The sequence below is a fragment of the Miscanthus floridulus genome, chromosome 14, assembly GCF_019320115.1.
Source record: "Miscanthus floridulus cultivar M001 chromosome 14, ASM1932011v1, whole genome shotgun sequence".
Taxonomy (NCBI): Eukaryota; Viridiplantae; Streptophyta; class Magnoliopsida; order Poales; family Poaceae; genus Miscanthus; species Miscanthus floridulus.
The window spans coordinates 66,369,771-66,513,949 of record NC_089593.1 but is presented as its reverse complement, the minus strand read 5'-3'; the positions used below and the strand labels follow the sequence as shown (position 1 = coordinate 66,513,949).

Genomic DNA, 144,179 nt, shown 5'->3' with positions numbered 1-144,179 from the left:
TTCTCTGTCAGGGAGTTGAGACGACGACAAGCACCAGAGACAGTTAACAAGAACAAGAACAAGTATAATTAACTACTACGCATGCATATGGTTGGTACGGTATCGGAGGACTCTTCCCTTCCGTCGTCAGTCATCACCCGGCCCCTCACCTGTAGCTTGTGATCCGACGACTCCTTCCCCGACGATGGCACCATCTGATCATCGTCCACCCAAGCGCGCCGGCCAGCAACGACGGCATCACCACCGCCAGAGACGATGGGGAAGAGCCACGACGCCATCTCGGCCTCGGAAGGGGGCGCTGGCGGCGGCGGTACCAGTCTCTCGGGTACGGGTACCATGCCGCCGCCGCCGGCTCCTCGCCACACCAGCTCAAAGAGATCATCACTGCGATCGATTAAGGCACACGTCATATATAATTAAGAAAACGCAAGTAATCTTTGCATTTTTCTCCAACATCTATATATGCCTAGCTAGCTGGCCCGCTGTGCATGCTATGATCAGTTTCAGCCAAGAGAAGAATTTGAAGAATGTCAGCTAGAACGTAACATGCGGCTATATATATATATATATATGCATGACGCCTGTGGGGCTCCTAGCCGCACACGTACGACGAGGAGTGGCGATCACCGAACAAGCCGAGGAAGTCTTCTGCGCCACCGCCGAGGAAGTCCTGGCACCTCATCGTCGTCATTGTCTCCATACGGCAAGCGTAGTGTAGGAGTACTACCGAGAGAACGCCTCTGATGTCTGTGCAGTATGGTGCAAGTGCAATGCCTGTGCGCACATGTACACGTACATATATATAGTGGATCGAGTAGTTTTTCCTCAACGGCAGCATCGGCTGTAAAAGAGTGTTTTGTGCTCTGGATTTATCAGCGTTCACCGGCCGGTAAACGGGCGAAGTGTGCGCCATGCATGACGAGCGCCTGTCTCGAGCTATAGCAGCATTCGTCTTGTAGTAGCACGAGCCACCAGAACAGCAGCAGCAACAGTTTCAGATGTCCACGGCTCCTCCGCGCTACAGACATTGACGGCGGATGGAAGCTAGCTAGAGGTAGAAGTCGACGAGGCCATCAGGAGATGCATTGTGCATGCAATACAATGGACAATATAATGGTAGTAGGTGTGTCCCTGTACGTAGCTAGAATGTGTACACGGCTTATTACTATGATAGTAGGAGTATATATTATATAAGAGCTAGGGTTTCCTTGCCATGTTTGCCCTATCTATTTGTCTACGGCCGCTTGCATTGCTCGCTCTGCTGCATGAATGTTCCTGGGTCTCCTGCTGGTCTTGGGCGTACACGAGTTATTTGTCACATGATCCAAATGCAACGAATCAAACCAGATGATGATGCAGAACAATATAGATCCGAACAAACACGTAGACGGCGCCGCCGGATAAGAACATTCTAGATGCTTAGAAGCTGTTGTGCACGTCCCAAGTACTTGAACCTATATCGTCGTGCCTATGCTCGCACATCTTGCGCCATGGAGGAGGAACCTTATTTAGTTCATTAGATTGCCACGGTTTATCCTCTTCGCAACAAGATTATTTTTATCTACAACTGAGGCTGTGCACATCAATATGAGCATCTCCACTAGTTTGAGAATAAGTGATCCACTTTCTCTATAACTAGGAATAAAAGAGATTTGAAGGCAAAAATCAAACTACAGCAGATCCCTTTTCAATCCATTTTTCTAAAAAAAAGACTTATTTAAGAAAACAACACCTACAATCCCTCAAAAAAGATGAAGAATCAGAGATTTTTCTCAATAACCTTTCTTGCTTCCAATCCCACTGACGCCTTGCATACGAGCCTGAATGATTATGTAGTTTTGGCTATGTAAAAGAGGAGGATATATACTGATATGTAGATAAACTGTACGTTGATGATATAAAACATGGGAAAGAAAACATCCACTCGGACCTCATTATTTTTTCAACACAAATGCATAGGATCGAGGTAAATGGCAAGCCGAAGATAACGAAGGGAGGACTTGATTGAATGAGCACATCGAAATGATAGAGATGGATTGGATACGATAATGCAGTACCGGCTCACATGTAATTAAGTAGCTTATGTCGGTAAAGAAGGTAGTACCTCTAGTATAGATTAAATGTCTGCTTGGTAGGACCCCTACCATTATAGGAGGAGGCATTTTGATTTCAATGTTTTATATTCCTCTATTTTGCATATACATTTCTATCATAATCCTTTATTTTATTCCTACATTTCTTCAATCCTCCATTCGAATGTACATGTAAGTGTACTATGTATGTATGCTACACGCTATATATATGATGAGCTGCAACTGCAATAGTGCAATCCGTGCACGAATTATATATCCTAGCTAGGCGGTGTTACGGCCGGTGATGCATGCGTTGAGAGAAAGAAAAAACATATATAGATGTCAGGGGACATCGGGTAGATAGACATGGAGAGATCAACGAAGAAGATAGACACGCATGAATCCGCCAGCGGCTCTGCAAGTACTTGCCACTTAATTGGTAACTGCGTTTGTACACCTCGCCGGGGCAGGTGACGCCCATGCATGTTAGAAAAAATATATCTCTAGTGTTAATTTATTATTAAATTTCCTAAGCTATCAAAATAGTGGAGAAAAAATAAGATATATTTTTCTAACATAACTTATGATGTCATTTATGACCTCACAAAATTTGGTATTAAAACTCAACTTATATGTGGAGAAACAAAAATAAATCTGTTAAGGGATAAACTAGACCAACTGAAATATATAGTTAGAGTTCAGTAAACTGAACTAAATGTTAGTTGGATTTGTTTCTTTTAGTGGAATGCTTCATGCTTGTGGGGTAATAATAAGATATATAGGTATATATATTGGTATTTTGATTTGAATTACTATAGTAGGAGTATTATTATTAAATAAGCTGGGGTTTCCTTGCCATGTTTGCCCTATCTATTTCTCTACTACGGCTGCTTGCATTGCTCGCTGCTGCATGCATCAGCGCACGAAGGTTCTGTGGAGGAGACTGTACTGCCCCCCAAGATATTTCCTGGTCTCCTGCTGGTCTTGGGCGTAGACACGAGTTCGTCACGTGATCCAAATAATAAAACTCCAACGAATTGAACGGGATGATGCAGAACGACATAGTAGATCCGAACAAACAAGTAGACGGCGCCGCCGGATAAGAACATTCTAGATGCTGAGAAGCTGTTGTACGTCCCAAGTACTTGAACCTATATATCGTGTCTATGGGCCCGTTCGCTTGAACTTATCAGCCGGCTTATCAGCTAGAATTTACAGTATTTTTCTCTCATAACGGCCCAATGCTCACATCTTGTGCCATGGAGGAGGAATCTTATTCAGCTCATTAGATTGTCACGGTTTATCCTCTTCGCAACAAGATTTTTTTTATATCTAGGCAACTGAGACTATGCATCAATATTTTGGATATATACATATATCACTAGTAGACAGATGGACTTTAGTCCTAGATTGGATTAGGCTTTAGTAATCTGGGACCAAAGGCAATGACTCCCGGACTAAAAGTCCCCTGAGGATAAAAAAAAATAATACCTCCCACCTTTGTGCCTCACATGAAATTTGAATCCAAGACATTATGCATAGTCTTGCTTGTACCTTTTCATCCTACCTACACAGCACATGAGACTTACAATGGGATGCTTTTCTTTTAAACTAACCCGTCAGAGAACTTTTAGTCCGGGTTGGTAACACCAACCGGGACTGAAGAGTCTGAGTTGGTGTTACCATTCAGGACTAAAGGTCCTCTTACGCCTAAGAAACTTAAACCCGGGACTAATGCTCACACATTAGTTCTGGGCCCAATTCTAGCCGAAACTAATGTGCTGAACCGAAAGTCTTCTCTACTCGTGTATATATAAGAGCATCTCCACTAGTTTGAGAATAAGTGATCCACTTTTTCTATAACTAGGAATAAAGGGATGGATTGAAGGCAAAATCAAACTCCAGCAGATCCTTTTCAATCCATTTTTCTAAAAAAAAATCCTATTTGAGAAAACAAGACCCTCAACCCCTCGAAAAAAAGATGAAGAATCAGAGAATTTTCTCAATCCCCTTTCTTGCCTCCCCTCCCACTGACGCCATGCATATGAGCGTGAATGATTTTGTAGTTTTGGCTTTGTAAAAGAGGAGGATATATCTACTGATGTGTAGATAAATTGTACGCTGATGACATACTGGATGACGCACTCCTCATGTCCATCGACATACTTCTCCTGTTTCAGTCAAATGAAATAGAGCGGATCGATCTCCTCACCGATGTCAACCCCGGATATTTTTCTCACACTACTTAAAAAAGATTCGTAGCGACGCCTCTCTTTTTTTAGTGGCGGCATGAGCCGCCCCTATAAATAATAGAAAATGAGCTGCCTCTACAAATTCATTTATAGTGGCTGCTGGTGTTATCAGCCGCCCCTACAAATGACTCAATTTATAGGAGCGGCTCTAACAAATCATAGTTATAGAGGCGTCCCTACAAATAGACGTCGAACGGTAAAAATTAAGCACTAAAATTTGAATTTTTTCAAACGACTTCGGATGGAGAAATGAACAAAATAAAAGTTGTAGATCTTGAAAAGTTATGGAACTTTGTTGTTTACAACTTTTTCATTTGAAATCATTTACTGCTTTAAAATACTGTTTGACATTTTAATTTTGAAATTATTGAAGAACTTTGATTTTTTTTAATCTCTGGCTAAAACTTATAACTAGTCCTTCCACCTCGTACTAACTTCAAATTTGATGATCTTTTTTTCTAAACATTCTAAAATCATGCTCTATCAAATTATTGTGTTCTTATAGCTATTATTTTGTCTATCTTTTCATGTGACTGTGTTTTATTGAAAGTGCAATCAAGCCCTAATTGTGGGTTTTGGTGATAATGACCACGCAATTAGAGAACTAATGAGATTTATCGAGATGACAAGCAGGGAATTCATGTTTGAGGATGCTACACGAAACGGAGGAGCCCCCAATTATAAATGTAGATGGCTTCAAACTCAAAGGAGGTTTAAATTCTTTTATATTTTGAATTTTAGTATAGGAAAAGCCATACTATAAAGGGGGACACAATGCTTAAGCTAATATGTGCTACCAAGCGCTCAAACATACACATGCATCCTCAGATTCACAGCCAAGACAGTCTACACTTCATTCTTACACTTGATGTCTTGCGTGATACGGCACTGCCGCACTTAAGTGATCCTTGAGGCTGAGGGGGTATTTATACATATCCTCTTCCTCCCCAACTTCTCTCTTCTTCCTCCTGGTCATTCTAGCACGTCCAAACAGAAAAAGGAGCTATTTCTCTTCCTTCATTGTTGACCTTGAGCCCTCAAGCAAATTCATTGATTTTCCCATCAATCCTTGAGAGAAAAGGATCCAAAACTCAATTAGAGAGCAGCTCCATTGATTTCCCAACTTGAAAGAGTACTTGGTTCACGTTTTGGTCGGTGGTTGTGTTTGTTACTCTTGGAGCTTGGCTTCTAGCCGGCTAGAGCGTCGTCCGTGGAGCTTGCCAACTTGTGTGGCAGCCCCGGAAGGTTTGTAACCATCTCTTGAAGTTAGTAAACTCACCCATCATTTCAAGAGTTAAGCCTTTTGATTTGAGAACGATAAAGGGTTGGAAAGCCCTAAGCCTTAGTGGCTAACCTCAACAACGTGGAGGTAGGCAAGCTTTGGTGGCGAGCCGAACCACAGGATAAATCATTGTGTCACTTGTGCTTGATATACATTACTTGCATAACATATTATGATTGAGGTGATTTCTAGGGTTTCTAGTTGATCTACTTGTGTGTGGTGTTCCTACCACTTCTAGCTCTTGATATGTGATTGTCATACCTACAGTAAGCTAAGAAATTTCTCCGATATAAGTTTTCGTTCACGGATTTTGAACTATGACTCAAAGTTGTCTGCAGGTGCGGCAGTGCCGCAGTTCTAGCCTAGTAGTGCCGCAGTCCGACAGTGTCGCCCTCCAGAGCGGCAGTGCCATATGGTAAATTTGATAAAAGTTTGAGTATTTATTTTGATAGGCCTATTCACCCCCTCCCCTCTCTAGGCCAACCAAAGATCCTACATTTATCTATTTGAATTTTGAATTTAAAAAAATAGCAACTTCAAACGTCATTTTAAAACATTAAATGATTTCAGCTGAAAAAGTCATGAACATAAAAGTTGTATGACCCATCAAGATCTACAACTTTTATTTTGGTTATTTCTACATATGACAAAGTGGTAGTAACATTGTTCACAAAATTTACATATCTCTCTTTTAGTTTCATAAACTATAAGAGGGATATGTAAAATTTGTGAATAATGTCACTACGACTATGTCGGATGAACAAATGACCAAATGACCAAAATAAAAGTTGTATATCTCGAAAAGTTATAGAACTTTGTAGTTGATGACTTTTTCATTTGAATTCATCTTGTCATGTAAAACTATGTTTGAATTTCTCAAATTTGAAATATAGACAAATGACCTCGGATGGAGAAACAACCAAAATGAAAGTTGTAGATCTCGAAAAGTTACGAAACTTTATAGTTGACAACTTTTTCATTTGAAATCATATTGTCAAGAAAAACTACGTTTGGATTTTCAAAATTTTAAAATTTAAATTTTTCTAACGACCTCAGATGGATAAACACCAAAAATGAAAGTTGTAGATCTCAAAAAGTAATGAAACTATGTAGTTGACAACTTTTTTATTTGAAATCATCTAGTCATAGAAAACTACGTTTGAATTTCTCAAATTTAAAATTCAAATTTTGTAAACGACCTCGGATGGAGAAACTACCAAAATCAAAGTTGTAGATCTCAAAAAGTTATGAAACTTTGTAGTTGGTAACTTTTTCATTTGAAATCGTTTATAACCTCAAACAATCAATTTATGCTCGATTTAGGATAATACGTGGGTAACCAAAATCCAATATAGATACAGGTGAGTGTGAGGTGCGATGGTAGGGTGAGGACGCAGGTTCGAATCCCCGCAGCCACGAAGCACGCGAATAATACCGCAACTTGCGTAGGCAGGTGGCTGACCGGTGGGGGCCTCCCTGGATTAAAAGATCGTATTTTTTTGCTATTTTTGGGTCCGGATTCAGGAATTTCTAGAAATTGATCTGTAGGAGCCGCCCTACAAATCTTGAGCGGTCCCTACAAATGCGATTTGTTGGGGTGGTTGGCCAGTCGCCCCTACAAATCCGTGATTTGTAGCAACGATGGCGTAGGGGCGGCTGCTAAAACCGCTGAATTTTTTATTTTTTTAGCCTTTTTTGAAATGTTTTCACAAATATGCCCCTGGAGGTATGATTTTAAAATCTGGACCCTTAGCTCGGAGCCATCGTTGCTGGCGCCGAGCTTACACGTCTCGACACCATCGTTGCTGGCGTCGAGGTCTTAGGCTCGACGCAGACGTGGCGGTGACTTGGCAGGCAGCTCGGCACCGTAGATCTTGGCACCGAGCTTGGCGCCGTGGTTATTGGCGCCAAGCCGATCTTACGTATGGGCCCTCCCTTCCTTTCTCTCTTTCTCTCTCTCTCTCGCGTGTGCCCTAGACCAGCACACCACCGCCCGTGCCCTCGCCCGCCCCCGGCCGCCCGCGCTCGTGCCCACACGCCCTTGCCCGTGCCCACACCCTTCCCCGCGCCCGTGGCGTCCACCGCGCCGGCCACCGCGCCTGGCCTCGCCCGCGCCCGTGCCACCCGCGTAGGAGCCCACCGTGCCACCCACGACCATGCCCCACCTTGCCCGTCGTGCCGCTCGCGCAGGTGCCCACCGTGCCATGCCCACGCCGCGCCTGCCGTGCTGTGCTGCCCACGCCCGCCCACGCCCGCCATGCCGGCCTCGCCGCGCGGAGAGCCGGCCATCCTGCACCCGCCGCTCGCCACCGCCGGCCCCAGCCCCTATAGCACCCGGCCGCACCACCGCCGGCCCGGCTCATCAGCCTCACCCACGCCCGCCGGCCGCTGTGACTCCGTCCTAGGGCCATCGATCCCGGCGTCCGCTATGACTCCATCGACGTCCGCGACTCTATCGTTGGATAGGTAAAAATTATGAATATGCAATGTACGTACTTAGTTAGCTTTGATTGTAGTGTAGTAGTTTTGGCATTTGTTATTTACTAGTTAATGTGATGACTCAGGTAGTTGATTTAGTTAGTGATCTAGTGAGATAGATATGTAGATAGATAGAAATATAGATACATAGGTACACAGATATAGTTAGATAGCTACTTAGATAGGTACTTAGTTAACTAAATAGGATCTAGCTATTTAGTGAGTACACTGTATATATATACGTAGTTATTATCTTATTTACTTAGTTTGTAGTTAGAAAGTACTTGTTAGGTACTATCTATCGTCTAATTTGGACTAAAGGACATGTGTTTTGTTACGTGTTTGAACTAGATGGACAATCTAGTCAGCATATATCATGGAGGCACTATAGAAAGAGATCGCTATGGATATGTTGAGTTTGTTGAGATACAAAGCGTGCCTGTGTTATTCAATGAGAAGCTATCGTTTAGTGAGTTGGTTGTAAGGGCTCGGGAGGAGCTACATTGCCATGGAGCTAATGATGATGATGGCATCGTAGTGGAGGGTGTACTTCACCTAGGTTCCTCTCCCAACATCCTTAGGAAGATGATCCCAATTGGGTGTGCAGACCAGTGGGAGAACTATGTGAGATCGGCTATGAAGTGCCAGTTCCAAAGTTTGGACGTGGTTGTGCGTTGGGTGTTAGTTGATGCCATCCCTCATGGGTTTTCCCCACCAATGGGTCAGCAGGCACACTTCGACCCTCTCGTCCCAGAACCTAATATGGATGCAGAGGTTGCACCTACGGTTCTCGATGCTTAATCTACCCCCAATATGCTAGTTGGAGACGCTTGTCAGACTCAAGATGTTGTGGTAGATCCTCCTCATGAGATCTCTTTGACACAGAATCATCTGAGTAAGTCTCTTATCCGCATGGTTATTGGGAGCTTACCCCATTCCTTACATCCAACTTTTTATTCTTTTCTCATTTTTGTACTTATGTTGCAGTAGACATTCCTGACAATATGGATGTGCCCACTGTTGTTGCGCAAGTGCTCTATGGAGATGGATTCCATGGCTCCAATAGTGTTGAAATTATGAATAATTCAGAGCCATATGAGATGGCAAGGGCTCTTGATTCTGATGATGATCATCCTGTTGGAGAGCTAACAGAGAGTGATGTTGAGATGCTGAGGCGTATCTTTTTTGGCCGCTGTGATCTAAGAGTTCACGAGTTCAGCGATCTTGCTCATTCCGATTAGGCGTGTGTAGAAGGACGTGATGATAAGCTCCTAGTGGCTCCTAAGGCTAGCCCTAACATGGTAATTGAGAATGGGAGGGTATTCAAAGACCTCCCTACATTGAAGAGGTGGTTGCAGGCGTTTATAGTGATACAAAAGAGACCTTACAAGGTCTTGCATTCATATGTGGAGCGCCGTTACATAGTTGTGTGTGACAAGAAATGCTGCCCATGGAGGGTTTGTGCAAGGAAGCAAAAGGTCACCGAAAAGTGGAAGATCACAAAAGTTGTCGAGCCACATAATTGTGCTGACCATGAGCTGACACTGAAGCATCGGCAGTTGACATCTACCCTCATTGCCAAGCAGTTGATAGGAATATTATAGGGAGAACCCAACATGAAGGTTAGGACAATTATCAGGACCATTGAGGCATTGTATGGAGGTTATGTGATAACTTATGGTAAAGCTTGGAGGTCTAAGCAGCGAGCGTGAAAGATGATATATGGGGACTGGGAGGATGGGTATGAGCAGTTGCCAGTACTTTTCATTGCAATCAAAGCGGTGAATCTAGGCATGCATTATGAGTACATCCCAAAACCAAATGCATGGAAGGATGGGAGGCAGATATTCTTCCATGCTTTCTGATGCTTCCCTCAGTGTGTCGAGGCCTTTAGGTACTATCATCCTATCTTCTCTATTGATGGTACGTTCTTGATTGGCAAATACTAGGGCACACTTCTTATAGCCATATCCTATGACATGAACAATACGTTGGTTCCTTTGGCATTTGCTTTGGTTGAGAAGGAGAACAATGATAGTTGGGGATGGTTCTTGAGGCTAGTCCGGATACATGTGGTTGGGCCTGGCAGGGAGGTTGGTGTCATATCTAATAGGCACCAGGGCATACTTAATGCCGTGCGAGAGCAGATAGAGGGGTATGCACCTTTGCACCATCGTTAGTGTACTCGACACCTTGTCGAGAATCTACTCCAAAAGGATGGTGTGAAGGATAACTTTAATCTATTCCAGGAGGCTGCTCGACAGCTTGAGGACAAGTACTTTCAAAAAAAGTTGGAGCAGGTCAGAACCGTATCAAATGCAGAAGGTAGACAATGGCTCATAGGTTTGATGAGAGATTTGGAGAAATAGACAAGAGCTCACGACGCTGGTGGTTGGAGGTATGAGTTTCAGTGCAGCAACATGGTGGAGTCATTCAATAAGTTGCTATTGGGGATACATGGTATGCCCGTGAATGCAATCGTTCAATTCACCTTCTACAATCTTGTTGCCCGGTTCAACGATAGACACGCCCATGCATTGAAGTTGCGGAGTGATGGAGAGATATGGGCTCCGAAACCAAAGGCACACCTAGAGAAGACAAATGAAAGGGCTGGCACACATGAGGTTACATGCTTTGACCATGCCACAAGGACTTATTAGGTCGAGCATAGGGGCGGTACAACGTCCAATGGCGAGGTCCAAGAGTCGAGGATGCATGTGGTTATCCTCCAAGGTTTCACATGCACTTGTGGTAAACCAAGGTAGTGCCACTTTCTATGTTCCCATTTGGTGGCAGCAGCTAGGCATCGCAACTATAATATCGAGAGTAGGATACCTCACGAGTTCAGTGTCGACACGCTTGTGCACACATGGAGCCCCCGCTTCGTGCCTTTCTGAGACCCTAGAGAGTGACCTCCATATGATGGACCAAAGTACATTACGGATTCAGCTTACCATTGGAACAAGCATGGATCAAGGAAGGATGAGGCACAGGATGGTTATGGATCAGATACCCAGAAGAACGAGGCATGGGAGAGGAACCCCATTTCTTACTGACCCCGAGCAGTACGAGTGCGGCAAATGTGGTAGACTGGGCCATAATTCATGCACTTGCCATTGGCAGATTAGTGAGGTGCGACTATTAGTTGTTTTCATTATTTCATATTTGTCATATTCATTTAATTAATTATGCATGTCTCAATTTATGCATGTAATTGTGTCAATTACTTATACATTTCTAAGTTCATGTTTCATTGTATATTGAATTTCTATTTCATTGACTTTTTTGTAGAAGGGTGCAATTCCACCTGCTCGACCCAATGTACGAGGCGACCCACCGAGGACGTCTCATAGCGGAGGGAAAGGTAATAATCTATACGTTTTGTTCAATTTTTTTTAGTGTACATGTGTTCGTGAAGTAACGGGAGACTATGCTTTATTCTATGCAGGACATTCTGAAAGGATCAAGATGCCCAAGAGGGGGTGAATTGGGCTAATTCTAAAATCTTTGCAATAATTAAGTTCTACACTTAGCCCACTTCACCCCTTGTGCCTAGAATGTGATTCTATTGATCTACTGCACAAAAGTTTAGCACCCTAAGTTCCAATCCTACTCTAGCATGGCAATTCTAGGAATGTAAAGACAAGAAATGAATTGCTTGAATGTAAATGATTAAAGTAAAGAGGGGAAAAGGAATGTGGCGATGTTTTGCCAAGGTATCGGAGAGTCGCCACTCCCCACTAGTCCTCGTTTGAGTACCTGTGCAAGGGTGTAGCTCCCCCTTGATCCGTGCAAGGATCAAGTGCTCTCTATGAGCTGATTCTTTGACAATCCATCGTGGTGAATCGCCCACAACCGCTCACAACTTGAGTTGAGTCATCCACAAGCTCCACCGGATGATCACCACACTCCCAATCACCACCAAGCCGTCTAGGTGATGGCGATCACCAAGAGTAACAAGCACAAACTCTCACTTTACCACGACAAGCCTAATAAGAAGGTTGGATGCACACTTGCTACTCTCCTTGCACTAATGAGGCCTTAATCTTGGATTCTCAAATCTCAATCACCTCACTAGGCTCTTGCTCTCCTTTGCACTCTCAAGGTTGTTTCTTAGCTAAACAAATGGACAAGAGACCTCCTTTGGATGAGTGGAGTAAGTATTTATACCCCCTCATTCAAAACATAACATTTGGAGGTTGAGTCATCACTTTGCGGGGTGACCGGATGCTTCAGTCAGTTATCCTCGCCACTGTGTCAGAAAGAGCTGTTAAGTTCTGACCGGACTCTGACCTGCATCCGGTCAGCACTGACAGGACATGTTTGGTCACGAAAAATGCTCTCTAGAACCTTACTGATGTTGACTAGACACTACCAGACACTGGCACCCAGAGTTCGATCACTTCGCTGTTTAGCGTTCGGTCAGTTACCGGATCCTGACCAGCGTCTGGTCAGCACTAACTGGACATGTCCGATCAGGAAACTCCCTCTCTAGAACCTCTCTGGAGTTGACCGGATGTAGGCACCCAACATCCGGTCACTTTTCACTCAGTGTCCGGTCGCAACCAGACGGCTCTAGTTGATCAAATGAACTGACTGGACTCACCCTTCAGCGTCCGGTCACAACCAGACCAGCTTTCGATCAGTCATTTGACCCTCCATTCACTTCCAACTCGAAATCATATGTGAATGAAGTTTGCACCAATTGATCTTAGGGCTGCTCCTGAGCTATCTAGTGCTAGATTTGACAAGTGCGCACCACACATAACCCACTAGACTCACCTAGGTCAAGCTACTAGTCCATACCTCCTTAATAGTACGGCCAAAGGAAAAACAAAGTCCTAAACTACTCTAAGTGTCTCTTCAACACCAAAAGACACTTAGAACTAGTCCATCCTTAACCTTGTCGTCCATCCTTTGAAAACCAAAACGATTTCCATCGTCAGGGGCATGACCACCATGATTGCCCAATCAGTTGCCATTACCATGACCTAACTTAATTGCCTCTACAAAACACACGTTAGTCATAGTAATCTTGTGTTGTCATTAATCACTGAAACCCAACTAGGGGCCTAGATGCTTTCACCTTCCGCTCCTTCATCCTAGAACCCATAATGGGTTCTTGGACATGCAGTGCGACAACAGGTACACTCCTTTCCTACAAAGAGCTGGCATGGATGTCATCTCTTTTTTGGTTCATCATGGGTTGCCCAAGTTCAACTCAGCGGCCATAACTACGTTGATTGATAGGTATTATCTTCAATCATTGCCTCTATTCATGGTCATTTGTTCATGCGCTTGCCTTTTTGACATGCAATCTTACTTTGTCTAAAATGTAGATGGCGGCCGGAGACTCACAGCTTCCACTTACCTTCAGAGAGATGACAGTCACACTCTAGGACTGTCAGAAGATGCTAGGCCTGAGGATTCATGGCAACACAGTCATTTGGCAGTGCAGGTCAGAAGGCTAGAGAGCACGAGTAGAGGCCTTCCTTGGGCATGAGGTTGGCGAGCAAGGGGCTCGCACTTCTGGAGTTCTAATCTCCTGGCTCCGGCAAGAGTTCACACAGTGCCCCGAGGAGGCAAATGAGGAGACAGTTGGGTACTACTACAGGGTGTGGATCATACACCTATTTGCCTACGTTCTCTTCCCCGACGCCACGGGTGACACTACGTCGTGGATGTGGGTCCACTGCCTCAGTGACTGGGACCAGGCGGGTTAGTACAGCTAGGGCTCTGCAATCTTGGGTTTTCTTTATCGGCAGCTTTGCAAGGGGTGTCATTGGACTTCATCCACAACGTCACTTGGTGGATGCATGTACCTACTTCAGTTGTGGATGTGGGCTCATCTACCAGTTGGCCATCCCAAGGTTCTAGCTCGTCGTGAGTGGTTCCTAGGTCAGCCTCCACGTCGGCAGCCGACGTGGGCGTACCTTTGGGACCAGGTTAGGGTTCCGCACGCGAGGTTACAGCGGGTGTATATTGAGTTCACAAACGAGCTAGACACGCTCACAGCGTCTAGTGTAAGTAAATTTTATTTCTCATGCTAGTTTGAAATGGTTTAGTATAACATCTAACATCTTGTTTGGACATGTTGCGGGTGTCATGGGAGCCGTACGATGGAGAGGGGGCACTTCCTTTTCATTTGAGCAACATGTGTGGGTGCGACGATGACTTGTATAGGATGAGGTGCCCTCTAATATATTTCTATGCTATCGAGTTCCACCTGCCAGATAGAGTTGCACGCCAATTTGGAGTGAGATAGCTTTGGCCAACAGCTCTGTTCTCGACTGGCGTTGACAACCACAAGTAAGTGTTTTGCTATTTCAAATGTCTCGTGATGGTCCATTTCCATTAATATGGTGACATGTACATGGATTCAAGTAATGATGACATACGTGCAGGTTGGATCGTCAGAAGAATAGAAAGATTTTTTACTGGGAGAAGCACCACTAGTACTACATTGAGCAATGGGAGCAAATGCATGACAACGTGGATGAGAACAACAAGCCGCACATAAACCATGAGTTTAGGCGGTACCAAGCTTGGTACCAACATGCGACACATTGCAGACTGAGGCTACAATGGATAGAAGATGACTACGCCGACATCGAGTCCTTCGACAATGAAAACACGGCGTACGACCAATCTACTCGTGCAGGAAGGCAGGTGGAGACAGGACCAATCTTGGATAGAGTGGTAAGTTAATTGCCTTATTTTTCTATGTTAAGTTACATACCAATACATTATGTGTTAGAGGTATCTATTTTAGTTAGTGTCACCTTCAAGTCATAGCATCCTTATAATACGTTAGATTCTTGTACAAAAGAAAACAAAAGCTATTGCTATCTGTTCAGAAGTATTATTACTGAGAACTTTGTTGCAGGGCAATACCCTCAAATGCTCCGTTGAAGACATTGAGTGCTTTCGTCCGAGAGTCAGGGACGACGACACGCGTAGCTTCCTAGACGTAAGATTCAAAATATTCTTTCAAACATATTATTAATATGTTAGATTCTTTCAGTTAACATAATTTTGTACAATAGAGGCTATCATGTCGGCTATGCCGTGTGGCTGCTCATTGTGGTTGCAGGATAGACATGATGCAAGATGTGTATGTTCCTTCTGTAGGTAGAGGAGGCTTAGGTTCCTCTAGCCAAGCACCTACAGGGGACAAGGATGAGGACGAGGATGAGGACGAGGATGAGGACAACGATGATGTGGACCAGAGGCATGAGGAGCTTGGCCTCTCTCCGCTCCAGGACGCTCCCTCGACTTAGCCTACACAGCCTCCAGGCACTAGGCGACGTCGTCCACCTGACCCTTACACTCCAGTTACCAGCGCTCTTGGTCATAAGGGTAAGGATAAGACTAGGAGGCAGTCAGGGTTTGTGGTAGATGTTAGTATATACTATTATGAATTTTATAGTTACTTTCCTATAACTATTTGGGACTGTATGGACATTGTGGACTATTTAGACTATGTAGGACATGTTATGTTGATTGTGAAGTTCGATGTGGTTGTATTGTGCTCTTTGGATGATTAAATGTTTAGATTATATAATGATGTCTCTGTTTGTAACTGTGGATACTCCTGAAACAAGGGAAACTCTTGCGATTTTTTTTTGTGAATCATTAATTATACTACACTTCTAAAAATGCACAAATATAGTACATAGATTAAATGCATGCACCACTGAGAGGATACGATGAATGGAAAGAAGAGTGGCCAAAATGCATGCATGGTGAGGACTGCCTAGTGCAGATGTTCACCGAGGGAATAGATGGAGGTCGTCGTTTCTTCAAATGCCCACGAGCATGGGTAATTGGTATTACTATTTGTTTCTTCAATATATTCCTCTTCTATACAACTTACATGACATACTTATTGTAGTCTTCCTTGGTCGAAAAAAATTGTGGGTTCACTAGGTGGATCGATCCTCGACCTATTTATCCACATGCGGAGTATATCTACTACCTGTAGGACCATATCTTTGATCTAGAAAGAGAAGTTAGCAGCGGTTACAAGATTGACGAACAGGACGATAACAATAATGGTGTCGATTCACAGGAGGCACTCTGTAATGATCCATATTGCACCTGCCCTAACCACAAGAACAAGGGGCCTCCACCGTCACCCCCGCCACCACCACCACCAACAATGGGAGGCTACTATGGAGAAGGTGCAACACAATTTGCTATGTGACCACACTACTAGGACGACCCTATCTTATTCACATGGCACATCCATGTGTTTGTTGTTTGGTTTAATTACTTAAGGCATGTTAGGTTTAGTCGAAGGAACTATGTACCCTAGTTCGGTACATGTTCTCACATGCCATTTCATATGTTTTGTGTGTTCAATTATATAATGCCCTACTTCGTTAGGTCATGTTTGCAGCACGTGATCACATTTCACTACGTTCGCAACATTATACCGAATATTATGACCACAAATAATGAACCACCAATACTATGCCACATTAAACAACACAATAATACTAGAAGTACATGCCAACAGTAGACAACATTGTTCATGAATAAACCACAGAACTAGCAAGTCATGGAGACTACTGAGTGCAACGAGGCCACTTTCCCTTCCTCAGGGCATCAGGATTCTCCTACATTGCTGCTTTCGCTCGGCGTGCACGCTCAAGCTTCTTCTCCCTCTCCTCCCTGTACACAACAACATGCCTCCTTTCCTCCTCTTCCTTGTGATCCTTTTTTGCAGCCTCCTCTCCGCGTCTTTTCTCCATCATCTCCTTGTCCTCTGCCTCCCACCGCAATAGTTTCTGCATCCATTCCTTGTCTTCAGGCTTGATCTCAGTGTCGATCCACTGCTCAAAATCATAGAGCGGTGGAGGGGTCTACAAAAAATGTAATTGTTACAAAACAAAACAAAATCATGCAAGATGTCATATGACACAAACATCAATTCCTCACCATATTGTTAGTGCGACGCTAATGAAGTGTAGGCTCAAACACAAAATTAGAACACATCCAATACCTCTGCCTATATGTGTCCTCTTCATCGGACTTGGCTACCTTGCAAGGATCACCGCAAAAGCACATGGGCACTGGAACACCATCAGGCAAAGGCAATGGGTCGAAGGCATTTCCGGTCATCCGGCCATAACTACAATTCAACCAATTTCGTTATGAGAACCGAAAGCAATTAACATTAAACCATAAACCTAGGGTTTCCCATTTGATGCACCACAATGAACCCATAACATAACAACATACACTGAGGTTACCTTGGTTTGCTAGCTTTTTCACGCCTTGGTATCCTACGGTTGTATAATACAAATATTAAAAATTGCATAAAACCCTAAGTAATGACGATTCTTAGGTTGAAAAATCCGACTAATATATACCGAATCGATGTGAAAAAACTAGGAGGGGAGTGAGGATACCTTGCTCTCGAAGATCTATAGATCAAATTAAAGTTTCCAAGGTCTAATATGCCGATTCGTGAGGTAGGGCGAAGCGGAGAGAGAAAAAACCCGAGAGAGAGGAGAAAGAAGAGGAAGAAGGCTCGGGCAGGAAGGTTGGGGGCTAGGTTAAAACACCACCTCAGCGCCATAGATATTGGCGTCGAGCTCGGTGCCAGGATCTACGACGCCAAGCTCGGCGCCAGGATCTATGGCGCCGAGGTGCCTGCCAAGTCACTGCCACGTCTGCGTCGAGCACAAGACCTCGGCGCCAGCAGCGATGGCATCGAGACGTGTAAGCTCGGCGCCAGCAACGATGACGCCGAGCTAACGTTCTAGATTTTAAAATCATACATCTAGGGGCATATTTGTAAATTTTTTTGAAAAAAATAGCTAAAAATAAAAAATTCGGCTAAAACCGCCCCTATAAATCATCCAGAGCCGCCCTTAAAAATCGCTAGGGGCGTAGTGTCAATAACCTTTCTTTTTTCCCCTCCCACTGACGGCATGCATACGAGCCTGAATGATTATGTAGTTTTGGCTATGTAAAAGAGGAGGATTGATGATATAAAACATGGGAAAGAAAACATCCACTCCAACCTCATTTTTTCAACACAAACGCATAGGATCAAGGTAAATGGCAAGCCAAAGACAGCGGAGAGAGGACTTAATTGAATGAGCACATTAAATACGATAGTGCAGTACTGGCTCACATGTAATTAAGTAGCTTACGTAGGTAAAGAAGGCAGTACCTCTACTATAGATTAAATGCCTCTACTTTAGGTTAAATGCCTGTTTGGTAGGGCTCTTTTCCAGTTCCGGCTTCGGCTTCTTTGAAGGAGCCCTGTCATTGTAGGAGGACCGTTTTTAGTGAAAAATAGAGAAGGCAAAGCTGTTTTGATTCCTATATTTTCGATTCCATTGTTTTGCGTATGCATTCGCAAATCCACTCTCACGGCCATTCACTAGTTTTTATTCAAGTGAACGATCGGACCGATAACCTACGTTCCCGAACAGCTGCCCTGGCGTCACTCAAAAATGCAATATATTTATTTTAAAATGCTATAACTTCTAACGGTGTATTCATTTTTAATTCCGTCTACACCGGTGTGTTCTATGTGACGAGCGAATAAAACTAGACCCCACTTGCATATGTTTTGAAAAAATTTTCTAGTAGCAATTTATGTGTATTAACTTATGACATATAACTTACATCTTACAACTTATGCACACAAGTTGCATTGAATAACTTTTTACTAGTCGGATTTGTTCGGTGGCATGGCTACACTAGCACAAATGTTCCTTTTTTCTTTCTTTTTTCTTTTTTTTGTGATATATTTATAAGTTATACTATATAGTTATTTTTGTATATACTTTTTATATTTTTACTAATATGTTATGGTATTTAATTTTTATATCTAAGTTCTTGAATATAACTTAAATGTTCAACTTTACATCTAAGTCATTTATCATACTAAGTTATAAAAAAAGTTATACATAAAAGTATAATTTTTTTAGGTTTATATGAAATTACGTTGATACGTTTGTTCCATAAAATATTATAAATTAAAGTTATGCGTATAACTTTGTTATATAGTAAGTTATATATAGAACTACTACCTTATAGCTGGCTACAAAATAACTTATTCTGTAGCCACTTTGAGTTATGATAATTACTATGTTAATTTACGAGATTATAGTAACTCCTTACTGAGTGGTTTACTATAACGTTATGGTAAATATCCCCATGTGTTATAGTAACCCAACTATCGTAAATATGTATTGATATTATCGTAAATTATATATAAAACTATCGTAAATGGAGGTGGCTATAGAATAACTTATTTTGTAGCTGGGTACGGAATAACTTATTTAGTATATATATAAGTTTTGTGCATAACTTTATCACGTTGAAGGTATATGTTTAAGTGTATAAGTTATACGTTGAAGTTTGTTCCACAAATTATACGTAAAAGTTGTGAGTATAACTTTGTAACTTTTAAAAAAAAAGTTGTGGAATTTTTTTTGCCAAAAATAGAATACTTTCCAAAAAAAGGAAAGTTGCGAAAATTTTTTACTAAAAAGAAAAGTCACGGGGGTTGTCTGACTGTTCACCAGAATTGAATCTGGTCAACGTTCGCTATTTAGTGACACTCATATATTTCCTGTCATATTCCTATATTTTTTCTATTCTTGCATTTCTTCAATCGTGCATTCCAAAAGGATCCATGTACACTACTATAGAAGTTAACTGTAGGGGCGGCTCTAGAGCCTCTGTAGGGGCGGCTGCGCCAGCCGCCCTTCCTAGGGTGTTCCTACAGAGGGTGCCTCTGTAGGGGCGGTTTCCTGACCGTCCCTGTAGTGCCCTCTGTAGGGGCGGCTGGTGTTTTCAGCCGCTCCTACAGTTCCCTCTGTAAGGGCGGCTGGTAATATCAGCCGCCCCTATAGTGGACTTCTGTAAGGGCGGCTGTATCACCAGCCGCCCCTGCTGTGTGTATTTGTAAGGGTGGTTCAATCAAGAACCGCCCCTACAGTGGATTTTCTAGCAAAAAAATAAATAATTCAAATTCAAATCTGACCACATATATATATATAATTCAAATTCGAATCTGACGACCATAAATATACATATATACATCCACAAACACAAGACCATAATCACAAATTATAATTCACAAAAGTCCATCATTACAACATAGTCCATTATAAAGTCCATCATTATAACACAGTCCATTAAGATATCCACAAGTCCACATGCAAAACAAAGTCCAAACCATTCCAAAGTCTGATCCAAATCCTACCACAAGTCCACATTGTCATTAACGGCCTAGGGCTAACCTATCAGTCTCCCAAAGGTGTTGGTATAGAGGATTACTACCTAGTCGGAAAGAAGATGGTGGTAAGTGCCTTTATGATACACAATCTGGTCCATTATGAAGTTGCAAAGGTCGCCGACCATCTCTAAGAGCTCGTCATCCTTGTATGGGTTCCTTCTCGTGTCTTTATCTTTCTCCAACTACAAGAGAACAAGTTTAGGTTTACTATATCACAACATATGCGAACTTTTCATACTATGAGCGAAGAGGTTCAAACTTACCAGATTAGGGTTTCTGTTGTAGCCACTGATGGTACTCATCATAATACATGTGTAGTATCCACAATGTAGACTCCCAGGCATCTGCTTGGGGCACTATGTGTTTTGCATATGGAGATGTTAAGTAATGCTATTGATAGACACGTAATATATGGATTACCAAAGTAAATGACACTTACCGCACATAGAGTTTTGACATACAACTTTTCCTTCCTATTTGGATGATCCCTCCCCTTTATGTTCCTGGACATAGTGCCTGAATGCCCTGTTCCAATGGTTTTAGCAAATGCAACTTGTTAGTATCCCACATTGAACCTTATAAGCATGTATACAAACAAAGTAGCTAAAATGAGGATTGTCAATATGTATACGTCTTGACAATCGTTATGAAGTCTTTGTATGTCTTGACTAGAAAATCCGCTGAATCAAAGACCCATGCCATGCTATGTGAGAGCCAGACGCCTATGCAAATCTAGTGATCACTGCATGAATTTAGTCATAGAAGGAACACATAAGCTCTTTTGCATCGAACAAAGTATATTGAACAAAGCTAAGTATACAGTCGAACTTACTTGAAGTGGTATGGTATCCATATATTATCGTGTTGTTGGAGATTTTTAAAACATAGGGCAATGTATGCCGCAACCTTGAGGGACTCTTCCAAAATTTTCTTGTTCCTGATGTCCTCTTTCTTCTTAAGTGTCTTTCCAGCTCCTAGTTCTTTGCAATCTAGTTTCCACTCTTTAGGGTAATTAAAATTTGTTGATGCTATAGGTGAAGGGTCTATATACCCGTGTTTTAGAGCTGACCTCTTTTTCACAAAGTCCGCTTGCATTCTACAAATCACGGCGCGGGTTAGTTACAACAAAATTAAAAGATTACATTCATATCATATCGAGAGGGCAATGACTTAAAGGCACCATATGCGAATCAGATTCATTTCCATTCGTCCGAGGTGGAAGCATGCCTGGATATCCTTAAACTCAACGGCAATTTGCCCACCAGGGGCTCCAAATGTGCCGGCAGGGATCCATGCTTGTAAGATTTCTAGTTCTGTTATCTGAGCACATAAGTACCAATCGTGGAACTTTCTCATTCCATGTGGCAAGCACTGTATGACTCGGTTTGGTAGGAAGTTCTTGCCTTTTTCATATTTATCCGGGCAGTCATTTGACCATTTGAGGTTATCAACAGCTGGATACTTGTTAAACCCTTTGTGTAGTTTGCTAGTGGTGCCCTCCTCAGTGGTGCCCTCCTCAGAAGCTGGTGCTCTGAATTCTTTTACTTGGTTCTTAGGCTTGAACTGGTCATGGGCCATCCACTTGTGCACCGATGAGACGTCATTAATGCCCACATACGATGGCCTTATCTTGATTGGGATTTTGTTTCGAGCTTCCCATTTGGGCATGTCCTTGTGAACTTGTGCATCACCTGCTCCAGGGGCCACTTGTTCTTCACATATCGGCTGTTCACGAGGCAATTGCTGTTCATGAGACACTTGTTGTTCATGTATCGGCTGCGCTTGTTGAGAAGGATGTTGCATCTCATCATGCCTTTGCTCGGTACGAGCTGAAGAAGGACGTGGCATGTCATCATGCCCATGCTCGATACGAGGTGGAGAAGGATGTGGCATGTCATCATGCCCTTGCTCGGTATGAGGTGGAGAAGTCTCTAGCGTGTGGTGGTCATGGTCATGGGCCGGTGAGTATACCTCCCCGTTCTCGACGGGTCGCTCTAGACGATGAACTTCAGTCGGAGTTGGCGAAGACTCGGTCAATACAATGTCCCGTCTATGCCAGAGGATGAACTGGTTCATGACGTCTCTGAGTAACATGAGCCCCTCGGGAGTAGGGTGTTCTATCTTCCAAGTCATGAACTTGGGCTTCACGGTATGCACCTCGATCCGAGTGTAGTCCTGCGGGATGTCCCTATTGTGCCACGTGCCACCCGGAGGATGTGCCATGCCCGTTGCCACCTCAATGATCATGTTTTGCCTGCCCATCGGAACCACCAATTTACAACTGGTTGGCACCCGTATGCGATCGACGGGGGTTTCGGTTGCATTGGAACCTTGACTGCTGGGAACATCCGGAGGGCTGCCAACTACCGCTAGTTCTCTGGGTGGCCCCATTGGTGTCTATGGCTCCATCGTAGACAGTCCTTTCTCCACCAACATCTTTTCAACTTGAGCCTTCACTTGGTGCTCAAGATTAGACTCTCGGTCTCTGCCATGTTTCTTGTACATGTGCCTCTCCTCTACGAATCCGTGCTTCCAAAACATCCTCTTCCCTAGCCCCCTGGTGCGTCCTGTGTGCTCGGGGTTTCCCAAGGCAATGGTACCTCTCCGGTCTCCGGCTTAGCAAACTTGAGGCTACTACCGGATGAATCGACACTCCTCGCGTATATCCACTGTTTAAGGCATGGCTTCAACTTTGGCACTTCCATATTCCTGATAGCTTCGGCCTCTGCGTCCATCTTCCTAAAGACCTCTTGCTTGCCAGCATAGCCACCGGGGCCTAGATGAGGGTAGTGTTGGTTCTTCTTCGCCTGCTCGCTGTTACGGGCACTGAGGGCCAATGATGCCTCTGAAGTCTTCTTACCCACGAGCTCCTCCCATTGACTAGGAGTTATGTTGCCATACTCGTTGTCGGATACCGTGAGAAGGGGTACCCTAAGCAAGAACCAAAGAACGACTGCTTAGACTTCATAAAAATCGAAATCAGCTAAACACCGCTGGCCTCGGCCGATTCTCCGACTCGCCCGAGGCCCCCTCACCGCTGACCTCGGGCGAACCCCCACCAAAGGCCTCAGCCGACCCCCTCTCGTCGCAGGCCTCGGCCGGGCCGCCGACCCTCCGTCTCGTGTGAGGCGGGCTCGGCAGCACTCCGCTGCCTCTTCCTTCACCCGTCCCTCTGACAAAATGTCGTGTCGCATTAACTCAGCCAACTGCTGCCCCTGACATCGGCCGCATGCTCGGCACAGTACAGCGGAGTGGCCGACGGGACAGGAGGCAGGACTGGGCAGGGGTTACCCACCACTGTACCAACCACTATGCACATGGTTGACGCCCATGCCTCACTGCGCTGCCAACTCCTGCTCCGAGAACAACGCAGCGTGGGGAGCCACGTTTGGGATACTGTGGCCTCGGAATCAGTACCCAGGACCAATAATTCCCTCCAAGGCCTCGGCAGTTTGCTTCAGGGGCTCGGCAGCCTGAGGATCCATGTCCGTCGAGCCCCCACAATGGCTCGGCCTCGGCATCTGCAGAGCCACGGCTCCCTACGACGTCATCACACGATGACCAGCACGTCGCCCGCCATGTCCTGCATCGAGCTGTACGGGAGCCCCACGATGCACAAGACCAAGTATGACCGGCGTGTCACTTCTGCACGACAAAGACAGGGCCACTCCATCGACCATACCACGACAGTGGCCGGCTACAGGGCTCGGACACGCCACCCCTATTTATAAAGCGCTAGGTAGCAATATATGTACGTTCCGGGTTCTCCCTTAGAGTATAAAAGGGAGGGACCGGGGCCATTTCTAAGGGAGGCAACAAGCAGAAAGACGAACACACCGATAGAACTACACACTTCTACGCTGCTTGGGAACAACGCCTCAAGCAGCCCGCGCCACCCTCGCCGAGACCTGGGGCTAGCTCCCTCTCTCACCTAGCTTGTAACCCCTACTACGAGCACTCCGGTGCAAGGAATACAAGATCGATCTCTCAGACTGGACGTAGGGCCTTGATTGCCTGAACTAGTATAAACCTTGTGTCTCTTTGCATCACCATCCAGGATTAGGGGCACGCAGCACAAATTCACTCGTTGGTTGAGGGACCCCCGGTTCCAAAACACCGACAGTTGGCGCGCCAGGTAGGGGCCTCTGCGTGTCAGCTTCGTCATCCTAGCAGGACCCGGATGGCAGACCCCATACGACCATTGCGTCTCGGCACCGTAGTTTGGTTCGAGAGCCTAGAGTTCATGTCTCTAGGGCATGAGTACGACATGGTGCTCCTTACTCCTTGAGCCCCACCGTCCGACGATGAAGTCGCGCCCCGGCAGCCCAGGCGCAGGCGGCGCCCGGGCGGCCGCTCTCACCACGCTCGCCAGGCACGACGCGAGCAAGGCCACCCCGACGCTACGCGAGCCCGGGGCGGCACACCACTCCCCGCCGATACCCTACGACCAGCTGTTGGTACGGGGTCCCTGGCTGGGGACCTGTCTGGCCTGAGCATGGACGAAGGAAAATCGCCGGTGGCTCGTGCCGATGCCCAGTCATCTAGCTCCGCTCCACCACTCCCTGAAGAGCTGACCCTGGTGGGGCAGAATATGGAGACGGCACCGTCCCCATACCCCTTTGGGTTGAGAAATGCCGCCGCCTCTTATGCCTACGCTTACGCTGCCGCTCACGAGCACCCCTCGGAACGCCGCCAGCGCTTCGCTCTCGACCTAAGCACCCGCTCTGACCCCTCGGACGAGGACGAGGCATGGCCCGGGGTGGATTTCTCCGAACTCCACAACCCTGGGGCTTTGCGCCAATTCTTGGCCGCAAGCGACTACTGCCTCGGCTATTCCAACTCCGACAACGAAGGGACTTACGATCCATCCCGTGAGTGCTTCCACGTCGGGCTCGGGATGCCAAGGGCGGGCGAAGAGGAAGAGAGGACAGGCAACCATTCCCCGCCCCGGGCAGGGGCGGGCGACGCCACACCTCCGCGTCTCGAAGCCCTGGCAGCACGGAACGAGAATCCCGTTCGCGGGGGGCATCGACGCCCAGACCTGGAGCAGCTCCGCGAGCTTCAAGCCAAGGTCGAACAAGACCGACTCCTTCTGCAACAGCATCGGGACACTCTCGAGCAGGAGCAGCAAGGGCGCGGTGAGGGCGGAGGAGCCCGAGGGAGGGCCCGCGACATCCATCACCGCATCAACGACAACGAGGGGGGAGAGCCACCCCCAATCTTTAATCGCGCTAGCCAGAATGTCGCAGCGGCTGCGATGCTGGTCCGAGCGATGCCCGAGCCCTCCACCACCGAGGGGCGACGGGTCCGCGGAGAGCTCCGCGACCTCCTCGAGACCGCAGCGGTGCAGCAGGCCGAAAGTTCCACCTCCCGCCAGCGCGGAGGCACTTCGGAGCAACCCACAGCGCAACCTCGCCGGGGCCAGGATGCCTCGGTCCGTCCCGAGGCCGCTCGCGCGCCGACGGTCAACAGGGCCCCCTCGGTGCGCAATCGACCTAGGGACCAACACGAGGCACAGGGCGACCACGAAGTAGTTGGCAGGCGACGGCGCCACGACGACGGAGCCGCCCGAGGCTACCACCCACACCGAGGCGGTCGCTACGACAGCGGTGAGGATCGTAGTCCTTCCCCTGAGCCGCCTGGACCTCGGGTCTTCAGCAGGGCCATCCGCGTTGCTCCTTTCCCCGCCCGGTTCTGACAGCCGGCCAACCTCGCGAAGTACAGCGGCGAGACCAACCCGGAACTTTGGCTCGCCGATTACCGCCTGGCCTGCCAACTAGGTGGCGCGGACGATGATCTGCTCATCATCCGCAATCTCCCTTTGCTCTTGTCGGACTCGGCGCGAGCCTGGCTTGAGCATCTCCCTCCCTCGCAAATCCACGACTGGCGCGACTTGGTTAGGATCTTCGTCGGGAACTTCCAGGGCACTTACGTGCGCCCTGGGAATTCCTGGGATCTTAAGAGCTGCCGCCAGAAGCCGGACGAGTCTCTCCGAGACTTCATCCGGCGCTTCTCCAAACAGTGCACCGAGCTGCCCAGCGTCGGTGACTCGGAGATCGTCCAGGCTTTCCTCTCTGGCACCACTTGTCGGGACTTGGTCCAAGAGTTAGGATGCAACGTCCCGCGCTCTGCTGCCGCGCTCCTCGACATCACCACTAGCTTCGCCTCGGGGGAAGAGGCTGTCGGAGCCATCTTCCCCGACGCCGATTCCAAGGGTAAGCGGAGGGAAGAGGCCCCCGAGGCCTCAGCCTCCCACCTCCCTAAGAAAAAGAAGAAGGGTCACCCAGGGAAGCAGGAAGTCCTCGAGGCCGTCCATGTCGCCACAATAGATCGCAGGAATCCCCGAGGCCCCCACGGCCCCGGGCTATTTGACGACATGCTAAAGAAGCCCTGCCCTTACCATCAAGGTCCGGTGAAGCATGCCCTCGAGGAGTGCACCATGCTCCGGCGTTACTACGCCAGGCTTGGGCTCCCCGACGACGATGAGGCTGGGAAAAGGGGCGCCGGCGAAAGGGACGGCGATAAAGATGATGGGTTTCCTGAGGTACGCAACGCCTTCATGATCTTTGGCGGACCCTCGGCATGCCTCACGGCGCGCCAGCGAAAGAGGGAACGCCGAGAGGTCTTCTCGGTCAGGGTGGCCACCCCCCGGTACCTCGATTGGTCTCGGGAAGCAATCACCTTTGATCGGGATGACCACCCCGATTATGTTCCAAACCCCGGGCAGTATCCGCTTGTCGTCGACCCGATCATCGGCAACACCCGGCTCACCAAAGTGCTCATGGACGGAGGCAGCGGCCTCAACATCCTCTATGTCAACACTCTGGAGCTCCTGGAGCTCGACCAATCACGGCTTCGAGGCGGTTCCACGCCCTTCCATGGCGTCGTGCCTACTCCATGGCGTAGAAGCGCCCAATCAGAATGCTAGACCATGTACTTCGACGGGTCTCTGATGAAGACTGGGGCTGGCGCGGGCCTGCTCCTGGTCTCGCCCCTCGGAGTACACATACGCTACATGATCCGGCTTCACTTCGCCGCCTCCAACAATACCGCCGAATACGAGGCCCTCGTCAACGGCCTACAAATCGCCATCGAACTTGGAGTACGACGTCTCGACGTACGGGGTGATTCGCAGCTCGTCGTCGATCAGGTGATGAAAGAGTCAAGCTGCCATGACCCCAAAATGAAGGCGTACTGCGCGATAGTACGTCGCCTGGAGAACAAGTTTGACGGTCTCGAACTCAACCACGTTGCACGAAAGTTCAACGAGGCCGCGGACGAACTGGCAAAGATGGCGTCGGCACGGACCCCGGTCCCCCCGAACATCTTCGCCAGAGACCTCCACAAGCCATCCGTCGACTACGCCTCGGCGACGGAAGAGGGCCCATCGGCCGAGCCCACCGCAGGGCCCGAGGCCCCCTCTGCTGCCGAGACCCCGCCCGCCGAGCCCGAGGCCATGGCGATTGACGCAGAGCCTCCCAAGGCCGACCACGGAACGGACTGGCGAGTCCCTTTCCTTGATCGCCTCGTTCGAGGAGAACTTCCTGCTGACAGAACCGAAGCCCGACGGCTTGTGCGACGCGCCAAGACTTACGTCCTCTACGACGGCGAGTTGTATAGGCGTAGCCCATCTGGTATTCTCCAACGATGCATCACCACCGAGGCTGGCCAATCCTTACTTTGGGACTTGCACGCGGGAGTCTGCGGGCACCACGCGGCGCCTCGGACGCTCGTGGGTAACGCCTTCCGCCAAGGTTTCTATTGGCCAACGGCGGTGGCCGACGCCACGAAGCTAGTACGCTCCTGCGAGGGATGCCAGTACTATGCTCGACAGACGCACCTCCCGGCCCAAGCCCTCCAAACCATCCCCATCACATGGCCATTCGCTATGTGGGGGCTGGACATGGTTGGGCCTCTGCAGAAGGCACCCGGGGGCTATACCCATCTGCTGGTAGCTATCGACAAATTCTCCAAATGGATCAAGGCTCGTCCGATCGCTCAGATCAAATCCGAGCAAGCGGTGCTGTTCTTTACGGATATCATCCACAGGTTCGGGGTTCCTAACACCATCATCACTGACAATGGGACACAATTCACCGGTCGCAAGTTCCTAACGTTCTGCGACGACCACCACATCCGGGTGGCCTGGTCGGCCGTAGGGCACCCAAGGACGAATGGCCAAGTAGAGCGTGCCAACAGCATGATCCTACAAGGCCTTAAGCCAAGAATATTCAATCAGTTGAAGAAGTTTGGCAAGAAATGGCTTGCCGAACTCCCGTCAGTCATCTGGAGCCTAAGGAATACCCCGAGCCGAGCCACAGGATTCACACCATTCTTCCTGGTCTATGGAGCCGAGGCCATCCTCCCCACTGACTTAGAATACGGTTCCCCGAGGCTACAGGCGTACAACGAGCAAAGCAACCGCACTACCCGCGAAGACGCCCTCGACCAACTGGAGGAAGCCCGAGACATCGCGCTGCTACACTCAGCCAGGTACCAGCAAGCCCTATGATGCTACCAAGCCCGGCACGTCCAAAGCCGAGACCTGAAGGTGGGCGACCTGGTGCTGAGACTGAGGCAAAGCAACAAGGGCCGCCACAAGCTGACCCCACCCTGGGAAGGGCTGTACATCGTCGCTCAAGTGCTGAAGCCTGGGACCTACAAGTTAGCCAACGAGAAGGGCGAAATCTTCACCAACGCTTGGAACATAGAACAACTACGTCGTTTCTACCCTTAAATTTCCAAACGTTGTTTACATTGTTTCTCGAAATACAATAAAGAAGCGTTCTTAGTTGTTATAATCTTTCGAGGAACCCCCCCCTTATAGACAAGTCGATTGTATAGAACCTAAGGACCGTACGATCGTCTCAAAGGCGAAAAGGCCGGCCGAGCCGTGAGAACGGCCTACGCCTCCGGGCTACGGCAGCTCCCTCACCACCTTTTCACCCAAAGGACAGCATAGGCTCCGAGGAAGTTCTGTGCAGAGAGCTTGTCTATCAATAGGGGCTTGACGTCACAATAGCGCTATAAGGGAGACTCGGCTCTGCCTCTGCAAAGCCGAGCCTCCCTCGGGGGCTAAAAAGGGGGAACCCCCCCTAAGTCCCGAACACCGTTTATTAATGGTCTTTCAAAAAAATTCTACGCCAAACTCTCTCGCGCTCCGACGGGACCCTCACAAGAAACCCAAAGACCAAAAGCTTGTCTGGAGGCCAAAGGGCCGGTCGAGTCGTGAGAACGGCCTACGCCTCTGGGCTACGGCAGCTCCCTCACCACCCTTCGCCGAAGGACGACTTAGGTCCCGAGGGATTTCTTTGCGGGTTCCCAAGATCGAGACAGAGGGCACAGGCTCAGAAGTAGAACAGAAAACGGTTAAAAGACGCACATACACAAATACTTTAAAGGCCTCGACGGCCACAAAGACGTCACAGTATGACAACTAACCCAATCCGGTTACATGGCCCCTTTTGGCCCAGGTCAAAGCTCAAGGATCGGCGGCCGGCGCGGGAGGGACCACCTCTTCTTCAAATAGACTGGCCAGCGCTGTGCCAGGTGCCTCGGCCGCCTCCAACAGCTTCACGACCTCCGCATCAGCCTCCTCATCATCTTCTGGCAACACGTAGCCGTTGCTGACAGCCTCGAGGTTGATGGCGTAGTGCGAGGAGACGACGGCTAGGGCGCGCTTGACACCCGTGTGCAACGCCCCTCGGAGCCTCTCGTGGATGCGGCCGCTCAACGCAATCAGGCGGCTCCCAAGGGAGCTGGCTGATTGGACCTCCTCAACGTCCAGGGCCTCGCAGGTGGTACGAACAGCGCTGCGTAGCGCCTCGTGCTCCCGAACCTCAACATCCAGCGCCGCTTGCGCTGCGACGGAGGCCTCAGCCGCCTGGGAAGCCTCTTTCTCCACATCTACGTCGCAACGAGGGGTCAGGAGTCAAACATGAACCGGAACAAATGAAACAAGGAACACGGTTCAGCGGAACTTACCCTCGGCCTTGCTCTTCTAGGCTAAGACCTCGACCCGAGAGGCCTCGGCCGCCTTGGCAGCCTCTGCCAAGGCGACTTTCATCGCCTGATGCTCGCTCTGCTCCGCACCCAGCTGCCCGGCTATGGCCTTCGCAGAGGCCGTCACTTCTTGGGCCCGAGACCTGAAGGAGTCTCGCTCCTCCTCCAGTTCCTGGATCTTCGCCACCAGAGGGGCAGACTGCTCTTTAGCCGTGGCCAACTCGGCCTGAATGTCAGCACAACGAAGGCGGAGATCCTCCACTTCCGCACTCCGCGCCGACAAAAGCCCCTGGGCATCGGCGAGCAGGCCCTTCTGCCGCCGGAGCTGGTCCCAGGTATCCCTCTCCCTTCGTAGGAATACCGATTTCCCAAGGGATCGGGTCTCGAGCTCCTAAAGAGGCAAAACAAAAAACGCACGTCAAACACTGCGAGGGGGCTCGGAGAGAAAACAACGCGGCACGAGAGAGGAAGGTACGTACCTGGGTGACACCGGGCAAGTCCCGTCCCATAATAGTCATCACTGAATGCAGCGACCGCACTGCCAGTTGGCGGTACTGCTCGAGGGTATCCCATCGCCCCCCCCCCCCCTCTGTGGTATCTTCAAGGGCGAACACGGGCTCCCCCTCGGGGTCAGCCCGGTTCCGCCAGAAAACACGCGGGAAGTTCCACCCACGGGGCTCGGGCCATAGCCGGGCAAGGGCCGAACTCCCCTCGGCGGGATCTAGGACTGGTTGCTCTGCGGTACTGGCCACCTCGACGTCCGCCGCCTCCTTCCCTTGGGAGGAATCATCAGACGAGATTGTCTGAACCAAGGGCGGCACCAAAACTTGCTCCATCTCCACCTCCGTCGCCTTGGCCTCGACGGACCCGGGGGCTCTGGCCTCCGCCATCTCTACCTCGGTGGCCCCGGCGTCCACCGCCCTGACTTTGGAGGTCTTGGGGGCTTCGGCCTCACCCTCAATGGCCTCGGCAATGGTGGACGCCCCAGCCTCCTTCGCCCCAAGGCCCGCGACATCGCGAGGCGTGGGCTCCTCCTCCTCCACTCGCTCCGCGGCCACCTCAGCACCCTTTTCCTGGGCAGCCGCCTCCTCCGAAACGACCCCGCCCGACGCCGCGCCACGCTGCACGCCAGCCTGCGCCTCCGCTGCCTGATGGGCGGAGGAGCTAACGTTCACCTTGAGCGCCTTACGGGGCGCCAAGGCAGGATCTTCCACCAGATGCGTCTGGCTGGAAGCAAAGACACTCCCAAGGTCAGCATGCGACCAAGGGGCAAACAAGAAGTACTACGGGCTCCACCAGAAAAGACGCTTACCGCGAACGTGGATGCAGCCACTTCGACACCGCCAGCCTCCTCTGCAACGGCTGCGGTGGTGGCAGCAGCGCGGCCTCGGTGTCCACCGGTGCCAGCTGGCCTCCGTCGGACCCCGGCACCTCCTCGACCCTTCGCGGAGACAATGGGGTCGCCCCCACCGTCGCTCGCTCCACCTCCGCCGTCGAACCAATCGGGCTGACGGCACGCTCCTCCGACACCCGCGCCTCGGGCGCGTCGGCCTCGGCCCCGGGACGGGCCGCCACCGGCCTCGGGACACCTCCTCCTCCTAGGAGCGTCAGGCTCCTTGCCGGCGCCCCGGGCACCATCTCCCTAATGTCGAGGAGGTGTTCCAGGCAGGCCGTCCCCACCTCGCGCCCGCCGCCGTCGCCCGAAGAATCCGACACCGACGATGAGGGAGACGGCTCCAACGGGAGACCGTCGAGTTTCTGACGCCGGCGACGGGCGTCCAGCTTTTCGCGCGCGAGAAGCTTCTTCGTGCGCTTCGCCTCCTTGGCATCTTTCTTCTTCTTCTCCTCCTCCTCGGCGCGCGCCCTGTTCACGGATCGCCGCCGGGCGTCCTCGGGAACGGGCGGCGGGGAGCCTCGCACGTCTCTTATCCCCTGTGGGAACGACGAAGTAAGACAACAGACAAAGAAGGCGAAAAACAAGAAGGCCGCGAAAGCCTCGGCAACATCCAACTCACCAGTGAAATGTGCCCCCGCGACGGGCGCATCGGGAACGGCATCAAATCGTCGATCTTCGGCTTCCCGTCTACCGCCTCTCTCACCCGACGCAGGGTCTCGTCGTCGGTAAGGGCGAAGGCAGACATCTTGATACCGGCAATTGGGTCGCTCGGGGTCATCTCGAACAGCCGCCGCCGCCGGGCCATCAGCGGCAACACCCTCCGGCGGTGAAAGGCCGCCACGACCACGGCCGCCGAAAGGCCGCGGTCACGCAGCTTCCCCAAGGCCCGCAAGAGCGGCTCCAGCCTAGGCTGATCAGCCTTGATAACGCCGTATCCCCATTTCTCTAGTTGACTCTCTACAACCCGCCCGGTATAAGGAGGAAGTCCTCCGTCGTCATTACGGAGGTAGAACCAGCCGTCGTACCAACGACGGTTGGACGATGACAGCTGGGCCGGGATGTAGAGGGACTGCCGGTCTTGACGCACGTGAAGGGTGCAGCCGTCGGCCCTCTGCACCTTCCGGGCCCCCCTCGTTCCCCCCGGCTTGGTGGTGAACGTCGCCCGGAACAAGTGGAGCCACAACTCCCAGTGGGGAGCGATCCCCAAGTACCCCTCACAGACGGCGACAAAGATGGCCGCCTGCGCGATGGAGTTGGGGCTGAAATTGTGGAGCTCCACGCCATAGTAGTGCGGGAGCGCCCGCATGAAGTTATCCACCGGCGACCTGAGGCCTCGCTCGTGGAAGACGACGAAGCTCACCACGTAGCCGTCGCGTGGCCTCGGCTCCGACTCGTTCCCCGGAGCAATCCACTCCGGCTCGTCAGGGTCGGTGATCGGGCGAAGAAGACTGGCCTCCACGAGCGACTGCAGCTTCTCCTCGGTGATGTCAGACCGCTCCCAGGGATCCGCCGGGAGGATGACGGGACCACCTGCCATTGCGCGGTGGAGGACGCGGCTACGGCGGTAATCTCTCTCTCTCTCTTTCGTTCGGTCTCTCTCTCTCGCCCTTCTCCTCCCCGCTCTATGCTCTCAACGACGGCACGGAGGCAGCGAAAGCGAACGCGGAAAAGGTAAGGAGGGGGAGGGCGAGGCTGTTTGCGTATTTATGCAGGGACGAGTCGAAACCACCGGGCGACGAAATCGGGGAAGTTTTCCCAAAAAATCCGCTGCGGTTACCCAGATCCGGTCTTACCGCCCACGCACCCACTCCCTCCTCATTAATTGCGCGTGCAGTTACGTCCCGTCGGCTGACGCCACATCGCGTCCAACCGCAGCAGCAGCAGGCGCTGTTTCACCTCCCCGAAAAAGCCGCCTCAAAAGGCGCGCCTGCCGTTGTTAGCCGTAGGGAGAGAAATAACCCCCACCCGATTCCTTTCAGGCGAAGGAACTGGGCCCAGGGGTTCGAAGGCTGGGCCCTTAGGGGTTTCGACAGCCGCCCCAGGGCAACAGAGTCAGGGGCGACTACGGGCGAGCCTATACGAGGCCGAGGCCCAAGCAAGCGAAACGCTTGGGACGCCTGGTGTCGTGTCCGAGACCGGCAGGGAGGTCTCCGAATGGGATCCCACCGTAGGGAGGCACCGAGCCACCGAGGCCCAGCGAACGGCCTCGGCACCCACTAGAGAAACCCTCCGGTACTCTTGGAGCGCGTCTCCGGACCACTAGCCGACCCCCAGCGAACGGGGTACGGGCCTCCACTCGGACTTGCCCGATAACAGCTCACCGGAAGTGCCATCGCTCGCACCCACCGAGGGTAGCGCGGCGCATTCCACCCCTCCTTCCGAGCGAAAAGGAAGCGCGAGGGTCGAGTAAAAAGTCAGGAGAATCCCCGACGGCCCTCTTGCTCCACGCAGAGGCTAAGGGACTCTTCCTGCAAACCATTGCCGAGGCCCAGCGACTAAGGCTCGCACACGAGGGGGCTCGGCAAAACAAACCCTCCTTCCGAGCGAAAAGGAAGCGCGAGGGTCGTTCAAAAAGCCGGAAGATCTCCTGACGGCCCTCTTGCTCCGTGTAGAGGCTAGGGAGCTCCTTCTGCAAAAGACGCCGAGACCCCGCGACCTAGGCTCGCACCCGAGGGGGCCTCGGCCGACAGACCCTCACGCGCGAGGGGCGAACCAAAAGCCAGGGGGACCTCTGACCGCTCTCTCGCTCCATGCGAGAGACTCGGGGGCTCCTCCTGCAACTTTGCCGAGACCTAGCGGCTCAGGCTCGCACACGAGTGGGCTCGGCAAACAGCCCCCGTCCGAGCGAAAAGGACGCGAGGGAGACGGACAAAAAAGTCGGGAAGACCCCTGACCGCCCTCTCGCTCCGTGCGGAGGCTCAGGGGCTCTTCCTGCACCCAAGATAAAGACAAGCGACCCGAGCCCGTTACAGTCCAGGGGTTCGAAGGCTGGGCCCCCAGGGGTTTCGACAGCCTCCCCAGGGCAAAAGAGTCAGGGACGACTACGAGCGAGCCTATATGAGCACGCCCTGTGTCGTGTCCGAGACCGGCAGGGAGGTCTCCGAATGGGATCCCACCATAGGGAGGCACCGAGCCACCGAGGCCCAGCGAACGGCCTCGGCACCCACTAGAGAAACCCTCCGGTACTCTTGGAGCGCGTCTCCGGACCGCTAGCCGACCCCCAGCGAACGGGGTACGGGCCTCCACTCGGACTTACCCGATAACAGCTCACCGGAAATGCCGTCGCTCGCGCCCACCGAGGGTAGCATGGCATCTTTCACCCCTCCTTCCGAGCGAAAAGGAAGCACGAGGGTCGTACAAAAAGCCGGGGGAACCCCTGATGGCCCTCTCGCTCCAGGCGGAGGCTAAGGGGCTCTTTCCGCAGCATAGACGAGGCCCTGCGATCCGAACTCGCACCCACGGGCCCAGCAAACGCAACGAAAACCCCTCACTCGAAAGAGAAAAAAGCCCCTGAAGAAGTGAAATCACTCCTCCAGGGCCTCGGGGGCTACACCCGGCGGGTGCGCTCGCGCGCACCCACCGAAACCTCAAGTACAAAACACCATCCCAACAGGAACTATCAGGAGCCAATTCTCGTCAGAACCTCAGGGGGAGTGCCTCCACTCCCCCCAAGGCTCGGGGGCTACTGTCGGATACCGTGAGAAGGGGTACCCTAAGCAAGAACCAAAGAACGACTGCTTAGACTTCGTAAAAATCGAAATCAGCTAAACACCGCTGGCCTCGGCCGATTCTCCGACTCGCCCGAGGCCCCCTCACCGCTGACCTCGGGCGAACCCCCACCAAAGGCCTCAGCCAACCCCCTCTCGTCGCAGGCCTCGGCCGGGCCGCCGACCCTCCGTCTCGCGCGAGGCGGGCTCGGCAGCACTCCGCTGCCTCTTCCTTCACCCGTCCCTCTAACAAAACGTCGTGTCGCATTAACTCAGCCAACTGCTGCCCCTGACATCAGCCGCATGCTCGGCACAGTACAGCGGAGTGGCCGACGGGATAGGAGGCAGGACTGGGCAGGGGTTACCCACCACTGTACCAACCACTATGCACATGGTTGACGCCCATGCCTCACTGTGCTGCCAACTCCTGCTCCGAGAACAACGCAGCGTGGGGAGCGACGTCTGGGATACTGTGGCCTCGGAATCAGTACCCAGGACCAATAATTCCCTCCAAGGCCTCGGCAGTTTGCTTCAGGGGCTCGGCAGCCTGAGGATCCATGTCCGTCGAGCCCCCACGATGGCTCAGCCTCGGCATCTACAGAGCCATGGCTCCCTACGACGTCATCACACGATGACCAGCACGTCGCCCGCCATGTCCTGCATCGAGCTGTACGGGAGCCCCACGACGCACAAGACCAAGTATGACCGGCGCGTCACTTCTACACGACAAAGACGGGGCCACTCCATCGACCATACCACGACAGTGGCCGGCTACAGGGCTCGGACACGCCACCCCTATTTATAAAGCGCTAGGTAGCAATATATGTACGTTCCGGGTTCTCCCTTAGAGTATAAAAGGGAGGGACCGAGGCCATTTCTAAGGGAGGCAACAAGCAGAAAGACGAACACACCGATAGAACTACACACTTCTACGCTGCTTGAGAACAACGCCTCAAGCAGCCCGCGCCACCCTCGCCGAGACCTGGGGCTAGCTCCCTCTCTCACCTAGCTTGTAACCCCTACTACGAGCACTCCGGTGCAAGGAATACAAGATCGATCTCTCAGACTGGACATAGGGCCTCGATTGCCTGAACTAGTATAAACCTTGTGTCTCTTTGCATCACCATCCGGGATTAGGGGCACGCAGCACAAATTCACTCGTTGGTTGAGGGACCCCCGGTTCCAAAACACCGACACTCGTGGAAAGGAGTTAACTTCTGTTGGATAAAGTTCTTGTTCAGATCCGACCGCCAACGTCGGAAGCTCTGCCCCATTATCTTAAAAGCATTTTGTTGTACCAACTCGTGCGTTCCCTCTAGAAACTTGAAGTTCTGCTTCAGCTTCTCCCATAGGTCTACCTTTTGGCTCATAGGTATAAGATTCCAGCTACGGATAACTGGGTTCAACTTATCTCTAACTACAAACCCGATGTGATTACGGAATTTCACCCTGTATGTATATGGCTCAAGGATCTGCCCGTCTGGTCCGACCTCCATTATCACATAGCATGCCTTGTCGTGATATTGGTTTGGCTTTCTAATCCCACCTCATTTCCTCTTTGGCTGGGCAGTCTCAGTCATGGTTGTGTCCTGAGGTTGTGGAGCGGATGCCTCATTGTGAGTATCTGTGGCTCCTTCCTCTGATCTCCTTTGCCCCGCTACGTATTGTTCGGCAAGACGAGCCAGAGGCCGACGTCGTCTTTTCAGAGGTTGAGTAGGGATGACCTGTGTATCCGGTAGCTCAAAAGTGTTAGCAGAGGTAACATAAAGCCATAGCATTAGCCAAATTTACAAGCTACTAAGGCTTTATCCATACCTCGTCGTTCAGATCAAAATCCTTGTCCAACTCATCCTCCGTTGGCCTCCGTCTGGGTTCTTGTGGGAAAGGATCCTCGGGACTGACATATCCCCCTGATGAGGTGTCGTCATCATCATCCCCTTCTTCGCCTTGGGCATCCTCTCCGCCTTCTCTTCCCTGGGCTCCCCCCACTGGATCCTCATCATCGACAAGGTCCTCCTGAGTAAGCATCACTTCTAGGCCCTTTTTCTAACTCGTTATCGAACTGCTCCTGAGTAAGCTGGTTATCTAGTTCTTGCTCTTCATGGGATGGCTGCTCATCATTCACGGGGCATCGGGATGCACTCTTTGATGTTCACGACATTTCGTGCCTTGTTCTAAGAGATGCAAGAAAAAAAGTAGTATAAGTAGTAGAAGTAGTAGTACTAGTGGTACAAGTAGTAGTACTAGTACTAGTAGTGGTACTAGTAGTAGTAGTAGTACTTGTAGTAGTACTAGTAGTAGTAGTACTTGTAGTAGTAGTAGTTGAAAGCATTCTAAAGGAACCCACTGGATTACTTGTAGTAGTAGTACTACTAGTACTTGTAGTACTAGTAGTAGTAGTAGTACTACTAGTACTTGTAGTACTAGTAGTAGTAGTAGTACATGTAAAGTGTATAGTTTTTCTAATGAATCTCAGCACAAATACAGACACTCATATACATATATGTACAGCTTATCCCTATAAGCTGCAGACAGATCTAAGATTGACAGTCACCATAAACAACCCCTACTGTCAATACGTGTAGATGTCCGAAAAAAGAATAGAATGATTCTCCTATAGTCCAGGAACTGACAGTACAGGCTCAATGACAGAAGGTCACAGCCATCACCCGGCCAGTTACCAAGCCCATGTTTTCGTTGACTGTACAGATGAATATCTACTAAAACTAATTGATAATTGTTGGAACTTGGAATCATCTGCAGGGGCTTAGCCAGTTGTTAAGGCTACAGAGGAGAATCTTTTGCAGCTAGCAGCTGAAATAAACACCACTAGGCTAAAGAGGAGGCCTATGCTATTCGGCAGAAATGTAGTGATTAATTATAAAATATACAAAGTGCATTTGTTTGCTAACGGCTATCAATTGACAGAAATGTAGAATCCTTTCTAAAGGAACCAACCACAGTAGGAAGCATTTAACCATCCAGACACATGAGTAGTTTTAGAAAATTCATCATACATTTCTCAGTAGCAGCAGTTTATTTACATTAATGTGTCCAATCCAATGATAAAAAAAACATAATGTCACATACCTAAACAGAAAGAGCTCTCTACAAGCCAATCTCTCCATTTTTTCCTATATATAATGAGCTACTACTATTCAACAGAATTAGATATTTCATTCACAAAAGCCCCAGAATCTAAACTGAAAACGGTTTTGCTAGTTCAATGGAAGAAGAATTTTGATAAAGGCTAATAGACTGTGGAGAACAGATAGATACTAGTAGATGACATTCCAGCACAAGCCAATAGATGCTACAACACCAAATCCTAGACAGTGTCACTTCTGTTCACAAAGCCACGCAGCTGATTTCACTGTGCCTTATTTGCACCAATTTCATGCTTTGATAGCTAGTTTGGGAACATATCACTATATCCGAGACTTATGCCCAACCCAGCTTCATATCCTTGCAATGCAAGTGCCATATTTTACATCAAAGTAAATCTTCATCATATAATATTCTTCAGTTCTGTTCTATCGCTAGCAGGCCATATGTATTCACTATCATGTTGGGTTGTTTGTTTTCTTTCTTTCTTTTGAGGAGCATGTGTGTTCCCACTCCTTTCTTCACAAGATGGACACTGGCAAATTGTTGTTCGCAGACTGCCACCCAAGAGCTGATCATATGAATGATTTAAATTAATGGTGGTATACAGACCAGACCCGTATATCAAATTAGATTTTACTTAGTGCAAATGAATGATGATAAACATATATGTTAATCTTTGTAGCTTTTGGGCAAAATCCCTGCAGTTAACCTTGCTATTCACAGGAATACGGTTATTTGTGCTAAATCAAATTAACATATATCAAATTCACATGTAAATAATAAAAAACAGGATGACCCAGATTCATTCACATCTGATGCTTGGTCGTGTTTGCTTGACGACTAATGCAGGACCCTACAAACCAAAAGAAGGTTCCACCAGAGTTCACAGCAAGTTCCAACCAAGGTAAATTTTAGTAGCGCGATCACGCTACAAGACAGCATATACTGAAATAGACACCAACCATATTGAAACCTCCGTTATTCAAGTCAACAGATTCAAAGTAGCAAACACAGAGAGGACCCGTATCTACCAACACCAGAAATATACTGAATGTATTTAAACTTCTAGTGTGCGAGTACAAAGAAGCTACAGATCCTATTTGTCAGGTATGTCTCCTCTATAATATTACAGTAAGTTTATTTGCCCCCTCTATTTTGTAGCATCAGGGAAAATATCTAATTCTCGTGAGTGGCTGGGACATGGAGTTTTTTACTCAAATAAGTGTTTTTATCTGATTTAAACAATTGAAAACTGGAGAATAGTGAGGTTTGCAACAAACAGTAGAGTGAACTTTGCAGCAAACCGTACGAAGGAACACATTCAGTCCTAATTTTACATTCTTTTCTGTAGTATAGTTGTCTATCATGCTGTTAAAAAAAAGAGAGATTACATCTATTTCACACAATTTCAGCTCTATTGCCATTTACTGAAATCTAGAAGTACTTGGGATGCTTTATTTGCCTGATAGTGAAGGAATAATATTGCTTCATTTAACTAATTGGTAAACTGAACTTTTTTTCTCTATAACAGTTTGCTAAAGTACAGTGCATGTTTCTATTTGTTAATAGTTAGTGAATTGCACAAGAGGAAGACGAATTATGTAAACAATAAGCTGAATCAGTAGCTGATGAATATTAAGTAGGACAAAGTACAAACTAAGTTACCACTGTACAATCAATTTATTGATTAATCACGAGGGCATTCATTTTTGCCACCTCTCCTGCAACTTGTTAGAGACTGCAGTACAGTATGTTTGCTGAAGTATATAGAACAGATGCCCATCATTTGCAATTTATTCCTTTCCTTTGCAGAGACCAACATTATTTAGACTTGAACATTACTTTGTACGACCAACTACTTGGTTTGATTCCTTTTTCTGATGTGGCGTTGGTCATTGCTTGAAAAGTTTTATTTGCACTATAAGTACCACATCTACATTGTTAGGAAAAGGATAAGCTCACTGAAGACATGAGCTTCTGTTCTTCACTCCTGCTGTTCATATGCTGGCTTTATTGGCTAGCAAATATCTTTTCTATCACACAAGTCTCTTATGTTGTCGACAATGGTGCAAGTGTGTTATCGAAGAGCCCTAAGAAAACTGCTAACCTGTTGCTTGCTGGTTTGGTCCAGATTACGAATCGAAAAACATATATTAGAAAATGCACTAAAATTGGCTGGGGAAGAAGTAGTCTTTGACATTGCCAGAGACGTTCATGAGTTCTCTCAGGAGCAAGGTGTGATATCACATATCTCTAGTTGTGATTAAAAAAACAAAAAAAAACTTGGGGTCACATTCAACATCCAATTACACATGCGTTATACTACCACTTTATCATAAAGGTTATTTCTGCAATATTAAATCAGATTGGGTGGTTTGCTAATCTGGCTGACACACAATCTCAACTGAACTGATTTTCTTTGCGACTAATCTCAACCAATGCACGGCACAACTGAAATGTGAACTTACCGACAGAGTGGTGGAGCACAAGCGGCAGCAAAATAAAGACAGCGGTGACGAGCAGCACAAACACCCTCCTTGTCCACCACTGCTCGCCGAACAGCTCCTGCAGCACACCAGGTAGTCCTAGTCAAAAAATTTATGCAATATGGTAAAATCAAAAAAAATGGCATGCATGACTATAAATTCCTGAAAAATAACAACAGATTCCATTCAATTCTAGGCCCACAGATGACAGATCCACAATCCCTAAGCCTTTACAGTTCAATCTCCCTTCTCTAATGATATCCAAACCCTAACACTGAGAATGAGATTTGGGGATTGGGGGAAAGTTGAGAATGAGATTTGGGAATTGGGGGAAAGCACTGGAATGGAGAAGAACAAACACTCACGAGAGGCCAGTAGGCCACAGGGCACCACGATGCCCCTGGCTGCTACGGCGCTACCCGGCCGCGGACCGCCCAGCCGCTGCCAGTAGGTGTGCGGCGCGGCAGCCGCCCAAGACAAGTTGAGCGGAGAGCTGCCGGTCCGCCGCCGCGTCATGACGGAAATAGGGTTTGGAACGCAAGAACGCGAGTCGGGAGGGAGAAGCGCCGTCACGCCGACCAGACCGGGAGTCGCGCACGACGAGGAGTCACTCCCAAACCAAGGACGACGGGCCGCGCCGAGGAGCGCTCCCAAACCCTAGCCACCGTCGTGGCCTGGGGAACGGCGGTTGGGGTCAGGGAGACGGTGGAGGAGGCGGTGGAGGGGTTAGGGAGGGGCAGGCGACGACGGTGCAGGCGCGGCGGTGCAGGCGGCGAAATTAGGCAGCCTGACGGTCCAAGTGTGATTTCGCCCAAATCGATTTCGCCCAAACCGACGGTCACATGTAAATACCTCAGAGCCGCTGTAGGGGCGGCTGAGGTTATAAGCCGCCCCCATAGTTGATTTTTTTCAAAATACCTCAGAGCCTCTGTAGGGGCGGCTGAGGTTATAAGCTGCCCCTATAGTTGATTTTTTTTTCAAAATACCTCAGAGCCGCTGTAGGGGCGGCTGAGGTTATAAGTCGCCCCTATAGTTGATTTTTTTTCAAAATTCTAAATCAAAATTAATTATTCACATGTAAATAATAAATAATACAGTACAAAATTTTATAATTATTTTTTATAGATATATTTACATATACAATAACTAAAACAATTACAACAGTTTAAAATTGCAAAATTGAACCATTAAAAATGAAAAAAAAATTTAAATTTTAAAAAATTAAAATCAAAACTAATAAAATAATTTTGAGACACCAAATGATCTCAAATAAAAATTTGATAAACATCAAAGTTGTAGAGGTCATGAAGATCTACAGCTTTTATTTTGGTTATCTTGTCATTTGACAAAATTTAAACCTTTCAAATTTGAAATTTTAAAAAATGACAAGTTCGAACCAAAATTTGAGACCCAAAATGATTTCAACATAACAAGTGATGAATACCAAAGTTGTTCAACTCATTAATATCTATAACTTTTATTTTAGTCATCTTGTCATTTGACAAAATTTGAACCTTTCAAATTTAAAATTTTGAAAACGACAAGTTCGAACCAAAATTTAAGATCCAAATTGATTTCAACATAAAAAGTGATGAATACCAAAGTTGTTCAACTCATGATTATCTACAACTTTTATTTTAGTCATTTCTTCATTTGATAAATTCTTAGCACACATTGTTCACTAATCTTACACATGTCTCATATAGTTTATAAAACCTTATGAGAGATGTGTCATATTTGTGAACAATGTCATTACCACTTTGTCATATGAAGAAATGACCAATACAAAAGTTGTAGATCTTGATGAGTTATTCAACTTTGGTATTTACCACTTTTTTAGCTGAAATCATTTGGGGTACCAAAATCTTGTCTGAAGTTGCATTTTTTTGAAATTCAAAATTTAAATTGCTCAAACTTTTCATATGTATATATTGACAAAACCAACAAAATAAATTGATAGAGAATGATTTTAGAAAATTTTAGGAAAAAAATTATCTGATTTGGAGTTAGTATGAGGAAGAAAAACTAGTTACAAAGTTGACCCACAGATTAAAAAAAGAAATCACACTGTTCAATATAATCATGTAAGGATCATCTAGAACAGTGTGATTTCTCTTTTTAATCTGTGGGTAAACTTTGTAACTAGTTGTTCTCCCTCATACTAACTCTAAATGTGATGGTTTTTTTTCTTAAAAATTTCTAAAATCATTCTTCAGCATTTAAGTTTGATCAAACTTAGATGTGACAATGTTTTACACATTTTAAAATTTGAAAATTGAAATTTGACATTTCAAACCAAATTTTCAAACCCTAAATGATTTCAGATGTAAAAGTGATGAATACAAAAGTTGTTAAACTCATCAAGATCTACAAGTTTTATTTTGGTTATCTTGTCATTTGACTAAATTTGAACCTTTCAAATTTTGAAATTTGAAAAAAGACAAGTTGAAACCATAATTTGGACCCCCAAATCAATTCAACTGAAAAAGTAATGAATACCAAAGTTGAATAACTCATGGAGATCTACAACTTTTATTTTGGTAATTTCATAATTTGATAAATTCTTAGTACACATTGTTCACACAAACATACGTGAATGTGGTCTCAAACACACGCACACATAAATGTAGTTTCAAACACACATATATAAATGTAGTCTCACATACATGAATATAGTCTCACACATACATACATGAATGTAGTCTCACACACACATACATAAATGTAGTCTCACACACACATACATGAATGTAGTCTTACGAACACTGATATACTTACATAAACTAGCTAGCCCACCGTGACAACTTCCCCCTTGACACTTTTTCATTCCAATGGCAATACATCTTTGGGCAGGTTCATTTCTACAGCCTCGATCTTCTTACAAAAGTCTGTGAATAGCGGCATCTCATCACACTTATTGTAAGCTTCAACATCGTCCATGCCATCAACTCCGATGATATGTTGTTTCTCGGAGGCCACCACATGCTTTGTCTTCTTCTTTGGGGGGAGGTTACTTTGCGGGTCGGGCATATAGAAGACTTGCGTGACATGTTTAGCGAGCACCCAAGGGTCATCCTGGTAGCCTACATTCTAGAGGTCGATGACTCTCTGTTCGATCTCATTGAATTGATGTTGCTTGATCCAGCGGCATCGAAACAGGGCCACCTTTATATCCCTTCCATAGTCAAGTTCCCATATATCTTCAATTATGCCAAAGTACAGGACCTTTCGCCCCACTCCGTCGAGAGCCTCTATTCGGACGCCGTTGTTCTGATTCACAGATTTCCTGTCCTTTGTGTCGGTATAGTATGTGTACCCATTGATGTCATAAGCATTCCAAGACGTCACCTGTTTTGATGGCTCAGCCGCCAACCGACTGATGGTAATAGAATCTATGGTTTCTCCAGTTTGTATGTTCTGGTCCTTCAACCATGATGTCAGGCGTTGCTTATGTTGTTTCATGACCCAATCATCTGAACGGCCATTCCTCTCGGCCATAATGATAGCCATGTGTTAATCAATGTACGGTTGTATCACTACCATACTTTACAAGACACTGTAATGCGCCCGACTCACCTCTCTGTAATCATTGTCGAGGAACACTCTCCTACCACTTGTGCCCTTCCTAGCTAGCCTTCCCTTGTGACGAGAATCGAGATTACCAATCCCTCTCTATACTTTTAGCCACTCTTAGTAGCACTCGATGACTTCTTTGGAATTATAACCCTCTATCATGGAGCCCTCTGGGTGTGTTCGGTTATGAACGTATCAGCTTAGAACCGACATGAACCGCTCATAGGACCACATTTCATGCAAGAAGCTAGGGCCCAGCGCCTCGATCTGATGAACCAGGTGAATCATGAGATGTACCATTATATCAAAAAAAGTGGGAGGTAAACACATCTCTAGCTGGTTCTGGGTCTCCACCATGAATTCATGTAGGTCACTCAGCTCTTGCCTGCGAATCGTCTTCTGTGAGATCTTCGAAAAGAAGTAGCACATACGGGTGATGGCCATCTTTAGGAACTCTGGCTTTATAGCCCTGATTGCAATTGGTAGGAACACTGTCAGCATCGCATGACAATCGTGAGCCTTGCAGTATGTTAATGATAGGTCCTTCATCGACACTAGCTTCTTCGGGTTCGCCAAAAACCCAGTCGGCACTCTGACCCCCCTAAGGAAATTGCATATAGCTCTCCTCTCCTCTAGGGTTAGGTTGAAGCTAGCCACGGGAAGACTGTACTTACCATTATCTTGCTGTACCGGCCAAAGCTCCCGCATCACGTTCAGCTGCACCATGTCTTTCCGTGATCTGAGACCATCCTTTGACTTGCCCGTGTCCATCAAGGTAGCCATGAGACTCTCAAAGACATTCTTCTGCATGTGCATCGCATCAATGGCATGGGGGACCTCCAAGTCTAGCCAATAAGGCAGGTACTGAAAGAAGATCGATTGCTTCTTGAATGGTACGCCTTCGATGGGAGGTGTGCTTCTATCTCTGATCGTTCCATCCGGATTCTTCTTTCCATAGATGATGTGTATGTTTTGGACCATTCTGAACACATGTTCTCCATTACAACGTCTCTCTGGAGGGGGTACATCCTTCGGGATGTTGCCATAGTATCTTAGGTACAATTTACCATGGTATTTGTGACCTGTCTTTAAGAAGCGCCGGTTCCTTATGTAAACTATCTTCCTGGATCCATCTAGGAACACCCATTTAGTACCATCCAAACAGACTAAGCATCCAGTCTTGCCTTTAAACTGTCCAGACAGGGCAAACAGCACGGGGTAATAATTGATAGTAACAAATATTATTGCTTTGCATATGAAGTCCTCCTACCAGAATGCATCGTACATCGGCTCCCCATACCTCCATAGCCTCTCCATTTCTTGCATCAGAGGCTCCAAGAACACATCTATATCAATGCCTGGTTGTTTGGGGCCGGATATAAGAATGGTGAGGAGAAGGTACTTCCTCTTCTGACACAAATACGTTGGGAGGTTGTACATGGTCAAGATGACTGGCCATGTGCTGTGGTCGGTCATCCTCTTATTGAAGGGATTCATTCCATCGGTGCTCAAGCCGAACCATACATTTCGTGGGTCATCACTGAATTCTTCTTTGTACTTGGCATCGAACGCTTGCCACTGGCTACAATCGGCCGGGTGTGCGATCGTATCATCATCCACCTTGCGCTCATTATCCCACCATGTGATTAGTGTGGCTTCCTTAGGGTTTAGGAACATATGCCTCAAGCGGTCGGTCACTGGCAAGTACCACATAACCAGGGCAGGAATTCTTCTCTTATTTGCATCGTTGCCTAATGGAGTTTCCTCTAGCGGCTGAGATTCTTGCACCACCTTCTTCCCACCCTTCTTCCTCTTTCCTATGGAGGCTTCCACCCCACTTTGAAGGTCATTGTTCTTGTACCAACTAGCCCCACACCTAGGACATGTATCTAAAGTCTCGAACGATGTGCCACGCCAAAAAAGGATACAGTGGTTGGGGCATGCATGGATTTTTTCAACCCCTAATGTGAGTGGACTTATAACCTTCTTCGCTTGGTATGTGTTGGCGGGAATTGTGTTCGGCCGTGGGAGCAACCGTGACATGAGGCACAACAGATCATTGAAACTGCAGTCCGACCAGCCGTACTTAGCCTTTAGGATGAGTAGCTCAAGCACAAAACGTAGCAGTGTGAAGTATGTTGAACAGCCCTTCTCAGCATCATACACAGTCTTCTTCGATGCTTTTGTCGCCCTCTCAAGATTTTCTAGACCTCTCTTGCTCTTTTCTAATATTTCTGGTCCAAAGGCCCCAAGCATTTCGTCCAAGTTGTCACCATCATCTGCATCCCCCTCACGTCCTTTGCCATCATTACTGGCACCACCAGCATCACCACCACCTTGTTCATTGCCAAAGACACCACCTTGTTCATTGCCAAAGCCACCACCTTGTTCATTGCCATAATCATGATCTATTTGTTGCTCAAGATCGTCTGTGAATCGGGACAAGTATGCTTGGGTTTCAGCTTCATCAGCGAGATCATCGTCGCTGTGATCAACAACCACTGTTTCACCATGATGAATCCACACTGTGTAGTCCAGAACAAATCCTCTCCTAATCAGATGTTCTTTGATGGTACTCACATCTCGAAATGCAATAAGGTTCTTGCAATCTTTGCAGGGACAAATAATTGTGTCACTATTCTCTTTCAATGTCGCTGCATGCTTCTCTGCGGCTTTGATGAATTTGTCCACCTCATCACGGAAAAAAGCGTCGTGTCTTAACGAACCATACATCCAAGAGTTCCTGTAGTCCATCTTATAGAAACAAAACAACCAAAAAAGAATATTACTTGAGAATAATTGTATATACCTGAGACACGCACCATGGTAGTAGAGGATAGTTAATTAATTGACTACTAATGCATAAATATTTTAAAATATAAATTAATTGGTTCAAATAAACAATTTCAAAGAAAACAATTAGCAACATTTAATATTTCATCCACTACCTTTCATGCAAACTCTATTCCTATTTTATGGTAGAGGATAATTAATTAATGGCCTATTTATCCATAACTAATTAAAAACACATATTATAGAAATGAATCAAAATAAATATTAAATGATAATTAGTAGCCATGGTAGAGGATATTTTACATGTTAGCAACAATTAAAATCTTACACATTCACCTACATGCAAACCCTAGTCACATAAAGAAAAAATTGAAAAAGAAAAAAACCAAAATCCTAGATCTAGATCTAGATATAGGGTTTCACGACACATGCACCAAACTTTACTAATACTACACTAAAATCAACAAAGATGTACTAACAAAGGGTGCAATCTTACTTCCCTACCTAATTTACCCTAGTATAGTGACAATTAGGGTCCAACTTCACTCATAACTAGCTCAAACTCTATGGAAGAGAGAGAAAACCAAAAATCAAATTACTAACTAACCAACGAATTAAACTTCAAATAAAAAGTTGGAGAAGCATTTCCTTACCTTTTAGAGCCTCTCCACCAAAGGATTTGAGATCAAAACCTCCCCCCTTAGTAGAGCAATTTTTAGGAGGAGCCTAAGGCCCCCAACCTTTTTTTTGGTAGAAGAGTGTGTCCCGAGGTGGAAGAAGGGGTGACTACTATTTATTCGTGCGCCATCAGTAGGGGTGACGGGTGATTCAGCCGTCCCTACAGTGAACAGCAGGGGCGGCTGGTGATTGAGCCGCCCCTACAGATCAGCCCCAACTATAGGGGCGGCTCAGGTTACCAGCCGCCCCTACAGTGCCATCTGTAAGGGCGGCTGGGCTGCTGGGGCTGAGGACGCCCACTGTAGGGGCGCCCCCAACCCCAGCCGCCCTTACAGTAAAAATGCCCCCGTTCTTACTGTGCGAATCTGGCGTAGTGGTATATGTAAGTGTACTATGTATGTATGCTACATGCTATATATATGATGAGCTGCAATAGTGCAATCCATGCACGAGTTATATATCCTAGCTAGGTGTTACGGTGATGAAGATAGACACGCATGAATCCGCCAGTGGCTCTGCAAGCCCTTGCCACTGGGTAGCTACGCTTCTACACCTCACCAGGGCAGGTGGCGCCCATGCATGTTAGAAAAATATATCTCAAGTGTTAATTTATTATTAAATTTCCTAAGCTATCAAAATAGTGGAGAAAAAATAAGATATATTTGTCTAACATAACATACACTAGTAGAGAAACGACCTCTGATCCAGCTCGAAATTTGGCTTTAGTCCCGGTATTTTTTACGTCCGGGACTAGAGAGACCTTTAGTCCCGGTTTGTAGCTCCAACCGGGACTAAAGGTCCCTGTCCAACGGCTACTGTGGCAGGATTTTGCTGCAGGGGACCTTTAGTCCCAGTTAGAGCTACCAACCGGGAGTAAAAGTCTACTCCCGGTTGGAGGCTCTGTTCGGGACTAGAAAGAGACCTTTAGTCCCGGTTTCTGTCTCCAACCGGGACTAAAGGTCCCCTCCTATATAGCCCTTCTTCCTCCCTGAGCCCGAGCCACTTCGAGCTCAGTGTTCTTGCTTCATCGCCGGTCTCTCTTCTTCCTCATCGCCGGTAATCTCAAGATTTCTTCGATTCCTCCATCGATTCTTCGGTTCTAAAGGTTACCAACTTTATACTCTCATGTTTCATCAGTAGCATATCGCATTTTGTGGACTAGATATATGTGGTTTTTATGGTGGATTTTTTTTATTTGTAAGTCATTTAAGCTCAAAATCACTTTAAAGTTTGCATATTTGGATGAAGGAAGGTTAAAGTAGTTATTCAAAACTAGTATTCAGCTTTCATTTCTAGCATGCATAGCACACTTCATGATTTAGAGATATAGAGAATTTTAGAGTTTTTTTAATTTTATTTGTTTATAAAATGATAAATTTATATTATATTAAAAATGAGTATAGAGAGTAGATGTCAACTGCTTCTGGGTCCTCGGCCTCTCATCGGGTTCCAAAGCGACTGAGGCTGGACCTCCCTCTCATTGCATGCGGCAAGTGTGAGGAGAAGATTGTGATGGAGTACCGGGTGAGGAAGGAGTGTCCCAACAAGGGTCGTATCTTCTACGAGTGTTCGGATCGCAATGTGAGTTATTTTATCACATTTGATGATTATGGTTAATTTATACTTATTTTCATGATGATTGTGATTAAAGTTCTAATTTTTTGTTTTAATTTTAGTGGGATGGCACTGGATGTTTAGGCTGGTACTGGGAGGAAGAGTATGTTGAACACGTGTAAAACTCTCTTGCACAGGCGCACTACAAAAAATCTGGGTTTGTATGACAAACGGAAACTGTCATGGTAAGTACAAAATTTGTCATAAAAAGTATCTTATGACGAAAAAGCAGCGTCATGCCGGTCGTCATATAACGACCGTCACATAATATACCTTGTGACAATAATATGGAGAGCCGTCACAAAATGTCATGACCTTTTGTGACGGTATCGTTCGGTCGTCACATATTGTTAACTTTTATGACAATAGTATTTGTCACGTATTGTTTAGTCAACGCGTCACTTAATGTATGAACCATCACAAATGCCGAGTACGTACCCTGGTTCATGCTCGCTATTATGACGATAAGAAGCCGTCATGTATAGGGTAGTTAACCATGGTTAAAAAGCCGTCATGCATTATATATTCTGCTGCCAGGTTCTTATATACAACGCAAATGATATTGTACATCTTGTTTATTACATGATATTATACGACTCATCATACAGTACAATCAAGTCATACAAGAATCAACTTCACTATGCTATAGTAGTAGTATTGGCTAAATACAAAGCTATGGAGACCAAAAGTTAAGTGAAGGTCGCCTATCAAAGCAACAAAAGAAAGAGCTTTACCCTCAAGAAACAAACATGGAATGCAGGTCACCTATCAGGATCCTTTGCTTCTGGTAAGACCTTCTAGTGGACCAAGACATCAGCTGCTTTGTCAACATTGATATAAGTGTGTCAAGGCATTACCTACTATAAATTACATAGCCATGATGGAAGAAAAAGTCACTAAACAAAAATGGAAAGTTAATAGAATAAAAGCACTATGTAATCCAAAACAGTAAGAAGGGTGCTTGTAGTTGCTATTGCTAGTACAAGTATTGCAGGCAAATCATTGAAAAGGCCTCTGCATCTCACCATCTAAGCTGCTACTACTGGTACAAGTGCATACTTAGTATACATAAACTACTAAAGAGAACTACCACAAGTAAAATTTCATAGTCCACAGAAAATTATACATACTAGCAGGAACCAGCGCGTTGCCACGGACGCAAGACAGCAAGGTCAAAAAAAAAGGAGTTGTGGCACAATTAGAAGTGGGGTCATAGACTGACAACACAATTCAAATAACAGCATGCTAATGTTCAAAGGATATAAAATTTAGAAAGCAGGACTGACCATTGCACATATATAGTGAAATCGTCCTTATACATAAGTGGGCAATGGACATGTTATTTTTTAATCCAAAAACCACCGCAAGCATAGTAATCTTTGAATGTATCATGAATGATTTTAGGCTCCTATGAATTAATAATTTCCTTCGATAGAAGATAAATCAGTTTTAGATTTACAACCTTGCAGTGGCTAACATTCTTCATTGAGTCTTAGATTTACAATCTGTAGTGGTGAAGTAATTAGTATTTTACAGAAAATAGTAAACTATCAACCTCTTTAAGGAATGGCCTGATATTATGAAGCTTTTCTATAGAAGAGGACTCGAAAAGTAAGCTGACATGCTTACAACATACATGCAAATAAATGTAAATGTAAATCAGCTGCATGTTACAACCAAAGAACACATGTATTTCCAGTTTGTGTTTGTCATTTTGCAGGCAGGGAAAGAGAGAGAAAATACAGTAGGATCTGGGAATAAGCAACAATGCTGATGCCTTGCCTCTATTTGTTACCTCATCCAATGCTGTCACTCAGAATCCATTCCCCAGTCTTTATGTATCTCACTGATCTATGAGAAGACAAATGAGTTAAAATGAGAAATATTAGAAAGGATAATCATTAAGCATAGCATGTGTCTACACAAAAGCATGTCGCTAAGCATAGTTATTTATTCTTCAGACTATTTAACATTCAGAACCTTGTACGAAGCAAATAATCAGCTATGTAATAAAAAAATGCTGATTGGAAGGGAAGAATGCAACTGATGCTACTCTTATCCATGTGGCATACACATTTCTCCCATGTTATAGCAGAAATAATATTGTGAGGGCTGAACTGTTTCTAATTTCTGATAATACATGGAGCTGGCTGCAGTAAAGTTGAGTTTATAAAGTTGGCTATGTTTAGTCATGATGTGAAAACCAATGGAGGAAATGTTCAAATGACACAGATGGGAATAATCACTGATGACCTGCACAAATAGAAACCCAAAAAAATAGTGTGTATTATGAGTAGAGGACTGTAAATCATTTCAAATCAATGCATCTTACCAAATGGATATGAGGACTGTATTGGTTTGAAGGGCACAATATACCAGACTGCAATAGGAGTTCAGTGACATTCATATGAGGTTATGAGTTGTGCACGGCATCACATAAATATGGAATCATCCCCACCTGGCGTGAGCCATGGCCTGTGAACTGCCTGACATGTAAGGCTACATCTGCGAATCCCAGGAGAAACATATTCATAGATGACCTGAATCCAGCATATTTGTGACATAGTTAAATGAAGTTTCTTGGGAAGGATGATATCGTTGGCCATAGATCGCCATGATGAGTGCAAGGTGAGAATGAGTACATGAAGGAGGTGAAAGGACGAATAATAAATCTCTGGACCACCACTTATCTCCAAAGGGAAAAATCAAAACAAATCGTAGTAGAACCCCTAGGCTTCCACCGGAGCTTGGGCTGCGCTGCTAGGGTTTGGAGGCGACCTCAGAACATGGAGATGAAGGAGGGAGAGATAGCAGTACCTGGACCGCATCATGCTAGAGGGGTTGCGTGCGGCGGATCCGGTTCACCCGCTCCTCTACCTGGCCGCCGCCGTCACCGTGGGTGAGGGGCACCACACCCTGGTCGTGGGGAAGAGGTTGAAGGAGGAACGCTCGGGTTCCGGAGCCACGGCGGGTATGGGGGAGAGCGAGCGGCACCGCCGCTGTGGGGGAGAGGGAGGGGTGGCGCTGTGGGAGGCAGCGAGAGGGAGAGGGAGGGGCGTCGATGTCGGCAGAGGGAGAGGGGAGACGGGTATCGCAGTCGGGGCCAAGAGAGAGGAGTTTAGGGTTTGGGAGGCAGGATGTGCTTATATACATGTGCTTTTGATCCAACGGTTCTGATTCATCAAAGGTCCATCCAACGGTTCAAATATATTGGGCTGCATAGTGCCGGCCCAATAACAGTTGAACGGGCCGAAAACTTTGTTTCATGTTCTTCAATTTCAAGTATTTAAGTAATTATTTTTTTGCTGAAAAAGTTGTGATTTCTCTTTTTAATCTTTTGGTAAAATTTGTAACTAGTTTTTCTCCTTCATACTAACTCCAAATGTGATGATTTTTTCCTAAAATTTTCTAAAATCATGCACTATCAATTAATTGTGTTGATTTTGTTAATATTTTTGTGTGATATGGTTTGAGCAATTCAAATTTTGAAATTTTAAAAAAAGGGTAACTGCAAACAAGATTTTGAAACCCCAAATGATTTCAGCTGAAAAAATGATGAATACCAAGTTTGTACAACTCATCAATATCTACAATTGTTATATAGGTCATTTTTGCATTTTGAGAAAGTGTTAGGAAAGTTTAGTTCTAAATTGACAAGTCTCTTATATAGTTTCATAAACTCTATGTGAGATTTATGATTTTGTTACTAGTGTTTACTAATACTTTCTCAAATGGAAAAATGACCTATATAACAATTGTAGATCATGATGAGTTATAACACCTTTGTATTCAAAAGTTTTTCATCTGAGGTCATTTAGTGTCTCATTTGACAAAGTTTGACCAAGTCAAATTTTAAATTTTTAAAAAATGACACTTTGACACCAGTTTTTGAAACTCTAAATTGTTTCAAATAGAAAAGTCATGAATACCAAGTTTGTTACGCTCATCAAGATCTACATTTGTTGTTTTGGTCAACTTTTCATTTGACAAAGTTTGAACGATTCAAATTTTGGATTTTAAAATTTTGACAGCCCCAAACCAGTTTTCAAAACCCTAGATGGTCTCAACTAGAAAAGTCATGAATACCAAGTTTGTACAAATCATCAAGATCTACAATTGTTATATAGGTCATTTTTGCATTTGAGAAAGTGTTAGGAAAGTTTAGTTCTAAATTGACAAGTCTCTTATATAGTTTCATAAACTCTATGTGAGATTCATGATTTTGTGACTAGTGTTTACTAACACTTTCTCAAATGGAAAAATGACCTATATAACAATTGTAGATCTTGATGAGTTATAACACCTTTGTATTCAAAAGTTTTTCATCTGAGGTCATTTAGTGTCTCATTTGACAAAGTTTGACCAAGTCAAATTTTAAATTTTAAAAAAAAATGACACTTTGACACCAGTTTTTGAAAATCTAAATTGTTTCAAATAGAAAAGTCATGAATACCAAGTTTGTTACGCTCATCAAGATCTACATTTGTTGTTTTGGTCAACTTTTCATTTGACAAAGTTTGAACGATTCAAATTTTGGATTTTAAAATTTTGACAGCCCCAAACCAGTTTTCGAAACCCTAGATGGTCTCAACTAGAAAAGTCATGAATACCAAGTTTGTACAAATCATCAAGATCTACAATTGTTATATAGGTCATTTTTGCATTTGAGAAAGTGTTAGGAAAGTTTAGTTCTAAATTGACAAGTCTCTTATATAGTTTCATAAACTCTATGTGAGATTCATGATTTTGTGACTAGTGTTTACTAACACTTTCTCAAATGGAAAATGACCTATATAACAATTGTAGATCTTGATGAGTTATAACACCTTTGTATTCAAAAGTTTTTCATCTGAGGTCATTTAGTGTCTCATTTGACAAAGTTTGACCAAGTCAAATTTTAAATTTTAAAAAAAATGACACTTTGACACCAGTTTTTGAAACTCTAAATTGTTTCAAATAGAAAAGTCATGAATACCAAGTTTGTTACGCTCATCAAGATCTACATTTGTTGTTTTGGTCAACTTTTCATTTGACAAAGTTTAAACAATTCAAATTTTGGATTTTTAAATTTTGACAGCCCCAAACCAGTTTTCGAAACCCTAGATGGTCTCAACTAGAAAAGTCATGAATACCAAGTTTGTACAACTCATCAAGATCTATCTTCTTTGTTTTGGTTATTTTTTCATATGACATTGTTTGAACAGTTTGAATTTTAAATTTCAAAATATTAGAATTTCAAACATAATTTTAGGGTACTAAGTAATTTCAAATGAAAAGTCATCAACAAGAACATTGTAAAGCTCATTGAGATCTACAAGCTTTGTTTTGGTCATTTGTTCATTCAACAAAGTGATAGTAACGTTGTTCACAAATTTTACACATCTGTCTCGTAGTTTATGAAATTATAAGAGAGATGTGTAAAATTTGTGAACAACTTTACTATAACTTTATCGGATGAACAAATGACCAAAATAAAAAATGTAGATCTTGATGAATTATACAACCTTTATGTTTATAACTTTTTCATTTGAAATCATTTCAGGTTTCAAAATCTAGTTTGAAGTCGTCATTTTTTTAAAATTTAAAATTCGAATTGGTCAAACTTTGTCACATGAAAAGATGACCAAAATCAATACATTAACTTGATAGATAATGATTTTAGAAAAATTTAGGAAAAAAATCATCACATTTGGAGTTAATATGTGAGAGAAAGACTAGTTACAAGTTTTAACTAGAAATTAAAAAGAGAAATCGTTCTCGTTCATGGTGAACAAGTGATTTATAAATTTTTTAAAAAAAGAAAGAAAAAGAAAAAAACATCTCTCGGGCCTTCTATTTTAGGCTCGGCCTGCCTCCTTCCACCTAGGCCCCCTCTACATTTTTACATGGGCCTAGGCCAAGCTCCAAGCCCAACTGTCATGGGTCAAGGCTCCACCTCATACTGGGGTATTTTATGACATTGGGGGTCGTCATATTTGATAAAACATTCAGTGACGGTCTACTGTCGTCATATAAAAATTGTATAAATCGTCATAAATTCACAACCGTCAACCGACTCCTGTCGCCTGACAATTTGTGACGAAACTTGCTACCTTTATGTGACACAAGAAACAATGTCGTCATAAATACTTTTGGGTCTCATAATTTTATGACAACACATAACTTTTCGTCATATTATGTTACATTATATGACGAAAACAGGCCTCGTCATGAGGGATTTTGTCATAAAAAGAAGAATTTCTTGTAGTGGCGGCTACGACAGCTGATGAGGTAGTGATCCTACGGAAGAAGCCCATAGATGTTGAACAAACGCATGATCTGTCTATTTTAGTTGGGATTGGTCGTGAAATCCTTATGCTGCTGAAGTGCATTTTAGCTTTAGTTTTTTTAGTGGTAGTTGGGATTGTCTACATTGTAGCGAGACTTTCATAAATTAATACCTTGTGTGGTGGCATACATGTCGTATAATTAACTAATTATGTTCTATGTTTTAATATGATATGTATGTCATGTAATGTAGATGAGCGGCATTGGATGTACAATGATGATCGTCGCTCCCAAGAGTTCATTGAGGGCGTGCATTCTTTCTTACGTGTGGCCGAGGCAAATAAACGCGATAGTTTCATGTGCTGCCCATGTGCCATATGTAAGAATTTGAAGGAATATGCTAGCTCAAGGAGTCTTCATTCACACTTGTTGAAGTCGAGTTTCATGCCAAACTATATTTGTTGGACGAAGCACGGAGAAACCGGGGTTGTAATAGAAGAAGGTGAAGAAGAACAATGGGACGATGATGACATTATTGCTGAATATGGTGCCTTCAATGATACTGCAATGGGGGAAGCTGAAAAAGAGGTAGTGACAGAAGATGAGCCAGCTGATGATCTTGGTCAGGCCATTCGTGACGCACAAAGAGAATGCAAAAGTGAAAAGGAGAAGATCAAGTTCGAGCGCATGCTTGAGGATCACAAGAAATTGCTATACCCAACTTGTGATGCGGGACAGAAAAAGTTGGGTACCACACTGGAATTGCTGCAATGGAAGGCAAAGAATGGTGTATCTGACAAGGGATTTGGGGAGTTACTGAAAATCCAAAAGAAGATGATTCTGAAGGATAACGAATTGCCCGCCACTATGTATGAAGCAAAACAGGTAGTCTACCCTTTGGGATTAGAAATCCAGAAGATACATGCATGTCCTAATGACTGCATCCTCTACCATGGTGAGGAGTATAAGAAGTTAGATGCATGCCCGGTACATCATGCATTGCGGTATAAGATCAGGTGAGATGACCCTGGTGATGTTGAGGGTGAATGTCCCACGAAGAAAATCCCTGCCAAGATTATGTGGTATGCTCCTATAATACCACACTTGAAACGTCTGTTCAGAAACAAAGACCATGCAAAGTTGTTGCGATGGCACAAAGAAGACCGTAAGGTAGACAATATATTGAGACACCCTGCTGATGGGTCCTAGTGGAGAGCAATCGATAGTGAATTCCCGGAGTTTGCAAATGACACAAGAAACTTAAGGTTTGCTTTAAGTACGGATGGTATGAATCTTTTCGGGGAGCAGAGCAGTAGTCATAGTACTTGGCCTGTTACTCTATGTATCTACAACCTTTCTCCCTGGTTATGCATGAAGCATAAGTTTATTATGATACCAGTGCTCATCCAAGGCCCAAGGCAATCTAGCAACGACATCGATGTGTACCTGAGGCCACTAGTTGAAGAACTTCTACTTTTGTGAAGCAGACTAGGTGTACGTGTGTGGGATGAGCACAAACAGGAGCACTTTGACCTACGAGCATTGTTGTTCGTAACAATCAATGATTGGCTTACTCTAAGTAATCTCTCAGGACAATCAAACAAGGGATATAATGCATGCACATACTGTTTCGATGACATTAAAGGTATATTCTTGAAAAATATCGAAAGGTCATGTACCTTGGCCATCATCGATTTCTTCCTGCGAATCACCTCCTAAGAAAGAAAGGAAAGCATTTTAAAGGTAAGGTAGACCACTAGACCAAGCCGGGCAACCGAACTAGTGAGGATATACTCAATATGGTCAAGGATGTGAAAGTAGTATTTGGAAAGGCACATGGCAGCGAACCTGTTCCGAACGACGCCGACGGTCACGCACCCATGTGGAAGAAGAAGTCCATATTTTGTGAGCTACCCTGTTAGCAAGTCCTAGAGGTTCGTAGCACGATTGACATGATGCACCCGACGAAGAATCTTTGTGTGAACCTACTAGGCTTCATGGGTGTGTATGGAAAGCCTAAGGACACACTTGAAGCACGATAGGACCTGCGATGTTTGAAAGAATGAGACAACCTACATCTAGAGAAGACAGATGATGGACGCCATTACTTAAGTCCTGCCAACAACACTCTTAGCAAAGAAGAGAAGGAAAGCATGTTTGAATGCCTAGCAAGCATCAAGGTACCATCTAGATTCTCCTCGAATATAAAGGGTATAATAAATGTGCCAGAGAAGAAATTCCTAAACTTAAAGTCCCATGACTGCCACGTGCTCATGATGTAATTGCTTCCAGTTGCATTAAGAGGAATTCTACCTCCAAATGTATGTCTAGCCACCATGAAGCTATGTGCATCCCTCAATGCAATTTCTCAGAAGGCAATCGATCTAATAGATCTAGCTAAACTACAGAATGATGTGGTTCAATGTCTTGTTAGCTTTGAGTTGGTGTTCCCTCCTTCCTTCTTTAATATCATGACACACCTCCTAGTTCACCTGGTCAAGGAGATTAGCATTCTCGGTCCTGTGTTCCTGCACAACATGTTCCCCTTTGAGAGGTTCATAGGAGTCCTAAAGAAATATGTTCACAACCGTGCTCGGCCAGAAGGAAGCATAGCCAAGGGCTATGGAATAGAGGAGGTCATTGAGTTTTGTGTTGACTTTATTCCTGACCTTGACCCGATTGGTGTTCCTGAATCACGACACGAGGGGAGACTAAGTGGAAAGGGGACACTAGGGAAGAAAACATATATTGGTACGCAGGACAATTATTTTAATAAAGCACACTACATAGTTCTACAAAACTCCTTTTTGGTGGATCCGTATATCAAGACACATAAAGAGTTGCTCCAATCCGAGTTTCGAGGGAAGTCTGAAGCTTGAATTACGTGTCAGCACATGGAAACTTTCAGCGACTGGTTGCGAAAAGAATGTTAGGGTGATGAGAGTATTGATGAGCAACTATATTTGTTGGCTAGGCAGCCATCGTGGCATATCCTCACATACAAAGGGTATGAGATAAATGGGAATATATTTTACACAGTAGCCCAAGATAAAAGGAGCACCAACCAAAACAGTGGTGTCCGCATAGATGCCATCGACCCTAATGGAAATAAGCAAACATATTATGGCCGCATAGAGGAGATATGGGAACTAAACTATGCACCTACTTTTAAGGTACCTTTGTTCAGGTGCTAATGGGTAAAGGCGACTGGAGACGAGGTACCAGTCGACAACCAGTATGGAATGACAACCGTGGACCTCAACAATATTGGGTACAAAGATGAATCGTTTGTCCTTGCTAAGGATGTGAATTAGGTGTTCTATGTTAAGGACATGTCTACAAAACCGAAGAGAGGGAAAAACAACAACAACCCAATCAATGAGCCAAAGCGCCACATAGTTCTTTCAGGGAAAAGAAACATCGTCGGAATTGAAGACAAGTCAGACATATCAGAAGATTATGAAAAGGATGACCGAATTCCACCCTTCATAGTGAACAAAGACCCAAGCATCCAGCTAAATGATGAGGACACTCCATGGTTACGGCGCGATCATAACCAAGGGATATACATTAAGAAGAAGTTCACTACTGTGCCCGCTTGATATATATAGTGTATTCATATTTTTGTCATGTATTCATATTTTCTATGATTTAAATGAATTTTCTGCTTGACGGTGGATTTCCTATGGAGAATGTGTGATGAAAAAACAAATGATCAACGTCAATAAGATGTGAAAACTAATTTCCTATCGAAAAGCAATAGTTTTAATGATTTTAATTAAGTAGTACATTTTTGCATGGTGAAAATTATGACTATTATTTACACTATGTTAAATATTTATACGGTAAAACAAAAGAGTTTAAGTTACAGATTTTTCTTATGTACAATAATGCAAAACCAGGTCCCAGAATTCTTTTTGTAATTTTTTTGCTAATATTTTATTTACTAGGCAATTAATAACTCTTTGCATATTTATATAAAAGAAATATATAAAAAAGGAAAAACTTCTACAAACTAGCGGAAAGCCAAACTGCAGCCCACCTTTACTCCCGGGTGGACCAACCACTCGGGACTAAAGGTCAGACCTTTAGTCCCGGTTCTAACCATCACCCAGGACTAAAGAATCTTTAGTCCCGGTTCTAACCATCACCCAGGACTACTAAAGATGGGCTGTGTTTTCGCGGCCGCCAAAATCCCCTTTACTCCCGGGCCATGGCTATACTCGGGACTAAAGGTCAGACCTTTAGTCCCGGTTCTAACCATCACCTGGGACTAAAGAACCTTTAGTCCTAGTTCTAACCATCACCCAGGACTATAGGTACCCCTTTATAAAGCACGCCCTTCTCCCTTAGTTCTCTTCCTCTCTGTCTCCGCCGCCTTCTTCTCCAACCGGATCCAGTAGCCACCAAGCCTTCTTCTCCGTCGCCTCATCTTCTCCACCAGATCGATCCGATCCAGCAGCACTGCTACCCCCAAGCGACCACCCTAGCCTTGCCTCATCATGCGCGCACGCTGTCACTGGCCCCACGTGCACGCGTGCTTCTTCTCCGACCGGCCAGCGCATGCCTCGCGTCGTCCTTGTCCCCGGCCCACCTCGCCCCCAAGCGGTTCAAGGTTCTTTGAGGTGTCTATCTCCTCCAATTCATCCCCTTCTTCATCTTCCTCTCTGTGCTATGTTTGAACTTTGAAGCCCTCATTCTTGTGTTAGATCCGTGAGATGCAGTCTTCTCCAAGATCCGCAGTAGGCCACAACATCTCTATTACGGCACGTCTTCTCCAGGTTTAGCCCGTTCTCTCTCTTCCTCTGCACTCTCTTGCTGTTGTATGGCCAACTTGTTCAGTGTCGTTGCTCAATGAATGTATCGCTTCGATTTGGTGCTAGCTAGTAGCCATTGCAATTGGTGCATACTTCTGTTTATATGTTAGGATCCTTGGTGCTAGAATGTGGTCGACTGAGGCCATGAATTCATATTGATATTTATGCTTGTGTCTGGCCCTATGTAATATGTATTTGCATGTGCATGTCGATGATCAAATTAAATGGCAAAGACGTGTACCACTTTTATTACCGGTCAATCACCCATGCCACTTGAGGTTGAGGGTAACAATTTAGCTAGTCTGCTACTTTTGCATGGCGATATTTGATTTCACCTAACCATACTTACTGCTCTTAAGAGGCAAAGCTCGAATGGATGGGCTTTCCTACAGCCATATTTACCATCGGCATGTGATCCGTGACTAGAATATTCTTTCTGATTGTAGGAATAGTGATAGCTTCCCAGTCCTATAATGAAATAGATTATTACTGTTTTTTAGTAAAGTCTAAGTCTCTAACATGTTTTTTGGCTGCAGGAGTTGGACCTCGCGTTTGACACCTTGGATGTGAGCCACCGCCGCCACCATATATAATCCGTTTATGATGGATTAATTGCTCCAACCTTTTGTAATCGGATGGATGCGTGTGCCGAGCCCTCGTGCCAGCAATCTTGTAATGCGATTTTGCGCTGAGCCATCGAGCTCAGTGGAGCACGGGCGTGGCCCGGTGTCTCGTTGTTTCCTCCTTTTTGCACGGTAGCTTATGATGATGCTGGCCCCCAGATCCAAGACGTTCAACGATGTCTGTGACATTGTAGTAGCAGGGCATGTAGTTCTCATACTCGGGCGGGCATACCTCCGCCTCCTTGGTGCAGACTAGTTAGAAAATTGTAGAAAATCCGTACTAGTTGAACTTGCGGACCGTATTCATCTCGGCTAGCATGTTCTCTACCGAGCGGTAACGGACATCAAGGAGGAGCTTTGATTCTATGAGGGAGAGCGGCAACGGTCGTGCAAGACCGTGTTCCCTCTCTCATAGAATCGGAGCTCTTCCGTGGCCAAGTACGGTGCCGTCCGGTGGAGAAATGCCCGCCGAGATGATCACGTAAGCAAGGTCAACTAGTACGGAAGCTTACGTGATCTTAGAAGATGTGTGAGGTCATGAGAGCATGTGTTTTTTCTCAATTTTGTCGAGCAGGTCACTTAGAATTAATTTTTCCATGAAACGCCCGCGAGCTCGCCGATGTCGAGCAGGTCACTTAGAATTAATTTTTCCATGAAAAGAAATACTTAGAAATCATGCCTTTTATTTTTTAGAATTAATTTTTCCATGAAATGAAAAACTTAGAAAATAGTTAGAAAATTGTAGAAAATCCGTACTAGTTGAACTTGCGGACCGTGTTCATCTCGGTTAGCATGTTCTCTGCCAAGCGGTAACGGACGTCAAGGAGGAGCTTTGATTCTATGAGGGAGAGCAGCAATGGTCGTGGAAGACCGTGTTCCCTTCCTTGTAGAATCGGAGCTCTTCCGTGGCCAAGTACGGTGTCGTCTGGTGGAGAAATGCTCGCCAAGATGATCACGTAAGCAAGGTCAACTAGTACGGATGGTTATTTATTTAAACATGTTTTTGAGCTAGAATTTGATGGATATTTGATAGATATAGTTTTTATTTTTTTATAGATATATCTAGTGGTGTAAAAGCTAGATGGCTGCCCCAAGAGACAACATGGATGAAGAAATAATGGATATTATCAACACCGGCACTCAATTTGCCGATGGTGACCAGCAGGATGTAGATGACGGGAGTCAATACCTAGCTCTTGAAGATAACCAAGAAAATATTGTGCAAGAAAATACTAGCGAGGTATATATATATATATGAATATCTATCATCTATTATGTGTACACATGATATTTATTTATTCTTTTTTATACATAGCCCTCTGGATCGACGACCACAACGGCAAAAATCAAAAATATTCGAGACCCGAAAAAACCATTGGAGGGGCGCTACATAATATCGGAATGCAATATCGAGACAGGCGAACCACTTGGTCCACATGCAAGGAAATTCGTGCAACACTGTGGGTGCCTTGTAAGGGATAGACTTTCGATCAGTGCACGTGAATGGAAGCAAAAGATCAACGAGCCTCATGTTAGTTTTGTCTCTGATCTTGATAAGAATTTAATTTGGGATGATATCCTTCAACATTTCACGTTACAAGCGGATGATTATGATGCTATCAACGATGATGAATTGAAGAAACTAGTTTGAAAGTGGGCTATGAAGAAGATGACCATAAAATTTTAGACTTGGAAGAAATCCCTATACATGAAATACATCAAGAAGAACCTAACGCCTAATTTCAATACTAGTGGCCCGCTCACGAAGTTGAGGCCCTACTGGAATGATTTTATACAGTACATTGGAAGAGGGTGAGGAACGGGTGAGAAGGAACCAAGAGAATGCCTGACAGAAGGTATACCACCATGGCATGGGATCAGGTGGCTACGTGATTGCCATTCTCAAGTGGGAAAAAATGGAAGCGGACATTCTTGCCAAGGGTATCACACCAGAATCACAATTGGCCCAAACGCGCGAAGAATTGGTTTTTCGCTCATGGGGGAAGACTGGACCTAGAGACCAGGAAGCTGGATCATGGCCCAAAACTCGAAAGAGCAACACAAAGATTTTCTTATGCTCTACAAGCTAAAGCTATTGGTGCGTTCAGGCCCAATAGAGAGAAGGATAAACTGACGTATGTCATCGGGACTGTTGAACACAGTGGCCGAACGAGAGGTTTAGGACGGAACATTTCTTGGGAGCATGGTTTCCCTAACGACAGAGATACCTATAGAAGCCGGCAGAGAAGGAAGGATGAGGATGCAGCGCGGATCATCAGGTTGGAGGAATATGTTCGTGAGTCACAGGAGGCGTTGCTTCAAGCACAGGAGCGCAAAAAAGACATGCAAGCTAGAATGTAGGACGAAATCATAAAGCAAGTGCAAATAGCAATGAGTGCCCAAAGGCAGGCATCAGATCTAGGAATCAACATAAATATCAGCCTCCTTGATCAGTTGAAAAGCAGCTGCGCTTCCATGGAGTTGCCAAATCAAGTTGACACAATGCTACGTTTCCCCATGGATGACATCACTGCACCGTTTACATCATGTGAGCTACATATTCTAAAAGAGAATGCCACAATCATGGTGGCTCTCGGTGTTTTTTCTCCTCTAGATCCTACCAAGACACCAAGAATCCATGGGACAATAATACCACCTAGATATGTTAGCGTCTTAGTGGATAGAGTTAACAAAGGTTTTAGTGATCTAGCTCTTGACATTCCAGGAGGTGATGGGGAGAAGACTCTAGGAGAAGCAGAGAAGACATTCATACTATGGCGCAAGCGCTACATCATTATTCCCGGGGTCTCTAGTCCACCGCCGCTTCCTCAACTGCCAGACAATAGGTGCGGACAAAAGTGAACGAAATAATTTTTTCACTAATTTTCTATTGACATGCATGATTAATAATAACAATATTTCTTATACCTAATTATTCTTTTTTGTACTCACACAGTAGGGCCTCCACCAACCTAAGTCCAATTATTCAATCTCTAGATCATCATAGTGCTCCGGGCAATGATTATGCAACGCCGCCACCGCCGCCACCTCCAAGGAGGTCTCCAACGGCTGCCCCTCCTCCCTTGATGATCAAGAAGCAGGCAACTCCTAAGAGGTCCGCCCCGCAAACGAAGCCATTGGCCCATCAACCGGCAAAGAAGAAAGCCTCCTCTAATCCAGTTATTCCCCAAAAACTATCTTACGAGAAAAGTGAAAAGGAATTAAAGGATGCCGTACAAAAAGACGTGAAAAGTTTCTTCAAAAAAGTAAGAAAGCAACAAGAAGCGAGGGAGAACTCGGAGAAACCGTACTTCTACCTAGCTCCAGATCTTCTAAGAAAGAAGGTGGACCAGAAAAAGCGGGAATCTCAAAAGACCCGGCCAAAATCGGACTACGACCGCTCTCTCACCAAGTCATTTGAGGCGGCACAGAAAAAGACTAGAGCAGGGAAAGGTGTTGCACAACTCGGATAACAATCACAATAATCAGTCCCCCCTCTTGTCATTCGTAACGAATATGGTTCAAACTTAGACTTACCGGACGTCGATTTTGAGGACCTGGTTCGGTTTTATGAGGATACTGGTTTGGACCTTGCCCAAGTGCTCGCTGAAGGACCATCTGCTCTGAAAGTGGATCCTTGGAAGAAATTTGAACATGGAAAGAGTCTATACAACCCTGAGGCCTTAGGTGAACTAGGTACGCAAATGTACCTGCTAAACAAGTGGTACATGGCGGCTTGTGAACGGGGAGAGAACTTTGTTTCTGTCAGAGTTAGAAACCAACATTACTTTCATAGCGATGACGTTATATATGTCGAGTTTTTAGAATTACACCAACTATGCCACCTGGACTCTCTCGACAAAAGTCTCATTAGCTGCTATTGTCTGTAAGTGTGATTATTTTCTACTATTAAAGTGTATATATAAAGCTACATGTATATATATAAATTCTATATCCTCACACTATATTTTTATATATGCAGAGAAAGGATAATAATGTTGGTTTCGTTGATCCAAATGTCGTATTCAAACACCCTAATCCCCTGCCTCAATGGAAAGCTGAACTCGAGAAAAATCTCATGAGGTTCTTAGTGAACCAACAAAACAAGGACATACTCTTCCCCTGCAACTTCAAGTGAGTGTTAAATAATTAATGTCGATCATATGGACATTTGTTCAATTATTTGCTTACTAGCTAAGATATCTCCCATATAGTTATGTTGACTCTAGTTAATGTCGATCATATTTGTGTATAAAAACATATGCAGCAATCACTGGATATTGATGGTCATCGATATGGCCAATAGTCAGTTGAGCATCTTAGACTCGTTAAGAAAAGAGCAAACAGAGTACCAAGACATGATAGATATTATCCAAGGATAATTTGGTCTCTCTAGCAACTATATATACCCCGATCTCTTAACTACAACAATTATTAAAGGCCAAATTAATTTTTTATTTTATTGGGCACAGTGTTTGGAAAAGTTTCATTGAGGAATGCCACATGAAACATTGCAAAGCGCCACTGGATGTAATCGCACACAAAGTAAGTACTAGCTACATTTATATATATATATAATTCAATTAACACCATGCATGCTTTCAATTCACCGGATCTTTTTTCTCGTAAAAGTGGGTTCTGAGGCAAGAACACGAGAACAACTACTGCGGATACTATGTTTGCGAGTTCATCATGGCATACTCAAAAAGAACTCTTGAAGAGAACCTCAAAGTACCTTATATAAATATATTCATATATTCACAATTTCTTTTATTGCTCATATATATAAGTAATCACGTGACCAACACACATATATATATTAATACTTTTCCTTTAACTTTTATTGAAGACTCTATGGTTGAAGGAAAAAGTCATACGACGTGACCAACTGAAAGCAATTCAAGAGACCATAGCAGGATTTCTTAATGACCAGGTCCTAAACCTTGCCGGCGAGTTCTACAATGACGTGAACGAAACATGGAAGCCAAACCAGATGAAGTGAATTTGTTATCCCAAGGATATGATAGAATATACAATGCAAGCTTTATTTGTAATATATATATACATATTATATGTACATAAAATAATGTACGATATATATATGCATGTAATATATACGTTAGTTTTATACTTTAGTTTGTACAAAATGTTCGAACATTATAAACATGTAGAATACGTATATTATTAGCAACGTAGAATGCGTATTCGAAAACCTATTCGAAAACCAAAACGAATCATCAATTGAAAATAGAAACAAAAAAAGAAAAAAAAGAAAACCTTTAGTCCCAGTTGGTAATACCAACCGGGACTAAAGGGTCGGCCCATGTGGCCAGGCCAGGAGGCCTCTTTAGCCCCGGTTGGTATTACCAACCGGGACTAAAGGTCCCGGGCGCGAAACCGGGACTAAAGGAGAGGCCCTTTAGTCCCGGATTCGTGCTCCCGGTTCCAAAACCGGGACTGAAGGGGGTTGAGAACCGGGAGTACAGCTAGTTTCTCTACTAGTGTTATGATGTCATTTATGACCTCACAAAATTTGGTATTAAAACTCAACTTATACGTGGAGAAAAAAATGTTAAGTGATAAACTAGACTAAATGAAATAGTTAGAGGTAGTAAATTGAACTAAATGTTAGTTTATGAGGTTATCTAGTCATAGGCCAAACTAGGGGGAGTAATTTGAACATTTTTCTTTCTATTTTGTATTATATATATAGTTTATGTCAAAAGATCATTTGCACCACGGTTTTAAACTCTTAAATGCACATAAATTGCAATAAAAGTAGTTGGATTTGTTTCTTTAATAGTGGAATGCTGTTGGGGTAATAATGAAATGGAAATAGGTATATATTGGTATTTTCATTTGAATTACTTTTTATGTCATGGTAGTGTGGTGTGTAAATATATAATTATCAACATGTATATATAGGATCACTCTTTCTATTTTTTTCCTCAGCCTAATGTCATTATTTCTAAGCCTTGTGGGTGAATCTTTGAATCTATGTAGAAGCTTCTTTCATTTTTCCAAAAACTAAGATAATAATTAAATAGAAGCCCTCTTAAAGTTTTCAAGTCATGCATCATATTAGACACTGGTACACAACGTGGCTTTAATCCCGGATGGAAAAGGCCTTTAGTCCCGGTTGATTTGAACCGAGCCTAAAGGTCCTTCGAGGCTAAAAAAATCATGCCTCCCACCCATGTGCCTCATAGGATTCAAACCTAAGACCCCATGCATTATGGGATTAAAGGGCCCTTTAGTCCAGGTTCGTAACACCAACCGGGATTAAAGGGGCTCTTTAGTCTGGGTTGGTAACACCAACCGGGACTAAAAGGTCTACCTTTAATCCAGGTTGGTGTTACCAACAACCAGGACTAAAGGTCAAGGCTCTTTAGTATGGGTTGGTAATACCAACCGGGACTAATGTAGACTCTTTAGTCCGGGTTGGTCTTATCAGCCGGGACTAAAGGTCATCTGCAGCCCAGGAAACTTGGACCTGGGACTAATATAAGCGCATTAGTCCCGGGTCTAATAATGCTAGCCGAGACTAATGTGCTAAACCGAAAGCATGTTCTCTATTAGTGAGATATGTTGAAAAACGAGCGAAATACTTGCAATAATGCACTGCAGTTAGACAGTCTCATCATGTTTTAGTCCACTACTAGAGTGTGCCCTTTATTTACCGGGCCTAGCTTGTATCCTTTTTTGACTGAACTTTTTTCTTGTTCTTTTTTTAAAACAAACCAAAAGCAGTAAAGTTTTCAGTTATATCAATTAAAGCTATCGGTTATATTAATAAAGAAGAAGATCTAGATTGAGCCAACAGTGGTACCACATAAAACAACAAAAACACTATGACTGAGATAACTCAGCCAACAACAGCAAGCCATTGACAACATGAGCAAACACCAACATAAATAGCCATATCAACGACAAAACCCTGCGACCCATTGCGGGAGGAAAGAGACCTCCGCCACAAGCCCACAAGGTCTCAAAAGGCATGACCTTTTAAACCTCCGAATGGTTTGAGGAGGTCTGGCGGCAATAGTTCCTTTAAGCAGTCTACAACATCTTGCATTGCATCCTCATCGAGCTTCCCGTCCTTCCCATCAATGCCCAAATCTTTTAACACACCACATTGTGCAAGGCGGACACTTTGACGAAGTGAGGACCTATCAAAGGACTTACGTCGGTGTGTCTTGCTGTTATGGCAGGTGGTGAAGGCAAGATATATAGGAGGACATGCCACGTCCATCTTCTTCCTAGCTATGGCAGGCGGAGAAGATGTTGATTTTATCAGTAGATCCTCTTTTAGCTGGGGCACTTCTACGTTGACCTCAGTCATCATAGATTGTGTAAGGGTATCTTCAATGGTGATGAGAAAGATAGGGTCCTCAATTGTCACTTGCAAGGTAGCTTCCTCATCATCGGATACGTCCTCAACCAGAACAATATGCTCAATAGGAGTGACCGCATCTAGTAATGCACACTCTGTTACTTGAATAGTGGAGGTCTCTGAGGGCACCGCAATGGCTTGCTCTATTATCTTCTAGCGGGAATCTGCATTGATTGCATATGTTCCTCATGAACCAAGGAGTTTGTGGGTGTGCAAGCGTCTGCAAGAGAAATGAGGGTCGACAGCGTTGGAGAGGGCCAAACGGGAGAATAGGGGGTTGAGGAGCTCAACCATGTTGGAAACAGAAGTATTCTCTCTAGGTGGCTCTGCAAGGACCAAAGAGGAAGGACACGTCAAGAACAGAGGAGTCCCTGCTTGGTAGCTCCATATGCTTCAGGTTTGTGTTGCAACACGTGCCAGCCACAACCTGAACTACATGTGTTTCAAGTTCGCAAAGCAAAGGTTGAAATCCACATACTCATTTAAAAAAAAATCTTCCATACGCAAATTTTCCATATCTTCATGCGACGCAACGCAACGCAAGACGAGGAGGGTACGGGCAGGGTATACATGATCCCTATCGATCCGCCTTCGCCTCGATCGCTGCCATTGCCAAGTGCCAAGTGCCAAGGGCACAGGCATTGGCGGATCCAGGGGGGGCTGGGGGGGCTGCAGCCCCCCCCCCGGGAGAGTGATTTTGCCTTGATATTACTGTAGAAAAAATATGATTTCATCGTTAATCTTCGACATTTGTTCTAAATCTCTATTGATTAGCCCCCCCTGAGGTGCTCATCCTGGCTCCGCCACTGGGCACAGGCGACTGCGATACGTACAGCACTACTCCTATATATTATATACATATACACAGTATAAATTAGTATTGAATAGTTGAAGCAAGCTTGAGAGATTTTACATGCATGTGGAGTGCATGCAAGTACTCCCACGTGGATCGCGTATGCTGTTGCGCTGCGCCTTCTTCTCACGACGGCATGCATATGACCGAGCTCTAGCTGTACAAGCCTGTATTAGCATTGCTTGTTCCCAGGAGCTGGGAGCCTGCGGCTGGGACCACGGTCGCCTCAAACTGAAACCAAATGAAAACACTGTTCTGGCTGAATTCTTGTAAGAGAAAAATATTGTTTTGATTGAAAAAAAAAGCTGAATAGTGTCGTTTTCTGGGTAAACCCGTGTTCGTTACCTACCTGGGCTAGGATGAGTATTCTACGATGTCCGTGCACCGTGCTTGTGTTCGGTCGTTTTTGTCTTTGCACCCGTGCACCCTATGCACTCCAAGCTAAACCACCATCTAGAAGCTCGAGTTTCCTTTACGGAAAAAAAAATTGGGTGGACCACGGGAGCACCTACGCGCGCATGCGGCCCATGCCCGATGGTTGCCACGTGGACCCAGACGCCATCGCATGGCGCCTGTAGACGACGCTCGGTCCTCGCACCGCATGTGGATTTGGAGCCCGGTCATCGTGTCGGTTTGCATGGTGTTTGCCGATTTGGAGTAGCTTCTGCTGCCGCATGATAGGCGTCTGGGTCCACGTGGCAACCATCGGGCAGGGGGGCACATGTGAGCGCTGGTGCGCCCGTCGCCCACCCAATTTTTTCTCGAGTTTACTAGGCTTTACATATGGCATAAGTCCTAGAGACATATTGACGGCAAAAGGACTATTTATTATTGACCTATTTTTGTTCCCATCGCCCTCCCAAAATAATAACCGGTTACTAGAACGGTGGAGTGGTTCTTTCTTAGTAGCAAATTTGAGTCTGTAATAGCGTCCAGTGAGTAAACTATAAGCGGCAACAGGTAGGTAATTATTATTAACATCCTGGTTGCTAAGCTCATGTTCTGTAATGTTTTTTTTCCTACTCCATCTTAATAAAAAACATGCTAAGGCACGGTCGCGAAAAAAATAATAATAACTGACTTTTGTTGCCTCCTCTAACTTTTAAAAGAGTAGACCAAATTTGCTCCTTGCATTCGATGGTTTTAAAAGTAGCTTGAGCCGATGTGGCCTCTGGTCAGCCGTCCTACGTAACACTACATCGAGTTACGAAATATTGTGAAATCAGCTCTCTTCCATCTCAAGATCTATGGCCAAACACGTCATTATGTGTGTGCGTTTCGTATTGTAAGTGTGCATGCGTGTAAACTACCCATTTGTCGTTACTGAAGTCAGTTCAACTTCTATGTGGTCTGAGTTAACCTAGACTAATTATAATAGATAACGTGAGCATCTGCTAACAAATAAACACCAAAAGAAGACTATAAAAGTTTCAAAAGATTCTAAACAAGGTACCATAATATAGAGCATTATTTTTGAGAAAAATATGAATCTGGTTTCATATTTATTTTTGAGTTAAAACAAATTTTCAATGGATGTTCTAAGATTGAATCAGATTTAGGATTTTTAATCAAGTTTTTTTAAATTATTTCTAGAATTTTTATAAAGTCTAATTGACCTCTAAACTATCGATGTAGTCCAATTTACCACTCTCGTTTTTGACATGGTACTACATCAGCCAAAATCATTTTTAAAACCATCCAAAGGAGCAAATTCAAATGGTTTCAAATGTTAGAGGAAATAAAAAAATGGTTTTTAGTTATTGGAAAAGGTAAATCAGACTTGAGCAAAGGTTGGAAAAGGTCAAATCATCTTCTTTTTTTTTCCTTTTGTGATTAGAACCTATCCACCTGGGCCCAGAACCAGGGACTTGCTAGAAAAAAGGCCCTTACCCGTAAGCTTCTTTGGAGAAGATAATGGGTCCACAATCGTGGGCCAGTATTGGGCCTCGGACCTTGTCAGCCCAATAGCAATACACACCACGGTGGCATCCATTTCTACCCATTCCACTTCCACTCGTGTGGTTTGCTCGCTGGCCTGCCCAGAACAACTCATTTGTGCACGTATTTCGTATACCAAATACGATCCCTCCTGCAGCCACGTCATCCGTTTCCCCTGGCCGCACGATGCCGCGCCTCCGCAATCCATCGCGTGCCGCCATTCCCAGCACACCTCCGACCCACACGTAAAAGCGACCTGCCTCGAAGCATCTGGCGGCCGGCTTCACCGACGCTGCCGCGCCGTCCATGGCCGCCCCGGCGCCGCGCCAGCCTGCCCTCCTCATCGTGCCCGCTGTCCCAGTCCGCTCGATCTAGGGCGCAGTCCTCTCCGCCGCCCCGGCCTGCCCTCCACGCAGCGGCCTCGCGGCCACACAGGCCGGCCCTCCGCGCAACCCCACAGCACCCACGCACTCGCCTCAGCCCTCTCCCTCGCACTGCAAGCCAGTGACATCCGCTTGGAGACTCCCTCGCGCCTTGCCTCACCCTCACGCAACCGGCAGCAGCAACGCCTGCGCCTACAGCCCTCTCCCTTGCACGGAAGCTGCACCGGCGCCGTCCTCCACGTGCCTCAACCGGAGGTATGCTCTACCTACTCTATTTTTATTTCGTCAAATTTTTGAAACGATATGCATATGTGGACCCAATGTATATTCAGGATATGCAGATGTCGATCCAATGTATATTCAGTAGATGGTAGTAGCAATTTTATACAATACCAATTATATATAGTCTCGATTTACAATACCAATTGTACATTTCCTCTTCTATGGTTTGTGCAACGGAGAATTGATGCAAAGTAGACCTTCTGAATGTTTTGCGAATCTACAATGAACCTTAATTTCCGTTTCCCCTGCCCGCAACGATGCCACGTAGAGAAAAGTTTCATGTTGAAACATGGAGCATTGTTGCTATTGTACAACCAAATTGTGTTTATCAGCTCATCAAATCAGTACCTCTACTTCTACTGTGCAGTCTGCAGGCGTTTATCAAGATGTCTATCATGGTTGATCTCCTCAGCCCTCATACTTCCCATGAAACTCCAGGTACTAGATGTCGTTTCCTTCTTACTCGACCTGGCCACTTTTTCTTATCTCCATATTTTTCTTTTATGGTTTGCCCAGTCTAATGCCTAAATTCGCAGGAGCATAATAGCGCGGAAAGGCGAAGGTGTCCACAACCATTGGCACAAAAGACATAGCAGTAAATGCTACCCCGTTACTCTGTTACGTCCTTCGATCACCTACTGAAAAGTTCAAGAATTTTTCGTGATCTCCCTGTGTTCCCTTATGTTCTGGCCAGTCTAATGCCGAAATTTGCAGGAGCATATAGGCCGACAGGTGATGAAGCCAACATCCATTATAGGCACAGAGTTGAAGATGTCAACATCCATTGGCCAGAAAAAGACATAGCGGTAAATGCTATCCCGTTGCTCTGTTATGTCCTTCGATCACCTACTCAAAATTTTAGTTGCTTAATTAATGTACATGTACATCCAAGTTTGGCCGGCTTATGAAAGGCCTAATCCTTTTAGCTTATATTGAGCAGCCCATCCAGTAAACCACACCCTGTGCCTAAAACACTAACACACTACAAGATTTTCGGTCTACTGCAACGCCAAAAAAGTGTAGCAAAAGACCCAAAAATGGTAGCCATAGTAATTTTGCTACCAATTTTTTTTGGTTAAATGTCGTTGCACTTGTAAGGGTAGCAATAGCATAATGCAATGGGTTACATTTTAGTTGCGACACACAGCCCCTCTATTGCAACACTTTTGACGCTTTTGCAACACCTGGTGAGTGTTGTAACAAAAGCAATTGCAACCACTATGGGTGTGGTAATAGTATCAATTGCAACGAACTAGGCGTTGCTAGCGATACGTATTGCGACACGCTGGTCGTGTAGCAACACAATGCAAGCGCAACGCAACACAGGTGTTGCAATCGTGGTTGTTGCTACGCAGAGAAAGCATTGCAATAGAGGTTCTCTATTGCCACGTCGCCTAAATGGTTGCTATAGGTGGCTTAGGTTATTGCAACATCTCTTCAGGTTGGTTGCTACAGAGAGGTCGTATATTGCCACGTTTCTGAATGGTTGCTATAGATGGCATAGGCTATTGCCACGTTACTTAGGTTGGTTGCTACAGACAGGTCATCTATTGCCACGCTACTAACTATCTGGTTGCTATAGGTAGATTCCTCTATTACCACCGTCATCTTTTTGTAGTTGCAAGAGATAGTTTCTCTATTGCCACGATTATCGTACCTATTGCCACGACTAAATGTGGTTGTTATATGTGCCATCATATATTGCAACGCCAGATTAATATATTAATAATTCATGTTGCGACACTTTGTTTGGTAGCTTAAATTAATAATCGCAAAACGACAAATACATAATGAAGGAAGCATCGACATCCATTAAAACGAAATATAATTTGTTCATACAAAATCTTTAACAAAACACACCGAGTGTCAAACTAAATGAGAACACAAGTAGATAGCTTAACACATAATAATGTGTTAAGCACAGACAACTGTTTGAACTCATTCGAATCAAAAGACTAATGTCTACTGTAGCAGCGAAGGTTCCCTTGATATGTATGTTGGCCATCGTTCCACCATTCGCATGCTCCTTCTCAAACTCAAGATTCTTCCTGAAAAAATCATTGACATGCATTAGTTAAATTGAGACTAGTGGTGGCAAAGCTAATTGAACACTGAAGCAAAACACGAGCTGCAGTACTAGAGTTCTGTGAGCTGCAGTACTATCAACCATGAACTTTGAAGCGTAAAGCAAATATAAACATACATGCAGCTGCCTCCCAAGACATTTTATGAGCACAAACACATCCATATATATTTCTAATCAGCAAGAGGAAACTAAGCCTGGACCATATTTAGGAGCAGAACAAAAGAATAGCTATGTACTTCTCCAAAAGGACTATATGTTCCTTTTTAATGCAAAGAGAGATAAAAGGTTTCACATAGTACATGTGTATTCTTTTTGGACAATGCAGATCTTTTCCTAGCCGCAGTTTCCTTCAGTTGCTTTGCTGTAGTATGAAATTGTATACAAGGAAGCCTCATAATTTCCTGAAGATGAGCATTTGTTTGATTTATTGTAACAGCAGGTCGAACAAGACGTGGCGGAGGCCTGCGAGGTGGAGGAGCACGAGCATACGGTAAACGGCCACCTCGTGGGGCACCATGCCCGACTCTAAAATTTCCTCTCAATCCATGCTTCATTCTAGGTGGTCTCTGTAGTGGCCGCGACAGTCTAGCCCTTACTTTTGCCTGAATCGGGAAATTGCAATCATTACAAAAAAAAAACTTGCACAATGACATAATATATATTTATATGGACACTGCAAATATAGTTGCAATTTGTAAAACAGACCTTGTGATCACCTTCACCAATCTCAGAGTTACCAAGCAACAGCATTATCATGCGTATCAAATGTAACAAACCCAAAATCCTTTCTCTTGGCAGCCCATGTCTCTATCTCCTCAGGGTCACTCCAGAATAAAAAACAGTCCAGAATAATAAAATAATATTATTGTATACACACCTCTGCTGTGACTCGCGATCCAAACAGCCAACCTGCTCCACGGGGACTAACAGCCCATGTCTCTATCTCCTCAGGGTCACTCCACATAAGGTCGCAGAAAGGACCTTCATGGGGAATTTCACAATTGCGATCAATCGTTCGTATCTGGTGAAAAGATAATCAAAGCTTCAATCTCATTGAAACATTTAGTCAAAATAAAAATCATCCACATAATCATACACTACTATTCTTCAAGAAATGAGTCAGAAATGCTAAGGACCGAATCAACCCCAGAATCATGTGCTCAATATTCTTCACAAAATGAGTCAGCAATGCTAGTTCATTGATGATAAGCATTCTTACTACCAAAGGAAATTCTATCAGAAACATGTCCAAAAAAGTACAGTGAGCACAACCAGCTGAAAATAAGAACAGAAAAAACTAAATAACTGAAAACAACATAATAAATACCCCTTCTGTTGTTTACTATTCAACATTTCCAAACTTCCAGCATATATCCACTGAAGCATTTTATTTATATCACTGATAACAGTGAAGTTTTCAAATAGCTGTAATTCTTAAGGCTATGCATATCCTTTATAGTCCATGTGAAAAATATTTCTACTTTTGTATTGACCAAGTATGGCAAACCTACAAGACATGAAACTCAGAATCCCATAAAATGGGAAGGATCATAAGGGTTCATAAACAGATGTGTTCACAGATGGTTATAAGAAAGTTAAAGAAGAGAAGTCACGGACCTGATCAATAGTACGTACATCGGGAGAAAGACCACCATTAACACAGAGGACCTAAATTCAGCATATAATTTAAGTATGACTTGCCAAAATAACACAAAATGACAACCTGTATTTTTTTCCCTAGAGGAACTTACTTGGCCATTAATGATTGCTGATAGTGTAAGGTAATCAAAAACATCAGTGCAGTACCGCCATGCATTGGCGTTGCCATACTTCCTCTGACACTCATCATAGAAACCATACACCTAAAGATAAGTCACAGTATTATTAGTATGCCTGCATGATAAGCTAAAACATGTCAAGCATTTTCGGCTATTTGTGGTACAGTATGGATACAAGCATGCAATGTAAATCGAGAGCTAAAAGATAAAGCCATTTGAAGTCACAACCAGAGGAAAAAACACATAAAATAAGAGCCATGTTGACAGGTAGTTTGACAGGCACTGGCTAAACAAAACCTAAGCATGACACACAGGCTGATTACCAGATAATGTTATCTTGAGAGGCATAAGACTTCAATAATCATGGATGTGTAACTTGCATTCCTAGATTCACATAGCCAAGATTAAATCACAGATACAGTATCAGTAAGAGCACTGTTTCCCCTAGAATAAAATCAACATGTACTGAATTTGTTTCATACTACCAAAAAATTAAATATTATGCTTCCCACAGATGGCCAAAAGTGCTTTAAGAGAGCACAGTGGAGGGTAACCAGATGAATACAACACCTTTTGAGCTCACAGGTAAAAAGCAGAACACAAGAATCATGGGAACATATATTGGACTCAGCCACTCAGGGCATTTAGTTGCAACCGAAGTGGCCTAAATCAGAAAAACTATGAACTGTGTACAATTATCTGTTTTTCACATACAAGAACATACCTGCGTCAACTGCCTACTTTCATGATTTCCACGCAGAAGGGTTATGCGTGCAGGATACCTAACGGCAATCGGAACATTCAGCAGCAAGAATTAGCCATAGATAGTGACGATTCTTGGAAACATTCTACATGGGAACTGAAGTAACGATGAGAATTATGAATCAAAGCCATCTCATCAGAATGTTGGTTCATTTGGAAAATTTATGAGAATGGATGTTTCTTTTCACACTTGTAGTTCATGCTGCGTAAAAAGGGGAGGAAATTTCTGTTTCTATGTTCAAACACAGTAAACTCATTCAGCTACCACATATGTTAGGTGGACAGTGCCAACCATGGTTAAACGTATTCAGATCAACTCCAGGATATTATCTGTATTTTTCAGAAATCAAAACAGCATACATTATTTAAGTTTTAACTGCATGATAAACTAAAAGATAATTTGATCCGTAGAGCAGCCAATAATCCAGGAAAGATAATGTGAGAAAGTGAGTCAACAAGGTGCGAAAGGGTATGAATAGTCAATTGGCAATCAATCAAGAACCCGTCGCGAAGAGCTTCATCAGGTCATGGAACTGCCCATGGATGTCACCGCAAACCGTCACGGGGCTATTCACCGGTTGAACGTCGTTCGACTCTTCGATGAGGATCTCCTTCACCTGGACAACTAGTAAAGCAGACCGTGGTTACACACAGACACCACCAGCAGACGCAGCAAAGGAAACCGTTTTCCCCCTCCATCTACCTCCACCCACCAAGAACCCTAGCACCACAGCCGCGCAAGCTGTGCGCTCGCGTGCCACCGCCCTAGATAGCAACGAGGTGATAAAAACCCTAAGGGGCGGAACGAGCTACTCAAAGGGTAGGGAGCTCACGTATTCGCAGAGAGACTGAAGCTCGTGCTCGGCGAGGTGCTGGCTCTCCTTGACCTTGGAGATCCACATATCCAAATCCATGGCGGGGCGGCGGCCAACCGGGTGAGAGCGATTAGGGGCGGAGGGGCCGGGGGGCTCGGTGGAGCCGTGGAGGGAGGAGGAAACCCTCTCCTGGCTATTGGCGCCTCCTCGATCGCGGCGGGGAGGCGGGCGGCGAGAGGGGAACGAGGAGCGGGGGAGGGGGCGGGAGGCGAGGTTGTGATTTGCGCCTGGTTTTTTTGGGTGGCTGGCTGGAGTCGATGAGCGCCTTGGCTGGCTCGCTCACAGCCTCGTGCTTGCGGCTGCACGAGGCGACGGGGCCTCTTCTTCGGTTTCCATTTTCTTCTGGATGTAATTATTTTTGGGCGTGAAACGTCAAGTACTGTATCCTTGTAAGTAAAAACTTGACATTTTGACAACACTGAAATCAAAATTCTGAAATCTTTTATCAGTTACTCCTGTTATATAGTGTATTGTAAGAATTTTAAGACAAACTAAGAGAGCACATAAGAGACATGTACTCTCATTTTATTTTCTAATAAGACACTATCATCAACATGATTAATGATGATTGGTTGATAAATAAAAAGTATTTAATGTCAAATTAGTTTTCTACTCTAGAATGCATTATATTTGAGGATAAAATTAGAATGCTAGAATGCACTATATTATAGGACGAAGAGAGTAGTAAATAACATTTCATTAAATATATCAATGTATTCTTGAAAATTATTTTCCTTATTTTTTACGGCCATCAACAAGACCATGTCGGGCATATTGATAGAGAAGAAAAACAACAAAACCCTCAAAAAGACCTAACAACAACAACTAGCAATAGAAAAACAACCAAAACAACTAAGACAATGATGTGTCATATGAAGAAATGACCAATACAAAAATTATAGATCTTGATGAGTTTGATAAAATCATGCTTCAGCATTTAAGTTTGATAAAACTTGGATGTGACAATGTTTTACACATTTTAAAATTTAAAATTTGAAATTTGACAAGTTCAAACTAAATTTTAAAACCCTAAATGATTTCAGATGTAAAAGTGATGAATACAAAAGTTGTTCAACTCATCATGATATACAACTTTTATTTTGGTCATCTTGTCATTTGACAAAATTTGAACCTTTCAAATTTGAAATTTTAAAAAACGACAAGTTCGAACCAAAATTTGAGACCCAAATTGATTTCAATATAAAAAGTGATGAATACCAAAGTTGTTCAACTCATGAATATATACAACTTTTATTTTAGTCATCTTGTCATTTGACAAAATTTGAACCTTTCAAATTTGAAATTTTGAAAAACGACAAGTTCGAACCAAAATTTGAGACCCAAATTGATTTCAACATAAAAAGTGATGAATACCAAAGTTGTTCAAATCATGAATATCTACAACTTTTATTTTGGTCATTTATTCATTTGACAAATTCTTAGTACACATTGTTCACTAATCTTACACATGTCTCATAAAGTTTATAAAACCTTATGAGAGATGTGTCACATTTGTGAACAATGTCATTATCACTTTGTCATATGAAGAAATGACCAATATAAAAGTTGTAGATGTTGATGAGTTATTCAACTTTGGTATTTATCACTTTTTCAGCTGAAATCATTTGGGGTACCAAAATCTTGTCTGAAGTTGCATTTTTTTTAAATTCAAATTTTAAATTGCTCAAACTTTTCATATGTATATATTGACAAAACCAACAAAATAAATTGATAGAGAATGATTTTAGAAAATTTTAGAAAAAAAAATCATCAGATTTGGAGTTAGTATGAGGAAGAAAAACTAGTTACAAACTTAATCCACAGATTAAAAAAAGAAATCACACTGTTCACTATGATCATGTAAGAATCATCTAGAACAGTGCGATTTCTCTTTTTAATCTATGAGTAAACTTTGTAACTAGTTGTTCTTCCTCATACTAACTTCAAATGTGATGGTTTTTTTTCTAATAATTTCTAAAATCATGCTTCAGCATTTACGTTTGATAAAACTTGGATGTGACAATGTTTTACACATTTTAAAATTTGAAATTTGAAATTTGACAAGTTCAAACCAAATTTTCAAACCCTAATTGATTTCAGATGTAAAAGTGATGAATACAAAAGTTGTTCAACTCATCAAGATCTACAACTTTTATTTTGGTCATCTTGTAATTTGACTAAATTTGAACCTTTCAAATTTGAAATTTTAAAAAATGACAAATTCAAACCAAAATTTGAGACCCAAAATTATTTCAACATAAAAAGTGATGAATACCAAAGTAGTTCAACTCATTAATATCTACAACTTTTATTTTAGTCATCTTGTTATTTGATAAAATTTGAACCTTTTAAAATTAAAATTTTGAAAAACGACAAGTTCGAACCAAAATTTGAGACCCAAATTAATTTCAACATAAAAAGTGATCAATACCAAAGTTATTCAACTCATGAATATCTGTAACTTTTATTTTGGTCATTTCTTCATTTGACAAATTCTTAGTATATATTATTTACTAATCTTACACATGTCTCATATAGTTTATAAAACCTTACGAGAGATGTGTCACATTTGTGAACAATGTCAGTACCACTTTGTCATATGAAGAAATGACCATTACAAAAGTTGTAGATCTTGATAAGTTATTCAACTATAGTATTTATCATTTTTTCAGCTGAAATCATTTGGGGTACCAAAATTTTGTCTGAAGTTGCATTTTTTTGAAATTCAAAATTTAAATTGCTCAAACTTTTCATATGTATATATTGACAAAACCAACAAAATAAATTGATAGAGAATGATTTTAGAAATTTTTAGGAAAAAAAACCATCAGATTTGGAGTTAGTATGAGAAAGAAAAACTAGTTACAAAGTTGACCCACAGATTAAAAAAAGAAATCACACTGTTCACTATGATCATGTAAGGATCATCTAGAACAGTGTGATTTCTCTTTTTAATCTGTGGGTAAACTTTGTAACTAGTTTTTCTCCCTCATACTAACTCTAAATGTGATGTTTTTTTTTTCTAAAAATTTCTAAAATCATGCTTCAGCATTTACGTTTGATCAAACTTGGATGTGACAATGTTTTACACATTTTAAAATTTAAAATTTGAAATTTGACAAGTTCAAACCAAATTTTCAAACCCTAAATGATTTCAGATGTAAAAGTGATGAATACAAAAGTTGTTCAACTCATCAAGATCTACAACTTTTATTTTGGTCATCTTGTTATTTGACTAAATTTGAACCTTTCAAATTTTGGCTGCTATTTATTCGTGCGCCATCAGTAGGGGCAGCTGGTGATTCAGCCGCCCCTACAATTAGGCACTGCAGAATCGGCTGGTGATTGAGCCGCCCCTATAGATCAGCCCTAACTGTAGGGATGGCTCAGGTTACCAGCCGCCCCTACAGTGCCATCTGTAGGGACGGCTGGGCTGCTGGGGCCCGAGGACGCCCACTGTAAGGGCGCCCCCAACCCCAGCCGCCCCTACAGTAAAAACGTCCCCGTTCCTACTGTACGAATCTGGCGTAGTGCATGTGACCGATGGTGCACGGTCAGGCATTTACTATCGCTAACAAAGTGACCAACCACCCCGATACAACTTCAAGTACTAATTAACATCCACGCATACTTAACATCAAGTACTTAACAGCAACTACTACTTAACAGAAAGTTTCAGACACCAGGCATAAGGACGGAGATGCCGAGATGGGGCCAGAGTTGGGGCGTTTTATAACTCATAAGGTCTTCAATCATATCAAATAAATTAAAACCTGAGTTACAACGAACACACCTACATAGCGCAGTGGTGGAGAAGGTTTTATCTGAACCAGAGCTCCATGGTTCGAATCCTATGGGGAGCACTTTTTAATTTTAATATATGCGTCCCCAATTCTTTTCTTTCCATACTTTTTTTTAAGTTTTAAATTCGTTGCAATTATCAAAGTATATTGCAACCAAAAATAAGCGTTGCACTTGAACACAATTTTCGCTTCGACCCCATAGATTTCGTTGCAATAAAATTTAGCACTTGCAACAATATCAAAGTATATTGCAACTGCCAAAAAAGGTTGCAATTGACCCCCACTTTTGCTTCGCCTCCAAGAGTTCTCGTTGCATTAAGTATCTAGCATTTGCAACGCTTGTCAAATTTTATGCAACACGAAAAAACCGTAGCAATAGTCAAAACCAAATGCAACTAACGTAAATGTAGTTGCAGTACTACCACACAATTGCAACCAAAATCAAGTCTACTGCAACCATTTTTCACCATTGCAATATCGTCCACCAAATGCAACAGAGCTTTGCAACATCTTGAAAACTGTTGTATTAAAGGCATGTATCGCTACCATTTTTTAGAATGGTTGTAATACAACAATCTCTGGCAACCAAATTTTCTACGTTGCAATTCTTCGGCGTTGCAATAGACCAAAAATCTTGTAGTGACAGTACTGTGTTGAAATTGTTATATCGGGAATTAGAGCAATTCCTTAGGGTACTCATGCCTTCTTTGTGGCAACCAAACTCATGCGTTCCGCGGTAAAAAAAAGATTCAGAACTCTTTCTTTCCCCTTGTTGCTGCTTCGTACTTTAGTGCCATATTCATGATTTTATTTCCATATTTGGTTCCTACGATCATCACAGGTTACTTAGCTTATGAAGCAAATTTGGTGCAAGCGGTAGAATCTTACCGCCTGTGACCGGAAGGTCCCGGGTTCGAGTTGCGGTCTCCTCGCATTGCACAGGCAAGGGTAAAGCTTGCCACTGACACCCTTCCTCAGACCCCGCACAGAGCGGGAGCTCTTTGCACTAGGTACGCCCTTTTTTTTTTATATGTGCCAATCTTTTCCTCTTGCTTGATAGGAAACTCAGGTACATAGCAAAGTGCGTCATGTCTTATTTTATGGTATGCAAGTAGAGACTAATCCAAAAAAAATGGCGCCTTCTGTTTCCCTTTTGTTTGTCAAATGAATTGATGTATTCTTCATCTAACATTTACCTGCATGCCATTTTCCCGAATACTTCTATCACATTTCTCATTTGAATTCATGGACGTCCTGCCAGTAGTGTAAATTTCTAATTAATTGCTGATTATAGAGCAAACTGCTATACGATGCCTTCTTTTTTGGTTACTTTCGGTTGCTAAACGTTCAATTAGCTAGTACGTACCTCATCATTTATTATAAAATTTAGTTTCCAAAGCCTTAGACCATTGTCGAAATGAGCAATAATATATGGCAATTTAGCCACTCTACAAAGACTGATACACTATGTGCATTTCTTTTTTCTTGCTCATTCTGCGGGAAAACATTCATGTCACGACCCTTGCATAGCAGCTGGGCGGTTCTGCAAAAGTACATGAAACTGCTTTGGCCAACCTGATCCGGTGATCTCTCATCCTGTTCAATTTATTTAGTTACTTTTGGTTATCATCTTTACTCAGTGTCCTACCTCACGTCATCGTGCAATTTAGTGTTAAACCATGAAGCACTGTCATTTGTAATTGTCTCATCTTACTATACGTCCTGTGCAAGATATCCTCCTATGCTGTGCAGCAACCTAAGCCTATCTACTTTTAACTCATTTACAGGTGAGCTTCCAAGAATATATTGCTTCGCAAAATCTCTTTTTGGACATAACAGGCCTCCATTCGATGATGCATGAAGGCATCTTCGACAATTTTGCACGCCTCCTTTGTTCCTCTGGTTTATACACCATTATTGTTTCGCTTTTGGTTGGTAAACCATTCACATCAAAGCCAAAGAATAGGCTAATCAACGAACTAATAACTTATTTCGTTGTGTTCTCCTTACTAATACGCTACTTCAACTGCCTCTTGATGAAATGACTAGGCACCAAGGTGCTACGGGCCAGCTTCAAATAATCTCTGCAAGACATTTTACTACTAATTGCTTCGTGTGTATGTATGAAACATTGGTTTTTGTCAGGATTCTAATTTTAACCCATTCTTCTGTATTATGCTTACAACAAGCATGTAATGATATACAATTAGCACCCATTACAATTCTCGCCCGCGCAACGGTCTGGGGGACTGACTAGTCTGTTGAATTGCAATCCGACCAAACACATGATTATTTTTCTGTTCTAACAACTAGATTAATAGAGTAAAGAGTAGAAACCTTGATATAATTATTAGTCTATAATAATGTTTAGTTTTTTTTAATTTTCAGCTTTCCTTTATATTGTAATGTACAAACATTTATTTAGTTGTTTATGTATCACGTCATACACGATTGTTATCGGTTTAAATACCATCTATGTCCAAATCTTGGCTGTGTCCCTGCAAGGATGAATGTGTGTTCACGGGTGTATAAGTGACACGTGTATTCATATTTTCGAGAAGTGAGATGCGTATTTATTTTAGGACGGAGGGAGTAATGAATAGGGTTCAGTATAAGGTGGTTATGTAGTACATATGTTGTCAATCGAAATCAGCTAAACTTCTATGTGGTCTAGGTCGTAATAGATAATGTGAGTATATATTAGTACAAATAAACATCAAAAGAAGACGGTATAAGATTCAAATAATCCCATCAAGGCACTATAATATAAAGCATGATATTAGAAGAAGAAAAAAACAAAACCATCATTTCTTTAGGAAAGCACTTATTCTATGATATTTCTTAGATTTAAGGATTTTTAATTTCAAATCTTTTTAGAAAATTTTATGGATGCCTTATAGAAAACCTTGTTCTATAGTTTTTTTTAATAAAGTCTAATTGACTCGTGAACCATTGATGAAGTTCAATTTACCTCCTTCGTGGTGGTTAACATAATGTCATGTAGAACGGTTAACACTACATCAGCCAAAACCGCCCAATGAACAATTCAAACACTTTTCAAAGTTAGAGGAGGCCAAGAAACAGTGTTTCAGTTAGGAGAGGTTAATGGAATTCACGAAATCGGAGAAGGTGAAATAAACATTTTTTTTAACCTTTCCTCGCAGCGGTTGTGGTGCGCCCCTCAACTGACCCCACGAAGGGTGGTCCAACTGGCCGCCGTGGAGGGCTGGGCCGGACCTGGACCTTCCCCCCTCGTTTCAAATTCAAGCCTGTGGCCTGTGGGCTACCTGCGCCTCCGGCGGCGGCGTCAGCGTCAGCGTCAGCTAAGCTACGGAGTACTCAGCTTTTGCTAAAAAAAAAAAAAAAAACTAAGCTAGGCCTTGTTTAGATTGAAGATTTTTTCAACCCGATGAATAGTAGCACTTTCGTCTTATTTGGTAAATATTGTCCAATCGTGGACCAACTAAGCTCAAAAGATTCATCTCGTGATTTCCAACTAAACTGTGCAATTAGTTTTTTTTTTTACCTACATTTAATGCTCCATGCAAGCGGCTAAAAATTGATGTGATGGAGAGAGAGTGAAAAAACTTGGAATTTGGGGCTCATCTAAACAAGGCCCTACTCAGCTTGACTAGACTGTAGACTCCTCATCAGTTATCTGAAAAAAGCAACTGGCAAAAAAAAAACTTCACACTGTAATTCCAAGGACGAACAAATTCAGTTCCGTGCCTCTCAAGGTCGCAGCGGCGTTCCTCTTGCTACTCTCTCTTTTTCTAATCTGATCTGAAAATACACATATATTATTACTCCATAATAAAGCCACATGTATTAATAATTAATTAATGCATATGAGACCAAAGTCACCATTTCATAGTAGGAGTATTCTTTTTCAAGCTGTGTGTGTACCCCACTGACCGCTGTCTTTGACATTGTTGACTCCGAGTCCCAACTGAAAGCGACGCTTTCCCGAAAACACCCCTCCGGATCCGGCAAATTAGCCCCTCATATACCTCCGCCGCGCGCTCCCCCCATTCCCCTTGCTCTCTTCCTCCTCCCTCCTCGATCCCCTCCACGCCAGGGCCACGGACGGACCGCGCCGCTGCCGCTTCCGCCGGCCGTTCCCCCGCGCGCGCGCCTGTAGTTCTGGAGCGGGCGGATTCGTTCGGCGCGTTCTTGGCCCGCCGCCGCCTGTCGTCCCGGAGCCTCGCGCTGCGCCGTGTTGCCTCCTCCAGTTCAGGTGCGCAATCCGGTCCGTGCTCTTTCCCTGAGCCGAGGATTTGAATAATCCACCACCCTGAATCCTGATGGGCCGTTTCTTTCGTTCCTGTGCAGTTTCCTTCCAAGCCTTTTGAGATTCCCCGGAGATCTGCTTAATTCGTGCGGCTCTCTGGTTCCGATGCGCAGACGCTGCTGCCTTTGAGAGTTGCAAGGAGCCTGAGGTCCGTGCGAGGTGGAAGAGGAGCTCGTGGCTGGACGAAAGAACAATCCTTTCTTCGCCCACAGGGAGCTCGTTTGCTTCCAGCCAGCCATGGAGGAGGTGGAGGTGGCCAACAGGGCCGCGGTGGAGAGCTGCCACCGGGTGCTGGCCCTGCTCTCGCAGCAGCAGGACCCGGCCCTGCTCAAGAGCATAGCGTCAGAGACGGCCGAAGCCTGCGCCAAGTTCAGGAAAGTTGCCGCCCTCCTCGGCGGTGGCAGTGGCAGTGGCAGTGGCGGCGGCCATGCTAGAGGCAGGTTCTCCAGACGAGTCCGGCCTATGGGGCTCGTCAACCAGAAGAGCCCCTTGGGGACCGGCGGCGGCAACCCGCTGGAGATTATGCCCAGCACAGCTGCTGCTGCGGCGGCGGCTCCGTCTCCATCTCCGTCCACTAGCTATGCGCAAATGCGCGCTCGGCTTAACGGTGTGCCAGACTCGCGAGGGCTGGATTTGGTGGCCTGCTCCAGCAGCAAGAGTGTCGGCCCTCATCCATTCGGAGCCCCCAAGCTGGTGCAGCCGCTGTCTGTGCAGTTCCAGATTGGGAATGTTGCGCATCGGTACCCGTTCCACCAGCAGCCCCCGTCGCGGCAGAAGCTGCAGGCCGAGATGTTCAAGAGGAGCAACAGCGGGATCAGCCTCAAGTTCGAGAGCCCTAGCCCCAGTGGTGGCGCTGCGGGCACGATGTCGTCCGCGAGATCATTCATGTCGTCCTTGAGCATGGATGGGAGCGTGGCTAGCTTGGAGGGGAAGCGGCCGTTCCATTTGGTAGGCACCCCGGTGGCGAGCGACCCGGCAGATGCCCCTGCCCACCGTGCGCCCAAACGGCGGTGCACGGGTAGAGGGGAGGATGGAAGAGGCAAGTGTGCCACTACCGGCAGGTGCCATTGCTCAAAGAGAAGGTAAGTTGTGTTCTCGTAGCCATTCTTATGCTTGTTGTTATGTTTTGTTGGGTGCAATATTGACTCCCTTGAATCGTGCTTGCTCTGTTTGACAGGAAACTGCGGATTAAGAGGTCGATTAAAGTGCCAGCCATTAGCAACAAAATTGCTGATATACCTCCTGATGAGTACTCGTGGCGGAAGTACGGGCAGAAGCCAATTAAGGGTTCCCCCCACCCGAGGTATGATATGAACTGAACAAGAAATATTCAACGAACATGAAAATGTGTATCAAATCCTTTTCAGCCATAATGATTGATGCATTATTCCCCTTGTTGCACCATGAGAGGTGGCATATCTGCATCAGGCTCTCAGGGTGTCCCTTTATCTGTTGAATAATTGTTGGTTGATCCTCCTCTCCACTTTACCTTTTCCTTCCTCCCAAGTGCTTCTGCAACTACGCATGTCGATAACATAGTAGCTACCACAATTAAATATTTAGTTAGTGGATAATCTCAGGGGTTCTACTCTTTTTGTGCCCATTTACTGAGAAAGCAATGATCTATCATGGGGGACCTAAAGTAGGTAAATTATTATTGCTACATGCATTTGAATGCCATGTTAGGCTATCTACATCCTAATCTTGATTGTGCTCATTCCCTACCCCATATCAAGCTTTAATGTCTGCCCTCGATGATAGGAAAATGTAGCTATACCATGAAGGCAAGCACATGGGGCTGATTGTTCCCCCCATTTCACATATTCTGATGTTCTCTTTGACTTCAATCCAATGCAGGGGTTACTACAAATGCAGCAGCGTCAGGGGCTGCCCGGCAAGGAAGCACGTTGAGCGATGCGTAGACGACCCAGCGATGCTAATCGTGACATACGAAGGCGAGCACAATCATAACCAGTTGCCAGCACAACCTGCCCAGACCTAGAAGATCAGTAAACTGTCGCTCCATTCAGGAAGCGCCGGGGCCAGGCCTTTTCTGAAGGATGACCTGGTCATGTTAGAATCCCAGGTCTTTGATTTTTGAATGCAGCAGCGATGAACATGGAGCCATTTGAGAATCTGATGAGCTTCTTGGCCCCTCCTTGAGCTACACGCTGTTACAGATGCTATTGTGGGGACTGCTGCCAAGTTGTTCATCTTTCTTGTGAGCTGTGGCATGTAGTATAATTGAAAGATGGTGCAGGAAGGAAAATGCGGCGTCCGATAGCGACCGGTGAGCTTTGCCGGTGAGTCTGAAGGGTTGAAAGCAAAGATTGACAAAAGGAAGTGAACAACCGCGCATTGTTGTAAAAGGGTGGATTAGGATGGCAGGGTTGGCTTTTAGCGTGCACAAGTTCACTTGCCATAACTTGCCTGTGTATGTTGCTTTTGCTTTTCTGAAATATCACATCACCTCTTTTGTTGACACAAGAGGTTGGATTAGGAGGTCCGTACTGACCGCTGCAGGTTTAGGACCATTTGGGTTTTCCAGGTGTAAGCATTCCAGAAGGAAAGGTGCAAAGCTGTTGTTGGTGTGATTTGCCACCCCAGTACTGTTGCTCTTGTGTAAAGCATTCTGTGTTAATGATTTCCCCATCAATCTGTGCCACTTTGCAATCTCGAGAGGTAATCTAGAAGATGAATGAATGCTCTAACTAAAACTTTGTACTTATGGAGTTTAAATGGTTTGTTTGTTTGAACTTATCAGCCGGCTTATCACCTAGAATCTATAGTATTTTTCTCTCACAACAAAACAGCTTCAACCGACTTTAATACCATCCGAATAGGCCTATTTGGAAGAAGGTTTCAGCGTGATCGCTGGGCGGGCTGGCTAGGGCTGGGCTGGCTAGCCCCTCACAAAACACTGTTCATCAGAACCCGCCAGCAGTACTTCTCTCTCATATAAACAAACCAGCAACGATACGAACCAGCCAATCGAACAGGGCGTTTGTCATCATGGTCATATTTTTGTCAAGAAATTTCAGGAGGGCCTATGAGAACAAAAGTAGGCAGGAAATAGTTTATTAGCATTTCCAGTCTCATGTTTGTTCATCTTAGCTTTCAATGCTTCTAACGAGAGGTTGACAGTTGAACACGTTAGCTGGCGCTTATCGTCAGTATTTGTCAGCGAACAAATAGTGTTTTTTTTTTCCTTACAGCGTTTTTGCTTACGTTGATTTACTGTGAGAAAAAAAATACTATTTATTCGTCAAGTAGTGCTGAAGTAGTTCGGGCTAGCATTATTGGACTTCAAGCGAACAGGCGTCACCAACCGACGATTTATTGCTTGGTCAACCACACTTGAAGTTCTTGTCTTATCCATACAGATACAGCCCCCCCTAATCTAGGGAGATCTAACAATTTCGTACAGGGAATTTAAGGTGGGTGATCTTGGTGCAAGATTATGTCTCATGAACTGCAATTAAGGTGACAGAGGTCAAGGATGGGATTTAGCTTCAAGCAATGGCCCAGCATTGTACACTGTCTGACGTCCAAGCAAGGACATGACATAATTGGGAGCTACTTCGTCGCAAAAAAAAAGGGAAGCTACTTTATTTTCCCTTATTATTATGTTATATATTTTTTTAAAAAAACTTTTCTATCTGCCAGATGCGAGTTAATTTTCAGGCAAGTCATTTTGAAATTCCTACGTTCCAAAAAATGCACTTAATGTTTTACAAAATACAACTGCTTCTGCTTCTTCTTCTTTTTTAAAAAGTGCCTTGATTTCTTTCTTTATCAAGGCTCTCATTATTGAGCGACAGAACAGGCTAACTTGCCATCTGTCGGCTGTCACTATTATCTTGCTAAGAATGATTAATACACTGATAAGCTAAAAGGGAAACAAAATCGATTGGAACATCCTAGCAGCATGCGCAGCAGGCCAGGGGAGGGGAGAGGGGGTTTGGAACGTTGGATACATCGACAGCTGCTTATGTCTGACCAAACATTTGATATATTTAGCATAAAGTCTTCTTTTACACCTATGTGTCTGTACTTTCATCACATAATTTTTTCAGGGAACATAATGGTTAACGGTTGGCCTATTTTTGCTGTGACATTTGAACAAATAATTAATATAAACAATAAACAAGTACCTAGGACCAACTCTAATTTGTATTGATCAACTTAATTATGAACGACGGATTTGAGTGAGTTTTTAGCATCCTTACATACCGTATACTCTCTTTGTCCTAAAATGATAAGCGTATTTTGATCAGGTAAAAGTCAAGCAAAATCTATTTTGACTCTTAATTCTCTTATATAGTATGTTAATTTTTTCTTAAAAAAAGACCAATATCATCTCACAGACACTTTGAATACAAATCGAGTGGTGCAAGTTTTGTCATAAAATAGTACAAAATTTGAATAGTTCTTGAACAACGTTTGTAAAAGTTGACTTTTTTCCTATATAAAGTATGTTTATCATCCCGAGATAGAGGAAGTACTACCTCCGTCCCTAAAAGATACAACTATGGGTTACGTGCTAGTTAAAGTACTTCACGTTTGATCAAGTTTTTAGTAAATAGTATTTATGTTATGGCTCCAAATTAATTTATTATGAAACTACAGCTAGTAATTAATATAATGATATTTGTTTTATATTATAAATATTTATATTTTTTATTTATAATTGGTCAAACTTATATACTAAAACATGATACTGTTACAGAATTGTATTCTTTTGGAGACGGAGGGAGTACATGTTTATATATGTAATGATATACTCCGGTCGTTCTAGAAAGAATAAAATTCTAGAGGATTCGAAGGTCCCAAAAATAATCAGCCTGCTGGGTAGAGCTGGCTGCGGGCTAGAATGCAACTGCCACTGTCGAACACAATGCAACAACAGCTGCTCGCCAAACGGCCTAGTTGCAGTTGCAACACAGCTGCAACCGCCACAACCGATTGGACCCAATGCAACTCTAGCTTAGGATTAGCCTGCGGGTCCCAAACTCTATGGATGGTATCCCACGAAGAAGTGTGTCATGTAGTTGCTTGATGGTATAAAATATATAGTTTTGTGGATGTAATGATCAGTTACCTTAGTCTAACCAACACATGGGAAGGATAAAAATCAGGGGCAGATCTAGTTGTGTTTGTCGGGATCCGTCGACCCAGATGAAATTTGTAAATTTTTAGTAAAATGTTGTTGGAACTCCAAAAAAATTTATGTCATGTAATGAAGTACCTCGATGTCCTCGATTATATTCACCCATGACCAAAAAAAAAGTATAGGTTCCATGCGTTTATTTATTTGTTTATATATTTTTTTCTTAGAAATATGAGAATCTTTTATATTCTTTTTATAGTTATAGGACTGAGGTCATAAAGTTTACTCACTATCACATCGAATGTTTGGACACATGTATGGAGTATTAAATATAGACTAAAAAATTAACTAATTGCACAGTTTACGACTAATTTGCGAGACGAATCTTTTAAGCCTAATTAGTCCATGATTTGATAATATAGTGCTACAGTAACACATGCGCTAGTGACAGATTAATTAGGCTTAATAAATTCGTCTCGCGGGTTACTGACGGATTCTGTATTTATTTTTTTATTAGTATCCGAACACTCCATGTGACACCGAATGTGACATCCTAAAATTTTACACACTGGATTTAAACAAGGGTTGAGTAGGGAAGCAGCGAAGGCGGCCCCGTTCGCTGGTCTGAATTTTGGCTGAAACTAGCTGAAAAACACTGTTCCGGCTGAATTGTTGTGAGAGAAAAACACTGTTCCGGCTGAAAAAACAAGCCGAACAAACCAAATTTAAGACAAGCGAACGGGGCAATTCTATTTTATCATATTCAAACCGGTTCTTGCAAGAAATAATTGTTGCATGCCTCTACTTAAGCGAGGCCTATCTTATAGTGGTCAGTGATTAAAAAAAAAGTAAATAATTGTTGTCCTTAGCAGTCCTATCTTATAGTGCTTTGGGTCTAAGTTTTCCAATAACGTGCCGCGAAAGTCTGAGCTTGGGGCCCACAGTCCACTGAAAGGAAGTCAATTGGGGTCGGTAGGAGTTCCACACAAGTCAAGCCTTGCGTGCAAACTTGTAGAAAATCCAGATGAAAAATGATTCGAATCCGTCTTACGCCTTTGAATTGAAAGGCTAGATCAGCACTCTGATAGCACCCAATAATCTCCAAACCGAGCACGCTAGCACCGTGCGCTAATAGGTTCCATCGCGTGAATTCCACGACGGATTTATAGGCTAGTCTAGCTATAGACACATCAGAGATCAGAAATCAGAATGTCTTCATCTGGCGTCGAGTTTTTTTTAAGGGGATCTGGCGTTAGATTTTTAAGACGACTAATAAATAAACAAATAAGTAAAACATCTTTGTAGAGCTCAAATTTCTCCGGACCAAATGATGAAATGGCTTGCAACAGGGTATTGAATCTTAACCTCCTAGAGCATCTCCAAGAGTTTCTTAAAAAATACTCTACTTGTTTAATCATTCGTGTTATTCCAAGTAGTCAAAATAAGTGGGAAAATTTTTGTTGTGTTTCACCAACATTAAAAAAAATATGAGACCGCCATACTTTTGGAGGCCCGTTGTTTTATTTTGGGTAGCTCATTACCCAGCTATTATTAGTTACGCATCTCATCACCATCTCTTTTTCCTCTTTTCATTACACGTTCTCGAACATAAAAGAGCTAATGAGGACCTGTGACACGAAGTGGCAGACAACATGACACCACTAGCAAAATAAGCTAGCAAGTTTTTTTTTCAATCCCCGCACAGCTAGGGAGAAAAAATGACATTGGAGTTCTTAATATTTTTTTTTTTGTTTTCCTCTTGAATATGAAAATACTAGGTTAATGATAAATTCAGCAACCATAGAGAAAGTGAGTATTAAGAGAAGAATCGGCAATGGCGTCAGAAAGCAGCTTACAACACCAAAAGTAAGTTCACAAGTCCTAACGAGCTTGAGTTCTCAACAGATGAACAGACTAGCCACAAACCCAGAACATAACCCTCCTTCCCTAAGTCTGAAGCAAGCTCTTGCTCCGGATTAGTATCCATAGCTCGGCGGGTATGGTGCAGCGCCATAGCTTCCACCATTGTGAGGCGCTGGTGCTGGGGCGCCGGGAGGAGACCCATATGATGCTCCACCGTACGGTGGATACGAGCTGTAACCCGTGTCCACTGGTTGAGCAGGTGGAGCTGGAGCTGGTGGTCCCTGGGGAGAAGCTTCAGCCATGAAATTCTGCAAGAGGATAGATATCACTGCTCAGTTAATGGAAAACATTAGAGTGCGGTGGACAAAGAACATACCAATCAAATGAAAAGGTCATCTATGCTAAGTATTCCCAGTATAAGGGCAGCATGGGTAACTCCCAACGTTGGCGACCAGTGACATGATGGCAGGTTAAGCCAGTGACATGTGAAGATTATTGACCTAGGAAAATGACAAGCATCTACGCTGCTTAAAGTAACAAGATATGATGCCAGGTCTTTTCACAATGCACTATATGTAACATCTGGTACATATGGTCCTATTCATGCGATAGTTGTGTATCCCCCAAGCATTGTACCAATCCAGGAAGCATCCAATTAGAGGCAGAGTATACTTGGTTGGAGAGGTGGCATCGATTTAGTGAAGTGCAACAATATCAGAAGGTCAGAAATGGATTGTAGCAATACATATGTGTTAACCAAATTGCTGATGCAGTTTAATAATGAGGAAAAGTACCTTGATTAGCTGTTGAGCAGTCTGTACTTGTGAAGCACTTCCTGTTATCTCCACTGTCATCTCCCCAGGAGCACCTTCTTGAATACTTATAGTTGCTCCACTATGTCTGCGGATGTAGCTGATACTGGCACCAGCTGATCCTATCACAGCATCAGCATAGGAAAGAGGAACTTGCATGCTGTGTGTCACCTGTCATATAAAATCACAAAAAAAAAGTTACAAAAGATCATGAGATAGGCATGCGAATAATTCATCATATTAATAACAGTCAAATGTGTAGAAACTAACCTGAGAAGACCCATGTGCTTGGTTTTGATTCCCTGGGGGAGCACTCAGAGGTGCATCGCGTCCATATGAAGAAATTCCATAGTGTGGGTGCTTTTCTACAGGGGGCACATCAGGAGGAGGATAATAGCTCTCTTGTGGCCGTGGAGGTGGAGGCATGTACTGTGGGTTCCCACCATAACCTGGGCCACCAGGAGGAAGGTTTGGTGGTGGATGACCCCAGGGTGAGGGCGGAGGGGGACCCCATGCCTGTGGAGGAGGCATAGGTTGCTCTCTGTGCACATTGTGCGCTTTCATCTGTCAAGGAAATTTATGTTTTATGATTACCAAATACTTCATGTAAGGTAACCAATATGCTGCATAGTAGAATAAAACTTGCCTGTGTTTCAAACAAAGGAAGGACACTGCGGTCAACAAGAAATTTTCTTAAATGACTTGCAATCAGTTCCACGGCTTTGTGAGCATCAAGAGGTTCACCCTGTATCTCTACAACTCTGTCATCGTTTAATGCAACAGGTGGAACATTCTCTGTGATGGAAAAATAGTATATTAGTGAAATGGCTGATGTACCATGCACATATATGCAATGTGGGGCTTCCAGTGAAATTACTTGCAGAAATAAGGGTAGAAAGTACAAATGATCAAACATGATCCAGAAAGAATACTAAAAAAATAAAAAGAAAAGATTAGATAGCCTAAAAAGCAAAGGGGAGCAGCAAATGCTACAACTTTGGATGTGGTTAATTAAATCATACTCCACATAACATCTATCAGTTCAGAAGAGTGGAATTCTAAGGCTGACTTCTGTCACAGATACACATGCATGCACAAATGTAACAGATAAACTAAATCGGTCAATCTTGTCAAGTCTGCTTATCAAAGATCATCAAAAACATCAATATCTAGTAACTAAGTGCACAAATCAATATGTGCGAAAATATATTTCATGTGAAAGCAGACAGTACTCCTAGAACAAATAACCCACACACATTTGCCATCTACGGATTGATCCTTGGTTATCAAAAGCAATTTCAAAGAACTATAGAAATCTGTATTATCAGCAAGACTGCCAGGGTATGAGATCATAAAGCCTTGCCGTAACAAAGTCAACGCAGGGAAAAATGTAAAACCTTACCAACAATCCGGAGAACGCACTTTGAAGCATCCTGTATTGATTTAATAGTTGCTCCTTGCTTCCCAATCAGGCTGCCAGCTTGGGAAGCCGGGACCAGCAGCCTTGTCGGCCCAGCGGTGACAGTAGCTCGTTGAGGCTGATCAGTTTCACCATCTAAACCATCTGTTATCCTTTTATGAACTCTAAGCAACCCATCAATAGCTGGAGGTAGCACTGTGTCTGGTTCATCCTTTGCTGAAATCATTACCTTCAAACAGGAAAGCAGTATCAAGATCTCAGCAAGTAGGAACAGAAGTATGTTAGACAGAGAAAGATTAGTTTATAGCAACATGCACAAAGACTTATGAAAGGAAATAATGGTATAAGGACAGTATTTCCATCCTGCAGTAGATAGACAAAATGGTAATGGTTATGTTTATGCACATTTAGTTGGGTTTCAACTACAATTTCTCAGACAAACATACATATTTGCATGCAGTTACTCACCAAGATAACTGAGGCAATGCCCCCAGGTTAAAGCAATAGACATGTCCTTAACTGCATCAATAGTTTTCCTTAACTACTGTACATGTGTCAAGACTGTTGCTTCTATGGGTATGTATAATGGAATTTCAGATACAGGCAATCTACTTTCAATTTGAATGTTTATTTTATCATATATATGCGATTCTTAATCCCCAAGAGCAAAAACAATAGATCTATTTAGTCAGTATAACATATCGTTTGATGACATTAACAAACGATAATGGTACGTTACAATATTGGTTCAGCAAAACCAATTCCCCCAAAATATAAGAGGAAGCATTGAGTTGGGAACTATATATTCATATTCTTTGTTTGCAGTTCTCATGTCTTTATAAAAGTATCAGAGCATTAATTAGGAAACGATTAGGACCTAAAATTAAGGTTCTGTGCAGTATTTTAGTCTTCTGCTGTTAACTAACGGATGCCTTTTTGGTCAAAGCAAACAGGTCATGGAATTACCCGACAATATATGCAGCTTCTTCACAGGGATCTTCATCCAATATTCAAAAGACTTAAATCACATGTGCAGCAGAGGAGCACAAGACTGTACTTTGGTAACCATGATTGTACGTCTATTTTGGAATTTGGATACACAAACGATTCAACTTGAGGCCTTATACAGCAGTAAGAACCTGCAAAGATTAGTTTGTTATTTTTGACAAAACTATTATGTTCCGTGCTTGAGAGCCATTTGCTGACAATCTGTTCCTTTTTAGTTTGAGTGCCTTTATTTGTGCTACTTTTAGGGTTAGCATCAAGAATGTGTTAACAGGCCTCATAATATACAGTTAACCAAAGAACCATGTCATAGTATTTTATTTTAGTCCGCATTCACATAAATAACTACTGAGTTGGTCAAAATCAGTGTACCATTTGATAACTGATCCAATCTTCTTTTAGAATGAAGGACATTCATGTATGCAATCATAACTATTTGATCCAGGTAGATATCGAACATTATTGATAATTCACTAGTGTACACAATACATATCTTTAGAATGATGTATAATTTGGCAAAGCTACTATTTCTGTCTTAGTCAATTATAGATGTTAGTCGCTGAATTCTTACTCTCGGTAGTAACAGAATTCTTACTCTCATCGAGAGAGGATGACACTAGGAGTTGGGGTAATTTTCTGATTTATTTCCAAATGCCATACCAATCTGAGGGGTTGGGGATACATATTTATAGGCTGCTAGCCAGCCAAGCATATGTCAAGATGCTAGTCTAAGATGCTGTCCTCTAGTCTAAGATGCTGTCCTCTAAGATGATGTCCTCTAGTCTAAGATGCTGTCCTAAAAACAGACCATGCAGCCACAAGGACCATGTGACCAGCACAGCCCCACAAAGACCAGCCCACACATGAGACTTATCCCATCATTCTTCCCCTAAGTCTTGTGCGTCGTCCTGTGGGAAAGTTGAACCATCCCGGTCCTGGAGCAGAGCTCAAGGAACTTGATCCTCCCAAGGGGCTTGGTGAGCAGATCCGCAAGCTGGTCCTTGGTGTTGATGTAGCTCACCTTGATGCTCCCTTCCTCCAAACAGCCTTGGATGAAGTGGTACCTCACCCGGATGTGCTTGCTGCGTTCATGGAACACGGGGTTCTTTGCCAGGGCCAGAGCGGACTTGTTGTCCACCCTGAGCTCCACCGCTCTAGTGTCTCTGCCGAGGAGATCACCGAGCAGTCGAGCGAGCCAGAGCGACTGAGTCGAAGCGGTGGAGGCCGCTATGTACTCGGCCTCGCAGCTGGACAGGGCCACCACCTGCTGCTTGACCGACTGCCAGCTAACGAGGCACTTGCCGAGGAAGAAGAGGATCCCGCTCGTGCTCTTGCTGGTGTCGATGTCGCCGGCGTGGTCGCTGTCGCTGTACCCGACGAAGTGTGCCGCCCCAGGGCACCTAGGGTAGTAGAGGCCGTGATCGAGTCCCCGCAACGTAGCGGATGATCCTCTTCACAGCCTGCTGGTGCTCCGTCGTCGATCGCTGCATGAACCGACTAACGTAGCCGACGGAGAATGCCAAGTCCGGCCGTGTGTGGGCGAGGTAGCGAAGGCTCCCCACAAGACGCCGGTACTGCGTAGCGTCCACCTCCTCCGTCGTGCTGTTGCGGCTCAGCTTCAGCCTCTCCTCCATCGGAGTGAGAGCTGGGTTGCAGTCGGTGAGCCCAGCTAGCTCAACGACGCGCTTGGCGTAGGCGGTCTGTCGAAGCGTGATCCCGGAGTCATCCTGGTGCACCTCGATTCCCAGATAGAAGGAGGCCCCAGGTCACTCATTTGGAAGGTGGCCTTCATCTCTTACTTGAATGCCGCCACCTCCGCGTCCTTGGTGCCGGTGATCACCAAGTCGTCGATGTAGACACCCACCAGCAGAGCATTTCCTCCACTGCCCCGTCGGTAGATGGCCGCCTCGTGTGGGCTTTGCTCGAAGCCCATCCCCTTTAGTGTGGAATCCAACTTAGCATTCCACGCCCTCGGTGCCTGCTGCAAGCCATAGAGGGCCTTGCGCAGGCGGAGCACCTTGCCCTCCTTGCCGGGGATCGCAAATCCCGGCAGCTGGTGCACGTAGACCTCCTCCTTCAAGTCGTCGTTAAGGAACGCCGACTTGACGTCCATGTGATGAACACGCCAGCCCTCCTGGGCAGCTAGCGCAAGGAGGAGTCGCACGGACTCCATCCGTGCCACGGGAGCAAAAGGCGTCGTCGAAGTCGACCCCCTCCTGCTGCACGAAACCTCGTGCCACCAAGCCAGCCTTGTGCTTGACGATGGCGCCGGCTTCATCCCTCTTCAGCTTGTACACCCACTTAAGGGTGATCGCGCGTTGACGACGAGGAAGGTCAGCAAGCTCCCAGGTGCGGTTCTTCTCAACCGCATCCATCTCCAACTGCATCGCGGCGCGCCATGCCGCATGTTTCTCGGCCTCTGCAAACGACTGAGGCTCGCCGTCGTCACACGCAAGGTGCAACTGCGCCTCCAGGTCGTGAGGCACCGGTCCCGGCACCGGCTGGTCGCCGAGAAGGTTCTCCATCGTACGGTACCGCAACGGCTCGCCGTCGTGGTATGCGTCGATGCGCTCCTCGTCGTGAGAGAGTGGAGTAGCGAGCTCAACCGGGTTGTGCTCGACACGAGCTGGTGTTGGAGTTGACGTGCCCGGAGAGGTGCCTGTCGGTGCTGGAGTGCGTGGCGGTGCCAGCTGTGGTGGAGCCGGCGAAGGACTCATCGCAGCCGAGGTCCTGGCTGGAGAGCGTGGTGCTGTCGGAGTAGCAGGCGCCGGGGTCGGTGGAGGCTCGGGGACTGGGGTAGACACGCTCGCCGAAGAAGAGCTGCCTACTCCCCCAGCTCCCTCGAAGTGGACATACTCGACAGTGAAGTCGTCGTACGTCGGAGCCGAGCCGTCGTCCACCGCCTTGTCCCACGCCCATCCTCGCCCTTCGTCGAACACAACATCATGCGCCGTGCGCACACACTGTGTCTTCGGGTCGAGGATACGGTAGGCCTTCGAGCTTTCCGCGTAGCCGATGAACACTCCCGGAGTGCTCATGTCGTCGAGCTTGCTGATGTGGCCAAGCTCCTTGGCAAACGCGAGGCAGCCGAAGACCCGCAAGTGGGAGACTGCCGGCTTGGGCCCATGCCAAGCCTCGTACGGCATCCTGCCGTCGAGCGCCTTGGTAGGCGAGCGGTTGAGGATGTAGACGGCCGTCACCACCGCCTCTCCCCAGAAGACAGCCAGCATCCCCCTCTGCTTGAGAAGGGCCCGAGCCATCCCCACAACCGTCTGGTTGCGCCACTCGACGACGCCGTTCCGCTGCGGGCTGTACGACGCGGAGTAGTGGCGCTGAATGCCCTCATCAGCGCAGTACGACGCGAATTCAGCCGCCATGAATTCGCTGCCGTTGTCGGTGCGCAGCACGCGCAGCTTGCAGCCGCACTCCGCCTCCGTAGCAGCCTGCGAGCGCCTGATGGCGTCCGCAGCCTCTCCCTTGCTGCCGAGGACCATCACCCACATGTAGCGAGAGAGGTCGTCGACGATCAGCAGGAAGTAGCGTCGTCCTCCAGGTGTGGCCGGTGTCACCGGGCCACACAAGTCCCCGTGCACAAGCTCGAGCCCCTTCTTGGCTCGAAAGCTCGCCCGCTGGGGAAAGGGGAGTCGCCTCTGCTTCGTCAACACGCAGACGTCGCAGAGCTGCTCCACATGGTCGAGGCACGGCAGGCCTCGCACCATCTCCGTGGCACTGAGCCGCTTCAGGGCCTCGAAGTGAAGGTGCCCGAAGCGCTCGTGCCACTGCCACGCCTCGTCATCCCGACGAGCAGCGAGACAGAGGGGTTGTGCCACCTGCACGTTAAGGATGTAGAGTTCCTCAACCACACGCCTTGTCATCCCGACGAGCAGCGAGACAGAGGGGTTTTATTTGCACTTCTGGATACCTTGGCAAGAAGGCGACGACGGCGATCCCAAATCCTCATGACTCCATAGTCAACCACCACGCGCGAACCGTTCTCATCCAGGTGTCCCAAGCTGATGATGGAGTTTCTCAACGCGGGAATGTAGTAAACTCCGGTGAGCAGCCTATGCTCACCAGACACGGCGGTGAAGATGACGGAGCCGACGCCCTTGATCTCCACGCCGGAGGCATCCCCAAACTTGACAGAGCCTCGGACGCTAGAGTCAAGCTCGGTGAAGAACTCCCGTCGACCGGCCATGTGATGGGTGGCGCCGGTGTCGAGGCACCACCCGTCAGTCTTGTCGTTGCCGGAGCCGTCACCGAGGAGGGCATGTGCTTTTGGCTCGTCAAGGTGGAGGAGAGCCGCTGCGGCCAGTGCCACTGGAGGTAGCTCGATGCTTGCATGTGCCATGAACAGAGCCGGCTCCTCCGCCTGTACGACGTGGGCCTGGCCGCGTCGTGGCTGTCGACAGTCCTTGGCCCAATGGCCAAGCTGGCCGCAGTTGCGGCAGGCGTCGTCTCGTGCCGGCTTGTGCCTGCCGGCGGCGCCGCCCTGGGCGCCTCCGCGGGCATCACCCTTGGCACGCCCTCACGCCCCGGCCTAGGCGTCTCTGCGCGCCTTGCGCGGCTTGCCACGCTTACGGCCGCCTGTCGCGGAAGAAGGCTCCCCCTTCTTCCGGTCACCTTGGCTGGCAAGCCACTGCTCCCGAGTGAGAAGGAGCTTCCCGCCAGTGGTGATGGGCCCCGAGAGGGACTGTGGCTCATCGCTGTCGACGACCTTGAGACGACCTATCGCCTCCTCGATCGACATCGTGGAGAGATCCAGCAGAGACTCGATCGAGCGAGCCATCTGCTTGTACTTCTCGGGGACGCAGCGGAAGAGCTTTTCGACAGCTCTCTCCTCGCCGTAGGTGTCATCGCCGAACTGCACCATCTTCTGCAACAGAGTGTTGAGACGGAGAGCGAAGTCATCAACGTCCTCACCTGGCTTGAAGGCCAGGTTCTCCCACTCCTTGCGAAGTGCCTGCAGTGTGGACTTGCGGGCGCGGTCGCTACCGATGCGTGCCGCAGCGATGGCGTCCCAAGCCTCCTTGGCAGTCTGCTTGTTGGTAAGCGAGAACTGCATCTCGAGCGGGACTGCAGCGATGAGGCCATCCAATACCCGTCGATCTAGGTCATAGTCGACGTCGCCGTACCAGACTGCCTCCCACATGTGCCACACCTGGAGCTTTACCCTCATCACCGCAGCCCACTCGACATAGTTGGTCTTGGTGAGGGTAGGCCACCCACCGCCGGGGCCGACGTCCCTGGCGACAGCCTGGAGCCCGTGGTAACCACGGTACCGATCCGGAGAGAGGGCCACGCTGCCTGTGAAGGCCGCGCTCTCCATCGACCCGTCCGCCACCGTCGCCGTGCGCGCCTCCTCCAGGAGCGCCACCGCCGTGCGCGCCTCCTCCAGGAGCGCTGCCGCCGTGCGAGCCTCCTCCAGGAGCGCCACCGCCGTGCGCGCCTCCTCCAGGAGCGCCGACGACGTGCGCGCCTCCTGCAGGAGCGCCACCGGCGCGTCCGCGCCTGTCGGGGCTGCCGCCGCGCTCGTGGGCGTGCGCGGCTGCCCACTGCGCCGCCTGCGCTCGTCCTGCCTCCCTCCCCAGCAACTCGAGGTGCGAGTCGGCGCTGTCGTCAGCAGAAACGGAGCTGCTGATGCTGCCGCGCAGCGCCTCGACCTCTGCTGCCACCGCACGCGCTACATCCGCCGCCACCGCTGCTTCCGCCTCCGCTCTGGCTGCTGCCAGCTCCGCCGCTGCCAACCTCGACGCCCTTGCCGCCGCCGCAGCGGTCTCTGCCGCCGCTCGCTCGCGTTCCTCTGCCGCGGCAAGTTCGGCCTCCTGCCAACGCCGCGTGCTCGAGGCGACCAAGCGCTGAGACTGCCCTGCGGACATGACGCGCTACCGGGGGCTGTTTGCGCAGAGGGAGAGGAGTGAGCAGGAGCGGCCGGAGCTGCTGCTGCTCCTAGCTGGGGCTGTTGTGCGGCTGGGAAAGGAGATGAGCAAGAGATGCTCAGGCTACAGGATAGTACGGCTCTGATACCAGTTGTTAGTCGCTGAATTCTTACTCTTGGTAGTAGCAGAATTCTTACCCTCATCGAGAGAGGATGACACTAGGAGTTGGGGCAATTTTCTGGTTTATTTCCAAATGCCATACCAACCTGAGGGGTTGGGGTACATATTTATAGGCTGCTAGCCAGCCAAAATGCTAAGATACTGTCCTCTAAGATGTTGTCCTCTAGTCTAATATGTTGTCCTCTAAGATGCTATCCTCTAGTCTAAGATGTTGTCCTATGGGTGGGGCCGGTGTCGAGGCACCACCCGTCAGTCTTGTCATTGCCGGAGCCGTCGCCGAGGAGGGTGTGTGCTTTTGGCTCGTCAAGGTGGAGGAGAGCCGCTGCGGCCAGTGCCGCTGGAGGTAGCTCGATGCTTGCATGTGCCATGAAGAGAGCCGGCTCCTCCTCCGCCTGTGCGACGTGGGCCTGGCCGCGTCGTGGCTGTCGATAGTCCTTGGCCCAATGGCCAAGCTGGCCGTATTTGCGGCAGGCGTCGTCTCGTGCCGGCTTGTGCCTGCCGGCGGCGCCGCCCTGGGCGCCTCCGCGGGCATCACCCTCGGCACGTCCTCGCGCCCCGGCCTGGGCGTCTCTGCGCGCCTTGCGCGGCTTGCCACGCTTACAGCCGCCTGTCGCGGAAGAAGGCTCCCCCTTCTTCCGGTCACCTTGGCTGGCAAGCCACTGCTCCCGAGTGAGAAGGAGTTTCCCGCCAGTGGTGATGGGCCCCGAGAGGGACTGTGGCTCATCGCTGTCGACGACCTTGAGGCGACCTATCGCCTCCTCGATCGAGTCTCTGCTGGATCTCTCCACGATGTCGATCGAGGAGGCGATAAGTCGCCTCAAGGTCGTTGACAGCGATGAGCCACAATAGTCATACTTCTTACAGAAGAGAGATTATTTTCCCTTTCATTTGGTTGAATCCAATAGTTTTGTGATCATTCTAAAAAATCCAAAATTATGCATAATTATTTCTACTGCAAAGTTTAAAACGGATTTCACTTATTATCTTGAAATCTATGTTCATTTTTTTATAAACTATTTACTCCAAGCACATAGCCATTCTCTATGGGCAGCTATTCACTGTTACTAGTATACAACTTTCAGTGTAGTAACTTGGATGATCAAATCTCATCTTAATATAAAATTGCGCTGGAGTTAATATGAACATGAGTCCAATTATCAGGAGCAGTATATGCACCTGATCGCTAAGCTAAACTATTTGAACTACTAAAAAAATGTTTAGAAGAGCTTTCACTTCAGAAAGGAGGCTTTATTCAACAAGGCTGCAGATGTATGTCAAATTACATTGTACAATACAAAATTTCAATTGATAGGCTGCAGATGTATGTCAAATTACAATGTACAATACAAAATTTCAATTACTAGTTCCTGTTCATTTCTACAACTTGCAGCAAGTTTTCCATGTGGCTTTCACAACTAAATAACAGTTACGTTGTTAAAGTAAACTCGAACTACCAGATAATATACACACACTAACGACTAAACTATTTCAGATCGATAAATAACCATGTTCACAAAGCATCAATTGATAGAATGCATAGTATCAGTGGTCAGGGAAATATAATAGCAATTTATATGCTTGGAAACGTTTCCTAGCTGATTCAATCTTCAACACGTCTAAAAAGAAATTAATCATCAATATGCTACAAACTATATACATGTCTAATCTAGGTCTTTTAAAGTACAACTATAGCATACTTATCGGTGTAGGCAACAAGCGATCTTCGCACATGAACACTAGCATGCCTAGAGGACTATTACTGGGCACACTGAACAAGAAATTATTTGTAATAGCAATGCAACCAGTTAAAGAAGAGAGTGAAAGACTTACCGCTCTTTCTGGCACAGCTGGTGGTCCCTCAAGAACCTTGATGCGAGCTCTGGATTCCTCACACATTTTCTTGATGAAATCCCCTTTGCGCCCAATGACGGCACCCACCTTTGTGGTAGGAACCAGTATACGGAACACACTCTCTCCAGGCCACCCAGGCCACTTCCTGTCATCAGGAACTGTAGCATCCTGCTGCTTCACCCCAGCTTCCTCACCGTGCTCTGTGGGGGTAGCTTGGTCCTCCTTGTTCTGACCTCCCACATCTTCATTTTTCATGTTCGCATGCTCTTGGTTACCCAACACGTCTTGCATTGGGTCCTTGGATTCCTCGTCATAGAGCTTTTCTGGTTCTTCCTTGACTTGCACATCAGCATAAGTATTGGCTTCGTCCTCATTGCCAAGGGTACTAGGACTTCCGGTGAGGTTGTTCTCCACAGGGTCAACAGGTCCATCCATATTTTCTGGAAACAAACAAGCAACCAAGCTCAAGTTAATTATACAGATGCATAGTAGCTCTCAAATATGAGGTCTGCAGGAGTCGAACAAGGGGGGGAAAACTAAGGCAGTGCAGGCACCGCACAAAACCAGCTGAACTAATAACCACACATACCCAAATTGATAGAGCTCGTCGCCCGCACACCACAAAACACATTCCCCCCGCAGATCCACCTATCCCAATCACGGAACAGCACAAACCCGAACGCCTCGGCAACTAGCAGACGGGAAACAGCACAGACAGCAAACCCTAATCAGCAGCAGAGCAGTGAGATCACACCACGAGACCCCAAACGGGCGCACACAAATCGATCCAAACGCCCAGACGCAGTCGCGTCCATCAAGCAGGCCAAACTACGCGGACGAGAGCACAAGGGTACTGCGCGCGCACTCAAACCCTAGTCGCCCACCTCGGAGCTCTTCGCCGCTCGCTAGGGCTGCCGCGGGAGCACGCGACCGCGTACGGATGAAAAGGGGCGGGTTAGGAGGAAGAGTGAGCGCGAACCTTGTGAGTGAGGGGGAGACCTTGCCGGAGAAGACGCCCGGCCGCCGCCGCCGCCGGAGGAGGAGGGGAGGGTTTTGAGACGGGAGAGCACGGGACTTGTCCGGATACGCGAGGGTGTGCTCGTGCGGCTCGGTTTTGATTTTAAGCTGGCCGCCGCCTTGCGTCTACTTGTCCGGTCCTGCCGTGCGTGCGGCCCATGGGCCGAGAATACTCGTGCTCTTCTTAGTTGTTTCACTCCACAGGCAGCTATTGGGCCAAACGCTGAGACGTGGGTCCCACGGAACTGGATCCTGGAGGGGCCGATTTGCACGAAGCCACAAACGAACACCTGCACCAGTTGCACACGCAGGCCGCAGGCGATCATCCGGGCTGGCCCACCGCAGCTCCACTCGTGAATCTGTGTTTTTTAAATAAATAAAATAGGATTGCGCTCGTGATCGTGAGGAAGCAGCCACCGCCGCCGTGTCGTCTTCCTCGTCAGCACGCAGACGCAGCAGTCAGGTGACCACCACCAAACACTCCAACAGCATCAGTGGTAGTGCCGTCGCGTCGTCTCCCACTCCCACCTCCCCCGCCCGCCGTTCAAATCTCCCTAGCCCCACGAAGTAGCCGCCCCCCCCTGTCTGTCCCATCGAACCCTGCAGAGCAGGAGCAGTCAGCCGAAAACGAAGCATGCCGTCGAAGCCGACCGCCGCCTCGCGCCTCGCCCTCCTCGCGTTCCTCCTCGGCATCAGCGCCGCCGCGGGCCACGATGACGCGGCGGCGCGGCGGACGATGGAGCAGTTCGCCGGCTTCCCGGCCTCCGACGACGGCGACGGCGGCCCTTCCAGCGACTTCCGCGTCGACTCCGAGGGCCTCCAGCGGCAGGTGCGTTCGTGATGTGCAGGCTATGGCTGTGAAGTGAGGTGTTGGTTTCCAACGGCGTGTGCTTTTTTTCGCAGATTGCTGAGCTCGCCTCGTTCTCCGACTCGCCCGCGCCGTCCGTGACCCGCGTTCTGTACACCGACAAGGATGTGCAGGCTCGAAGGTAACGCAGTTGATATTATCCGTTTTCCGGTTGTCGTGAGAGCAAGCGAGTGGACGAAAGAACGACTCGGGCATTAGTCCTCTGAAGAGTGTGTTTGTCATCGATTTTGGCCGTAGAACGTGCCACGCTTGAGAGACCTTTGATGTACACTGCAATGATTGATCAACTTCAGTTTGCATTATTCTGGGTTCGGATAGCTGTTAATTTATTTAACAAAGTGGACATCCCCCTTTGCTGATGGTTGGCTTGTGATTCTGATGTCTAGGTATATAAAAGGGATAATGAATCAACTTGGCCTTGCTGTTCGGGAAGATGCTGTTGGTAACATATTTGGCCGCTGGTGAGTTGGTCTTTGACAGCCTTTAGATTTTCTACTCTTGGTTCATTTCTCTGGGTTTAGGAAGCATGCAAGGATTCTGCTGTAATAGTACATCTGGCTGAAAAGTCTCTGGATTTTGTTAAATTTGCTATGTGCTGGAATTATCATGCCCATTGAACATTACAACCTTCTACAGGGAGGGTTCTGAGCCTGGACTAGGGGCTGTTGCAACTGGATCTCATGTTGATGCCATTCCATTCTCAGGCAAATTTGACGGTGTTGTTGGAGTTCTGGGTGCTCTTGAGGCGATTAGTTTGCTGAAAAGGTTACAGTTCTGTCTGCCTATAAGTGTCTTCACCATTCCTGCAGCACCCAGGATGATCCTTTGTATTGCATTCTTTTACTGTTGTAGTGTTGTCCATATGTAACGTGGATGTTTTTTCCCCTCTCTTTTTCTGGCTTGAGTGTTTGTTGACCATCTTACATCTTATATACAGTCATGTTTCTAGGGCTGATGTGATTGGAATCAGATGAACCGTGCTTAATCAGCTAGTATAGGGTTGTTAATTTGGTGAAATTACAGAGCTGCTTATTGACTAGTTCTTTCTTGTAACCGTCAAGTAGACAACTGAAGACCCACTTCTGCCAGTTGTGGGATGCAACCAAGTATTGGGAAGCATACATTTGATACTTACGAAATGGCAAAAGAAAAGCTGTGTGCTTCATCTCATTCTCACGTACATTAGACATGTGCTTTAGACTTGAAATACTTAGTTCAAAGCATAATCAGGAACCGGTGAACTACCTTGCTGTTGAACATTGGCATCATTACACCACTCTGAATTTTAACAAAAGAGTTGACCAATGTCAGGGTATGTAAATATTAGACAATGTACTGATTTACTTTGGATCCTTGTAGAGACTCAGTACATTGTTACCAGATCAATAGAACCGGCCAAGCTTTTGCTGTTTGATAAAAAAAGGTTGACCTATCTGTACTATTCACTTGGCACAACCTTACATGTTTTGCCTATGTTGTCACACATTTTGAGGTCATAATACGGGCTATATAAATATTGGACTTAACTTTGTTTTTCATCTTGAGACAAACCTTACCTGTTTGGCCTGCATGTGTCATACAGGTCTGCTTTCCTGCCAAAAAGGTCTTTGGAGGTTATCATGTTTACATCAGAGGAGCCTACACGATTTGGAATTAGCTGTTTGGGAAGGTGGACCATTAAGCAATAAGATTAGTTCCGCTTGAGCTAATGGCTGCATTGCTCTAATTTGTGGCTTCTCATCTTTTGATCCTTTGAAAATATGCAGCCGCTTAATGGCAGGGATTGAAGAACTAGCTCAATCCCTCAGAAAAGTAGTTGACAATCAGAATGTGTCATTTTTGGATGCTGCAGAATCTGCTGGCTATAAGTTGCATCTAGAGGACCTGCATAGTGTATTTCTAAAGAAAGACGCCTACTCTGCTTTTATAGAACTGCACATTGAGCAGGGTCCCATCTTAGAAAAGGAAGGTAGGTTCCCAGTAAATTAACATGTTTGCAGTTTCAAATTGATGGTATACAAGTCTTCTCTTACAATAGGTATCCCTATTGGCATTGTTACTGCTATTGCTGCTCCTGCAAGTCTTAAGGTGGACTTTGAAGGGAATGGGGGTCATGCTGGAGCAGTGCTTATGCCTGCAAGGTTAGCATGTTCATTCATTTTATTGCGATTTACATTCTTGTGAAGGATCTCCCCATATATGTATGTAAAAGGAGTGTTCTACAGAAACGATGCTGGACTGGCAGCAGCTGAATTAGCATTAGTAGTCGAGAAACACGTCCTGGAATCAGGATCAATTGATACTGTTGGCACCGTTGGTATGTTTTATAAACCATATTTAGTTTTTTACATCAAATCTATCATTCCATTATGCTTGTGACATCATAATATCATGTCGTACAGTCGGACCAAATATATATTCCTCAGCACATTGTTTTCCACATGAAGTGTGTGGTTTTCCCGCTGCAATTTAATATGTGCCTATCTTATTGGATTATATCTTCTCTCCATGCCAAAGAAAACATATCATATTTAGCCAAGTCAATAGACATGCAACTTAGGTATTCTGTTCTTTAGCTAGTGAAGAGTCTGTTAAGCATGATTTTCTAAATTCTAACATTTTATTTTATCCCATTTGTAGGCCAGATACTCAATTAGACAACTTGAGTCCTATTTTAAATTAAATATATATTTATGGAGATAGTTACTAACCAACATCCGAAGATGGATTCTTTCAAAAAGGAAAAGTTGAACATTTGAAAGCTTACTGTCAAGACATGGTTACCTCGGATTAATTTGACATGGTTACCTCGGATTAATTTGACTAAACTATTCTTCTTCAGGTATTCTGCAGTTACATCCAGGAGCAATCAATAGCATCCCAAGCAAATCACACCTAGAAATTGGTATGAGCCTACTTCCTTTCAAATAAAATATGATTGTTCTCAGGAAAATATGATGATTTACCAACTAATAAAGTCATGGTATCCTTGATGCAGATGTAAGAGATATTGATGAGAAGAGAAGGAATGATGTCATTGAGAAGATTCGCCGGTCTGCAACACAGATTTCAAAGAACCGTGGAGTAGAGCTTTCAGAATTTAAGATAGTCAACCAGGACCCACCGGCTCTATCTGACAAATCAGTCGTTGACGCAATGGAATTTGCTGCAAAACAGTTGAACCTGGAGTACAAAAACATGATTAGCAGAGCCTACCACGATTCACTCTTCATGGCCAGGTGAATTACTGGCCCCAGCTCATGTTTCCCATTGCTGAATTGTTCTTGTTTTTATTTCAAACTGGAACATTATCCTTAAATATTCCTTTAGAAAAAAGAACCGTCAGTTTCTGCATTGAAAAATAGAGAGTGATTTTTTTCATCAGGAAAGAAAGATAAATGTTTATAAGATGAACTACCTCGGAATGTGTCAGTGCTCCATTTTCTGATTCTATTAACCCCTCAACTGTCCAACCGATACAGGGCCACCATCATTTCCAACAGAATTCCAGTCACAAACTGTTGAAAGCTGTGGCTTCGCAGGAAATAGAATTAGAGTAGCCCTTTTATACATAACAAATTAACTGACGATATGGAACTGAACAATCACAAAAGATTCAGAATACTAGATTATGATTCCATAACACCCATGCAGAAAGTAAACACTTGGCATACTTGTCTAAACTATCTATCGCACTATTCTGGCTATTCCTTCTGGAATTTGTTTTGTAATTTCAACTTTATATCTCACTGGTAAAAGTTTATATCAGTTCAGGATAGCTTGAACCTATGTTTCTTGCAATTGTTTCCTTTTTTCTGTTTGAGAACAATCATGCAATTGTCCTAGCGACTACCTTATTCAAGTAAAATATCATGAATTCCTTCTCATCCCATCCCATGTCACAACGGAATGGATTACAGCAAAATTTCATCCAAAAATTATAAACACGATGATGAGCTAAGGCGTAAAGGATAGTGACCCATATTGCAATGCTAGAACGTTCTCAGCATTAAAATAACTATGATGTCTTAGGGACTTTCTGCAAAAGTTTAGGTCATGGTTATTAATCTCGCAATCCAAACCAGGGGGCATTTTGAAAAATATTGGATCAAATAACTATGATGTCTTAGTTTGGCAGTTCAGTTTTACCATGATCTAAGTATTCTTGTTCACTTCTATGCCAAAGAGGTAATTTAGCACCTTTCATTTGAGTTATATCCCAACCCTTGTGATGAACACTGTACCTGAGGTCACAGGCAAACAATTGAGATTCCCCAATGTAGGCCAGCTTAATGTTAAGAGATTCAGCTGTTAGTGTTGTTATGTAGGAGTTGCCAACTTTTTTTTGGCGATCTAGGTTACATATCTTTCTGATTTGCATCATTATACAAGCACTTAATCAACTGTGATGTCTAATTATGTCTTCGATCTGCAGAGTATCACCAATGGGTATGATCTTCATTCCCTGTTACAAAGGTTTGTGCTCCATCTTATTTTCAATCACTCAAAATAATAGCATACATATCATAATTGAAGGTGTTAAATAAAAATATATCCTAGAATTGTGTTCCTTTAGGTGATGTAGGAGCAATAACATTTCAATTTTAGTGATATAGGAGTAAAAACATTTCAATTTTACCTAAGCAACCACTTGCAAACGAATGGCTACTTCAACCTTCCGTCCCTTTCAGGTTACAGCCACAAGCCGGAGGAGTATGCATCACCGGAGGACATGGCGAATGGGGTGAAGGTTCTAGCCTTGACAATGGCTAAGCTGTCGCTGGAGTGACTTGTGAGCGTTTGGAGGAATCAAGTCATCCGGTGCCAAAACAAACACCTGTGTTATTTCCAACAATAAGCTGCACAGCATTGGCATCACCATCATCTTCTCTGCACCAGGCCTGCATAATGACCATCATTCATCAGGGTTTAGGAATAAAGTTGTCATCTGGATGATCGGGACAAACACTCCAACTGTTTCCGCGAGGCAACGTGATCTGTATGCCTTCATCGTAGTGTGCTTAATAGGTGAACAATTCACTGGAATTCTGGAAATGCCCTCAAAGATGTAAGGGGCATTGTATATGAATCAGATTCATCCAATATGAGATGGCAGTTATTATCTTATGGTTTTCGGTGATTTGCCAGGACTGGCAAGATAGTTTTTTTTTAATTAAAAAAAAGCTGTCAAGATAATTTGATAGATCAACAAGCACTACTTCATCATATTTTTTAGGGTTTGGGTGCCGTGGAATTCCTCAGAGCAAGAGAAGAGACCACATACCCACAGCGCCGTCCTACAAAGGGTGCCTGCAGCAGGGCGGTCGGCTTCTGTCAGTGTTGTCGGATAGTAGGATAGGGTTAAAGTGATGGCAATGCATTACATTACATATATTTACTTCTGTCAGTGCTTGCTGCCTTGCTGGATGATGAGTAATCCCTCCACCGTCCCCCAAAAAAATGCACACATCGCTTTTTGAGAAGTCAAATTTTTAAGTTCGACTAGATTTATTAAAAACAATATCAACATTCATATCATATTTTTTAATTAAAGTTAGATTAGATTTATAGAAAACAATATCAATATTTGTATCAAATTTTCTAAAGATTGGGCCTCTAAATGATCTCAAATAAAAAGTTTGTCAACTACAAAGTTATATGTATTTAATGTGGGCATAAAAGGCAGAATGTGTATGATGTATATAACCATGAGGCTTACAACTTAGGTATTCTGGTATTTTAATACTTTTAAGATTTTGTATGAAAGATTCTTCCAATGTTCTCCCCATATTATTTGGCTAGACGCTTGACTAGAAAATTTGAATTATGTTCTTTGTAAAGATATCTAGTAAATCATCATCAATGTTGTTTCTCTGAAAATCGAAAAAGAAAATTTAGGTGAAATATATGAGGAAATAGCCAAGAAGTGCTTGCCACGTGTTCTTGTCGCTAATATATTGTTCTTCTTCAAGCATTCTGCGTCAAGCAGTCTCAACAGCTTTCCAAGAATGTTGTAAAAAAAACAGCTTTCCAAGCATCAACTGGTGTGATCTTTACGTCCCAATGTCACTCCTATCTTATGAGCCAAAAATTTAACAAAAACATGTTGTAGAAATATAGCTGGTGAATATCCTTGCCACGAAGGCAGCAAAATTCTGGAATTGAGCCTTTTGCAGTCTGGTCCCTTTTTTGTATATAGCTTACATATCTAGAACCGCCTTAATTGTTTGGGTTGTTGAGTAAAGTTGCATAATTGTGAAAAATGTATTGCTAAGTACTACACTGGGGAACCAGTCATCTTTGATTTATGACATCAGACATCTACACATGACAAACATATAAAATCTAGCTAAATTACTGGAAAGTGTACCTTTTTTCTTTGGGGCTCTTGCGTTTGTACTCTTGTTTTGTATCGAAATTGTGATTTTGCCCCTATTTTTTTGACTTTGTGAATTTACCCTTACTGTGCCATTCACGAAGCACCAGTTTGCCTCTGCTCTGTCATCCACCCCTAACGGTGTTAAACTTTATACAAAAGGACATGAATGCCCATGCGATTTTACTCCTGTTTGTTATGCCTAATTATGATTTTACCCTGATTTGGAATTAGACTTTTTTATTGTATGCTGACAATTAATTAAATTTGGTCAAACATATTTGGCACAACTTGCAATTATTTGAACTCAAATTTAATATTGATAAATATTCAAAATTTTGGCAACACATTTGCTAGCATCATGACAATAATATGAAGCACAAAAAGCTACATCCATCTCATTTAAGGCCTAGAGACCTAACAAACTAGCTAGCCTTCCTCCTGTTCGCCCTCCTCTTCCCCTCCCTCTGAAAAGCATTGAACAGGTTGGTTAGTAAAGATTACATCAACAAATAAGTACACCAATACAACTATGCCCTTGTTTAGGTACTCCAAAATCCAAACTTTGGCACTATGCAAAAAGAAGATTCTCCGTCACATCAAACTTACGGTACATGCATGGAGTACTAAATGTTGACGAAATCAAAAACTAATTGCACAGTTTGGTTGTACTTTGCGAGACGAACATTTTGAGCCTAATTAGTCAACGATTGGACAATTATTACCAAATACAAACGAAATGCTACATTGCGCTACAGTGCCTCAAGATTTCAGTCGGCGCCAACTTTGGAGCCAACTAAACGCGCCCTATGACTTACATTGGCTCACTGCTGCCCTCTCCTGATTCTCTTCCTCTGACCACTTTAAGAATACATAAGTGTTCCCTTGTACTGGAAGCAATCAGGAGGACAAACTATCTCACTTCCTAATACGAGACCACGTGTGCATGAAGGAGAGCATCTGAATTCAGACATGATCTGGAAACACTGAAAACACATCAGCAGCAATCCTCAAGTCTAATACACTAGTTTGAGGGTTAAAGCCGTGAGGATGGAATTGGACTGTTGACAACTGACACAGTACCGCCAACAGCATTTTTAGAAATGAAATTTTGTTGTAACATAAAAGGCATTGCAGTTTTCCAATAAAAACAAGCGAGGTCATCAAAGACGATAGCTTTAAGTAAGAAATCAGCACCATCTATATCAACTAAAAAATGGGTTGTCTACACACACAAGTCCTAAAATTGGTTGCATGGCCAGAATCACCACATACCTCATCCTAACAATCAGCACTACAGTTTAGTACCCCAGTGGTCTTATAGCAACATAAATAACATAATCAGTATATATACCAAAAAGTAACAAAATGCAGCCAAATCCCGCATTGTGCAATAACTGAACACCCCTAACGAACTAACCAAGTATCCAAACCTGCTTGTTGAACAAGCAGTTGAAGGACATGAACTAAGAAGAGTCTACGCAATGCACCCGGTTCAGGTTGGTTGAGCAGCCCACTGATCACTAGCACAAACATAAACCAATCCATGTCATTCCTTATCCGCCTTCCTGGCCAAGCATGAAAATAACAAAAACCATGTCCTGAAATTTGCATGCCAAACAAGCAAAACGGCAATAGCTGGCAGATGAATATAGCTACAAACATTTGGATCACACCACTGACTTAGCCAATCCCACAGGGACCATGACAGCAGCCCAGCACGCAGGCACTCGAAGCAGAGATCAGCCACTGAGTTAGCCACTGTCAAATTCAAACCACGCCTTCTGATCTCCATGAGAAAGAAAGGCAGAAAGAAAGTGGAGTACATGTTTATGAAATGCACAGTGCTAAAAAATCAGTGGGGGGAGTAGCACAAAATGGATAACACAGAAACAGCACTAGTTGGTGCTACATGCAGTTAACTTTATTGCATTTATCACTCCATCAAGCTTCTGCAGCACAAGCCTAGCTACACAACCAGACTGTTTAATTCCACAATTCCAAGGATAACGCTATGAACAACGCGGTTTTCATCATTAAAGGGACCATTGGGTGCGAAGAGTTGGGCAGGCAATCCCCATCGTAAGCAACCATCAAATCAAACACTAATTGTTGCAGTGTGCCATTAAAAATTGAGGCAGTGGACAGTGGAACTACTTCAATTCAATCACAACAGGGCATCCTATGTCGCAGACATGATCGCCCCTCGTCCCCATAAGCCTACAGAATTGTGATTTCCCTTTCACTAGACACCTAGAGACTACAGATCAAACTGCGATGGTCAATCAATACGAATACACATACACTCCTACCCATAATCCATCAGATGAACCGCGGCAGGAGGCAGGGGACAGTGCCAAGCATACATACCTGATCCGTTGGCGTCGACGAGGAGGCAGCGGGAGCCGGGTGCGACGCTGAGGTTGAAGCTCGCGAAGAGCGGCGGCTGCCCGTCGTAGGCGAACTGCAGGGCGCTGACCTCGATGCCGCTCTACCTCCACCCTTCGTCCCCGTTCCCTTCGCCGGCCATCATCTCTCCCCGCAGGCCGCAGCCTCACCGTCCATGCGTTCCGCGCACGCCGCGACCTCCCCGCGGCCGCCTGGAGGAAGCCGCGCGCCCCGCCGATGCAGCCGCCGCGGCCAGGAGGGCTGGTTCTTTCACCGCTGCCGCCGCTCCCCGGCCAGATCTAGTGGTGGTGCGGGGGATCGAGCACCTGAAAGGTCCTTGTTGGTTTTGGTAATTGAGTGACAACTTAAGTGGACTAATTGTGTTTATGTGAGATACACAGGTGATTAGTCCACAGGTACATGTGTGTGAGCAACATATGCCATGAAGGTGAAAATGGCTTGGAGATGTTGCAAAGCTCACACATGTGATGATGAAGGAGCTTATTGCACATGAGACATGACATTGAGTCATGTGATCAAGGTGGAGAAGATCAAGACATGACTTGGCTTGATGGACCGGTTGCAAGCGTGAAGGGCAAGTCGAAGGCTTTGGAGTGATGGACCGCGTGGCGGTGAAGCTTGAGCAAGACTTGGCGCCGATGGACGATGGCAACGGTGAAGAGCAAGTGGAGTCAAGATCGATGAACCAATATGATCATGTGATGATATGAAGTGGATCATATCATTGTTGATCGTGTTGGTGCATGTGTTGCATCGACATTGAAGGAGATAGAATGGAATGCGCAAGGCAAAGGTATAACCTAGGGCATTTCATTTCACCGGTCATAGGTGTGTAGAGAAGTTTATGACCGGGTTTAGGATAGATGGCCGTACTATCAAGAGGGGCAAACTTGTTTGCATATCGGTCATCTAGTGCCACTCGAGTGATCTAACTTTGCATTGTCGCTAGGATCGAGTGGCGTGGCAAGTTGAGTGGCTAACATCCTTTGGGAAATGATTGTGAAAATGCTAACACACATACACATGATGGTGTACACTTGGTGGTGTTGGCACATTTACAAAGGAGGTGGTGTTTGCAGGGGTGAGATGGGTTTTGGGTCCCTCTCTCCCTCCCGCCGAGCTTGCTCGGCGGGATTCGGCGCTTTCGAGAAAATGGAATACCTATTTTCTATTATGCCGGATGCAAACTCTTGGTGGTTAGCACATTGGACCAAGGGTGAAGAAGAGTTTGCATCCGGCATAATAGAAAATAGGTATTCCATTTTCTCGAAAGCGCCGAATCCCGCCGAGCAAGCTCGGCGGGAGGGAGAGAGGGACCCAAAACCCATCTCACCCCTGCAAACACCACCTCCTTTGTAAATGTGCCAACACCACCAAGTGTACACCACCATGTATATGTGTGTTAGCATTTTCACAATCATTTCCCAAGGATGTTTGCCACTCAACTTGCCACGCCACTCGATCCTAGCGACAATGCAAAGTTAGATCACTCGAGTGGCACTAGATGACCGATATGCAAACAAGTTTGCCCCTCTTGATAGTACGGCCATCTATCCTAAACCCGGTCATAAACTTCTCTACACACCTATGACCGGTGAAATGAAATGCCCTAGGTTATACCTTTGCCTTGCGCATTCCATTCCATCTCCTTCAATGTCGATGCAACACATGCACCAACACGATCAACAATGATATGATCCACTTCATATCATCACATGATCATATTGGTTCATCGATCTTGACTCCACTTGCTCTTCACCGTTGCCATCGTCCATCGGTGCCAAGTCTTGCTCAAGCTTCACCGCCACGCGGTCCATCACTCCAAAGCCTTCGACTTGCCCTTCACGCTTGCAACCGGTCCATCAAGCCAAGTCATGTCTTGATCTTCTCCACCTTGATCACATGACTCAATGTCATGTCTCATGTGCAATAAGCTCCTTCATCATCACATGTGTGAGCTTTGCAACATCTCTAAGCCATTTTCACCTTCATGGCATATGTTGCTCACACACATGTACCTGTGGACTAATCACCTGTGTATCTCACATAAACACAATTAGTCCACCTAGGTTGTCACTCAATTACCAAAACCAACACGGACCTTTCAATCTCCCCCTTTTTGGTAATTGATGACAACTCTACAAAGATATGGAAATTAAGCTCTTTTGGATTCATGTTGCTTGCCCAAGCAATTTTACCGTGTGAAAATGATTTTGGACAAGTACCACAAACCCGAAATGGTAGTATTAGCTCCCCCTACATGTGTGCTAGTGTATTTAATTTGAAGCTTGCACATATGCATAGATTGAAATTGTGGGAGAGTAAATACTACAAAATGATGCTAAGGTGTATAGAATAAACCTTTGAAGCGTGTACCAATCGTAGTTGCACCTTTAAGTTCATCCTTAGCACCATGGTTAGCTAGATATCACTTGGAAATAAAAGCACTAGATACCTCATGAGATCAACATTAAAATCAAGGTACTAGCATTACTTAAAGAATATACCAAGTGTCTAGCTATCATCCTATGCATGCTAGTTATCAAATCATCATCCAAGTTCTACAACTAGCATACACCACACAAGCATGCATATTGAATTTAAAAACTTATGCAATGCAAGCAAGCATATGAATATGCACATATCAAATGCAATCAAAGTTCATGAGCTTGCTCCCCCTACTTGTGTGCTTCTCTTGTCCAAGACTTGTGATCCATTCTTTTCTCCAATGTTGCTCCCTCTTTGTCCATGTCCATGTCCAACCTTTTTCATATCTTATCTTCTTATCTCTCCCCCTTTGTACAATCTCTCCCCAAGCTTCATATCTTTGTACAATCTCTCCCCCTTTGTCATCAATTTCCATAAAAGGTATGCTTCTTATTGATGCAAAGGTGTGCACTTTGGGGTAGATGGTTGAGACTAGAATTTTACATTTTTGATGGACATTACTTGAATATTGGAATGACACCACATGTAGATACCATTTAGAATTTGCAACTTGTACTACTTGTATCTTATCATTCTTATGCATGGGTCATCCATTTTATTTCACTTAAGCTCTTTTAGGTGAGGGATGCATTTGAAAGAATTTTCTAGTATGGAACCACTTGTTTGATTTATCAATAAAGACCATTTCTTGAACATTTGCTATCTTCATGAGTACCACTTATAGGATATCACTTGTGAGTTGATCTAGACATTATTTGTGAAAGCATGATGAACTACTTGAGTCTAGATACCACTTGAAATATATAAACTAGATATCCATTTGCATTGTTGTCTTGTGCTTGTACTCTTATTACTATCATGAGCTTCTTAAGTGACTTGAACTAAATTGATTTGCTTAAGTTTTCAAGTCCGGTTTGAACCAATGACAAGCTTCTTCACACCTCTTTTAAGGGTTATCTTGTCAAAGTTGTACTTGTCACTTGTTTAGCAATCCAAATTAAGTCAAGTACTTGGGTTCACTAGCTCATGAACAAATTCATGTACTAACCACTAGATCAAGTAATCATTCAAGCAATAGTGGTAGGCTATGAATTGAAACATTTCATTTGTTATGCATGATCCTATGAAGCATGTACTATATGCACTAACCGCATACTAGTAAGGGATGAAATGATCATGCACATTACAATGATACCTTTCCTATGTTGGAGTAGAGGATAGTCACATAGATTCCAATTCATTACTCCAATAGCAATACGAAGTCCAATTATAAGCTTGGTGAAGACCAATAGATACCAATTTGAATCTCATTCTTCACCCATATGAAATGAATACCACTTATGATCAAGTGCACTTTCTTGTTGTGGTTGACTTGCTTCATCTTTTGATCTTAGCTTGCATGAGAGCATCAATATGAGAATACCACTTGAAATATCATGACTAGCTCTCTTTTGGGTGTTGCTTGCTTTTCTTGATCAATCCTTTTTATTGCTTCAACTAAGCATCTCAAATGTTCCTCGGATCATCACTTCCATGTTAGCCTTCCAAGTACCACACTTGGTTCACCTACACATAGGCGGCAAGCCCCTACACTAGGGAGAAGTGACCTCTCTCCAAGAACCATTCTTGATACTCACTTGAAATAACTTGATTGATTGATCCAAGTGATGGACTTAACTTGATGAGTAACCTTGATTCCTTCTTTAAGTCATTTTCTTTCTTCTTGTTTAAGTTCTTTTCTTTCTACCAAATGATTTCCAATAGTCACTAGAACTTAAACTTCAACTTCATCTTGAGTTTGATCTTGATCTTCTAATTTGAGTACCAAAAGTGTGCAAAGTACACTCCTCAATCAAATGGCCTTGTACTCATATCTTGTCATGCTTCTAGATCATATCAAAAACAAACTTAGGTACCTCAAACACTTGTAAACATGTTTCCAACTTGAGGACCTTTCAATCAAAGTGACTCTAGATCAATCCAATACTTGTCACTTTTCTGGCAGATTTTGTACCCTTCAAAGAAATAAGCATATATCCCAAAGTACAAATCCAAATACCACGAAATTTGGTGGAGATGAGCTTCACTAAGTTATCTAGCATCCATAAAAATTTTAGCTTCATTTGATCTCATATGAATTGCCAAATTTTAATTCTTCCACCACTGCTACATGCTGAAAACTGCTGCACTATAGCTGACAAGAACCACTCCAAAACCGAAGCATTTCTTATCCAATTTCCATGAAATTTATACAGCATCTCATACCATAAGTCTAGAGCATGTATACCAATTTTCATGCCAATCCAATAAGATTTGATTACTCAAACATGGCTATGATCACAGCTAGCTCAGATTTTGCAATATAGAAAAGATTTCAACAATTGAGCTATGCTTCATCAAATATGAATCAAACTTGATACTAACTTGTTTGAATACTTCCATAAGACATATATCCATTCAAATCACTTACTAAATGTCATCTTATGAATTTATCCAACACAAATCAATCCAAACTTGATTACTAAGCAATTATCCATTCAATCATCTTATAGCACGCAACTTTGCATATTTATCCAATTCAATCAACTTATATGCACCTAAATGAAATGATCAACAAGAGATATACCTTGGTTAGCTCATGATCATCCAATTAGCAAGCTTTCAACTCAAATATTTGCAAGTCATCAAATATTTCAATAAATTATCAACAACTTGAAATTGACACTTGTATGTTGTAGCACATTTGGACTTCACTCAATTTGTCATGGCATTGGGATAGTGATCATCACTTAGCAATACTTGGCTCAACTATATGATCAACAAGATGAATATCATTTGAACCAAGCCTCCAATGCCAATGGTACCTACACACATTCATCCACCTTTTGATGGTACCCAAACAAGTTTGGGTCCTCTCAAGTTAGGAGCAACATACTTAGGCATAGCCTTAGTATGAGTAGCGGGATGTTTTACAATGGCAATCATAGAGGTACCATTTCCATCCTTTCTAAGCATATCATGATCATCAATTGAAATAGGCTTAGAAATTTTACCTAGGGGACATGAATGTGCCATGTGTCCCCTTTCCCGGCATGAGTAGCACTTTCTCTTTGATTGAGCCTTCTCTTCCTTGCTCATGTGGTGCTTCTCATTGCCTTGCCTCTTATGGATTGCTTAAGCCTTTTTCTCAAGCTTGTTAGGACACTTAGAGGCAAAGTGTCCCGTACTTCCACACTTGAAGCACTTGATGCGAGCATAGACTTTCTTCTCATCTTCATTCTTGCTCATCATCTTGGCATCTTGAGTTTGCATTGGATGCCTTGACTTTCCACCCCTTCTTGTTTTCTTCTTCTTTATCATCAAATCACCACCATCTTCATGGTTGATCTTGATTTGAACTTGGGGTGTCTTCTCTTGCTCAACTTGTGGCTTTGGTTGAGGCTTCACTTGTTGCTTCACCAATTGCTTGGTTGGGCACATTGAGGTAAGATGACCCCAAGTGCGGCACTTGAAGCATTTGACATGCCTTAGCCTCTCTTCTTCTTTCATCATCTTGAGCTTCTCAATGTTAGGGCAACCATTTGCAAGGTGTCCCGCTTCATGACACCGGTAGCACATGGTGTGAGAGAGTTTTCTTTGTTGAATCTTCTTCATCTTTCTTTCTCTCTTTCTTTCGCCCTTTGTCATCTTCTTCTCGAAGCCAAGGCCACACTTGTCACCATAGTATCTTTGAGTCTTCAACATGTGCTCAAAGGTGACTTTTGAGTTGTAGCACCTCTCTAACTTGTTGCTTAATTTCTTCACTTGTTCATTAAGCTCATTGTTCTCCTTCAAAAGGTTAGTCTCACAAGACATAGAAGTAGAACAAGCATCTATATGTGAAGAGCATGACATATCTAATAAATCATCACAAGAGGTGGATACATGCTTCTTTTCTACATCACAAGGTTTAGCAATATTTTGCAATTGATCTTTTGACCCATGTGATGAGTTCTCATTATTTTTAAGTTTCTTTGTAAACACTTTAATGAGAGAAGCTTGTTTTTCTAATAATTCATCATGAGATGCAAGAAGTGTCTCATGATTCAATTTAAGCTCATCAAGTGAAGATTTATAAGCATTAAGCAATTTCTTATGTTCTTCACAAGAGTTCTTTAGAAATGAGTTTTCATTTTCTAATTTCAATGTTTTAGCTTTCTCATTTTCTAAAGACATGGTCATGCTAGCAAGTCTACTAACAAGCTCATCATATGACTCAACATGATCAACCACATTACCATTTGATACCTTGGTGTCACCTTGTGACATGAAGCAAAGTGGTGTAGTGGATGGGCTTGTAGTAGCATCATCATCATGGCTTGAGCATGAACCATCATTACCATCAAGTGTGCATGGGGTAGCATCTTCACTTGCAACACTTGTGGCATCATCATTAACCTTGTCAAGTGAACTTGTAGTGGATTGATCATCATCATTCTCACTTGACAATGAGGTGGAGCAATCTTCCACAATCACCAAATTGTGGTTATGCTCAACACACTCATGTGCCTCCTCCTTGGGCTCATCATCATCATCGGAGACCGTCCCATACTTCTCATTGAGATAACTCCAAATCTCATGGGCGGTCTTCATGTTCATGATCTTTCCAAATATGCAATCATGCAAAGATCTATACATGATGTTAGTAGCATGAATGTCGAGATCTAGGCATTTCTCTTGTGCTTGAGTTAGATTATCTTCATCTAACACATGAGAAAAGCCTACATCTACCATCCACCACATTTGAGGGCAAATAAACTTAAAATTGCATATCATCCAATTTTTCCATCGTGTAAAGTGTGTGCCATCAAAAATGTATGGACAATCAACATCTAGCCCATAAGCCGCCATCCTCTCGGGTCGGTGAAGACCACAAATGAGAGACCTAGCTCTGATACCAATTGAAGGGTCGAGATGGCGACTAGAGGGGGGGGGGGTGAATAGTCTTTTCTAAAACTTAATCGCGTCGGCTAACCGATACAAATGCGGAATTAAAACTATCGGTCTAGCCAAGACTATACCCCACTATATATGTTTACTAGCACCTTGCAAAGATAACAATTATGCAACAAAGGTGTCGGGCTAGCTAGAGCTCTCCTAACCAATTCTAGGAGCAAGGTCACACAAACCTATGCCACTAGTACTTTAAGCAACAAGGGAGCTCCTACACATGCTAGTAAGCTAAAGCACAAAGCCAACTAAGCTCACTAGCAAAGCTCAATAACAAGGCAACCAATGCCTAATTAGAGAGCGCAAATACTTAGCTACACAAACTAAGCAATGTGACTAACAAGGTTACTAAAACCAAATTAGTCACGCAAGGGAGCTACTTCTATGCTACACAAGCAAGAAGGTAATTAGGAAGCTACACAAGCTATCTAATTACAAGAGCAACTACACAAGCACAATGTATGTGAAAGTAATTACAAGCTTGTGTAAGGGGGTTGCAAACCAACGGGAAGAACAAAGTTGACACAATGATTTTTCTCCCGAGGTTCACGTGTTTGCCAACACGCTAGTCCCCGTTGAGACAAGCTCCAAGGTTGCCGCCGGTCCTCTGGCTAGTGGTGACTCGCAAGTCACACTCTCCCACGTGGAGTGCTTACCACAAGCTCTAGCACTTGACCCGGCCGGACCACTTGTCGCCCTTCGCGTCTCGCTTTACTAGAGTTGCTCTTCGCGGCTCCCGCGGGGCGAGCACAATGCCCCTCACAAACACTTCTCCGGAGCGCCGCACAAGCTTCTTGCGCGCTTCGACGGAGACCACCACCAAGCCGTCTAGGAGGTGGCAACCTCCAAGAGTAACAAGCACCACCGGCTTGCAACTCGATCACCTAGTGCCACTCTATGCAACCTCACGATGCAATCGCACTAGAATCGCTCACTCACACAATCGAATAATCACTATCAAGTATATGTGTGATGGAGGGCTCCCAAGCACTCACAAGCATGGACACTAAGTCCCTTGAGGTGCTCAACTCCAGCCATGGCCGAAGGCCACTTCTATTTATAGCCCCAAGGGCTAAACTAGCCGTTACCCCTTCACTGGGCAACGGTCGGGCCGACCGGACGCTCCGGTCCGATCGACCGGACGCTGGACCTCAGCGTCCGGTCACGCGATACTCGCCACGTGTCCCCTGCGTTCAACGTTCATCTTCCGATCCCAACGGTCATCTGCCGACCGGACGCAGCACTTCAACTGACCGGACGCTGGACCCTCAGCGTCCGGTCGGATCCAGTAAGCTCCCGAGCATGACCGGACGCGTCCGGTCGAACGCGATCGGACGCAGCCAGCGTCCGGTCACTCTCTAGCTACTGCGTCACCGTACGTCAGCGCGACCGGACGCAGCCTTCCAGCGTCCGGTGCATTCAGATCCAGCGTCCGGTCAGTTGACCGACGCCAGCATCTTCTCCATTCTCTTCACCCTTGCTCAAGTGTGCTAACCACAAGAATTTGCATCCGGCGCAATAGAAAATAGGCATTCCATTTTCCCGAAAGCGCCGAATCCCGCCGAGCAAGCTCGGCGGGAGGGAGAGAGGGACCCAAAACCCATCTCACCCCTGCAAACACCACCTCCTTTGTAAATGTGCCAACACCACCAAGTGTACACCACCATGTATATGTGTGTTAGCATTTTCACAATCATTTCCCAAGGATGTTTGCCACTCAACTTGCCACGCCACTCGATCCTAGCGACAATGCAAAGTTAGATCACTCGAGTGGCACTAGATGACCGATATGCAAACAAGTTTGCCCCTCTTGATAGTACGGCCATCTATCCTAAACCCGGTCATAAACTTCTCTACACACCTATGACCGGTGAAATGAAATGCCCTAGGTTATACCTTTGCCTTGCGCATTCCATTCCATCTCCTTCAATGTCGATGCAACACATGCACCAACACGATCAACAATGATATGATCCACTTCATATCATCACATGATCATATTGGTTCATCGATCTTGACTCCACTTGCTCTTCACCGTTGCCATCGTCCATCGGTGCCAAGTCTTGCTCAAGCTTCACCGCCACGCGGTCCATCACTCCAAAGCCTTCGACTTGCCCTTCACGCTTGCAACCGGTCCATCAAGCCAAGTCATGTCTTGATCTTCTCCACCTTGATCACATGACTCAATGTCATGTCTCATGTGCAATAAGCTCCTTCATCATCACATGTGTGAGCTTTGCAACATCTCTAAGCCATTTTCACCTTCATGGCATATGTTGCTCACACACATGTACCTGTGGACTAATCACCTGTGTATCTCACATAAACACAATTAGTCCACCTAGGTTGTCACTCAATTACCAAAACCAACACGGACCTTTCACTTGGGCCGGTAGCTGAGCACACTAGAGCCTTGGTGGCTTGTGTAGTAGTGCTTGGGAGCCCTCCATCTCACACATACATGATAGTGTTCATCCGATAGTGTGAGAGAGCGATTCTAGTGCGATTGCATCGTGAGGTTGCATCAAGTGGCACTAGGTGATCGTGTTGTAAGCCGGTGGTGCTTGTTACTCTTGGAGGTTGCCACCTCCTAGACGGCTTGGTGGTGGTCTCCGTCGAAGCCCGCAAGAAGATTGTACGGAGCTCCGGAGAAGAGCTTGTGAGGGGTACTTGTGCTCGCCCCGCGGGAGCCACGAAGAGCAACTCTAGTAAAGCGTGTCATTGAGCTACCCTCACTCAAGGGGTAGGTTCTTGCGGCGCCCGACGTGCGGGCTTAGCGGGTGATGCTAATTAGCCGCCGAACCACCAAGTGAGCGGTCGACACAACGGGGACTAGCGTGTTGGCAAACACGTGAACCTCGGGAGAAAAATCATCGTGTCAACCTTATTCTTCCCGTTGGTTTGCATCCCCATTACACAAGCTTGCAATTACTTTTATACATATTAAGCTTGTGTAGTTGCTCTAGTAATTAGATAGCTTGTGTAGCTTGCTAATTACCTTCTTGCTTGTGTAGCATAGAAGTAGCTCCCTTGCGTGGCTAATTTGGTTTTAGTAACCTTGTTAGTCACATTGCTTAGTTTATGTAACTAAGTATTTGTGCTCTCTAATTAGGCATTGGTTGCCTTGTTATTGAGCATTGCTAGTGAGCTTAGTTAGCTTTGTGCTTTTGCTTACTAGCATATGTAGAAGCCCCCTTGTCGCTTAAAGTACTAGTGGCATAGGTTTGTGTAACCTTGCTCCTAGAATTGTTTAGGAGAGCTCTAGCTAGCCCGGCACCTTTGTTGCATAATTGTTAACTTTGCAAGGTGCTAGTGAACATATATAGTGGGGTATAGTCTTGGCTAGACCGATAGTTTTAATTCCGCATTTGTATCGGTTAGCCGACGCGATTAAGTTTTAGAAAAGACTATTCACCCCCCCTCTAGTCGCCATCTCGACCCTTCAGCACCCTCTCTCCTCCCTCTGGCGATGGTGCGGCGCGTGGACGACGGATCCGGTGGTAGCTCGGCGCGGGGACATCGGATCCGGTGGCGGCACGGGGAGCCCCCTATCTCCTCCCTCCAGCGACGGCGCGGCACGGGGACCGAGGAGCTCCTCTGTCTCCTTCTATGGCGGCGTGGATCTGGGCGAGGAGGTCCTCCCTCTCCCTCAAGCCCGCCAGCCATGCCGCGACGCCCGCCCAGCGGCACCCGCCGCGCCGCGAGCTCGCACGGCCACAGCGCCTTGAGGAAGGTCGTGCCCGCACCTAGAGTCGTGGCCCCGCGTCCACAACCAGGAGGCAGCCCCTTCCCGCGCCCGCGCTCTGGAGCCACGGCTTGCCCTTCGGCGCCGCCGGTAACCCGCACTCACGAACAGCCCGAGCCCGATGCAGACAGACGACGCCCATGGACGAGGAGATAAGGATAAGGGGTATTATGGTCATTTAGCCTTTGCTTTTCAGATTTAGAAATTTTTTAATTCGTTTAATTCAATTTGACGGACGTGAGGAGCAGAGGGACCATACAAAAAAAATTAAAAAAAATAGAGATAAAATCATAATTGATTTACTAAATAAGGATAAGAACACCATTATCCCTTTTTCTTTTGCTGCCAATCCTGAACACACGCAGCCCATGGGCCGAGAATACTCGGGCTCTTCTTAGTTGTTTCACTCCACAGGCAGCTATTGGGCCAAACGCTGAGACGTGGGTCCCACGGAACTGGATCCTGGAGGGGCCGAAGGAAGGATCCTCTGCTCCATCAGATTCCCAGCAGGGTGGAACAGATTATTTGCACGAAGCCACAAACGAACACCTGCACCAGTTGCACACGCGACCCGCAGGCGATCATCCGCAGAGCATCCGGGCTGGCCGGCCGCAGCTCCACTCCTGAATCTGTTTTTTTTAATAAATAAAATAAAATGTCTACTACACAACCATATGTTTTATATAATTTCAACACATAATTTATTTTCACCATAAAATTAAAATCCAACGGCCTACGCTCTTCTCCCACCTCCGGCCTTTAGCCTACGTCCTCCACAGAGATCGCAGATCACATATTACGGATCGTTGCCGCCGTCGCCGCCACCGCCGAAGCAGGATGCGTCGCCGACGGGGGACGCCACGCAGCGCCTGGCGCACTGCTTCGTGGAGGCCCTGGAGGCGCGCCTCGCCGGCACGGGGAGCGTGCTGCACAGGTCGGCGAGTGGACCGCCTCGTCCTAGGCGATGGTTGGCCTGTTGGTCTGAAGTGGCGATGCAGGAGCCAACACGTGCACCGTCACCGTGTCTCTCTTGAGTTGTCGATGTGCCCGCTCGAAGAGGCTCGGCGTTCTGGGAACGTTCGCGAAGGCCACTCCCGTGCCTGCAGGTAGGAGGCATCGTGGCTAAAAAAATATTTTTTTATGCTATCGTGAGGAAGCAGCCACCGCCGCCGTGTCGTCTTCCTCGTCAGCACGCAGACGCAGCAGTCAGGTGACCACCACCAAACACTCCAACAGCATCAGTGGTAATGCCGTCGCGTCGTCTCCCACTCCCACCCCCCCGCCCGCCGTTCAAATCTCCCTAGCCCCACGAAGTAGCCGCCCCCCCTGTCTGTCCCATCGAACCCTGCAGAGCAGGAGCAGCCAGCCGAAAACGAAGCATGCCGTCGAAGCCGACCGCCACCTCGCGCCTCGTCCTCCTCGCGTTCCTCCTCGGCATCAGCGCCGCCGCGGGCCACGATGACGCGGCGGCGCGGCGGACGATGGAGCAGTTCGCCGGCTTCCCGGCCTCCGACGACGGCGACGGCGGCCCTTCCAGCGACTTCCGCGTCGACTCCGAGGGCCTCCAGCGGCAGGTGCGTTCGTGATGTGCAGGCTATGGCTGTGAAGTGAGGTGTTGGTTTCCAACGGCGTGTGCTTTTTTTCGCAGATTGCTGAGCTCGCCTCGTTCTCCGACTCGCCCGCGCCGTCCGTGACCCGCGTTCTGTACACCGACAAGGATGTGCAGGCTCGAAGGTAACGCAGTTGATATTACCCGTTGTCCGGTTGTCGTGAGAGCAAGCGAGTGGACGAAAGAACGACTCGGGCATTAGTCCTCTGAAGAGTGTGCTTGTCATCGATTTTGGCCGTAGAACGTGCCACGCTTGAGAGACCTTTGATGTACGCAGCAATGATCGATCAACTTCAGTTTGCATTATTCTGGGTTCAGATAGCTGTTAATTTATTTAACAAAGTGGACATCCCCCTTTGCTGATTGTTGGCTTGTGATTCTGATGTCTAGGTATATAAAAGGGATAATGAATCAACTTGGCCTTGCTGTTCGGGAAGATGCTGTTGGTAACATATTTGGCCGCTGGTGAGTTGGTCTTTGACAGCCTTTGGATTTTCTGCTCTTGGTTCATTTCTCTGGGTTTAGGAAGCATGCAAGGATTCTGCTGTTATAGTACATCTGGCTGGAAAGTCTCTGGATTTTGTTAAATTTGCTATGTGCTGGAATTATCATGCCCATTGAACATTACAACCTTCTACAGGGAGGGTTCTGAGCCTGGACTAGGGGCTGTTGCAACTGGATCTCATGTTGATGCCATTCCATTCTCAGGCAAATTTGACGGTGTTGTTGGAGTTCTGGGTGCTCTTGAGGCGATTAGTTTGCTGAAAAGGTAACAGTTCTGTCTGCCTATAAGTGTCTTCACCATTCCTGCAGCACCAAGGATGATCCTTTGTATTGCATTCTTTTACTGTTGTAGTGTTGTCCATATGTAACGTGGATGTCCCCCCCCCCCCCCCCCCCCCCCCCCCCTCTTTTTCTGGCTTGAGTGTTTGTTGACCATCTTACATCTTATATACAGTCATGTTTCTAGGGCTGATGTGATTGGAATCAGATGAACCGTGCTTAATCAGCTAGTATAGGGTTGTTAATTTGGTGAAATTACAGAGCTGCTTATTGACTAGTTCTTTCTTGTAACCGTCCTAGTAGACAACTGAAGACCCACTTCTGCCAGTTGTGGGATGCAACCAACTATTGGGAAGCATACATTTGATACTTACGAAATGGCAAAAGAAAAGCTGTGTGCTTCATCTCATTCTCACGTACATTAGACATGTGCTTTAGACTTGAAATACTTAGTTCAAAGCATAATCAGGAACCGCCGAACCGGTGAACTACCTTGCTGTTGAACATTGGCATCATTACACCACTCTGAATTTTAACAAAAGAGTTGACCAATGTCAGGGTATGTAAATATTAGACAATGTACTGATTTACTTTGGATCCTTGTAGAGACTCAGTACATTGTTACCAGATCAATAGAACCGGCCAAGCTTTTGCTGTTTGATAAAAAAAGGTTGACCTATCTGTACTATTCACTTGGCACAACCTTACATGTTTTGCCTATGTTGTCACACATTTTGAGGTCATAATACGGGCTATATAAATATTGGACTTAACTTTGTTTTTCATCTTGAGACAAACCTTACCTGTTTGGCCTGCATGTGTCATACAGGTCTGCTTTCCTGCCAAAAAGGTCTTTGGAGGTTATCATGTTTACATCAGAGGAGCCTACACGATTTGGAATTAGCTGTTTGGGAAGGTGGACCATTAAGCAATAAGATTAGTTCCGCTTGAGCTAATGGCTGCATTGCTCTAATTTGTGGCTTCTCATCTTTTGATGCTTTGAAAATATGCAGCCGCTTAATGGCAGGGATTGAAGAACTAGCTCAATCCCTCAGAAAAGTAGTTGACAATCAGAATGTGTCATTTTTGGATGCTGCAGAATCTGCTGGCTATAAGTTGCTTCTAGAGGACCTGCCTAGTGTATTTCTAAAGAAAGACACGTACTCTGCTTTTATAGAACTGCACATTGAGCAGGGTCCCATCTTAGAAAAGGAAGGTAGGTTCCCAGTAAATTAACATGTTTGCAGTTTCAAATTGATGGTATACAAGTCTTCTCTTACAATAGGTATCCCTATTGGCATTGTTACTGCTATTGCTGCTCCTGCAAGTCTTAAGGTGGACTTTGAAGGGAATGGGGGTCATGCTGGAACAGTGCTTATGCCTGCAAGGTTACCATGTTCATTCATTTTATTGCGATTTACATTCTTGTGAAGGATCTCCCCATATATGTATGTAAAAGGAGTGTTCTACAGAAACGATGCTGGACTGGCAGCAGCTGAATTAGCATTAGCAGTCGAGAAACACGTCCTGGAATCAGGATCAATTGATACTGTTGGCACCGTTGGTATGTTTTATAAACCATATTTAGCTTTTTACATCAAATCTATCATTCCATTATGCTTGTGACATCATAATATCATGTCGTACAGTCGGACCAAATATATATTCCTCAGCACATTGTTTTCCATATGAAGTGTGTGGTTTTCCCGCTGCAATTTAATCTGTGCCTATCTTGTTGGATTATATCTTCTCTCCATGCCAAAGAAAACATATCATATTTAGCCAAGTCAATAGGCATGCAACTTAGGTATTCTGTTCTTTAGCTAGTGAAGAGTCTGTTAAGCATGATTTTCTAAATCCTAACGTTTTATTTTATCCCATTTGTAGGCCAGATACTCAATTAGACAACTTGAGTCCTATTTTAAATTAAATATATATTTATGGAGATAGTTACTAACCAACATCCGAAGATGGATTCTTTCAAAAAGGAAAAGTTGAACATTTGATAGCTTACTGTCAAGACATGGTTACCTCGGATTAATTTGACTAAACTACTCTTCTTCAGGTATTCTGCAGTTACATCCAGGAGCAATCGGTAGCATCCCAAGCAAATCACACCTAGTAATTGGTATGAGCCTACTTCCTTTCAAATAAAATATGATTGTTCTCAGGAAAATATGATGATTTACCAACTAATAAAGTCATGGTATCCTTGATGCAGATGTAAGAGATATTGATGAGAAGAGAAGGAATGATGTCATTGAGAAGATTCGCCGGTCTGCAACACAGATTTCAAAGAACCGTGGAGTAGAGCTTTCAGAATTTAAGATAGTCAACCAGGACCCACCGACTCTATCTGACAAATCAGTCGTTGACGCAATGGAATTTGCTGCAAAACAGTTGAACCTGGAGTACAAAAACATGATTAGCAGAGCCTACCACGATTCACTCTTCATGGCCAGGTGAATTACTGGCCCCAGCTCATGTTTCCCATTGCTGAATTGTTCTTGTTTTTATTTCAAACTGGAACATTATCCTTAAATATTCCTTTAGAAAAAAGAACCGTCAGTTTCTGCATTGAAATCTCTGTATGTACTACAGTACTAGATGTTTTAGGTCCCCATGTTAGCATAACAAAATGGGAAAAATAGATAGTGATTTTTTTCATCAGGAAAGAAAGATAAATGTTTATAAGATGAAATACCTCGGAATGTGTCAGTGCTCCATTTTCTGATTCTATTAACCCCTCAACTGTCCAACCGATACAGGGCCACCATCATTTCCAACAGAATTCCAGTCACAAACTGTTGAAAGCTGTGGCATCGCAGGAAATAGAATTAGAGTAGCCCTTTTATACATAACAAATTAAGTGACGATATGGAACTGAACAATCACAAAAGATTCAGAATACTAGATTATGATTCCATAACACGCATGCAGAAAGTAAACGCTTGGCATACTTGTCTAAACTATCTATCGCACTATTCTGGCTATTCCTTCTGGAATTTGTTTTGTAATTTCAACTTTATATCTCACTGGTAAAAGTTTATATCAGTTCAGGATAGCTTGAACCTATGTTTCTTGCAATTGTTTCCTTTTTCTGTTTGAGAACAATCATGCAATTGTCCTAGCGACTACCTTATTCAAGTAAAATATCATGAATTCCTTCTCATCCCATCCCATGTCACAATGGAATGGATTACAGAAAAATTTCATCCAAAAATTATAAACACGATGATGAGCTAAGGAGTAAAGGATAGTGACCCATATTGCAATGCTAGAACGTTCTCAGCATTAAAATAACTATGATGTCTTAGGGACTTTCTGCAAAAGTTTAGGTCATGGTTATTAATCTCGCAATCCAAACCAGGGGGCATTTTGAAGAATATTGGATCAAATAACTATGATGTCTTAGTTTGGCAGTTCAGTTTTACCATGATCCAAGTATTCTTGTTCACTTCTATGCCAAAGAGGTAATTTAGCACCTTTCATTTGAGTTATATCCCAACCCTTGTGATGAACACTGTACCTGAGATCACGGGCAAACAATTGAGATTCCCCAATGTAGGCCAGCTTAATGTTAAGAGATTCAGCTGTTAGTGTTGTTTTGTAGGAGTTGCCAACTTTTTTTTGGCGATCTAGGTTACATATCTTTCTGATTTGCATCATTATACAAGCACTTAATCAACTGTGATGTCTAATTATGTCTTCGATCTGCAGAGTATCACCAATGGGTATGATCTTCATTCCCTGTTACAAAGGTTTGTGCTCCACCTTATTTTCAATCACTCAAAGTAATAGCATACATATCATAATTGAAGGTGTTAAATAAAAATATATCCTAGAATTGTGTTCCTTTAGGTGATGTAGGAGCAATAACATTTCAATTTTAGTGATATAGGAGTAAAAACATTTCAATTTTACCTAAGCAACCACTTGCAAACGAATAGCTACTTCAACCTTCCGTCCCTTTCAGGTTACAGCCACAAGCCGGAGGAGTATGCATCACCGGAGGACATGGCGAATGGGGTGAAGGTTCTAGCCTTGACAATGGCTAAGCTGTCGCTGGAGTGACTTGTGAGCGTTTGGAGGAGTCAAGTCATCCGGTGCCAAAACAAACACCTGTGTTATTTCCAACAATAAGCTGCACAGCATTGGCATCCCCATCATCTTCCCTGCACCAGGCCTGCATAATGACCATCATTCATCAGGGTTAAGGAATAAAGTTGTCATCTAGTGAGGTGGAGTCATTTTTTGCTCATTCCAACAGCTGAGAAACACGTTTGTGAGTGCCAAGAAGAGCAAGGTCCTAGTGAGGTGATTGAGATTTGAGAATTCAAGAGAGTAGCCTCATTAGTGAATCAAGAGTAGTCAAATGTGCATCCACCTTCTCATTAGACTTCGCGTGGTCAAGTGAGAGTTCGTGCTTGTTACTCTTGGTGGTCGCCATCACCTAGACGGCTTGGTGGTGATTGAAAGCTTGGTGATCACCCAGCGGAGCTTGTGGGTGACCCAACTCAAGTTGTGAGCGGCTTTGGGTGATTTGCCGCGATGGAGTGTCGAAGAATCAACCCGTAGAGACAACTTGATCCTTGCGCGGATCAAGGGGGAGCTACACTCTTGCGCGGATGCTCCAACGAGGACTAGTGGGGAGTGGTGACTCTTCGATACCTCGACAAAACATCGCCGCGTTTCTCTCTCTCTTTACTTTGAGTATTTACTTTGAGTATTTACTTTGAGCAATTCAATACTTGTCTTTACATTTATAGAATTGTCATGCTAGAGTAAGTTTGGAACATATGTTGCAAGTTCTCTGTGCGTTAATTTGATAGAAACACTTTTCTAGGCACAAGGGGTTAATTGGGCTATCCGTAAGATTTGATTATTGCAAGAAAATTTAGAATTAGCCCAATTCACCCCCTCTTAGGCATCTTGATCCTTTCAATTGATATCAGAGCCTTGTGCTCATGTTTTTAAGCTTAACCGCTTAGAGCAAGATGTCTCACAGGGATGGACCTCCTCCTATCTTTGAGGGAGATGACTTTTCATATTGAAAAATTCGCATGGAGGCGTACTTAGAAGCTCTAGACGTTGGTATTCTTAGAGCCGCCTCACAAGGGTTCCCAAAACCTCAAAATACTATCAACCTATAAGGCGATGAGGTTAATTATGAAAAATGAAATACAAAGGCTCGCAACACCATCTTTAGAGGCCTTTGCAAAGATGTGTTCAATCGTGTAAGGAACCACAAAGACGACCATGCACTATGGTCGGACGTTTGTGCGCTCCATGAGGGAACCAAGAGTGAGCGTGAGGAACGCTATCATCTTGTGATTAAAAAGCTAAATTCATTTGAAATACTTCCCAAAGAAAGTGCTAATGAGATGTATTCTTGTTTAAATGTTCTTGTAGAGGAAGTCAATGGGCTTGGACTTACTCAAATGTCACCATCCGACGTTGTGAGAAAGATCTTGAGTGTCCTCCTCATTGACAAATATGGGCACATTGTGACCATACTACATCAAGGTGATCTTTCCGCTGCTACACCGACATAAATCTTGGGAAAGATCAATGCTCATGAGATGTACATGCACATCACGCCACAAGATGACTCATCCTCTACAAAGAAGAAAGATGACTCAAGCAATGAAGATGAAGATGAAAAGAAAAAGAACAAGCCATACAAGAAAAGAGATGGCAAGAAGAGGGACTTCCACAAGAAGAAGAAGAATGAAAAGGTCTACATTGTCGGTGATTGGCTCACGGACATTGATTCATCAAGTGGATCATCCGATGATGATAGTGACAATGAAAAGATGGCCGCCATTGCTATTGATCTTGCATCTTCACCGCCACCATCGCCATTATCCTCTACACACCTATGCCTTATGGCCAAGGGTGAACGCAAGGTAACTAAGAGTGATGATAGTAGTGATGATGAGCATGCTAGTGATGATGATAGCGATAGCGATGATGATGATTCACCTACATATGATGATCTTGTCAAAATATTAAGAAAATACACTAAGATCATTATAAAGAGTAGAGCTACCAATGAAAAGCTGGATGCTAAAAATGATTCACTCTTGAAAGGACTTAGGATGCCGCCTAGAGGGGGGGTGAATAGGCGTTTTTGAAAATTAACACCTTTCAATGTGGAAATAATTAGTAAAGAGAGTTTCCAAAATAGAAACTCCAAATAAGAGTAATACCACCCCTCACAAGTTGGTCACAGAGTATACAAGGTATAAATAATGTATCTAGAAGCTATAACCCTGCAACACAAAGTTAGAACTGAAAGTAAATATTTTCAGCACAAAGCTCTAATACCGGAAGTATCCGGTATGCACGGTTTCTGCAGAACAGCCCCGAACTTGCTCCTTTCGATTTCTATCTTCAAACCAAACTGCAGGTACCTACTAGAGATATCAGTAAACACAGAGAACCTGCACAAGAGCTAAAGCAACACAAATATCGAATGAAATGCAACTTGAGACACGATATTTGTTTTACCGAAGTTCGGACTCGTTCGAGTCCTACTCTCCGTTGAGGGGGGCTACGGGCGACCTAGCAAAGGTCAGCCCTAGAGGGTACCACGAAGGTCACTCTAGCCAGAGTCTTTTCCAACTCCTTTTTCTCCTTCCACTAAATGATTCCGAGACGGCGGAATCGACCGTTACAAACTTTTCGAAGCAACCATAATCTCTCGGTTGCTCTCCGGCGATGCCTAGCCGTCTAGGACCGAAGAGTCCAAGAGTAACAAATGCGAATCACGAGATTGACAATATGCACAAGTGCTCAAGTGGTGGCTTGCTCTCTTTTTCAAATTCTCTCAACCCACATTGATTTTGCAATTTGGATCACACTCACTAAGAGAGGGTTTTGGAGAGTTGGCAAGGCTCAAAAACGTGTGTCTATGTCAGCAGAATCAGCAGCCTCCAAAGGTGGAGGCTTGGGGGTATTTATAGCCCCCTTGGAAAACTAGCTGTTTTATAGCCGTTGCAATATCGGACACGTCCGGTATGCATATCGGACACGTCCGGTATGACTCATACTGCGCCAACAGTAACTAAGTTACAGTGATGTTATGAGGCGTCAGAACTCCCAATGAATGCCGGGACTTTCGACCGTCGGAACTCCCGACTTACGTCGGAACTCCCGACCCTTAGCAAATTTGAAAAACATGTAACTGAGTTAAAGTTAGTGAGGTGTCGGAACTCCCGACTTACGTCGGAACTCCCGACCCTCACGGCTTTTGAAAACTAGTCGTTGGCTTCTGGTCATCTATACCGGACACGTCTGGTATGACCAGGACAGTGAACCCTCCAAGTCTGTTAAAGTGCGAGACGTCGGAACTCCCGACCCATGCTGGGACTCCCGACCGTCGGAACTCCCGACCTACGTCGGAACTCCCAATGAACCAACCCGAGAACAACAATTTTACAGCTGCTGGACAAATACCGGACACGTCCGGTATGAATACCGGACACGTCCGGTATTGCCAGACCAGCAAGAAATCAGTTAGCTCTTTTGTCGCTCAAATACTCAAAACTCATATGGGTTGGCTTGAGCACTTATGAAATATTATCTATCAATATGATGCATCCCTCTTAATAGTACGGCATACCTATTAAACTCAAGATCAAAGGAAAAATGAATTTATACCACTTGAGTTGATTTCTTTTGAATTGATGCCGTCCCTTCCAATCTTCATCAAGTAAGGGTGCTACAAGTTGATGTTGATCTTTTCACTTGAGCATAGCCATCTTGAGCATGTGACTTGATTCCATTCATCAAATTTGAATAATCCCAAATGTATCAAGTCACTTCCATCAAATACTTCATTATAGATTTGATTCTTCACATCAATATGACCATCTTAGCTTGATTAGTACCTCAACTAAATGTAAGTACTTTCTTCTTCACCCTAGCTAGGTTCTTCGGCCGCCAAGCCGTTGCTTACCCTTCACCCTTGCTTAGTACCTCAAAGCCTTTTCTTGCTATCTTCACCATCTCAAGCCATCAAGTCACATCTTGTTGTTGAATCATCTATTCATATGTATTGTTATCTTTTTCATTTTAATTTAGCAAGCTTCAAATATGAGACCATTCCATATGCAATCCCTCATGTCTCATTAACTAATAATCATGAGCTTGCTTTCACATAGTATATGGAAATCCCACAATAAATAAGCCTTCACATGAATTTCATTTGCATTATTGTCTTGTGCTTGAACTAGATTGTTTATACAACAACATATCATTTTGGCTTTCACTAAGTACCTGTGAGATAATCTATTACCTATCCACACTTAGCAAACAGGTCAGTCCTTTAATCACGTTATCATTCAATCAGTCAAAACCTACTAAAGGGCTAGATGTACTTTCAATCTCCCCCTTTTTGGTGATTGATGACAACTTGATTAAAGCTTACACAAGGATATAAACACTTAAACTTTTGGGTTCAATGATTTATGAGAGGCTCCCCCTTAATATGTGCTTATGATTAGAATTCACAAAATGACCTCAATTGTCAATTGCACATACTAAAACATATAGGAGACTCTCCCTAAATCATTGCATCCGTGGGGTGCATGTGTGTGTGACAAAGTGAAGCCGTGATACATATGACAAGATATATCACACAAGAATAAATAGAAAGACATCACATCAAATATTTTCATTCTAGCATACATAGTCCTTATGACAATAAATATAACTCATGTAATTCACACATAGTACTCATTACAAATTTTCTCAAGTCCAGAAACCACTGATATATAGATAAAGATAATGTCACAAGAGATACATAGATAAAGCATAAGTCTCATCTCTCACATGATACAATCTATCTCATATCCAAGATACATCAATGAAGCTCAAAAATAAACTACAGCATGTAGTACATATCTTTAGGTACAAAGATAAGCAAATGAAACTATCCTAAAGCTTTAATCAGTCTCTCTCCCCCTTTGTCATCTATCACCACAAAGGTTCAACAAAGACATACTAAGGACAAAGGGGCTACAAGTTGTCACTGAAGGCTGAGATCACTCATCATCATCATCACTAGCATCCTCGTCATCTGAGCGTGCAACACCGGCTGGACGAGAACCACCCGCACCAGACGGGTTATAGCCACCAGACCCGTAGTAGCCACCACCACCTGTCAGGTCACTCCACCAATCTGTAGCATAGTCGTCTACAGTGCTGGGATGTGGCTGAGAGTGAGTAGGCACACGAGCCTAAAGTGGTAGAGTGTCAGGGTGCTCAGGTGCCTGCTGCTGCTGTTGCTGTAAGAACTCAACATACTCTCTGTCATATTTGGCCTGCTGCTGCTCCTCAGTCTCCTACTCACTAGCTGCCTCATCTGATAGTGGAGACCTAGGAGGATCAAGCTCAAGCCTAGAAGCAATTTGCTTCAAGGTTCGAGTATCCTTCCTCCTAGCCTCCCTCTCCTTCTGCTGCCGGGTCTGGATGTCTCGGTACATCCCAAATATGGAGCTGAAAAGCCTGCGAATAGGCGAGGGAGGACTGCCATGGCGTGAAGTAGAACGTGAAGAAGCATGTGGTGAAGGTGAAGCTCCTACTGGTGCACCACTCCCAGGTGCATCTGCCTCTAGTGCTGCTGCTCCTCCTCCTAGTCCTGCTGGAGGTAACCCTGTCTCAGGCAGATCTGCAATAATCTTCAGGGCCTTATGAATCTTATCATACTCGAATGTGTGCCCTGTCACCTGCTCAATCATATGCATGATATAAGGAGCAAAACCACAGCCCTTGAGGGGCCTCTCTCCAACACTCTTGATCTCAGACCAAATAAAATCAAACACGCTGAAGGGCCGAGCATCAGGTGCCATCCAGTGGAGTAGGTTCCTAGAGTAATTAGCAATGTTGCCCTTGTCTCCACCCTTGCAGTCAATAGTCTTCCTGAACATCCTGTCCAGGTACCTGTAGGTAGGGTGAAGACCTAGAACCTTCCCCACAGCTCCTCTCTCACCACTAGGAGGATACATATATGTGAGCTGCTCGGGGGGTAACACCTACTCGGTGTGGATCCTGTCCCTCTGGAGATCATCCTCTGAGAAGCCAAGGTGGGCGGCAAAAACATCATAGTCAACACTGTACCACTGGCCCTCAAGCATCCAGTGCATCCGCCACTCATCCTCCTCAATAAACAGAGTAGCATAGAACTGAGCTACTACCTCTGTGTTCCAGTCATACTGGAACTCCATGATCTCATAAACTCCTATGCTTTGGCAGATGGCAATGGCATGATCAACTAAGGCCTTCTGCAACTCTCTAATATATTGCTAGTCAATCCACTGAGACCTAGCAATCACTGGGTTTCTGGTGAGAATCACACTGGAGTAGAAATCTAGGTGAAAGGCTGCCTGGAAGCGGTGATCGTACTGAACCTTAGGTAAGCCTCTCGGATCAACCCTTCGCTCATCTCTAGCTCTCCTGGTCATACCCTTTCCTCTATAGTCAACCCTGGGAACATAGGAGGGCACATTGGGCAGACGTGTCTCAAGAAGACCATAATGCATCCCCTGACCAGGCTGGTGCTGAGCTGGAGGAACTGACTCCTCCTCAATCTCCTGCTCCTCATTTGAGCTGTCACCATCTGATCCTCTGTCAGTGCTCTTCCTCTTTCTTTCTTCTCTAGACTCCATTCTGAACTCATCAGTGTCTGTGTCAGAAGAAGAGCTCCCAGACCCCTCTGCATACTGAGCTACTACACTAGAGGCAGCCCTGGTAGACCTCCTGCTGGTTGGCTTGAATCCAGGATGCATATCCTGTCTCGCCTTCTTGTACTTCTCAAGTGCTGGATCATGCCTGTGCTTGGACCTCGGCTCCTGTCGTCCACTCATGGCTGCTGTCCTGTATCCAAAGATTTTCATAGAATTTTAGATACATGCCCATAGCTTATTTTTGAATTGTAATTAGACATAGATTCTTTTATCCAAGGTTTTACAATCACCTCGACACACATTGTCGCAAGGTTTGTGAAACATAGATACTGAAGAAATTATGCCTAATATACAATTCTAGGATAGGATTGAATCAAAGGAAGCAGAGAGCCTGCTCTGCTGGGCCATACCGGACACGTCCGGTAGCATACCGGACACGTCTGGTATGGGCAACCAGCAACCCTAACCAGGGTTCCTTGATTCAAACCAACATGGATTAATATCAAACTTTAGGCATTGCTTCTACATCACCAATGCAGCATATTGACCGAAGGAATTTCAAAATCATGTATTGATCATGTAGATCGGACGAGGTCCGTGATTAGGGTACCTTGAGAGAAGAGATGAGAAGGCGATGAGAAATCCAAATCCACGGGCCTTCAATCCTTGATCCAAGCCTTCTCCAATGCAATCTCCTTCTCTCCTTTTCCTTGGTGAAATCCTCGGTCGCTCTAGGTGGGAAGAAGGGCGTCGGCTGGTTGGTTCGGAGGAGACAAGTCTGTTTGGGCCGAAGGGGTACGCTCTGTTTTTATAGTCTCGCTCATACCGGACACGTCCGGTATACACGGGCTGGCCCAATTTATTCCAAAATGTGTTTTCTGTCTTCCAATCCCCTTTTCTATTATTTCTTAGTCCAAAAGGTATATAATCTTGATCCAAGCCGAGTATCATCACTTTCCTTATCCAATGCCGCAAAAAGATTTTCTCTTTTCCAAATATTTGGCATATACAAGATTTCGCTTACTTGAGAGAGAGAGATAGTGGATTGTGGACTTAAGAAAGCCATATCATGTGTGATTAGTCAATCAAACAATCAAGGAGAGCTATAATCATCACATGACAAGGCTAGGTCACAAGGACCAAGATTCAAATAATTTTTTTTTTAAATTCACACTTCCTACTCATGCTAGTTAGTGGTTTTGAAAGACATCTCTCGTATGTCACACAAATGCACATTCTAACATACAAAGGGCCTTAGATGCACTTACAATGTATGTATGTAAACACATACCTTTGCCCTGAGCCCACAAGAATACCACTAAGAGGATAAATAGCATGATGATCTTTATGTTGACCTTAATTGCCAAATAATCATGCTAGATACATTTTCATCCAAAGAACTACAGAGAATGCTAGATAAATTTGTTAGTTCACAATGGTGCAAAATAGAAATTTAGCTCCCCCTAAATAAGTGCTTCAAGTAATTTGAATGACTTTCAACAAGCACTTTATTCTTTTAAGAATTTAGGAGTCAATTTTCTATTTTGACCATAAATCAAATAAAATTGTCATATTTAAAATTAAGTTCGGGAGATGCTCACAATCCACTTAGATTTAATAAATCACAAGCTTCTTAGTAAATTAGTGATATATGAAAATATATGAATCAAAAACTCAGTTGCAATCCAATTAGTGTTCTGGTTCCTGTAATACCGGACATGTCCGGTAGGTATACCGGACACGTTCGAAATACATAGAACAGAAACACTGACTTTCTGTCCCTGGCCATACCGAACACGTTCGATAGTAATACCGGACACGTCCGATAGGTTCAGGATAGAACCAATTAATTCACTGCTTGTAATTCTTCATTTAGCTCTAGTATTTATTGTAAACTTGCATCTCAACAAATGAATTGGTTTACTAGAGAGCTATTAAAAGCATCATATGGCAAAGTAAAATTCTTTTTAATTGAATCTAATTAGCCACTTTCATTATTTCACAAATGTACCTATTTGTGAAATATAGAACACGAAACGAACAAAGTGACTATCCTAAAAGGTTTAGGTACTTGTTACTAATGGTGAGGATGAAATATATGATATGTTCATTGAATTATCTTCGGGTCAACTATATAAGAGATTTATGATAAGAATTGGTTGATAGATTGAGTGAATATTGTCAAATTGCTTGCTCAACCACCACGAGACCTTTATCTCATCACTAAGTACCTACATCATTAACCTAAGCACACTTTGGTACCCAACTCTTGTTGGGTCCTTTTGAGTTAGTCAACAAGTGCTTAGGCACTCAAATGGCTTTAGCACTAGTTTGTGGTGAACACATCACCTTACTAGTGCTAACTCCATTTGTGGTCTTCCTAAGCATATCATTATAAACAAATGTGTTTGGCTTAGGAGTTTTACCATTTGGACATTCATAGCTTAGATGCCCTTTTCTTTTACAAGCATAGCATATGCGGCCTTTGTTTGCTCTATGCTTGCTTTACTTTTATGGACATCTATCAACCTTGTGGCCCATCTCATTGCACCCATAGCATCTTCTAGTTGCAACTTAGGCTTCCTTTCTTGCCTCTTTGTACATTTGACATTTCTTGGTAGGATGCCCCAATTTCTTGCTCATGAGACAAGCACTTTATCCATGACTCTTCATTTGATTGGTCTCCTTGGTAGAAGCCTTTTTATTGGCGGCTTCAACCTTGTCAGCCCAACTCTTGTGTGGACACATAGCCCACTCATGTCCATACAATCTACAACCATAGCACATCCTTTTTCCATGTTTTTTGCTCTTGGTTGTGTTGGCCTTGCTTGAGATGTGATTCTTTTGTTGGGCTTTGGAGGAAGCAAGGTTTAAACCCTTCTCAAGCTTCTTCACCATGTTATCATGGTTATCTTGAGAAGGTTGTGCTTTCTCCTTACCCTTCAACCGAATCACATCTTTCTTTAATCTTTGCACTTCTTCTTTGAGCTCTATGTTTTCTATAAGATTTAGCTCAATCGAAGATTGGCTTGATTGAGGAGCACACTCATTAGTACAAGAAATATTTCATTGAGATGGTGTACTAGTGAGCGGATGTGTGAGAGGTTGACAAAATTTTACCGATGTAATCACAACCTCATGAGCCACCTCAAGCATGATGCTTGATTCTACTACTTCCTCATGAGAGCACTTTAGATGAGCAAAATTTGCTTGTAGCACATTATACTTGCTTGATAGTTCATCTAGCCTTGCCTTGAGCTCGAAGTTTTCCTTCTCTAGTTGTGAAACACTAGAAGAGGAGTTAGTAACTAAAGCATGCTCAATTGACAATTTTTCATACTTCTCATTTATTGCCTTTAGCTCTTGCAATTTGGAGATGAGAAACTTTTCTTGATTTTGAAGCGATTGCTCTTATTTCTCTATCTCTTCTTCAAGCTCATCATTCTTTTCAACTATCTTCATGATGATGAACTTGTCTTTGCGGTTGAGATGATCAAGGTTGTAGTTGTCTTCAACTTCAACATCACTCTTATCTTGATCATCCACTTGTGCTTTCTCCTTTTCTTGATCTTTCTTGTTATTCTTTTTCTTGCTTTTCTTGGCCATGAGACACAAGTGATGAGTATCATGTGATACTGAGGTTGACTCTTCACTTGATTGCCACCGGGCTTGAGCATCGTTGCAAACAACTGCTTGCTGGTCTGCTGCCTCGGCCATACCAGACATGTCCGGTAGGCATACCGGACATGTCCGGTATGTGCAGGCAGACAGCGGGTCATGCGCTGCTTGCACTTCTTGCTTCGGCTCAGCGCTCTTGAGGTCTTGCGAGGCTTCTTCGCTGTATGATGACACAATGGACATACTTTCTATTGACTCGATCTCAAGTGCATCATCACATTTAGATTTTCCATATAAATCAAAAAGTCTAGTCCAAATGAGATGAGCACTCTCTGGAGGTGGTTGTCTATTGAAGATTGCCTCAACTTGAACCTCTATACTCAATGTACTCAAAATAATATTAATAGCTTGAGCATTGAGTTGCATGCATATCTCTTCCTCTTTTGACAAATTTTTGTAGTTGCTCCAATCAACTATAGAAAGAGGTATGCTTGTATCCACAATATGCTCAACAAGATGACTAATATCTCTAAAGGCATTGAGTACATGTATTGACCAAGTTAGAAAGTTTGAACCATCATTTTAGAGAAGCACCGGCTCCAACTCGATAGGCGTCGACATCCTTTTCTCACGGCGGTCAAGCTTTAGGTGAGAACCTTGCTGTGATACCAATTGAAAGGACCTAGGATGCCACCTAGAGGGGGGTGAATAGACGTTTTTGAAAATTAACACCTTTAAATACGGAAATAATTAGTAAAGAGCAAATAAGAGTAATACCACCCCTCACAAGTTGGCCACAGAGTATACAAGGTATAAATAATGTATCTAGAAGCTATAACCCTGCAACATAAAGTTAGAACTGAAAGTAAATATTTTCAGCACAAAGCTCTAATACCGGACGTGTCTGGTATGAATACCGGACGTGTCCGGTATGCACGGTTTCTGCAGAACAGCCCCGAACTTGCTCCTTTCGATTTCTATCTTCGAACCAAACTGCAGGTACCTACTAGAAATATCAGTAAACATAGAGAACCTGCACAAGAGCTAGAGCAACACAAATATCGAATGAAATGCAACTTGAGACACGATATTTTTTTTACCGAAGTTCGAACTCATTCGAGTCCTACTCTTCGTTGAGGGGGCTGCGGGTGACCCAGCAAAGGTCAGCCCTAGAGGGTACCACGAAGGTCACTCTAGCCAGAGTCTTTTCCAACTCCTTTTCCTCCTTCCACTAAATGATTCCGAAGCGGTGGAATTGACCGTTACAAACTTTCCGAAGCAACCATAATCTCTCGGTTGCTCTCCGGCGACGCCTAGCCGTCTAGGACCGAAGAGTCCAAGAGTAACAAATGCGAATCATGAGATTGACAATATGCACAAGTGCTCAAGTGGTGGCTTGCTCTCTTTTTCAAATTCTCTCTCAACCCACAAATTGATTTTGCAATTTGGATCACACACTCACTAAGAGAGGGTTTTGGAGAGTTGGTAAGGCTCAAAAACGTGTGTCTATGTCAGTAGAATCAGCAGCCTTCAAAGGTGGAGGCTTGGGGGTATTTATAGCCCCCTTGGAAAACTAGCCGTTGCAATACCGGACACGTCCGGTAGCGCCAACGGTAACTAAGTTACAGTGATGTTATGAGGCGTCG

The 144,179-nt window shown here is 44.7% G+C and overlaps 4 protein-coding genes, 1 long non-coding RNA gene and 5 pseudogenes across 7 annotated transcripts; 5 read left to right on the top strand and 5 right to left on the bottom strand.

Moving 5' to 3' along the window:
• Positions 1-17,045: 17,045 nt before the first annotated feature.
• Positions 17,046-22,020, bottom strand: LOC136503620 (uncharacterized; annotated as a pseudogene).
• Positions 22,021-22,039: 19 nt separating this feature from the next.
• Positions 22,040-22,857, bottom strand: LOC136503619 (uncharacterized; annotated as a pseudogene).
• Positions 22,858-27,535: 4,678 nt separating this feature from the next.
• Positions 27,536-28,657, top strand: LOC136505816 (uncharacterized; the record flags this gene model as incomplete). Its single annotated transcript, XM_066500958.1, has 2 exons — positions 27,536-28,257; positions 28,444-28,657. Coding segments are annotated over exons 1-2 (936 nt in total), but the record flags the coding sequence as incomplete, so codon positions are not given.
• Positions 28,658-44,141: 15,484 nt separating this feature from the next.
• On the bottom strand, positions 44,142-47,357 carry LOC136503618 (uncharacterized; annotated as a pseudogene).
• A 24,474-nt stretch (positions 47,358-71,831) lies between these two features.
• LOC136505056 (uncharacterized) lies at positions 71,832-83,729 on the top strand. Of its 2 annotated transcripts, none has more exons than XR_010771078.1 (7): positions 71,832-72,238; positions 72,633-72,703; positions 72,802-72,860; positions 72,980-73,071; positions 74,788-74,841; positions 82,411-82,579; positions 83,103-83,729. It is a non-coding gene; the product is annotated as an uncharacterized lncRNA (long non-coding RNA). The 2 variants fall into 2 exon arrangements; XR_010771077.1 differs by having other exon boundaries at positions 72,802-72,882.
• On the bottom strand, positions 75,214-77,805 carry LOC136505595 (phytochrome-associated serine/threonine-protein phosphatase 3-like; annotated as a pseudogene).
• Positions 83,730-85,489: 1,760 nt separating the features above from the next.
• Positions 85,490-88,506, top strand: LOC136504373 (protein WRKY1-like). Of its 2 annotated transcripts, none has more exons than XM_066499287.1 (4): positions 85,490-85,806; positions 85,902-86,942; positions 87,038-87,163; positions 87,718-88,506. In XM_066499287.1, exons 2-4 carry the CDS (start codon positions 86,098-86,100, stop codon positions 87,860-87,862), a joined length of 1,116 nt encoding a protein of 371 aa, XP_066355384.1. In that variant the 5' UTR covers positions 85,490-85,806; positions 85,902-86,097; the 3' UTR covers positions 87,863-88,506. The 2 variants fall into 2 exon arrangements, with proteins under 2 accessions (XP_066355384.1, XP_066355385.1); XM_066499288.1 differs by having other exon boundaries at positions 85,490-85,818.
• A 4,267-nt stretch (positions 88,507-92,773) lies between these two features.
• LOC136504645 (flowering locus K homology domain-like) lies at positions 92,774-105,105 on the bottom strand (annotated as a pseudogene).
• Positions 105,106-105,516: 411 nt separating this feature from the next.
• LOC136504452 (ureidoglycolate hydrolase-like) lies at positions 105,517-110,992 on the top strand. The gene is made up of 12 exons (XM_066499395.1): positions 105,517-105,826; positions 105,901-105,986; positions 106,252-106,326; positions 106,502-106,630; positions 107,448-107,534; positions 107,632-107,834; positions 107,904-108,006; positions 108,091-108,182; positions 108,708-108,770; positions 108,864-109,104; positions 110,301-110,341; positions 110,557-110,992. The coding sequence occupies exons 1-12, from the start codon at positions 105,632-105,634 to the stop codon at positions 110,652-110,654; spliced, it is 1,413 nt and encodes a 470-aa protein (XP_066355492.1). The 5' UTR covers positions 105,517-105,631; the 3' UTR covers positions 110,655-110,992.
• Positions 110,993-127,090: 16,098 nt separating this feature from the next.
• Positions 127,091-134,133, top strand: LOC136504238 (ureidoglycolate hydrolase-like). Its single transcript, XM_066499093.1, has 12 exons — positions 127,091-127,406; positions 127,481-127,566; positions 127,832-127,906; positions 128,082-128,210; positions 129,054-129,140; positions 129,238-129,440; positions 129,510-129,612; positions 129,697-129,788; positions 130,290-130,352; positions 130,446-130,686; positions 131,945-131,985; positions 132,201-134,133. Exons 1-12 carry the CDS (start codon positions 127,212-127,214, stop codon positions 132,296-132,298), a joined length of 1,413 nt encoding a protein of 470 aa, XP_066355190.1. The 5' UTR covers positions 127,091-127,211; the 3' UTR covers positions 132,299-134,133.
• The last annotated feature ends 10,046 nt before the right edge of the window (positions 134,134-144,179 follow it).

Excerpts from the sequence above, each read along its gene's own strand:
- LOC136504373 (XM_066499287.1), top strand. The coding sequence starts at position 86,098 with ATGGAGGAGGTGGAGGTGGCCAACAGGGCCGCGGTGGAGAGCTGCCAC. Across the intron at positions 86,943-87,037 it reads TGCCATTGCTCAAAGAGAAG|GAAACTGCGGATTAAGAGGT; the intron begins GTAAGTTGTGTT and ends TCTGTTTGACAG. Across the intron at positions 87,164-87,717 it reads AAGGGTTCCCCCCACCCGAG|GGGTTACTACAAATGCAGCA; the intron begins GTATGATATGAA and ends AATCCAATGCAG.
- LOC136504452 (XM_066499395.1), top strand. The coding sequence starts at position 105,632 with ATGCCGTCGAAGCCGACCGCCGCCTCGCGCCTCGCCCTCCTCGCGTTC. Across the intron at positions 105,987-106,251 it reads AAGGATGTGCAGGCTCGAAG|GTATATAAAAGGGATAATGA; the intron begins GTAACGCAGTTG and ends TCTGATGTCTAG. Across the intron at positions 107,535-107,631 it reads GGAATTAGCTGTTTGGGAAG|CCGCTTAATGGCAGGGATTG; the intron begins GTGGACCATTAA and ends GAAAATATGCAG.
- LOC136504238 (XM_066499093.1), top strand. The coding sequence starts at position 127,212 with ATGCCGTCGAAGCCGACCGCCACCTCGCGCCTCGTCCTCCTCGCGTTC. Across the intron at positions 127,407-127,480 it reads CCGAGGGCCTCCAGCGGCAG|ATTGCTGAGCTCGCCTCGTT; the intron begins GTGCGTTCGTGA and ends TTTTTTTCGCAG. Across the intron at positions 129,613-129,696 it reads ACAGTGCTTATGCCTGCAAG|AAACGATGCTGGACTGGCAG; the intron begins GTTACCATGTTC and ends AGTGTTCTACAG.